Below are 121,896 nucleotides of genomic sequence, written 5' to 3' on the forward strand. Positions count from 1 at the left end.
GTTAGGGACAGGCCTGAATAGCTAACTTTTTTCTTTTATTTCAAGTTGACTTAATATTATAAAAAACATTTTATTTTTTCCTTTAATAGAGTCAAATATACAGTTTCTGTTTTCATCCAGTAACTTTAGCAGAGACTTTTTCTCTCTGCTAGTGAAAGAGAGGACTCAGGTTTAGAGGAAATTTGCTTTTTCAGAACATTTGATCTTCGTAACACATCAAGATGTATTTAGAGAAAAGAACACACAGACTTAGTACTATTTATAAATAGCTTCTTTACCCTTACTCCTAAATTAAAACAAAACTAAAACCTAGGAAAAGCACTTGCATTATACAAAATTTATACTTTAGCTATTTCTACATTTAAAAATAAAATAATATAAATCACCAATTTTACGTTTTAAGCAAAAGTGTATTCTCAAACTTTATATTATTCAGCAATACCTATTACTCTCCAAGTATATGCATGTATCATTTCTCTCATTTAAAGTCTCTGACCACATCTAGAAAAAGTGAAAAATGGTGCAGTCATTACATTTTGGTTGTGGAACTGGGAATTTTATTTAGCACAATATAAATAATTAGGGAGTAATTCCTTTTATACTATTTTTCATCCACTTTTTTTTTTTTTTTTTTTTTTTTGAGACGGAGTCTTGCTCTGTCGCCCAGGCTGGAGTGCAGTGGCGCGATCTCCGCTTACTGCAAGCTCTGCCTCCCGCGTTCACGCCATTCTCCTGCCTCAGCCTCCAGAGTAGCTGGGATTACAGGTGCCCGCCACCAGGCCTGGCTATTTTTTTGTATTTTTAGTAGAGCCGGGGTTTCACCATGTTAGCCACAATGGTCTCAATCTCCTGACCTCGTGATCCGCCCGCCTCGGCCTCCCAAAATTCTGGGATTACAGGCGTGAGCCACCGCGCCTGGCTTTTTTTTTTTTTTTTTTTAACCGTTTCTGATTTACTGAAACCCAGTCTGTATTTAATAAGGCTTAAACATTTGTATGTTTAATATAACAATATGTCCTCAGTGGCAGCTTGATTAGATTTGGATTTTAAAAGTCACTGTAGAAGGGAGGAAAAATATCAAAGAAGGGATACATACTGGTGACAAATACTTTTAAAATAGCATAACTCAAGTAACGCAAGTCAGTTTCGCCAGCCAAATGAAAATTATAGGTGGAAATCTCACACTGAACCTGGAGAATTTCCCGTTCCTGTTAAAGTATTTTCTTACTGATGTATTCATAAAACAATACTGTCCATTTATGTCTTTCAGAAACGATTCTATTATTTTCATTAACATACCTGTATATTAGAATAAAAACTTTACAAGGTTATGTTTTCATTTTCCACTTTTTTTTCTTGTTTCTGTATTACTTTTTATATCAGTTTAATTTTGGCATTTAACCTAGCTATCTAATACCTTGGCAGTCAACACATTTCCCACCCTTGCTCTTGAATATAATGCTGTCAGAGAGTGGGATATGAGAAAAGCAAGAGGTTTTCTAAAAGGAAAATTATCTATCTATCTATCTATCTATCTATCTATCTATCTATCATCAGGAGAGCCTAGAGACACTATAAAAGAATTAAATTCAAATTGTAAGATCATAATAAAGTTTAACACATCATGATTTATAAACTACAGATATAAACTAAGTAACTTGTTTAAAGCTCCAGATGCTGCTTTCCATAATATTTTAAGTGAAATACTGTGTGTATAACTTAAAACCATTAGGCCACGAAGACCATGGAGAATATTTTAAGAATCAGTCACAATCTGAAGTGACATTATTGTTTTTTGTTTCAGTACACATTAGTACCAATTAGTTAATTTTAATTTGTGGAATGAATCAGTAAACAATAAAAGGGTATGAAAGGGTAAAGCACAATTTAAAGTGTTTTGGAAAATGTGGTCAGAAAACAACATAAGATCAGTAGAATAATTCTAGCATATCCATAGAATAATTAATATTATCACTATAGTAAACATGATTTAGCTCACACTATTTGGCGAAAAGAAAATTCACTTGCAGTATTCTGCACATTGTGTTATTTCTGCTCAAATGACATACTTTCAATAATTTGATTGAAATCATGTGACTCTCCTGAACAATCATGTTCTATCTTCTGGTTTAAGGCTATGTAGATATTAAGAGACATACAGTGATCCATCTTCTTTGTGTGGAAATGATCAAACACTACAAGTCAGTTAATGTGTTTTCAATGGTGAGGGGTTAATACCAAAAGATTTATATTAGAATTGTATAGCATCTATATTTCTAATCCTTAGTTATTTGTATGAACAATTAGAAGTCTGACCTGTTTGGAACTTATTTTGGGGTAAATAGGTTCCCAAGCCTTCTTGCAAAGGACATGCAAATAATGAAAATATGATATTAAGAACCACTCCACTGTTATTAAATGAAGATGAAAAGAATTAAATCAAAGTCTGCCATAGAATAATTTATAGATACCATATTGAACATTTTCTAAATATGCCCACATTCTTGGAGTGGCAGATAATGTGTTAATATTATAATAAGCATGAGTTAATAAACATTATGCATATTCTCTACTACAGATGAGTATACTTTTTGGCCCTTTTAATGAAGGATGCGGAATAAGCAACTCCCTGTAAGAAGAAGAACAGAAATGGATCCATTTTTGACTTGAAACTTTTATAAAAATAGCTGTATTTAATATGTTTTACTTATCATGGGTACATTTTTTTTAACTTGTGTTCATAAGGTAGATTCATTCAGCAAAAGAGTAACCGGTACTAGAAGAGAAGTAAGAAATTCATGGCTGAGTTAATATAGTTAAACTGTATCCGTCTGAAACTCTTTCTCTCTGAGGAAGCTTTTAAAATTATTTTTTCATTTTTCCAGACCTTTTTTCTTGATCTCTGTATTTTCCTCTAAAGCAAAGACTATCAATGACATTCTTAAACTTTGAAAGATTTAGGATGAAGGGAATATTTACTTATATTTTAGAAATAGTGCAATTTTGGAGACTGAGAAGTCTCTCAGGTTATTATCATCAATGTAGAACTTACCAGAGATGACTTTGGCTTTCTAAAGCATCTAAAATAAGCTATAGTATGCCCATGTTCCTGCAGCATTGGACTTACATAATTTCAAATGTTAATAATACCTTTCATAGATGCCTTTACAGGTATGCATAAACAAAATATCTCATTTTTTTAAAATCATTCTGCCCTCCATATGAAACTATTGGTCTATTAGATATATTTTTATTTTTTAACTGTTGATTTGAAATTATTATAGATTTACAGAAGGTTGCAAATATAGTACAGAGAGGTCTCTCATACTCTTCACCTAGTTTCCCCAGTGGTTACATTTTTTTTTTATAGCTACAGTAAAACATTAAAACCAAGAAATTGACATTGAAAAAATGTGTATGCATACATCTGTCATTTTATTACATGTGTAAATTCTTGTGACCACTACCACTATCAAAATATCTAACACTTCTAGTGAAGTGTAAAAATCTTATCTTGTTGGAAGTCTCTTTACCCATCCTTGTTTATATAATTTTTAAAATTTTTCATTTAGGTATTGATAACCATTTCGATGTTACAGTTTTTGATTCAAAAGTCAAACATAATTTAGAAAACTCAAGAAGAAAAATCTGTTGTACTTACTCATATTTTTGCTCTTTCTGTTACTCTTACATTTTTCTGATGATTTCAGGCCCCTTATTCATTTTATGTTTCAAGAACTTTTTGCTTTTCTTTAGGGTAGGTCTGTTTGCAACCGATTCTTAATTTTTCTTCTTCTGAGAATTTATTTAATTCTCCTTCATTTCTAAAGGACATTTTTGCCTAATACAGAATACTGGATTGACAGTTCTTGTTTTGCAGTACTTGAGAAATATATCACTTCCTTTTGGCCACCATTATTTCTGACAGGAAATCATTGTCATTCAAATTGTTTTTCTTCTGGAGAGATGAAGCATTGTTTTACCTCACTGTTTCCAAGATTTTTTCTTCTGCTGTTTTCTGAAATTGCCCTGTTTCTTTGTTGATTTTTTTGTGTCTGTCCCATTTTAGATTTTCTCATTTCTTGAATCTGTAGTTGTATGTCTTTTGCCAAACTCGAAAACGTTTTGGACATTATTTTTTCAAATATATTTTTAGCCCAACCCACTTTTGCCTTTCCTTCTAGGACTCTGGTGACATGAATAGTAGATTTTTTGCTATAGTCTTATAGGTCCTTGAGGCTCTGTTCTTTTTTTTTTTTTTTTTCATTTTCAGTCTATATTCCCTCTGGTCTTTGGATTAGTAAATTTTTAATGTCCTATTTTCAAGTTCACTTATTCTTTTCTCTATTTCCTCCATTACCCTACTGAGCCATCAAGTATTTTTTAAAGTTTCAATTATATTTTTCAGTGCCAAAATTTCTATTTGTCTCTTGGCATCTTCTATTTCTTTGTAAAGCTTTCCATTGTTTCATTTGTTCCAGCATATTCGCAATTGCTCATTAAAACATGTTTATGGTGGTGGCTTTAAAATCCTTGTGAATAAATCTAATTTATGTGTTATCACTGTGTTGGCATGTGTTATCTCATTCAAGATGAGATTTTTTTCTGGTGCTTGACATGCTGAGTAATTTTCAACGTATCTAGGGTAATTTGGATATTATGCTATGAGGCTCTGTATTTTAACTCTTGGAAATAAACCTCCTGTGACACCACACATGGTGAAAGTGGGGGTGCCTTGTTATTGCTAGGTGGTGATAAAAATTTATCCCTGCTCAACCACCTTTGGAGAGTGGGGGATTTTTTTCTTGTTTCTGCTCCCACTATGGCCTACACTGAAGGGAAGGCAAACCTCAGGAGGCCTTGGTCCTTTTTACCACTAGATGATGGTGAAAGTTCCACCTTCTCACTTAGTTTACTTTGACACCTAAGGAATCTGGTGGAGAAGGACGGGGCACATTGTAACTACCTGGCAGAGAAGAAAGTTCTAGATTCCCACACGGCCTTCTCTGATATCACCCAGACATTGATAGGCGGCAGGGCCTGTTAGTTTGTGTGTGTGTTTAAATTACACATTACCAATAGTATCACTTTGCATAAACCTATACTAAACTAAAAGCACGGACCCCACAGAAGACATGTAATTAAAGTTATCTTGTAGTATGCAGGTCTTTTTCACAGATGCATTCAGTGTGTGGTTTAAAAGGAAGTTAAAAGTTTAGTTCTAGTTACCATGCTAGAAGAACTTAATATGTAAAAGATGACATCATCAAAGACAGTGAAAGTCCTCTTTAATGTCTCAAGGCTTTTCATTGTGTATCACGAAATTTTGGTTATCTGTTTCTTTTCAGTAAATATTTAGTCTATTTTTCTAAGTTTAATATATTAGGATTTTCATTTTCATTAATCCTTAGTGTTTGTTCTACTGATATTTGCACATACAGTATGAGAACATACATTTCAATTGATCATTTTTTAAAAATTTCTTTGAGATATATCAAAAGTTCTATACCATATAAAGGAAAGTTATTCTACTATTCTAAAGCAGCTCATAAAATACAATGTACAAATAGGACAAAATACATACAAGAAGCGGGAGAAATGTTCCTAAGCAGCTCCACTGATACAGTGGAGATATAATCTCTCCTCTCTATTGAATGAATTTGCTGAGGGTCGGTGCATATAGTAGTCAATGGAATACAAACCAATAAAAATATGATAGATAAATAGAATGAAAAGTATCCAAGGGTCAAGTGCTAAATCTGTTCTGCTGATTCCAGCTGGTAATTCCTTTTCTTCTTTAACCCACATGAAGACACTCTACTAAACAGTCATGTATATCTCAGGCATACTGGTTTTCATTTGTAATTTTCATTTTATTGCACTTTCAATTTTCAGGTTTTGTCCATCTTTCTTCCCCTTGGCCCTTCCATCACTTCTGCTACTTGATGAATTCTGTCTTAAACAGTAGCTAGAATATAAACATTTAATAAAATATTAACCTGATTGCTTACCCTCCCTATAAACAATAAAATGACATACATGAACAAATGACAAATACAATATTTTATGTTGTGTTTATTTCTACCTTTCTCCAAGGCTTCCTCTAATCTTTATTAAAGTTTATTATAGCAAACTACTATCAAATATTTCCATGCATTTAACTGGTTGTTGTAACATCAACACAAGAGAGCAAATGAAACTTGTGAAGCTTATACTTTCTATTGCTCTAAGGTGTCTATGCAGATCATTATGTATTCTTCACCACAGGTCAGTTGCTTAGCGACCAGAGAAGTAGAGAACTACTAATTGAAAGTATTCTGTATTGCTGGCAAGGCTTGCTGCAGGACGTTGAACTTGGAAACAGCAGAGACTGTGTCAGATAAAAATGTTGCAGAGGATGAAAGAAAAATAGTTGCAGCATTATCATACTAGGAATGGTTATTATTTACTTTATGGTAAATTCTGCAAAATGCTTTGCTGTGCTTCTGTTTTATAAGATATTAAAATTGATTTTACTATTAAGGATCATTTACACAATCAGATTAAAAATCAGAGTTGTGGCATCTATTTTTAAAAAGTAAAACAGGACACAAAGGAGAAAAAGAAGAGGAGGACAAAAGAGAAGAAACAGAAGCAACAGCACTAAGTTAGATCCAGGTCCCTAAAGATAAGTAACAATATCTGTATGAACTTTTCTGATTGCTTATTTTATTTTGTAATGAAAACAAAGAAAGAGGATGAGGAGGAAGATGAGGATGAGGAGACTGAGGAGGAAGGCAAGGAGAGTAAGGAAGAGGAGCAAGAGGTAAAGGAGAAGAAAAGAAAAAAGAGAGAGAGAAGATTATTAAAAATCAAACTAAATACATATTGGAAAAACAATTGAAAAACAAACCAAAAGTAGCAACACTCTAACAGAGCAATAGTATAAACAAATTTATTCAAAGCATTAATTTTATATTAGTCTGTATCAGGCTTTCTAACCTGTACATTATGTAAAATTAGGATTATTTTCTCTCTTCTTTCCATGTAATGTACAATTCATGTATCCATCAAAAATAGATGAGTGGTCATTGTGTGACATCTTTCACTTAATAGAAAAGACTAGGTCAGAAAAGAGAAAATGTCCTTCACAAGACCAAGACTAAGTTGGCTCAATTTTCCTGATGGCTTATTTGCTACAAGAATTCTGATATAATTCTGTATTTACAGTCTCATTCTCTCTCTCACACAATCCACAGGCATACAAAGTGTGTGTGTGTGTGTGTGTGTGTGTGCACATGCGTTTGACAAAGAGAGAGAGAAAAAGACTTGAATAACTGTTTCTTATGAGAATTCATTTGTGGTAATGGTTGCTACTTGTATTTCTATAAAGATTACTCCTAGTAATGATTGAAAAACAGGACATATGTTAATTAAATGTTCAGTGACTTTATAGTTAAATATACATATAATGCACATTCCAAGTTTTTAAAAAAATAACAATCAATAAATAGCTAAATGTTTTAAATCATAACTGGTCAGAATTTAGTTGTTAATATTCAGATACCATTTCAATATCGTGTAGAGTCATTATGAATATCATTTGTCTGCAGTACTCTGAAGATAAAGGTGGTAAAACATGTGTTAGTCAATGGTCTACCTGTTATACAGCCTTTTAAAACAAATCCTTGGCATGAGATTGTCATTTGTCTGTTTCTCATAAAAGCTGAGTGTAGAACATCCTAAAAATCCAGTTCAGGTTTTTTATTCTTGTTACATTTCTGCAGAATTTTAATATAACTTTCCTTTTGTGTATTTATGCCTACTGTTTCTATTTACTTACAGGTGGCCTGAATTTTTTATCCAGAGATAAAGTTAATGCAAGAAAGAATTTAAAAATGTATGGTAGATTATCAAAATTCTTAACTTAAAAAAAGGTCAAATCCACCTTTGCTACAGCACACAACCTAATCTTATATCTGTTCATCTTTTTTGTCTTTGTTTTAAAAACACATACTTGATAATCATATTAGATGGTTACAGCTTTCTATTGCTGCATAATAAACCAGTCTAAACATAGCAGCTTAAAACAGCTAAGTAGCACAGATGGACCTGCTCATGATTCTTCAATCTGGGCTGAACTCAGCTGGGTGGCTCATCTCTTCCCTAGATGGTGTCTTCTGCTGGACTATTTAATATGTTTGTATTTAGAGGCAGCTCCATAGGGACTGGAGGATCCTAGCTGGCCCCATTCATATGTTGTGCTGGAATGACTAGAAACTAACTGGGTCTTCCTCTCTATCTTCCCAGTCTTTCATTCCTCCTGGTCTTTTTCATCATAAGGTGTCTCATCCACAAGGACGCTAACCTAGACATCTTTGCACAGTGGCTCAAGGTAAAAGACAGAGTAAACAAAAGCTATAAAGCTTCCTTAAGCCTAGGACTGAAACTTATACAGTGTCTCTTTAGCTGCATTCTCATGGCTCAACTAATTCACAAGGCTAATCTATTGTCTGGTTGGGAGGATAATGCAAGGACATGAAATCAAAGGACATCCATAATTCATTGGGGACTGTTTGGTAAGAATATGAGTTAAGGCTTAAATTTGTTCGAACACAACTGGTTCTAAAACATCACATTGTTGTATTAGGTTTCCAGGGTTGTCATAACAAATTACAACAAACTTGATGACTTAAAACAACAGAAATTGATTCTCTCACAGGTCTGGAGGCCAGAAGACAAATGAATGTGTTGGCAGTATTGGTTTCCACTGGAGACCCAGAAGAAACCCATTCCATGCTGTCAGCAATTCTTAGCGGTTTTTGTCTTTCCAGTCTCTCTGACTCTGTCTTCACATGCCTCCCCGCTTTTTCTGTGTCTTTCTGTTATTCTATCTCTTATAAGGACACTCATTAGATTTAGAATTTATTGTAATAGAGGATGAGCACACTTTATTACCTTATTACATCTTCAAAGATGCTTATTACAATTGAGGTCAGACTGTGAGATTCTGGGTGGACAAACCTTTTGGGCAAACACCATTCAACTCTTACGATTTTCTATCAAAATGTATAATTTTCTCCCATACTTTTTCAGTAATCTCCACCATAAAGAACTTGGATTTAGAACACTTGGATTCAGTAATCTCCATCATAAAGAACTTGGATTTAGAACACTTTTTTTCCACATGTATTTAAGCAATATTTCTCAAAGTATATTCCTGAGAAAAGTATTTCAGTTATTCTATGAGTAAAAAGTTTCTTGGTCACGCAATTTTGGAAATTACTGCTTACTATTAACACCTCCTGGATATTTGCTTTGTGCATTAATTTATTAATGAGAAATCATATAGGAAAATATGCTAAAATTTTAGGAAGCACATGTTTTTCCCAAACACCAATAAACACTAAATATCGCCAATTTTATTCAAATGATACCTATCAACACCTTACAGAAAAAGGGTTATGTGTACCAAAGGTCCTGATTTGACCTATTGTGTTAACTACATGATATCTGTTTCAAAAATATAAACAAAATTACCATGAGTATTACTAAACATTTTAGTAATCTGTGCCCTTGCAATTCAGCAAGCCGTTTCAACTACCTGGAATTTTCTTTCTCCTTTTTATGGATAACTCCTACTGGTCCTTTAGATATGAGATTAGAGGTTATTTTCCAAAGAAAGCTTTTCTTCACTCCCCAAAGATTCAGTTAGATGTTCTTCCAGTGATTTTTATAGCTCTCTGTTCTTGGTGGTAATATATCACTGAAACACTCTACTGTAATTACCTTGGTTTTTGTTCTTTATTTAGTGTTCAACCATATGCTTGCTGAAGTTTAGGATGTTATTCGTCATTGATTTTTAAGACACAACGGATATTTAATCAATGCTTATTAAATGAATAGATGAGAAAATTTGACATTGGGTAGAAATCCTTTAAAATATTTTGCATGGAAATCACTTTTTGCTTTCAAAGTAATGTAATTAAAGACTTTTAGTTCCCACAGTTTGCAACAATAATCTTAGGAACTTAACTATTTGTTTTGTGAATATCTAGCACTAAACAATGAGCTAGAAATTTGATAAAACAGTTCAAATAATTTTTAAATCTCTTTGACTCAACTAGTCATGACTGAATTCATTTATACCATTAGGATATTAACACGTCTTTTAAAAAACAGTGTTAAATGGAGCTGGTCAAGCTATGCATTTTAAGAAGAAAAAGTACTCTCTTTTTAATAGGCTCTGCATAAGTAAGGCTATCCTCTTTTTCATAGTTTTTCAGAAACAATAACTTTGTCATTTTCTATACTTATTGATAATTTCCCCAACATATTAACAATTAAGAAATAAAGTTATGGCAGCCTAATTAGTCGAGTCAATACAGGAAGTAAATTGTTAAGACAGTGGGCATACCATCTTAGTTAGTAAGATATGGACATTCAACCACTCTCTTTCCCTACCCTAAGACACACACACTGTCAGAGAAAATGTTATGATGTGACTGAGAACTTTATGCTCAAAGCTTTCCAAAATTTCATATATAAATATTGTACTTTTATCAATATAAGATTTCACACTGTAAGAAAACATTGGCATAGGAGTCATTCTCTTTTACACAGTTTGAAAATGAATTTTAATGACACTCATATCTGATAAATAATATAATGTCATGGAGTAAAAGTTATTTTCTTGATATAAATATTTTATCATTTGAGTATATTCTCCCTGAAATCTAGGTGTCAGTTTAACAAAATGCATTTCTCACTTCACTGAATATGACTCCAGGATAAATAAAAAAGAACATTCATATTCAAAAAAAGTAATTTATTTACCTAGTTTATCCCAAGATTTATACTGTCAATGCTTTCATTACAAATTAAGGGCTAAAATATATAGTAAGTTCCTGAAGCTCTACCAAATGTTATCTATACTAAGTAGAACTAAATTAAATCATTGTGTTAACTTTTTATTCCTATTAAAGGATTTAGTCTTCTTCTAGTTTAGCTATAATAACAAAAGCAAATGTACATCCCTGGTTTCTTGCCAATTATAGCTTGGTCACACCTGCCTAAGTAGTGTTTTATAATAAATACATGGTAAGTAAATTAGTATCCAACCCTCAGGCCTACATGGAATAAATTTGGTGGGGTACTTCTCCCTTGGGAAAAAAAATGTTGTTAGCATTTTTTGTTTGCTAGTATCCTTTAGACCTACTACCTATAAAAACCCCTCTAAATGAAGCCTCTGGCAGCATTTCAATAAGCTAACTTCCATAGGTTTCTTCAGTTCATGGGGGTATTTTCCTCCTTTAATTTGCCAGCAGAGATCTGACATGAAAAAGTTCAGGTGCTGTTTTATAATATAAGAAAACATATACATGAGACTCCTTGTTCCTTGTCATAATCACATGTACAGTGCTTTAATTTCAACAAATCACATAGAAAAAAGAAGGTTGGTTTAAGTCATCATCACAAATAAAAAAGCCCATAAACCTACACCTATATTGTGGTCTTGTAATTCACCACTTGTAAGCTTGTAAAACCTAAAACTTAATATGCCTACAAATTTTGAATTTTTTAGAATATACTCAATTTGCTTCTACTTCTTCCATTGGGGTTCATGGCTATCTTACATTGTAAGACAGTTAGTAGACCCAGCAGAAATGACTTCAAAATATTTCTGGTTTCTGTGAAAGTTTGAAAATCTGTTGACTCCCTGGTTGTTCTGTTTGGAAGCCTTTTATGCGTTGCTTTCCCTTTCTTATTTCTCCTTACACACATACAAGCTCTTTTCTTGCCTATTGTGTGTACTTGGCTGATTTTCTGGGCACAGTGCCCAGTTGGTTTAATGTGTGCTTATTATTGTCTATAGCATTCCTGATTCTGTTTTGGAGGTGGGTATTCTATGAATTATTAATGATTATTATCGTCCTTTAGAATCAACTTTGCTTTTGGAATTTAGAAACAAAAGATGAACATTGAGCCCTATGGGTAATCACCAGCAATATCAAGGCCATGTCCAATGCTTGACTGTAAGGGAAAGGAATAGTGAATATACTGAAGTGAACAAAACAGGATTACTCCTATAAACAGATAAAATTAACAGAAGAAAACTTAAAGTTCAAAATGTATTACTTGAAAAAATGCTCGTAATATTATTTTACCATACCCATTTTACCATTTAAATATTACCAGTAGTTTTTTTCCTCAATATCCATTGATAAGCTTATTCTTTAAAAACAGAAGTAGGGAAAGTGCTAGCTTTTTTGCTTCTTATTCACAGGAACTTGTGCACCTGATGTAGTATAGCACATTCTCAAACATCTAATAGGTCACTTCTGAATTTTTCTCTGAATTTTGAATAAGATAAAAGTAATTTGAATTTAGCTATCATTTCAAAGAAGAAAAAAGTTGCATTTGCAAATTATTTACACGAGCACAAATTTTTAGAGAAAGAAATACTAGAGAAAGAAAAACATAGAGGAAAATAGGTGGTGAAAAAATTCTTTGGAAGTGCAAAAGAAAGAAAACGTTTATTGGCAATGACACATGATTATTAATCCCCATGTCTAAGTAAATTTGGGGTCTTTACCCTTGCTATAGTTTGGACATGGGTTATTCTCTCCAAAATTCATGTCAAAATTTAATTTCCCATGTAAGGTGTTAGGAGATCGTTCTTTGAAGAGGTGATTAGGTCATTAAGACAAATTAATAACTTTCTGGTGAAACTGGGTTATTTTTCATGATAATGGATTAGTTCTCATAAGAGCTGGTCATTCTAAAGAAAGTTGCCTCTTTTATAAAGCAATGATTTGCCTGATTTCCGTTTTGTTTCTCTGCCTTGCTGTGACATAGCATGTGGCTCTCATCAGAAGCTCAACAGATGCCAATGCCATAGTCTTGGACTTTCCAGCCACCAGAACCATAAGCTAAATAAACCTTTTTTTCTTTATAAATTACCCAGTCTCAGGTGTTGTTACAGCAACACAACACAGACCAAGACAACACTACACCTGTAATACGTAATATTTTGAAATTAGATTTTAGCTTAGGAACAATACATACCCAATAAAGTGGAGCTCAGAAGACATCACTTAAGAATTGTTAAATAAGTGCCATCTTTTTGTTTTTATACTGAAAAACAAATGTATCGATTCTCAATTATTTTCTCCCTAATGTAACAATAATAACATAATATTGTATTTTCCAAAACCATTCCTCCTTTCTCTCAATTGTATGTATTTTTCCTTTTTTCTTTCTCCTTTTTCTTTTTGGAGTATGATAAATATTTTTAAATCTATCCTCCTGAAATTGCATCTAGGATTTGGATATATTTTGCTATAAATCTTTGCTTCCTTGGAATAAAAATATTCTCTACATTTTTATTATTCTAATGTTGATTCAGCTTTGGAGTTAATTTATATGCAAAGCAAATAATTTACCCAAACTTGTAAAGGATATGCATTATCAGAACACAACACCTGCAGGATTTCACATCACGACTATCTGTTCCATTACTTCCTCCATGTTAATGAATTCAAGTCTTGATTTTCTCCAAAGAAAATGGGGCAATGAAAATTGCATTTCCTAAAATTCTCCTTGAATTATGTTTTAACATTTCAAGTGTGTTAATGTAATGCTTTAGAAGCTAAAGGGAATGATTATATAGGAAGCTAAAGTCATCTATGTCTATCCTCGGGATTGATTAAGTTTGCTATTTATACATGTTTCCCCCACAACATTGCTGTGTTGGAATTTATCAGGATAGGAACCATCTAAATTGAAAATGCCCCTTCGTATATTTTTATCACAGTGAAAGTCAAAGCCTAGAATAACAGAAAGGCACAAAATTAATATCATCAGGAAACAATTTACTCAGCTAATTAGCATAACATTCTCATATAAAAAGACAGATGGATTAAGGGATCAGGTCATTCATAGCCTGCAGCAAACTGCTTCAGTCTTTAATCCCCTGCTGTTACCTATCAAATGGTACTCTTTTTATGGATTTGGACAGATCCCTGGGAAGATTTAGATTCTCCCATTGGACTGATTCATCTTGTTCCTTTAACTTTTTATTGATGATATATTTCATTATTTCCTGACTAAAACAACAGTAAGATCTCTAAATTAGTTAGCAGCTAAAGAATTGAACTAAAGGCGTATCTCCACATTTCTCATATAGTAGCTTCTACCACACACACACACACACACACACACACACGATGCCCTGCAGTGCTAACAAATAGGCTCCAGCTTGAAGACAACCATAGAAGAGTTATATATATATATATCGTACTTCAATAAAAATTGGGATTTCATGCTACATATGCAACATTCAAGACAATTAGGAATAGCACAGTAACAGCCAGTAGTAACTATGAAAAATATCAAATTCTTTACATGGAAGTAGTCAATCAGCATAGATTATAGATTTCCATGAGTCCTTTAAAAATGTTTCCAAAAATAATGTCTAAGAAAACTATTAGTGAAGATGTTTGATCTATTGTATAGAAAATAAAACCAACAAATGAAAGAAAAGGCCTCTGGGAAAAAAAAAATTATTTTAAAGTTTTAGGCTACAGGGAGATAATTTATATCCTTTTGACTATTGTATTAGCTTTCTAGGGCTGCCATAACAAAGTATCACAATATAGGTGGCTTAAAAAAAAAAAACAAACATTTGTTGTCTCACAGCTCTGTAAGCTAGAAGCCTGAAATCAAGGTGTTGGCAAGATTGGTTCCTTCTGAAAAGTTCTGACTTAAAGTCCGTTCCACGTGTGTCTTCTAGTTTCTGGTGGTTGCCAGCAATTTTTGGTGTTCCTTGACTTGTGCATGCATCACCCCACTGTCTGCCTCTGTCATTACATGGCCTTCTTCCTTATATTTCTTTATGTCTCTCTGTGTCCATATTTTCTTTCTTTATAAAGAAACCAGTCATTGAATTAGGGCCCATCCCATTTCAATATGACCCTGTTTCAAAATAACATCTGCAATAACCTATTTCCAAATAAGGTCACATTCACAAGTATTGGGATTAGTATTTCATTTTGGAGACCCGATTCAACACACAATGACTATAAACAATCAGAATGTTAGTTTATTAATTTATAACAAGAACTATGTTATATAAAATAAAATTCTTACTTCAGCATAAACAGTACATACTTTCCACCCAAACGCACATCTGTATGGGAAAACAAAATGTAGTCACATGATAGCTGGGTATGTATTAGATCAGAAAAATAAAGTTCAATGATTAGAATATTTAACACCATCAAGCTAATATAAATGTGCACATGCATTTATTTTTATTGTAGGAAGGCTTACCAACTTAACTGGCAATTTCACTTGCCCAGACTTCCTGCCTCAGGAATTGGACTTCCACTTAGGTGGAAAAGAGATTTATGCCTTAAAGATTCATCTGTAGCTCAGTTTCCATAGGCAACTAATTCTCCTTTCATTGACAGACTCTTTCTATAGCTATGTTAATAAATTCAGTTCCAACATAGTAAAATCCTCTGACTTTACCCCCCTTAGGTTAGTTTACAGTGCTTCAGAAGGCATTCTTTCTTCTCTTAGTTTTATATATTTATAAAGGGTTATATAAAACTAAGAGGGTTGTATTTTTGTAGCCATCTTTCTGATTATCCCCATGTACTGAGAATATGTGTGTGTGTGTATTGATACATTTTATTTAGATGTGTGTGTGTATATATATATATATATATATATATATGCAAGACTATATGTATATAGTCTTGTCCTATTTGGAGGCCCATTAAAGTATTTTTTCTTCCCATTCTTTTACTTCAACTATGATATACAATTAATTCTGTTATACACACACACATACACATACATATACACATACATATATATGTACGTGTGTGTATACATGTTTTAATAATCAAAGTTACAATTTATTTTGAACATATTATTTGCCAGAATTTATATGGCATACTTTGAATTCACTAACCTATTTAATCTTTAATATCTAAATGGGATAATTATTATTATTTATTTTTCAAAGATGGGGTAACAAAGGCTTCTGTTACCCCTCAATGTTGCCCATTCTCTACAGACTGTATAATAGAAGTTAAAATTATTTTTGCCCAACATCAAATATCTTGCATCATACTGCATTCCTTTCAGCAACCTGCATTTTTCAGCATCCTGCAATTTCCCTATAACCTGGAAATTTTGAACCTCCATGTCTTCGTGTGTAATATTTTCTGCATGAAAAATGTGTCATTTCAACTTATCTAACTTTTGCTTACTATCTAAGGTAAGGTAGAAGTGCCAACTTTTTCAAGGTTTTAGATAAAAGGTGAAAATAATAGTCTCTTGGTCCACACTCACATAGCCCTTTGTTTATATTAAACACTATATTATATTATGCTATATTAATAGTCAGCTGTTTATTCATCTCCTTCAGCAGACTCTAAAGGCCATTAGGGACTTGCTAATTCATTTACTAATTAATTAAAGAAATTTGAGGAGAATATCAAGAATAACCCTCTACTTGTTCCCGGCCACCATTCATCACTCACTTTCTTAATTGTTCATTCACAGTGTACATATACGGTGATGTCAGAAACGTTACACCATACTTCCATGAGAAACAACTTTATTAACTGGAGCACTGTGCTTGTATACACTTCCTTTCACCTTTAATTTTACAGTCTCCTCTCATTTCTGAAATTACTTATTTCAACGCATTTTTTCCCACCCATCTCAGTGAGGTTGTTTCATATATTTTCAATACAGTTATAATATTTTGTCACACTCTGCATTCCATCTTGCAATCCCTCTACTTCCTAAAGGATAGTTTTTTTTTAAAGTTATATAAATTAATGTTTCCTCCTCAAGCTCAAAAACTCTTACGGATTTTGAGAAATGCATAATGTTATGTCCACCATTACAATATCATATAAAATAGTTTCAGTACAGTAAAAAATTTGTTTTCATGTTTCACATATTTAACCCTACTTCCTCTCCCCTCACCTCTGGAAGCACTAATCTTTTATACTATATTGTTTTGCCTTTTCTACCATGTCATATATTTAGCAATATATAATACGAGGCATTTGCTGACCAATTTCTTTCACAGAGCAATAAATATTGAATATTCATGTATTTATTCCTGTAGATTTATATTTATTTCTTTTTTCTGGATGTACCAGTATATCAATTCACTTACTTAAGGTTTAAGACCATGTAGGTTGCTGTCCATTTTTTATAATTATAAAAAAGAGCTCTGATAAACACTCACATTTTTATGTGATATAAATTGTCACATCATTGGGATAAATACCTAGAAGAATGATAGCTGAAGTGCGTGGTGAGACGATATTTAGATTTGTAAGAAACTGCCAATCTGTCTTCCAGCGTGCAGTACCATTTTTAAAATTCCCTTCAGCAAACAGCTACTATTGCTCTACATTTTCACCAGAATTTGTAATACTTCGGTTCATGGATTTAAGCCATTTTAACTAATGTGTGGTAGTATCACAATTGTTTTAATTTGTGTTTCTCTAAAGAAAAAAAATACTGAGCATATTTTTATATGCCAGTTGCCATGGGTATTTCGGGGGCAGGGGTGAGGTGTCTTTTCAGATTCTATGCACATTTGTAATTGGCTTGTTTGCTTTCTTATTATTCAGTTTTCAGAGTTATTTGTATGTTTAGATACCAATACTTTATTAGATATATGGTTTACAGATATTTTCTTCTAGTTTGTGGCTTGTCTTTTAACTCTCTGGAGTCTTTCACAGAGCAGAAAATTCCATTTTAAATTTAACAAACTCTAACATCATTTTTTCTTTTATAGCTAGAACTTTTCGTATTAATATTATATCTAAAAATCCATTATCAAACCTAATGTCACTCATTACATGTAAAGCATACTTTCTTTTTCAACTATTCTAGTGGTTCCCCAGAGTATCCAATACACATTTGTTACTAATCTAAGATCACCTTCAAATAGCACTCCACCAGTTCACATATAGTGCAGGTACCTTAATAAGAAGTTACAGCGTGCTGGCAGCCCTTGCTCGCTCTCCGTGTCTCCTCGGCCTGGACGTCCACTCTGGCCGCGCTTGAGGAGCCCTTCGCCCCACCGCTGCACTGTGGGAGCCCGTCTGTGGGCTGGCCAAGGCCGGAGCATGCTCCCTCTGCTTGCGGGGAGGTGTGGAGGGAGAGGCACAGGCGGGAACTGAGGCTGCGCCGCACACGCGGGGGCGGCCCTGCACTCAGAGCGGTCAGGCTGGCGCCACAGACCCTGGGCAGTGAGGGGCTTAGCACCCAGGGCCAGCCGCTGCAGAGTATGCGCTGAGTTCCGCATCACTGCCAGCCCGCCCGCTCTAGGCTCGAATTCTTGCCAGGCCTCAGCCGCCTCGCTGTGTGGCAGGGCCCGGGACCTGCAGCCCACCATGCCCGAGCCTTTCCCCGCCCGCGCCTTCCCCCGTGGGCTCCCCAGCGGCCGGCGGGAGTCTCCCCAACGGCACTGCCCCCTGCTTTGTGGCGCCTGGTCCCATCAACCACCCAAGGGCTGACTAGTGCAGGCGCCTGGCGTGGGACTGGCGGGCAGCTCCCCCAGCGGCCCCAGCGCGGGATCTGCTAGGCAAGCCAGCTGGGCTCCCCAGTGAGGTGGGGTCTTGGAGAACTTTTGTGTCTAGCTGGAGGATTGTATATGCGCCAATCAGCACTCTGTGTCTAGCTCAAGGTTTGTAAACGCACCAATCAGCACCCTGTCAAAACAGGCCAATCAGCTCTCTGCAAAATGGACCAATCAGCAGGATGTGGGTGGGGTCAGGTGAGGGAATAAAAGCAGGCTGCCACAAGGGACAGTGATAACCCGCTTGGGTCCGTTTCCGTGGTGTGGAGGGTTTGTGTTTTTGCTGTTTGCAGTAAATCTTGCTGCACACTCTTTGGATCCACACTGCCTTTATGAGCTGTGACAACCACCGGGAAGGTCTGCAGCTTCACTCCTGAGGCCGGTGAGACCAGGAACCCACTGAGAGGAATGAATAACTCCAGACGTGCTGCCTTAAGAGCTGTAACACTCACTGCGAAGGTCTGCAGCTTCACTCCTGAAGCCAGCAAGACCACAAACCCACCAGAAGGAAGAAACTCCGAACACGTCCGAACATCAGAAAGAACAAATTCCGGACACACCATCTTTAAGAACTGTAACACTCACCACTAGGGTCTGCAGCTTCGTTCTTGAAGTCAGTGAGACCAAGAACCCACCAATTCTGGACACGTTAATAGAATAGTCCCAGTTCATCCTTCATATCTTTTGTAACATAACCATCAGGCATTTCACTTACCCACATGCTGTAATTGCCCAAAACATTTACTAATATTACTTTAAACAAACATGTAGTTTAAAAAGACTTACAATAAGAAAAATAAAACATTTTTTTTCCTTTTTCAACATACTTGCTTTCTTATTGTAAATACAGGTTTCTGATCTATATCACTCTTCTCCTCCTTGAATAACCTCTTTTAACACATTTGCAGGAAAGTTTTCTGGCAATATATTCTGTTAGTGTTTTATTGTCTGGTAAATTCTGATTTCCCCTCTGCTTTTGAAGTATAATTTTGCTAGATGTAGAATTCTAAGTTGGTGCATTTATTCCTTAACATTTCCCGCAACTCTCTTCTTTCTTGCCTGGTTTCTTACTGGAAGTGGGCTGAAATCCTTGCTCTTTTTTCTCTACAAGGAATGTAGTTTTCATTCCAGATTCTGTCAAGATTTTCTCTTTGTCTATTTATTGATTTATTTTATTTTCTTTTATTCTACATATAGGAAATGCTATGTCTGGTGCTGTATTTTTGTTGTTTGTCATGAATTGTATTCTCTGAGCTTCCTGGACCGGTTGTTTGTTTCATGTCATTATGCTTTAAAATTTCTTGACCATTACTCATTTAGATAGATTCTCCTCATTTCTCTCTTTCTCGTCTTTCTGCTATTCCAGTTTCCCATTTTGTACAACTTTAGAAACTGCCCAGCGGGTCCTTGATGTCCTTCACTTTTTTTTTTCCGTTTATTTTTTCTTGGCACTTTGTTTTAAAATGTATTTTTGACCTATCTTTAGTTTCACCAATTCTTTCCCCAAACATGTCTGGTCTACTAATGAAACCATTGAAAGCATTTTAAAAAAATCTATTGGCGTTATTTTAATTTCTAGCCTTTTATTTTGGTTCTTTGTTAGAATTTTCATCTCTCTGTTTATACTAATCATCTTTTATTGAATATTTTCTACATTTTCCACTAGCGTCCTTAACATCTTAATCATAGTTATGTAAATTTCTTGATTGCTATTTCCAAAATATGCATCATCATCACTGAGTCTTGTTCTGATGATCATCCTGTCTCTTCAGATTGTTAATTTTTTTCTTGCCTTTTACCATGTTTTGTAATTTTGTTGCCATTGTTGAGAGCCAGACATGTGGTATCCATAATAGATATTGAGATAAATTGATGCTGAGATAAATTGATACTGAGATAAAGTTAATTGAGGATATATGTTAATCTGTCTTGGAGTTGAACTGCATTTAATATTTGTTATAGCTCAAGTTTCTGAAGGTTTCAAATTCCTCTAGTGTCCTTGTTTTTGTCTCCTCCCTTAACTTTAGGTTTCCTTAAGTACTCATCTTCAAACAGTGTCTGTTTCTTATAGCTCTTTTGTCTGTCTCCTTATATTGGAGTCATGTTGGTTTAAATTTTATGGTATGAGCAGAGAAATATGTTCTATAGTGCTCTGATTGAATATCCGCCTTTCAGTGGGCCTATGTCTTAGGTTATGACTTTTACGAGTGTTTTGCCAGTAGTTTATCTTTTGTCCCTGTTACAGGACTGCCAGATTCATATGCCCACTGAGCAGCAATAGACCAATACACTGAGACATCATAATTTGCAGCAGAAAAAGAGTTTAATAATCACAATGCCATTGGGCAAAGAGATGAAGGAATCCTCAAGCTTCAAATCTGTCTGCTTGAGGGGTTCTGGACCAGGGTTTTTAAGGGGATTGTGGCGGGTGAGGTTCTGGAGAATTGGGGTTGTCAATTGCTCAGGTCAAGGAAGATTAAATCATCACGATGTGAAAACTGCATTCTTCTGTGAGTCGGCTCCTTGCTGGGACCTTCAGATCAACTGGCGTCAACAATTTTATCAGTATGCGTAACATAAAGGAGAAACTCAAACAGAAAGCGTATCATCTCATGTGCCTTAGATCTTATCTATAGAAAAGAAAAGGAACACATTCTTGTGACAAGGGCTACACTATCTTGGGGGAGTAAGAAGTAACTAGCTACAAGGAAGTAGGCCAAATTGGGAAGTGGATTTCATGATTGCCACTGATTATTCTGCAAGCCTAGTTGAATTTTATTTTCTCCCTTAATTGGTTTATAAACTTTTCTTTGGGACAGTTTCATCCTTTATCCCCTTTAGATGAGAAAAGAAGGTTAAATGAGGAGGTGCCAAGATGGCCAATTAGAAGCAGCTGTGGTCTGTGACTCCCATCTAGAAGAACAAAAATGGCGAGTGAATTCTGCACCTTCATCTGAGGTATCCGGATTCTCTCACTGGGAGTGACAAGGTGATTGGCCTGACCCACAGGGAGCAAGGAAAAGCAGGGTGGAGCAATGCCTCACTTGGGAGCTGCATGGGGCAAGGGGCACTCCCACCCCCAGTCAAGGGAGGCAGTGAGTGATTGTGCTCCCTTTCCTGAGGAACCATGCTTTTTCCATGGATCTGTGCAACTCACAGATCAAGAGATCCCCTTGTGAGCCCACACCACCAGGGCCTTGGGTGCCAAGCACAGAGCTGTGCAGACTCTCATCACCGCTCAGGCTGTGGCCAGTGACAGCAGACTGGAGACTGTCTAAGATGACTGAGTTCCCAGGGGAAGGGGTGGTTGCTATCACTGTGGCATCAGTTGGCTGTTTTCCCCTGGTGGTGCTGGGGAGACAGGGAGGTTTAGACCGGGAGCACAGCAGCTGTGGCAGATCATGGCCAGACTGCTTTTTTAGGTGGAACCTGGATCCATCCCTATTCATTGGGTGGGGCCCCCTTGTGGGAATTTCACCAACTCCAGCCAGAGGTTTATGGACAGAACTCTGATCTTCCTGGGCAGAACTCCTGTGGGGAGGGACAGCCACAGTCTCTGCGGTTCAGCAGACTTAGTCTTTCCTGCCTGCTGGCTCTGAAGGGTCTGGACATTCTGGACAAGGGAGATTCCCTCCAGTGCAGTGCACCCTCTCTGCCAAGGGGCAGCCAGAGTGCTTTGTTAAGTGGTCCCCGATCCTGTACATACTCCCTAACTGATTGAGACCACCAACAGGGGTCTCCAGGCACCTTATACAGGAGTGTTCCTGCTGGCATCACATCAGTGCCCCTCTGGGATGGAGTTCAAAAAAGAAGGAGCAGGCAGCCATCCTTGCTGTTCTGCAGCTTCCACTGGTGACACCTCCAGGTAGGGGAGGGACCAAGTGAATAGGGTCTGGAGTGGACCCCCAGCAAACTGCGGCAGCCCTAAGGAAGAGGGGTCTGACTGTTGAAAGGAAAACAAACAAACAGAAAACAACAACAACAAAAACATCCACAAAAATGGCCCCACAAAAACCCCTTCCAAAGATCAGCAGCCTCAAAGATCGAAGATAGATAAGCTCATGAAGATGAGAAAGAATCAATGCAAAAATGCTGAAAACTCAAAAAGCCAGAATGCCTCTTCTCCTCCAAATGATTGCAACACCTCTCCAGCAAGGGCACAGAACTGGGTGGAGGCTTGAGGTGGATGAACTGACAGAAGTATTCTTCAGAAGGTGGGTAATAACAAATTTTGCTGAGCTAAAGTATATTCTAAAACAATTCAAAGAAGCTAATAACCATGAAAACATTATAGGAACTGTAAACCAGAATAACCAGTTTATAGAGGAACATAAATGACCTGATGGACCTGAAAAACACAACACCAGAACTTCACAATGCAACCACAAGCATAAATAACTGAATAGACCAAGCAGAGGAAAGAATCTCAGAGCTCAAAGACTATCTTGCTGAAATAAGACAGGCAGATAAGATTAGAGAAAAAACTGAAAAGGAATGAAAAATAATCAGAGAACTATGGAATTATGTAAAAAGACCAAACCTACAACTGATTGGGGTACCTGAAAGAAATGAGGAGAATGAAACCAAGTTGGAAAACATACTTCAGGAAATCATTCAGGAGAATTCCCCAACCCAGCAAGACAGGCCAACATTCAAATTCAGGAAATTCAGAGGACTTCAGTAAGATCCATGAGAAGATCAACCCAAAACACATAATGGGCAGTATCTCCAAGGTCAAAATGAAGGAAAATTTTTAAGAGCCATGTCACCTAGAAAAGGAAGTCCATCAGAATAACAGTGGACTCCTCAGCAGAAACCCCATAAGCCAGAAGAAATTGGGGGCTAATATTCAACAGTCTTTTTTTTTTTATACTTTAAGTTTTAGGGTACATGTGTACATTGTTCAGGTTAGTTACATATGTATACATGTGCCATGCTGGTGCGCTGCACCCACTAACTCGTCATCTAGCATTAGGAATATCTCCCAATGCTATCCCTCCCCCCTCCCCCCACCCCACAACAGTCCCCAGAGTGTGATATTCCCCTTCCTGTGTCCATGTGATCTCATTGTTCAATTCCCACCTATGAGTGAGAATATGCGGTGTTTGGTTTTTTGTTCTTGCGATAGTTTACTGAGAATGATGATTTCCAATTTCATCCATGTCCCTACAAAGGACATGAACTCATCATTTTTTATGGCTGCATAGTATTCCATGGTGTATATGTGCCACATTTTCTGAATCCAGTCTATCGTTGTTGGACATTTGGGTTGGTTCCAAGTCTTTGCTATTGTGAATAATGCCGCAATAAACATATGTGTGCATGTGTCTTTATAGCAGCATGATTTATAGTCCTTTGGGTATATACCCAGTAATGGAATGGCTGGGTCAAATGGTATTTCCACTTCTAGATCCCTGAGGAATCGCCACACTGACTTCCACAATGGTTGAACTAGTTTACAGTCCCACCAACAGTGTAAAAGTGTTCCTATTTCTCCACATCCTCTCCAGCACCTGTTGTTTCCTGACTTTTTAATGATTGCCATTCTAACTGGTGTGAGATGGTATCTCATTGTGGTTTTGATTTGCATTTCTCTGATGGCCAGTGATGATGAGCATTTTTTCGTGTGTTTTTTGGCTGCATAAATGTCTTCTTTTGAGAAGTGTCTGTTCATGTCCTCCGCCCACTTTTTGATGGGGTTGTTTTTTTTTTCTTGTAAATTTGTTTGAGTTCATTGTAGATTCTGGATATTAGCCCTTTGTCAGATGAGTAGGTTGCGAAAATTTTCTCCCATTTTGTAGGTTGCCTGTTCACTCTGATGGTAGTTTCTTTTGCTGTGCAGAAGCTCTTTAGTTTAATTAGATCCCATTTGTCAATTTTGTCTTTTGTTGCCATTGCTTTAACTCATTTTATGAGGCCAGCATCATTCTGATACCAAAGCCAGGCAGAGACACAACAAAAAAAGAGAATTTTAGACCAATATCCTTGATGAACATTGATGCAAAAATCCTCAATAAAATACTGGCAAAACAAATCCAGCAGCACATCAAAAAGCTTATCCACCATGATCAAGTGGGCTTCATCCCTGGGATGCAAGGCTGGTTCAATATATGCAAATCAATAAATGTAATCCAGCATATAAACAGAGCCAAAGACAAAAACCACATGATTATCTCAATAGATGCAGAAAAAGCCTTTGACAAAATTCAACAACACTTCATGCTAAAAACTCTCAATAAATTAGGTATTGATGGGATGTATTTCAAAATAATAAGAGCTATCTGTGACAAACCCACAGCCAATATCATACTAAATGGGCAAAAACTGGAAGCATTCCCTTTGAAAACTGGCACAAGACAGGGATGCCCTCTCTCACCACTCCTATTCAACATAGTTTTGGAAGTTCTGGCCAGGGCAATTAGGCAGGAGAAGGAAATAAAGGGCCCATTGTCTCAGCCCAAAATCTCCTTAAGCTGATAAGCAACTTCAGCAAAGTCTCAGGATACAAAATCAATGTACAAAAATCACAAGCATTCTTATACACCAACAACAAACAAACAGAGAGCCAAATCATGAGTGAACTCCCATTCACAATTGCTTCAAAGAGAATAAAATATCTAGGAATCTAACTTACAAGGGATGTGAAGGACCTCTTCAAGGAGAACTACAAACCACTGCTCAAAGAAATAAAAGAGGATACAAACAAATGGAAGAACATTCCATGCTCATGGGTAGGAAGAATCAATATTGTGAAAATGGCCATACTGCCCAAGGTAATTTACACATTCAATGCCATCCCCATCAAGCTACCAATGACTTTCTTCACAGAATTGGAAAAAACTACTTTAAAGTTCATATGGAACCAAAAAAGAGCCCGCATTGCCAAGTCAATCCTAAGCCAAAAGAACAAAGCTGGAGGCATCACACTACCTGACTTCAAACTATACTAGAAGGCTACAGTAACCAAAACAGCATGGTACTGGTACCAAAACAGATATATAGATCAATGGAACAGAACAGAGCCCTCAGAAATAATGCCACATATCTACAACTATCTGATCTTTGACAAACCTGAGAAAAACAAGCAATGGGGAAAGGATTCCCTATTTAATAAATGGTGCTGGGAAAACTGGCTAGCCATATGTAGAAAGCTGAAACTGGATCCCTTCCTTACACCTTATACACAAATCAATTCAAGATGGATTAAAGAGTTAAACGTTAGACCTAAAACCATAAAAACCCTAGAAGAAAACCTAGGCATTACCATTCAGGACATAGGCATGGGCAAGGACTTCATGTCAACAGTCTTAAAGAAAAGAATTTCCAGCTCAGAATTTCATGTCTGGCCAAACTAAGCTTCATGAGCAAAGAAGAAATAAAATCCTTCTCAGACAAGCAAATACTGAGGGAATTCATCACAACCAAGCCTGCCTTGCAAGAGCTCCTAAAGGAAGCACTGAATATGGAAGGGAAAAACCATTACCGGCCACTACAAAAACACAGTAAAGTACACAGACCAATAATATTATGAAGCAACAACATTAACAAGTCTGCAAAATAACCAGATAGCATCATAATCACAGGACCAAATTCACACATAAGAATATTAACCTTAAATGTAAATGGACTGAATGTCCCAATTAAAAGACAAAGACTGGCAAACTGGATCGTCAAGACCCACCAGTGTGCTGTATTCAGGTGAACCATCTCATATGCAAAGACACACATAGGCTCAAAATAAAGAGATGGAGGAAAATTTACCAAGCAAACAGAAAGCAGGAAAAGGAGGGGTTGCAATTCTAGTGTTTGAGAAAACAGGCTTTAAATCAACAAAGATAAAAAAAGACAAAGAAGGGAATTACATAATGGTTAAGTATTCAGTTCATCAAGAAGAGGTAACTATCCTAAATACACATGCACCCAATTTTAGAAGACCCAGATTCATAAAACAAGTTCCTAGAGACCTACAAAGACATTTAGACTCTCACATAATAATAGTGGGAGACTTTAACACCCCACTGTCAATATTAGACAAATTATCAAGACAGAAAGTTAACAAGGATATTCAGGACTCAAACAGCTGTAGATCAAGTGGACCTGATAAGTATCTACAGAACTCTCCATTCAAAAACAACAGAATATACATTCATCTTGGAGCTACATGGCACTTACTCTAAAATCGATCACATAATTGGAAGTAAAACACTCCTCTGCAAATGCAAAATAACTAAAATCTTGATAGTCTCTCAGACCACAGTACAATCAAATTAGAACTCAAAATTAAGAAACTCACTCAAAACCACACAACTACATAGAAATGTAACATCCTGCTTCTGAATGACTACTGGGTAAAAAATGAAATTAAGGCAGAAGTCAAGAAGTTATTTAAAACTAATGAGAACAAAGAGACAATGTCCCAGAATCTCTGGGATACAGCTAAAACAGCATTGAGGGAAATGTATAGCACTAAATATCCACATGAGAAATATCTCAAGTCAACTTCCTAACATCACAGTTTAAAGAACTAGAGAACCAAGAACAAACAAACCCCAACGCTAGCAGAAGGCAAGAAATAAGTAAGATCAGAGCAAAACTAAAGGAGATTGAGACAGGAAAAACCCTTCAAAAAATCAACAAATCCAGGAACTGTTTTTTTGAAAAAAATTAACAAAATAGACTTTTAGCTACACTAATAAGAAAAGAGAGAAGATCAAATAGACACAATAAAAAATGATAAAGGGGATATGAACACTGAGTTTACAGAAATACAAACAACCATCAGAGAATACTATAAACACCTCTATGCAAATAAATTAGAAAATCTAGAAGAAATGGATAAATTCCTGGACACATAAACTCCCAAGATTGAACCAGGAAGAAGTTGAATCCCTGAATAGACCAATAACAAGTTCTGAAATTAAGGCAGTAATATATAGCCTACCAACCAATGAAAGACCAGGACCAAATGGAATTATGGTGGAATTCTACCAGATGTACAAAGAGGAGCCAGTGCTATTTCCTCTGAAACTATTCCAAATGATTGAAGAGGAGAGACTCCTCCCTAATTCATGTTATGAGGCCAGCATCATCCTGATACCAAAGCCTGGGAGAGATACAACAAAACAAGACAACTTCAGGCCAATATCCCTGATGAACATTGATGCAAAAATCCTCAATAAAATACTGGCAAGCCAAATCCAGCAGCACATCCAAAAGCTTACCCACCACAATCAAGTTGGCTTCATCCCCGGGATACAAGGCTGTTTCAACATATGCAAATCAATAAATGTAATCCATTACATAAACAGAACTAAAGATAAAAACCTCATAATTATCTCAATAGATGCAGAAAAGGCCTTTCAACAACACTTCATGTTAAAATTCAACATCCCTTCATTTTAAAAACTCTCAATAAACTAGGTATTGAAGGACCATACCTCAAAATATTAAGAGCCATTTATGACAAACTAACAACCCATATCATACTGAATGGGAAAAAGCTGCGAGCATTTTCATTGAAAAGAGGCACATGACAAGGATGCTCTTTCTTACCACTCCTATTCAACATATTATTGGAAGTTCTGGCTAGAACAATTAAGCAAGAGAAAGAAACAAATGGTTTTCAAATAGGAAGAGAGGAAGCCAAATTGTCTCTGCAGATGACATGATCCTTTATCTAGAAAACCCCATTGTCTCAACCCCATTGTCAGCAAAATCTCAGGATAAAAAAATCAATGTGTGAAAATCACAAGGATTCCTACACACTAACAACAGACAAGCAGAGAGCCAAATCATGAAAGAACTCCAATTCCACAATTGTTACAGAGAATAAAATACCTAGGAATACAGCTAAGAAGGGAAGTGATAGAAAGAATCAATATGATTAAAATGGCCATACTACCCAAAGTAATTTATAGATTCAATGCTATTCCCCTTATACTAACATTGACATTTTTCACAGAATTAGAATAATCTGTTTTAAAATTCATATGGACAAAAAAGAGCCTGTAGAGCCAAGATAATATTAAGCAAAAATAGCAAAGCTGGGGGGATCATGCTACCTTACTTCAAACTACACTACAAGGCTACCAAACCAGCATGTAAACAAAACAGCATAGTGGTGGTGCAAAAACAGACTCATAGACCAATAGAACAGAATTGAGAACTCAGAAATAAGACCACACAGCTACAACCATCTGATCTTCAACAAACCTGACAAACACAAGTAATGGGGAAAGGATTTTCTATTTAATTAATGGTGCTGGAAGAACTATGGAAGAACTTTAGCCATATGCAGAAAATTGAAACTGGACCCCCTTCCTTACACGTTATACAAAAATTAGCTCAAGATAGGTTAAAGACTTAAGTGTAAAATCCAAAACTATAAAAACCCTAGAAGAAAATGTAGGCAATACCATTCAGGACATAGGCATAGGCAAAGATTTCATGACAAAAATGCCAAAAACAATAGCAACAAAAGCAGAAATTAACAAATGGGGTCTAATTAAACTAAAGAGCTTCTGCTCAGCAAAAGAAACTATCATCACAGTGAACAGACAACCTACAGAATGGGAGAAAAATTTGCTATTTATCCATCCGACAAAGGTCTAATATCCAGAATTTACAGGGAACTTAAACAAATTTACAAGAAAAAAACAGACAATCCTATTAAACAGTGGGCAAAGGACACGAACAGGCACTTCTCAAAAGAAGACATTTATGTGGCCAACAAACATGCAAAAAAAAAGTTCAACATCACTAATCATTAGAGAAATGCAAATCAAAACCACAATGAGATACCATCTCACACTAGTCAGAATGGTGATTATTAAAAAGTCAAGAAACAACTGATACTGTTGAGGCTGCAGAGAAATAGGAATGCTTTTACACTGTTGGTAGGAATGTAAATTAGTTCAACCATTGTGGAAGACTGTGGCAATTCCTCGAAGTCCTAGAACCAGAAATACCATTTGACCCAGCAATCCCATTACTAGGTATGTACCCAAAGGAATATAAATCATTTTATTATAAAGATACATGCATGTGTGTGTTCATTGCAGCACTATTCACAATAGCTAATACATGAAATCAACCCAAATGCCCATCAATGATAGACTGGGCAAATAAAATGTGGTACATATACAACATGGAATACTATGCAGCCATAAAAGGAAATGAGATCAAGTCCTTTGCAGGGACATGGATGGAGCTGAAAGCCATTATCCTCAGCAAACTAATGCAGGAACAGAAAACCTTGAAATATGAGCTATAATGAGGGGCACTAGAGGTACTTGGCTTTAAAAAGACATAGGTGCAGTGACATGATGTTAGTTACATAGCCTTTGAAGTCATGTTGTGTGAAAGAGCAGTTGGATATTGACGTTGGCTACCAAAACCAATGGGTAGGCATTTAGATTTTGGTTCACTAGAAAACCTGAACTATCTATCGATTAAGCTCTCAAAAACTAAATAGACTGCTGCCTCCTAAATAAAATATGTCTCCCACTGTGGAAATGTCATTGATTTTCAATTTGTATAGCTTTTATTATTATTATTATTGTAAGGCCAGGAATGACAACTTCTGAGCCCTTCACATGTTGGTGATAAATCCAAAAGTCCTGTAATGTATTTGTTTTCTCATTTTTTAAAACCAAATATTTGAAGCTATTTTATTAAGGGTTTCCTTTTCCTCAAAAAGTAAATGCATTAAATATAATCTAGATAGTCTACACTCATGAGAAAGATATTTCATTGTATATAACCAGAGCTATAGGCCTACAAACATTTGGACTTTATCAGAGGTAAATAATAAGAGATAATACTATTCGTTAAAATTAAAGTATAAATTTAGATCATTATTTTTAATTGGTTATTTTTTAAAGCTGACATAACTTTAATTTACAATGTAAACTCAGGAGTGAAAGAGCATTAAGTAACTCATGATCTGTAAAGAAAATTTCAAAATTTAAGGTAAGTAATGAGATTTCCCCATATTTCTGTGTTTAATTCATCAATGTTTTTAAAATACTTAAACCAGCTAAGAAGTGTGTTCAGGTTTCTATTTATTTTAAAAGTGACTTACGTATTTTTCTCACAAGGGAGGATGATTGTAGAGGAGATTAGAGCCTGCATCGTGGTTCCAAGTTAGCATCACTGTTCCTGGTCCTTCCATCTTTCTGCTTAGTCATATTTAACTTGTGTTTATTTCTTCATGATCAGAATATGTGTCTTTCTCAACTATCATATGTATGTTCTAGGTAGAAAGGAGAAAAACAAGAATTTATGTTGTTCTGTCAAATTATAGAAAGTTTATTTGATAATAAATCAACTGTTAAAAAGTACCCCTTAAAAGTATAGTAAGTATACAATATTAAAAGAAAGCATGGGACTTTGCAAAATTGTGAAATCTATTGAGAATTTTGTAAGTTTTTAAATTTTGATCTGTGCTGTCATTTATTAATTCAGTCAAAATTTGCTTCAAAAACACATAGTTGTCAGAATATGTAAGTGCCTTAGAAGAGTGCAATCTATAAGTAAAATAATTCTGAATATTCATCTGAAATAGTTTGAAAAGGTTTTGAAAATCTACTGTCTCTCTTATTTCTTGTAATCAACATATTTCTCAATAGGAAAATTCACCATTTGCCATCAAAATGTATTGTCTGAAACTTCCACTGGAACCTTCATATGGCAAAATATTTAGGCATTCTGAGGAGATGCAAAGTTTGTTAAGCAGAATAAATGTGTTTTAATATTTAATAATTATAAATGATATTTGGAAAATTATAAAGATGTTCTTAGTTCAATTAATAGAGTAAGATTTATATATCTATTAAGAGTGCTGGGCCAGACAGGGTGGCTCACGCCTATAACCCCAGCACTTTGGAAGCCCGAGGCGGGAGGATCACCTGAGGTCAGGAGTTTGAGACCAGCCTGGCCAACATGGTGAAACCCCATCTCTACTAAAAATACAAAAATTAGCAGGGCATGGTGGTGCTTGCCTGTAATCCCAGCTACTGAGGAGGCTAAGGCAGGAGAATTGCTTAAACTCGGGACATTTCAATGAGCTGAGATCTAGCCACTGCATTCCAGCCTGGGCAACACAGTGAAACTCCGTCTCAAAACAAAACAAAAAAAAACAAAAGTGCAGACAACACATTATAATCAATATTAAAAGTTTTTATGTTGAAAGATGGATAAGAATTAAAACTTTGATTTTTCAACTGAGATATTTAGTTGAGATATTTGAAATTACTGGAAAGCAAAAGGAAATTTTAATGTACTGCGGAGTAGCCTAGGGTAGTATGTGTATGTATTTCTACTAAATGCAAAAGAAAGTACCAGATAAAAATGCAATAGGCTTCTACTTCTAGTTCAGGATGGGAAAAGATGGGGAAGACCAAAAAAGATCTGCATAATGCACAAATCCATGTGATTTCTGAAGGGAGTGGACACGATCAGTCTTGATAAACTGATAACTAGTTAGTGGATCTGCAGGTTTCATCTGTGGTATTTTCTTTTAGATGATTTGTGTAGTGACTAAAAAACAGTCAATACATTTAAATAAACTGCACATTGTGCACATGTACTCTAAAACTTAAAGTATAATAAAAAAATAATACAATAAATAAATAAACTTATTTTCTGGTTTAGTAATTGAGGTTGGCCAATGTCTATTATTAATTGTTAACTATTTCCTAATCAATAATCTGTCTTATATTAAACTGTACATACACTTTACAAGAAATTTGAGTTACACTCACACATAACTGAATAACATATTTAATGCTTATATAGGCATGCATATAATGTTAAAATCTAGATATAAAAATAAGAAAATGAAACCATAATTTTTAAGTAATGGAACATGTTCCAAAAGATCAAATGTGGTTATGCATTGGTATGACAATTCTGAATCCTGCCCTCAGGCAGCATCTGAACACTGTTTTATTAGCTATCAATAAATTGTCTGCACTGCAGGCCGATGATGGTTTAAGGACAGCAGTGTTAATAATAATGTTCAAAGTGTCAGTCTGGAGGGGAGGCAATAATTGACTGTATGAGACTATTAAGCTATAAAAACAATGTTTTATTTTGAGCATCAAAATATGATAGACAGAGCTTCAAATGCTCTTGGTGAAGTCATTATTAACACATACAAAACTGATTTTCATTCAACATTTACTGTAGAGAAAATTATATTCCATCAGGCTTTAAAATTGAGAAGAAAACAGAAAGAGTAAGTCTTAAATTCCTTTCTTCCTCACCTTCCTCCTTCACCTAGTTTGCCTGCGGACCTACACTGTTACATTCCCACATACCTCCTGTGTGTATTTCTTTGCAGATCATTTACCTTACATTTCTACATTTCCCCTTAATTTTTTCCTCATCAATAGATGAGAAAAAAAATTTGTTAAATCATGGTAGATGAATATGGACCAGATCATCCCATGAACTACGTTCAATCATTGGTTTTACCTTTCAAAAAATTCTGAATGAAATATGTAATAATTTAATATTCTAAAACTTTATTTTTTCAGGAATATTTACATATATTCACCCTTCCTTCTAAAACAGTGGCCAGAGCAGTTAGAAAACAAAAGCATGAGAAACAGTAACTCTTACAGTTGTATTATGCCTGTATGCCTCCCCAGTTCTGCAAAGATTATGAGGATTTTTTTAGGTCTGTACATAGTTTTAAAATATCCTAAAACAATCCACATAAATAAACTCATTACCATAATAATCTGCAAGATAGACATTGTCATCCTCAAGTAATATCAAATAAATCTTATTTGCCTGCAAGATCTGAATCTGAAAATCCCAAAGCTCAAGTTTACCTAGCTAATAGGTAGTAAGACTGGGGCCTCAATCTGGTTTATCTAATTCTGAAAAGTGTTTTGCTATAAAAGCACTATAGGAAATAAAACATTAGACTTTATACCTTTAGATAATAAGAATATTTATGTCATTGAACCTGAAAAGATACTGTTTAACTTTCATGTTCTACTTGTCATTTTTCTTTTCTGCTTTTATATGTAATTTAGGTAATAGATACCCAGGAATCAACTTAAATTCCCATCAGTGGTAGACTGGAAAAAGAAAGTACGGTACATATACACCATGAATTACTATGCAGCCATAAAAAAGAATGAGATCTGTCCTTTGCGGCAACATGGATGGAGCTTGGAGGCCATTATCCTTAGCAAAGTAACACAGGATCAGAAAACCCAATACTCCCTATTTTCACTTATCACTGGGAGCTAAATAATGAGAACACATTGACAGAAAGAGCAGCACAATAGACACTAGGGTGTGCTTGAGGGAGGAGGATGAGAGATGGGTGAGGTTCAGGGAAAAAAAAATTGTTGGGTACTATGCTTACTACTCAGGTGACAAAATAATCTGTACATCAAACCCCTGAGTCACGAATTTACCTAAAGAACAAACCTCCACACGTTCCCATGAACCTAAAATAAAAGTTAAAATATTTAAAATAATAATAATAATTTAAAAATGTGAAATGTTGTGATAATTACTAAAATGTCAAATAGAGACACAAGGTGAGCACGTTGTTGGAAAAATAGAATGAATAGACTTGCTTGATGCAAGATTGCCACAAACCTTCAATTTGTGAAAAATGTGTTATTTGTGAAGAGCTATAAAGTGAAGCACACGCAAAAAAAGTGAGTTTGATTAATGCAATTCATTGTTGCTGAAAGATACCTTGAAATATGAGCTATAATGAGGGGCACTAGAGGTACTTGGCTTTAAAAAGACATAGGTGCAGTGGCATGATGTTAGTTACATAGCCTTTGAAGCCATGTTGTGTGAAAGAGCAGTTGGATATTGACGTTGGCTACGAAAATCAATGGGTAGGCATTTAGATTTTGGTTCAGTAGAAAATCTGAACTATCTATCGATTAAGCTCTCAAAAACTAAATAGACTGCTGCCTCCTAAATAAAATATGTCTCCCACCATGGAAATGTCAAGCTAGGGTCACAATTCAAGTAATGTATATATGGATCTAATGACTTCCAAGATGCTTTTCCAACTTAAAGTTTTAGACAAGTACCTTTTAAAACAGTATACCATTTGAATTACCTGCAACCATTTTAATATTTCTGAGAGGGTTTTTTTTGTGTGTGCTCCTTCTGTCATCACATGGAGAGTTATTTTGCCTTTTAGGGTAAAATATAAAAACAAATGCACGTCACAATATGATGTGGCAAACGTTACCCAGAAGCCTTAGTGATGTTGTTGCGATGGTATTAGCATGCACAGAGTATGCAACTCGCAGCTCTGCTGTGTGCACTTGTTCTTTTGCTTTCTCTCATGTGTTCTGCTCCATATATTTTAAGAGAGTTTAATGTGGGTGTTCCAATTCTATCCCATTAGAGTACTATGTATATTATTGTTACTAAACCTTGCCTTCATAATCATTCCTATGTATGTGGTCTATTGAAAAGCAATCATTTATATCTTTAGGAGGATGAATGGGAAGTCACAGATCTAGAACAATAATCAACTTGAACTCATGCTGCTAGCACAGGTATGGATTTTTAATATAATCTCAGGCAGGGAAGTGCTTGTAGGCATGTTTTCTCAGTCAGGAGCTGAGAGCATATGCACGATGGCAGACACAAGGTAACTACCCTTTGGCTGGTTGAAAGATGAAGTCATTATAAAGCTGGATTTTAAACCAAATGCAGTGCTGGCTGCTGTCTGGACTTACCTAAAACATACACTATATTTTAAAAAGAAGGCTGAGAGTCACAGAAGTAAAACAAATAAATTCCAAAGTTGGTGTTTTATATTATCATTTATCTGCAATAAGTGATAATTGATATTCCAAAAATATACTTTGCTTTGAATTCAAATTGTTTATTTTGAACAATTAGTGAGTTCATCTCTGCACATGCCTAAAGAAGATAAATCAATAAATAAAAGAATAAAAATTAAAACTCTATATAATAAACACTTGATTTCTTAGTCCTGATTTCTCTTTTATTATGAAGACCAGAAGCAGAATGTTATTCTATTTTACCTAAAAATATATATATGATCTTTAGAAACTCCTTGTCAGCAATCATCTATCTGTGTGTGGGTGTATATATATATATATATATATATATACACATATATATATATCTCATACAAACAATATGTATCACATTTATATGTTATCAAGCACAATCATATAATAAACCCACAAATGTCCAACTCCAAAACTAGAAAATTATTAATAGCTTGTACTACTCCTGTGTTCTTCCCCATCTGCCTGTAGGAATTATTTCTTTTTCTAAAATAGTTTTCTTACATACATATATATATCAAATAATGTGTTTTTGCTTATTTTTCAGCTACAAGATTGTGTCACACTGTATATAGTCTACCGTATTACTTTTTTTTTTTTTTTTTGAGAGGCAGTCTCACTCTGTCACCCAGGCTGGAGTGCAGTGGCACAATCTCCATTCACTGCAACCTCCGCCTCCCGGGTTCAAGGGATTCTCTCCTGCCTCAGCCTTTTGAGCAGCTGGGATTACAGGTGCCCAACTACACCAGGCTTTTTTTTTTTTTGAGACCGAATCTCGCTCTGTCGCCAGGCTGGAATGCAGTGATGTGATCTTGGCTCACTGCAACCTCCGCCTCCCAGGTTTAAGCAGTTCTCCCACCTCAACCTCCCGAGTAGCTGGGACTACAGGTGTGTGCCATAACACCCGGCTAATTTTTGTATTTTTAGTAGAGACAGGGTTTCACCATGTTGGCCAGGATGGTCTTGATCTCTTGACCTCGTGATCCACCCACCTTGGCCTCCCAAAGTGCTGGGATTACAGGTGTGAACCACCACACCCAGCTACTGTATTACTTTTTATGCTTCCAGAATTTTTCTGTGTTGTTGCAGGTGTCTGTTGTGCCTTAATTTTTGCTATTGTAGAGGATTCTATTATGTGCAATTGCGCAGCAGTGTATGTATCTGTTCCCCTGTGGATGGACATTTGGGTTGTGTCCAGTGTCTCTTGACCACCTACCTTGTGCCATGCCCCCGACCCTCCTGCCATTACTCCACAATCTAGCTACATCCACAAAGCCATGACTTCACAAAACCCTGTCTTCCACTTCTGAGCTCCAGACCATATAAAAGGCGTAATGGTGTTTATTGAGCACTTACTCTGAGCTAGAAACGATTCTCAACATTTTACATGTGGTAGCGCATTTAATATTCACAGCAACACAAATGGGAAGTAATATTCTTATCACCGTTTTACAAATGAGAAGACCAAGGCCCAGAAGAGTTGAATATCTTGCTCAAGATCACACACCTTTTGCCACCCCCCATTCCAAGTCCCATAGGCAACTCAGACTCAGCACATCCATGATGTAACTTATCATCTTCCTCTCCAAACCATTTCCTCACTTGTGCCCTACTCTCAGTGGGGACATCTCCAATCCCCGGGCCCAAGCTGGAAACCGGAAGCCATTTCTGACTCCTCCCTCACCCACTCCATCCAAATGGAGCCCAAGTCCTGTACATTGTACTTCTCGGGTATTGATCAATCCCGGCCCTTGTCTCCACGCCCATGGTGCTGACCCATTGTTAGGTGCCCGGCTGCTGCTCCTGGGTCATCACTTCCCAGCACTCTCTTCGCAGGCCCATCTCCACCATTTCCAGCATCCTACACACTGCGGCTCAGGTGTGCTTTCTAAACCTCACCTCACCATGTCCCCACCTCCAGAATGAAGCCCAGCCTCCTCTGCCCATCCCCTCAAACTGTAAAGTGCAGATCCCAGCCCCAAAAAGGACACCCCCCACCACAATACCCTGCTCTGTCTCCTCCTCTGGGAAACCTCCTGGCCTTGGCCCAGAGGCTGGATGTGAGCTCCCCCACCCCAAGCCCCACAGCCTCCAAGCCTCCCACTCTGCACTCACCTTCTTCCTTATAATTACCTGTCACCCATTAAACTGCAACCCTCAAAGGCAGAGCCCAGTGCATCCACTGCGCATCCCCAGTGTCCAGGCAGGGCCTGCACACAGTAGGTGCACAATAATTGTTGAAAGGCAAAATACATGAGCAATGACAGGAACCATGGGTGATACTGCCTTCTGAGCCCCAGGCAACAGAGTGATTCCTGCCTGGCCCCAGGGTCAGTGGACCCTGGCCCCTCACCCCACCCAACCTCTGCAGCTGCTTCCCTGGAGCCCTTGGAGCCCTAAGAGGCCTCTTCCTGTGTCTTCATGTGTTCGAAGGATTTCCCTCTTTGCATCTTCCTTTCCTATTCCTTCATGTGGGAGCACTCTGGCACCAGGAAGAAGAAAGAGGAGCCCAACCCCTTACCAGCCTTCAATCTATAACAAGCATTCTCAAGGGAATTAAAACTGATTCTTAAAAGGGGAGGTGAAAAAAAATCTTACTCTTTTTTACGTATAAAGCACAGAACATATACAGAACATAAACAGATGTATAGTATATCTGTGGTATTAAAATTTCATGTGATTAAGAAAAAAAATCTGGAAGAATACTAGGGAAGGCACTAATGAAAAAAAGGCTAAAAAATTCTGATCTACCTTCTTGGGCCATGCCTTGTCTGGTCCAAGAACCGGCCAGAACTCGGGGAAGGGAACAACCAGGGGAGAGTCTAGAGTCCAGTCTCAGGATCCCCTCAAAGTATTTCCAAAGCCAGCCCCCCACCAGTCAGCTACAGTCCTTTCACCAAAACTGCCCTTCCTTCCCCCTTGCCTGAAAATCCCTCATTCTGTTTCTGTCATTCTTTCATCTTACCTTGTTCCTACTGAGGGCGCAGGTCAGCTCTTCCCCATTCTCCCCCTGGGGCACCCCAGTTCCCAGGGCATGAAAGACTTGAGGTGCCTCACCTCTACACCTTGGGCTAAGACATAGCCCTAGAGCTCCTGGAAGAACCCAGGAGGGAAGCCCAACCACAGGAGGCCCCCAGGAAGTGGGGGTACTGCTGTGGGACAAGCTTCTCTTTATTGGGGAAGGGATGGGATCACAAATAATCTCTGCTTAGAAGTGCTCTACGGCCATGGATTCATGTAAGGGTGGGGCAGGGTGGACTGAAGATCTGTTGGCAGGGCTCACGGAGATGAGGGTAAGGGGAGAGATCATGGGTTCATGAGATCCCATCTTGGGCAATACGGTTATTCCGTGGTCTTCATATGCCACAGAGTCCTCCAATTTCAGGGGCTCCCGTGGGATGGTGGAGCCAATGAAGACCAGGTAGATGATGCCACCTAGAGAGGCACCCAGAAGTGGTGCCACCACTGGCACCCACCACAAGTTCTCCCCATCGCTGCAGGCAAGAGGCAGAGGCCGGCTGAGGGGGCTGATGCCCAGGACAGCACCCTCATCCACCTCGGGCCAAGACTGGTTGAGCAGAGGAGTCATCCTCAGGCTAACCCAGGAAACACCCCCAACCCGGGGCCCTGGTCAGCCTCAGCCCGATTCAGGGACAGGGTTGACACTCAGTGCAGGTGCAGGATCTGTATCTGTACTGGCCTGGGGAAATGTTGGGACTCACTCCTGCTCCCCAGGCCACCTGGGGGCTCTGCAGGACCCTCCTGTGCTGCCCCTCACATCACCCCCCACACCTCAACACACAGGGGCCCCACAGAAAATCTCAAAGGAATGGGCCTGGGCAGGGGCAGTACCTGAAGACCAGTTTGCCCCAACCAGCAATGAAGGTGAAGATGCGGGGGGGGCAGGTCCCGGGACGGATTGATGGCATATCCTGTGTTCATGCCATGGTACACCCTGATGATGACCACGAGGATGCCTATCACCAGTGCGTGTGTTCCTGGCAGTGCTGGGTTGTTCTCCTGGTCCACGATGGCGAAGAGACACAGCTGGAGCATCCCGGTCAGCCACTCCTGAGGAGCAGATGCTGTGGAAGCTCACCTGGGCCCCTCCCCAAGCCACAGGACCTCGGCAGTTCCCCAGACCCAAGCCCACCAGCAGAGACACATCTTGGTACAGTCTCCATCCAGAGTTCTTGTCCTGTCTATCCGGAGGGACTCCCTGCTGGCTCCGTCCTGAGGGGTGGAGGGCAGGGGGAGGGGTACTCATCCTGGACCACTGACCTCATTCAGGAAGCCCCGCCACAATGTCATGTGATCAGGAAGGTAGTTGGCAAAAATGCCAGCTGTAGCAACGGGACCGGTCACCATCAGCTCTCCACCCGAAAAGTGGAGAATGGCCGCTGTGGAGACACAGACTATCATGCGAACCTGTCCCCAACTAAGCCCCACCAGGGTCCCGGAAATTAGGTTATAGGTTAGAGGGTGGGAGACCTCCAAGGCTTTTTTCTCCCAGCTATTTTTTACAAATCAGGACACTGAGGTCCAATCTGCCCATATTTCATAGGAGGCAGCTGAGGCCAGAGGCGGACACCCGGGCAGGACGCTCACTGTAGAAGAGACTGTAGATGGTGGCAGCTGCCAGGAAGGAGCCCAGGAACTGCCCCAGCACATAGACTGGAAACTTCCTCCAGGGCACACGGCCCAGTGCACAGTTAGTGAGGCTCACAGCTGCGTTCATGTGGGCTCCTGCGGGCAGCAGGCAAGTGTGTCAGGGAGTGAGAGCAGAACAAACAACAGTGACAAACAGTATGAGAACAACGATGGCTAGTGTGTATGACAGCATGCTCCGTGACAGAGTTCTCTCCTTGAGCCCTCACAACCACCCCGTGAGGCAGGGGCCACCGTCTTCCTTTCACTCTTAAGGAAACTGAGGAACACAGAGGCGATGGCTTGCCTAAGATCACCCAGCCAGTGAAAATGGTAGGTCGGGGGGGCCAGGAAGAATCTGGGGCAGACACGTCATAGGCACGGGGTTCAGAGGAGACTTCCTCCCGCCCGGTGGCCAGGCTGAGGCACTGGCTGTGCTGGCAAAGGAGCTGGCTGAGGCGGGCAGGAAAGAGCCTGTTGGGGACACCTGGTCTTGCCCGGTCCGGCAGGGCCTGGGCTCACTCACCAGAGGTGCGGCCTGCCATGTGCACTCCCATGGTGACTCCGAAGCCAAAACCCAAGTTGACACCAAGGTAGCTCCCAAATGTTTTATTTAGAAGCATATGGGCCACGGAACCAAGGCCGAATACCTACAAGGGAGGGCCTCTAAGGGGGCTGCCTGCCCAGAAACCCCAACCTCAGAGGAGGGCTCAGAGCTCAGTTCTAGCTCCTCACCCCCATGCCCTGGGCCTCCCTGGCGTTGCCTCGAAGACCCTCTGCCATGCCCTCTTCCTCCAGAGCCTTCCCTCCTCACTGCCTCCTCTCCTTGCCCCTGCTGAGGCCTCTCAGACCTGAGCCACTGAGAGCCGGGTGGAGCGGCAGAGTTAGAAGCTCTTACTACAAACATCCAAGCACCTCAGCCCCAGGCCCACCTGAAGTTTTGGGGTGAGGCAGGGCTGCGAGGAGGGGATGGCTGGCATGCATTGCACCCCCTCAGAGTCCCTCACACTTCAGGCTGACCTGAAGGAAGTTTCTTCAAGGGACCTCCAAATCCATCCATGCCTGACTCTGCCAGGAACCCCTCCCTACACACACACACTCCACCGCAATTCCCACAATGCTGGAACAGTGGGGCCCTAACTGTCTTGCCCTCAGCTTCATTTCCACTGACCTCAGGCGGCATTCCCAAGCTGCTGCTTCTTGCCCATCCCTCACGGCTCCTCAGATAATGCTGCCTTCACAGGGGAAGGGGCCTACCTTCAGGCCCATTACCCTCAGTCTAGAGCCACTGTTCCCTTCAGCCCTGGCTCCTGTGCTATCCTCTCCCTCTGCAGAGGCCTCCGTCTCCCCCATACCTTCCATCCTCCCATTGATCGGTTCCCACACACTGGAGTCTCATCCTTCCCAGCAAACTGTCCCACCCCTGCCCAGTGTCCTTCTCCAGCTGTGGGTTCCTGGTTGCCCCCTCCCTGTTTCAGTCAGGCTGCAGGAGAGAACACACTGGCCAGCTGCTTCACCCCTTCCCTCGCACCCCCTCCTCAATCTGGCTTCCATTTCCACATGTCACAGACACCAAAGCTCTCTCCAAGGGCTCCAGCAACCTCCTGATTTTCCAAAGGTCTTTTCAGGCATGGTTTTACCACGTAGACAGTCTCAGCTATGCCTGATGCGCTGAAATTCCCGTCATCTCCGTGGGGGAGCCAGATGCCTATTTGCAAATCCCCACTGCAACTCTCCTGGTGTTCCACGGACGTCTCAGGCTCTGTTGAAGGTTCGCCATCTCACAGCACACCTGCTCCTCACTCTATGTTCCCCATCCCCGTTGGCCGAGCCAGAAACTCAGATGTTGCAAATGATAGTTAAGCACTATTATTCTCCCCCACTTGACAGATGGGTAATCTGAAGCTTAGAGAACTTGAATGGCTTGTCCAAGGTCACACAGCCTGTACATGGTGAGCCAGGATTAAATCCAGGCAGTTACCTGTGCCAGATGGCCTCAAACCAAACAACTGCGCTGCTCCATGCATGCCTTGCTTTCTTGTGCCTCTGTTTTATTTGTTTGTTTGTTTGATGCTTGAGATAGGGTTTTGCTCTATCACCCAGGCTGGAGTGCAGTGCCATGATCAGGGCTCATTGCAGCCTCCATCTCCTGGGCTCAAGTGATACTCCCACCTCAGCCTCTCAAGTAGTTGGGACTATGGGCATGTGCCTCGACACGCAGCCAATTTTTTTTTTTTTTTTTTTGAGACAGTCTTGCTCTGTCGCCCAAGCCGGAGTGCAATGGCGCAATCTCGGCTCACTGCAACCTCCAACTCCCGGGTTCAAGTGATTCTCCTGCCTTAGCCTCCCGAGTAGTTGAGATTATAGGTGCATGCCACCATGCCCAACTATTTTTTTGTATTTTTAGTAGAGACAGGGTTTCACGATGTTGGCCAGACTGGTCTCAAACACCTGACCTCAGATGATCAGCCTGCCTTGGCCTCCCAAAGTGCTGGGATTACAGGCATGAGCCATTGAGCCCTATCCCAGCTAAGTTTTTCAATTTATTTTGTGTAGAGATGAGGTTTCACTATGTTGCCCGGGCTGGTCTCGAGCTCCTGGCCTTAAGCAATCCTCTCACCTCAGCCTCCCAGAGTGCTGGGATTACAGGTGTGAGCCACCATGCCTGGCCAGAATATCCTAATAATTTTACATTGATTGCATCTTGAAATAGGATTTTGGCTATATGGGTTAATTATTAAAATTAATTTCACCTGTTGCTTTTTACCTTTTTAATGTGGATACTAGAAAAAATTAAATTATACAGATGGCTTGTATTGTATTTCCCCTGGAGAACTCTGTTCTAGAGTTGATAAAGGAGAAAACCTGAAGAATTGTAGACATAAGGGCCAAAGTCAAAGCCGACAGAGGAGAAGGCCCCAGGAGAGGGTACAAGGTAAGAAGGCAGACCAGGCCAGGTGCGGTGGCTCATGCCTGTAATCCCAGCACTTTGGAAGGCCGAGGTGGATGGATCACTTTAGGTCAGGAGTTCAAGACCAGCATGACAAAACCCCGTCTCTACTAATAATACAAAAATTAGCCAGGCGTGGTGGTGCTTGCCTGTAATCCCGGCTACTCAGGAGGCTGAGACAGGAGAATTGCTTGAACCCAGGAGGTGGAGCTTGCAGTGATCTGAGATCACACCACTGCACTCCAGCCTGGGCGACAGAGCAAGACTCCATCTCAAAAAAAGAAAAAAAAAAGAGTTGAAAGGCACCAGTGTAGACTCCTCTTTGAGAATTCGCCTGAGGAGCGGGGAAGAGAGAACATGATCCCGTGAAGGGGCTGACAGGGTGAAGGGAGGGATGTTTCATTTTGTGTTGTTTTCAGTGGAGAAACTTCAGTATGTTTATAGGCTGAGAGAGGGATGGGCTGAAGATAAAGGACAGAGAAAAAGGACAGAGTAAAGTACCTGAATAGGCTGGACAGCTGGATTGGTGCAGAAGTGGAGGTGTCCTCCAGGAAGGAGAGGACCCCACCCCAGCCAAGGGGTGATATGTGGATACACGGGTGGTTAATGGGTCTGGTGGTAAGAGGGACAAGAGGGTGAGCTGAACATAGGAAGTGTTGATTATTTTACCTATCAAGCAGCAGATCAAGCCATTTGCTGATTTAAAAAAAAAAAAGAGTACAGAGCAGCTTTGGGGAAGTCTGAGAAAATGTGAAATAGCCCAGATATGGTGGGGGAGAGGCAGCTGAGCAGGGCCCACTGGGTCCCTCAGAAGCCCCAGGACAGGAGCAGGGGAGCCCAGAGCTAGGCTGGCTTCAGATCCAGGATAAGATACAGCAGGAGAGGACAGGAACAGATGGGGGTGCAGGGGGGAGTGAGGTCAGGACAGGTTGACAGGCTGGCAGGGTCAAGAGGTAGAGGGACTGGAGGAGGCATGGAGGGTCTGAAAACAGAGGGGCCCCCATGGCCTTTCCCGCATTCCAATACCATGTGCTAAAAATACTGGATGAGCATAGGCCGGGTGTGGTGGCTCACGCCTGTAATCCCAGCACTTTGGGAGACCGAGGCAGGCCGATCATGAGGTCAGGAGTTTGAGACCTGCTTAGCCAACATGGTGAAACCCCGTCTCTACTAAAGATACAAAAAATTAGCCAGGTGTGGTGGCACATGCCTGTAATCCCAGCTACTCGGCAGGCTGAGGCAGGAGAATCACTTGAACCCGGGAGGCAGAGCAGTGAGCTGAGATCACACCACTGCACTCCAGCCTGGGCAACAGGGTGAGACTCTGTCTCAAAAAAATAAAATAAATAAAATAAAATACTGGGTGAGTGAATGAACCCCACATGATTCCTTGTGTCAGGGTTGCCAACTGGCAACTCATGCACCTAATTCATCCAGCGCACAGATTTTGTTTAGATAACTTGGTTTTGAAGAACAGAAGTTTTCGTCTCTCTTGAAAAATGAGCAGCTCAAGCAACACTGGCCTGCATTCCACCCTCCATGGCAACAGTCAGCTGGAGTGGCAGCAGCTCTACAGCCTTGCACAGATTGGCACTCTGCAGCCAGCCAAAGTCCCCACCGCCCTGAGTTGCCGCTCTCTTGGCCCCCGTAGCATGTGATCTACAACCCTTGCCCCGTGTCTCATGTGTATGGCTGGTTTTCCAGGGCCCGGATGGCTCCAGCCCCTCCTCTCCCTGATCAGTGAATGTGGCCCAGCCCATCCAACTCTCCCCCACAGCCAGGAGGCCAGCTCCAAGGGCAACACACCTGGAAGCTGCAACACGGATCAGTCCACTTCCCTTGTCCTGGCTGCAATAAATGGGGCCAAGGTCACACTAGCTTTTTTGGCAAAACTTCACCCTGGTGACTCACTGAGATTCCTATATATATATTTACAAAAAAAAAAAAAAAGCCCTCACTTCTTGGCACAGCCTGGCAACTAAAAATAACAACACCACAATATCCGATATAGGCTTACGCCTCACAAAGTTCTTTTACAAGTGCTACTGTCTTCAATCCTCACAACAAATCTGCACAGCAAGAATTTTTCTCCCACTCTATAAATGGGGAAACTGAGGCCGAGAGAGGCATCTTGAACTACCTGAAAGTGAGGACTTTACCCTGGCTGGGGGAGCATTAACAAGCCAGTCTTTAAAAGCTGGCAATATTTAAGCTAAGGTACAGAGCATAGAGGTTAAGGGTCAAGACTGTGATATTGGGCTGGGCACGGTGACTCATGCCTGTAATCCCAGCACTTTGGGAGGCCGAGGTGGGAGGATCACTTGAAGTCAGGAGTTCAAGACCAGCCTTGACAACTTGGTGAAACCTTGTCTTTCCTAAAAATACAAAAATTGGCTGGGCATGGTGGCATGCACCTGTAATTCCAGCTACTCCAGAGGCTGAGATGCAAGAATCGCTTGAACCCAGGAGGTAGAGGTTGCAGTGAGCCGAGATTGCACCACTGTGACAAAGCAAGACTGTATCTCAAAAAAACAAAAACAAAAACAAAAAAGACTGTGATATTAGACTGCACTGGATTTAATCTTGACTTAAAGTGTGACCTTGGGCAAAAGGCTTAGTCTCAAGGAGCCTCAGTTTTCCCATCTGTGAAACTGGGATAATAATAGTACCTACTTCACAGGGCTATTGCGAGGATTTGGGAAGATGCTGCACGTAAGGGGCTTAGCATCACAGAGCCCGGGATGCATTAGGTGCTCAATGAAAATCTCAACAAAAGGAAGAGGAACACAGATGTGGGCAGGTATCAAGCATGTGGGCGGTGCCTATTTCCCTAACAGCTCTCAGAGGATGCACCCTCCTGCCTCCGAGGCTCCAAGGGTTAACAGCCCTCATGGGGCTGGAATGTCTTGTGGTAAGTGAATTACTTTGCCCTGGATTAAGGAGGGACAGGATCCAACTGCTGTCCTCACAGCTCAGGAGCCAAAGCAGGTGGAGAGGTAAGAGAGGAGTAGGGGAGGGCCAGAGACAGAGAGGAGACAGCAGCTAGAGCACCCGTCCTAATAACAAGGGACCAATACATGGGTACCACACTGGGTGCTGAGACTTGGCCTTCTTCACACAAGTCCTCCTGTTAACCAATAAGGAAGCTAAAGTTGTGGGCCGGGAGAGGTGACTCACGCCAGCAATCCCAGCACTTTGGGAGGCCGAGGCAGGAAGGTCACCTGAATTCGGGAGTTCGAGACCAGTCTGGCCAACATGGTGAAACCCCATCTCTACTAAAAATAGAAAAATTAGCTGAGCACAGTGGCACATGCCTGTAGTCCCAGCTACTCAAGAGGCTGAGGCAAGAGAGTCACTTGAGTATGGGAGGTGGGGGCTGCAGTGAGCTGAGATCGTACCACTGCACTCCATCCTAGGAGACAGAGTGAGACCCTGTCTCAAAAACAAGAAAGCTAAATTTGTGAACAGTTAAGATACTTGTGGATAGTCGCACAGCTAGAAGATAACAGAGCTAGGATTCAAACACAGCTCCAAAGCCCACGAAGGCCTAATTCTACACGATATAAGTGAGAAGTCAGGCTTTAAGCCAGGGAGAGACCTGCCCAAGGCAACTGGTCACTCAGTGGCAGGGTCAGGCTAAGAAACCTGGTGTTCCAATTTCCTCTCTCCCTTGAGCTCCATGGGCCCCACCACACACACGAACAGCCTCTGTCACCCCACCTTCCTCTAGCATGCACCTGGCTGCCTTTGCCTCCCTTCCCAGAGGCTGCCCCTTCTTTCTCTAGACCCTGGACCCTGCATAAGATGCAATAAACATGGCTACAGTCATGTTAAGGGCAGAGGCTCACTGGGGTAAGTGGCAGGGCTGAAGCAGGTGGAGAGGGAGCAACCTCACATCCCACCTGCAGTCTGGATTCTGTCCCAATCACACACTAAAGAAGAGCCCTTGTCAAGGTTACCAGCAACCTCCACATTGGCAAACCCTAAGGCCCCTTGCCAGTGCTCACCTTGCGTGGCCCATCTGCCGCTGCCCATGCCGCTGATGGCTTCTTCCTGGTGGAACCACTGCCCCCCTCTGTCATGCAGTCGGCTCTGGTTCTCCTCCCACCTCTCTGACCATTCCTTCTCAGGCTCCTTTGCGTGCCCCTCTTCATTCCTCAGGGCTCTGTCCTCAAACCATCCTTTTCTCTTTCTGTACACTCCTTCTAGACAGTGTTGACAACCACCACCTGTGTTGTGATGAACTTCAACTTTTTCCTTCCAGACCAAGCCTCTCCTGAGCTCCAGCCCCTTGCCTGTGTTTAACTATCTCCTGGATTTCCCTACAGGCATCTTGCCTCTCACCCTGTGCTGGGCCCCGTGCTCCAGAACAGCTCATCGGCGCTTTGCCCACATGTTCTTCTGGCAGAGTCTCCCCGATTCCATCTTCCACAGCCCTCTCAAACATGTGCTTTCTTCTCCAACCCCAGATCAGTCATCACCCTCTCTCTGTCCCAGATCAAAAACAGCCTCTTAACTGGTTCCTTCTTGCCAGCCTTGCCTGTCCTGCTTATGCTCCACACTGCACCCAAAATTACCTTTAAAATCCAAATCTGATCATGTCACTCCCCTGCTTGCCAGCCTTCAACATCGCCCATTGCCCTCTGGATTCATTATCAGAGCCTGATCATCAAGTTTCTCTTCAATCTCTCTCTCTTTTTTCTTTTTTTTTTTTTTTTTTGAGACAGAGTTTTGCTCCTGTCACCCAGGCTGGAGTGCAATGGTGTGATCTCAGCTCACTGCAACCTCCACCTCCTGGGCTCAAGCGATTCTCCTGCCTCAGCCTCCTGAATAACTGAGGTTACAGGTGTCCGCCACCATGCCCAGCTAATTTTTGTATTTTTAGTAGAGACGGGGTTTCACCATGTTGGCCAGGCTGGTTTCGAACTCCTGACCTCAGGTGATCCACTTGCCTAAGCCTCCCAAAGTGCTGGAATTACAGGCATGAGCCACTGCACCTGGGCCTCTTCAATCTCTTTACTCTGGGTTTCCCTTCTCCCCATTTCCAGCCTTGCCCCGGATACCCCAGTGCATGGTTTCATTTGACCCCCACATATTATGAGCCCTTTCTGTCCAAAAAGACTTGATGAGAAAGCCCCCCCCCCCTTACTTTCCTCGCTGCTTCCCCAGGCTCCCAGCTCAGAGGCAAGGAATGGACAATGTGACCCATGGGGTCAGAATGGGGAGGGGGTCATGGAAGGCCCTGGCAGAGCCCACCCACTTCGTGCTGCCCGCCCACTCACCATCATGACATATGTGCTCATGAACTCGGCCAGGAACTCTCGCGCCATCTTCCTCTCATCTTCCTCGCATCATATTTCCTGGATCTTTGCTATCACGGACCAGGAGACCATTTTGGAGCCACGGGTGGACCTGATACAGTGGCCCGAGCTCATGGACAGAAAGGAGACTCAAGTCTGCCTGCTGCCCATCGGCTCTTCAACTCACAGCTGAGTTAATAGGTAACCCAGCAGACTTGCCACACACACCTCCTCTTGCCCGGGGCAGCTGGGACAGCTGGAATTGGAGACACTTGAGAGCCATGGGGACATGGAGAGGAACTGGGGTAGATGGCCAAGCCATGCCCCTTGTAGTTGGGACTGGACCAGTAAAAATGGCACACCAATGAGGCCACTTTGCAGACGGACAGGTGGGGAGCTGAAAGTGCAATCCACGGTGCCAACAAGCCTCTGGGAAAAAGTAGGGTGGGAGAGAGCAGGCTGGAAAGTAGAGCTCAGTAGTCTATGTCTGTCCATCTGTCTGTCTGCCTATCTGCTAGAGCCAGAACTTTGGGGTCACAGGCCAGGGCCTGGCAACAGTGAGGCACTCTACAAACAGCATGAAGTGTGACAAAGTCTGCTGCCGAGCTCTGTAAACAGCACTGAGCACTGAAACATGTGCCAGGTTCTGTCAAAAATGAAGGGGTCAGCAAAATGCACCAGGCTGTGCAACCAGGTCAGTACAAACAGAGGTTTGTGAGAGAGTGAGTGAATGAATGAATGAATGACCAAGAGAGCGGGAGGGAGAAAAGGAAGGACTGGATCTACTTCCTGGTGTATCTTCAGTGCCCAGCACCATGCCAGGCACATAGTAGATGTGCAATAAGTATTTGTTGAATGGGTGAAAACTGGGGAATCTGTCTTACTCCCAACTAGATCCTCAGAGCTTGCCAAAGGGCCTGGCACTTGATTTGTATTTAGTTAAGTGCACGGTTAGATGGAAAGGTAGATGAAACAGGTGAGTAACAGGTTCCAAATCTGCGTATAGGGAGAGGTATAGGACTGGAGTTTGGGGAAGGTGGCGGGGTGGGACTGGAGGATAAAGAGGAAGAAGAGGGGCTGGGCCCGGTAGCTCACACCTATAATCCCAGCACTTTGGGAGGCCAAGGTGGGCAGATCACCTGAGGTCAGGAGTTCGAGACCAGCCTGACCAACATAGAGAAACCCTATCTCTACTAAAAAATACAAAATTAGCCAGGCATGGTGGCGCATGCCTGTAATCCCAGCTACTTCGGAGGCTGAGGCAGGAGAATCACTTGAACATGGGAGATGGAGGTTGTGGTGAGCCGAGATCTTGCCACTGCACTCCAGCCTGGGCAACAAGTGCGAGACTCCATCTCAAAAAAAAAAAAAAAAAAAAAAAAGAGGAAGAAGAGGGATACAGATACCTCTAAGTGTGGCCTTAGTCACTCTGCTATCTCACTGTCTGCATGCCCGGAAGCTGACACCAGCCCCTCAACTCCTCTGGCCAGCCCATCCTTGCATATCACGTACTGCCTTAGCTGCAGGCCTTTGCACATGCCAGTCCTACACCGAGAATGGTCCCCTGCCTCCCCAGAGGCTCCTTTACCCGCCAGCCTTCTTTTCTTGACCTAAATTTCCCTTTCTCTGGGAGAGCCTCCTACCCTCTCCTCTAGGCCATTCACTTCTTCCACATGCCCCACGGTGCCCACTCTTTCAGCTGGGGCAATGCTCATCACACTGCATAGTAATTGCTCAGTTAGGCCAGGCACAGTGTCTCACGCCTGTAATCCCAGCACTTGCTGAGGCGAGCTGATCGCTTGAGCCCAGGAGTTCAAGACCAGCCTGGGCAGTATGACAAAACCTCATCTCTACAAAAAAAAAAAAATACAAAAATTAGTCAGGTGTTGTGGTGTACGCCTGTGGTCCCAGCTAATGGGGAGGCTGATGTGAGAGGATTGCCTGAGCCCAGAAGGCAGAGGTTGCAGTGAGCTGAGATCACACCACTGCACTCCAGCGTGGGTGACAGAGCGACACCCTGTCTCAAAAAAGAAAAAAAAAAAAAGCTTAATTAATTAACGGTTTTTCTTCCTAAGGGCTGGGATCATACCAGTTTGCTTCACTGCAGTGCCTGAACATAGTAGGCATAGTAGATTCAATAAATCTTTGGTTCCTTGGCTGGTTGTTGCCTGCTCTGTGCTGATGAGAAAGGAGCCAGGCTTCCAGGATTCCCTTGGTGTTCTTGGCTCCCTGCTCTGTCTACCTCTCCCCTGCCTCTATGGTACCTTCCCAGGACTGTCTTTGGGCTGCTGCTTGCATTGATAGGGTCTCTTCTTCAGGGCTGAGGAGGCTGGTCATGGGATAATGAGACCCCTATACGATGCTGCATGGGAGCTGGAGTTGGATGGGGGCCAGTGGAATATCCGCGCAACTCTGCATCCCCCTCCATCTACTCATCCCTGGTTTTGTTTCTCTGGAGTAAGGAATAGAGCAAGGACTGGGATGGGTGAGCCATGAACAGAGGGTCTCAGCTGAAAAGTGGAAGATGTTTTATTCCATGCCTGGACGTCTCTCATTCCCTCTGCTTACTTTTTGCTGCTGTGAGGTCAGGGGAATTTAGGAGCCCTGAGGAATGCTGCTGCTCTCCCTAGCAGGGCGAGGTGACCCTCCACTGGCTCCCATCCAACCCCACCTCCCATGCTGGAGGTAACCACAGAAGAGGAGAGAGAAGTGGACAGAGCGGAAAGACAAGAACACCAAGAGAATCCTGGAAGCCTGGCTCCTTCCTCATCACCACACAGCAGGCAAGACACAGTAAGCAACAGATAACCACCAACCAGCCAATGAACTCAAGATTTCTTGAATCTACTGTGCCTAGAATGTTCAGTCACTGCAGTAAAGGACACTGGTACAATCCAGCCTGTGGGAAGAAAAGCAATCAATTGAGCAATTACTATGCAGTGTGATGAGCATTGCCCCAGCTGAAAGAGTGGGCACTGTGGGGCATGTGGAGGAAGTGAATGGCCTAGAGGAGGGGGTAGGAGGCTCCCAGAGAAAGGGAAATTCAGGTCAAGAAAAGAAGGCTGGAGGGTAAAGGAGCCTCCAGGGAGGCAGGGATCACTCTGGGCGTAGGACCGGCATGTGCAAAGGCCTGCAGCTAAGGCAGTATCCAATGTGCAGGAATGGGCTGGCCACGGAGGAGTGGAGGTGGCATGAGATGGGCAGAGAGGGGCCAGGGCCAGGTGGCAGAAGGCCTCATGGCCCACATTAGGGAGTCTGAACTCTACCAGAGGGCCATGGGCCAAGTGGAGGGTTTCAGCAGGAGAGCTGCCTCCCCTGTGGAGGCCAGGATGGAGGAAGTGGAGTGGAGGCAGGGTGAGCATCAGCTTCTCCACAGATGGGTGGAGAAGTGGTGGCAGTCTGAGCCACAAGGATGGCAGTGCCAATGGCCACAAGAACACAGTCAAGCTGACAGGCTTGGTGTTCGGTTAGAGAGGGAAGGGAGCGGGGCAGCTCAGCGATGCCCTCAGGTCCTGGCTAGGGCAGCGGAATGACTAGCGTGGGGCACAGCAGAGAAGCTGTGGAAGAATGGACAAGGAGGCCCTTTCTGGACATGTTGAGTGTGAGGAGCCTGCTAGACACTTGGGTGGGATGGCCAGTGAGGAGGCAGCTGGTCATGTGGTCTCACTTACAGACACATTTGGAGGACAGCAAATCACAGATGGTCATCTGAGCCATGGGCATAGATGAGAGAGCTCAAGGAGAGGGTACAGACTAAGAAGAGGGGCCCAAGAAAGCCAGCCTACAAAGCAAGAAACTGACAGCCAACTAGATCCCCTAAGTAATCTGTTAACCAAGGAACTAAATAGCTAACAACTCACTAACGCCTGTTTCTTTTCTTTTTCTTTTTCTTTTTTTTTTTTTGAGACAGGGTCTCACTCTGTCGCCCAGGCTGAAGTGCAGTGGCACAGTCACAGCTCACTGAAGCCTAGACTTCCCAGGGTTCAAGTGATCCTCCCACCTCAGCCTCCCAAGTAGTTGGGACTACAGGAGCATGCCACCATGACCGGCTATTTTTTCCTATTTTTTGTAGAGATGGGGTTTTGCCATGTTACCCAAGCTGGTCCCAAACTCCTGGACTCAAGCAATCCTCCAGCCTCAGCCTCCCAAGGTGCAGGGATTTCAGGCATGAGCCAACATGCCCGGTGGCTTATTAACCCTTTGACTAACCTATCAAAAACCAACTAACTGATTCTCCTGTTAACCAGCTATTAACTCATTGAATTATCTAATCAACCAGTCAACCATAAACTATCCAACTAACCACGAGCCAACAATTCAACCTGCTAACCAACATTTCTTCATTCAACAAACATTTGTTGGCCAGGCATGGTGACTCATGCCTGTAATCCCAACACTTCAGGAGGCCGAGGCAGGTGGATCACTTGAGGTCAGAAGTTCAAGACCAGCCTGGCCAACATGGCAGAACCCCATTTCCACTAAAAATAAAAAAAAAATTAGCTGGGCGTGGTGGCAGGCACCTGTAATCCCAGCTGGGGTGGGGGCTGAGATGTGAGAATCGCTTGAGCCCAAGAAGCAGAAGTTGCAGTGAGCCGAGATCATGCCACTGCACTCCAGCATGGGCAACAGAACAAGACTCCATCTCAAAAAAAGAAAAAATTTTTGTTGAGCACCTACTTATGAGTCAAGCACCAGGGATACAAAGTCAAAACCCACTCTCCACTCTTGGGTCACTCTGTTTAATAGAAGAGATGGGTAATGGCAACACCACCAGAGAGAAGCAGCCTGGGACTGGGGGAACTCAGGGGAGGCATGGGAGGTGAGGCCTGAAGGGAGTTTTGAAGAATGGGCGGGTGGTGGCCTGACATGGCCATGGAGGAGTAGGGTGGTGGTAGAAAGAATGGTGGAAGCTGTGCACATTCTAGATATTTTAGGAGATTGGTGACTGGATGTGAGGCATGGGGAAGAGGGAAGTATCAAGGACATGACCTTGACTTCTGGCTTGAGCAACTGAAGAGAAGGGGACCCCTGACTGAGCCAAGAGCACAGGAGGAGTGGACTTGTGGGGGGCGGAGGAGGCTGTTTCCATCTAGGAGCTGAGTTGCCTGTGAGACACCAGTGGGTCTCTAGAAACAGGATCTAAAGCCCTGGAAAGAGACGTAGGCTAGAGGCAATGATGTCAACAGAGGGGCACTATTCATTCTCTCCGTCCAAGTGTACAACAGGCAAATATCCCTGCTTGCGTGGAGCTGACAGCAATGAAATGTAATAAGTAAGTACATTTGTATAAGCGAAGGTACCAGCTCCTATGGGAAAAAACAGAGCAAGGAGAGGGGAATTGGGAGTGCAGGGGCTGGAGATGGGGTGTGATTTCAAATAGGGCAGTCAGAGTAATCCTTGTTGAGAAGGTGGCCTTGGAGCAAAGCCATGAAGGAGATGAGAGTGGGCTGTATGTTAACTGCAGAAAGCCTCTCAGATGGAGGGAATAGTCACCAGAGGACTCTCAGCATGTTTGAAGAAAGCAAAGAAAGTCAGTGTGAGGCCAGGTGCAGTGGCTCACACCTGTAATCCCAACCTTTTGGGAGGCCGAGGTGGGTGGATCACCTGAGGTCAGGAGCTCAAGAACAGCCTGGCGAACATGGCGAAACCCCATTTCTACTAAAAATACAAAAAAAACAAACAAACAAACAAACAACTAATTAGCTGGGCATGGTAGTGTGTGCCTGTAATCCTGTAATCCCAGCTACTCAGGAGGCTGAAGCAAGAGAATCGCTTGAACCCGGGAGAAGGAGGTTGCAGTGAACCAAGATCTTGCCATTGCACTCCAGCCTGGGCAACAGAACTGGATTCCATCTCAAAAAAAAAGAAAAGAAAAGAAAAAAAAAACCAGAAAAGAAACTCAGTGTGGCTGGAGGAGGGAGAGCAGGGGGCTGGAGTGGGGAGGCCAGAAAGCTAACAAGGACTACATAGGCAGGGCCTTGGCCATTGCAAGGACTGGCTCTTTTTCACCCCAAAGACAGCTGAGCCTGAGAGGGTGAGAGGTGCTGAGTGCAGTTGAGTTGAAGGCCACCTGCATGCCTTGACCCTCATCCAAGTATTTCTGAGCCTCCCCTCACCCCAGGACCCAGCCCAGGCAACAGGTGGAAGATGCTTTTCTTCTGGGACCTCAGAGGCGAGTGGGTGGGTGGGGAGGAGGAGGTCGAGGGGGGACAGCTGCCCCAAGGGAGAGGCTGAGGATGGAGCAGGGAGGGCACTGAAGTGGGCTGGGTGGAGGACAGGGGGCTGGAGGGTGAGAAGAGGGTGGGGTACTTACCGCCTGTGCCCAGATGCTTGAACCATGTTTTGTCCTTCAGATTTGTAGATGCTGAGGAGCCAAAGAGAGGTCACTAGGGCTGGAGGACACAGAACTTGGCCCCACACTTCCATCAGATCTTTGTCCCCAGGGGAGAAGCCCTGGGGCAGCTCCTGCTAGTGCCACTCCCTTAACCCAGCCAAGGAACAGGGAGGGAGGAGCGGTGCTCAGCCAATGAGGCGACGCCCTGGAGCCCCACCCCACCCATGCTGGCCCCAGGACCCCAACCCCAGGCCAGACCCTCCAGTGCTCCTGCTGACCTTCCCTGTCTGCAGCCCAGCTTTGGACTGTGGAGATGCCCTCAGCCTCTACTCAGTGGCTCCAGCCTCATATTTGCGTGCTATACCTTTAACCTCAAGTTCTCTTGCTGCTAACTTAAGCTGTGACTGTCCAGGACCTGCACACACACATACATGCACGCATGCACACACACACACACACACACACACACACACACACAGAAGGTGAACACACAGGATGAGGCCCTGAAAACTCATTTCACCCGTGTACCTCACCCAAAAATTCCCCTTTGTACTCCTATCTTTATCTCTAACTGACAGCATGAAGGTAGCCCGAAGTCCCCTCACCCTGTCTGTCCTCCTGATTCTCTAGCCCAGTTCCCTCTAGCTCCAGCACAGACTCTTATCTCCAGCCCTGACTGCTGAAACCCTCCAGCCCCAGCTCCAGCCCCTCAGGAGGGGACTGCGTGGGAGGAATGACTCCAGCAAGCCGGCAGCTGACCCGTCTCTGGCCTGCATGCCTCCCCCTGTGGTCCACTGCCGGTGGTCTTCAGCTCTCTCCTCGTCCCACCCCCATGGTCTGCTGACAGCCCAGCCCAGTGCATCCCTGCCATCTCTGCTCTACCGCTGGTCCTCCCAACAACCAACTTACAGGTAAGGAAACTGAGGCCCAGAGAGAAGGTGTATGTGCCTGTGTCACACAGCAACACAGGACTGCACCATAACAAGAAAGCCGGGACTTCCACTCCCAGCCGGGGCTCCTTCCCCAAACAATCCCTCAGTCACCTCCTCGCTGTATGGTACCCAGGGAATGGCCCTTCCAGATCTGGGCACTGAGGAGGCTGCCCCATCCCCACCCTGCCTGGAGCCCCACTCACTCTGCTGAAATGTCTTCTGATTCTCAGCCTCTGCCTTGGGGGCTTCTCAGTTAAAGCGCATCTTGATCTTGTCCCTCTGTGACTGTCCCTGGCTCAGCTTCCACCCCCAGCTGGGGCTCAGCTATCCCTGTGTCCCCAGTCCAGAGCCTGCCTCTCAGCCCTCCCAGGGCGGCCTTGAGCGCTGCTCCTGCTCCTCCAGGGGAGAGGTCAGTAAGGCAGGGATTTGGCTGGTGCCACTTGAACCAAGTCCAGATGCACTGCCCAAAATAACATCCCTCGTCTGGCCAGCAGTGCAGTGGAGACCGAGTTCTGAAGCAGGCCTTTGTGAGGTCAGAGGTGGAGTTCTGGGTGGGCACTCTGGGCCTCACAGTCCCAGAGGAAAGGCCTGTCCTCCAAGCCAATGTGCAGCCTGACTCTGGGGCCAGCGCCTGAGGAAGCCCTCCCTGAGCCCCAGCCCTGGGGAAGGCTGAAGAGGCCTCTGAGCTCCCAGCGCTGGGGAGCGCTGTGCAGAATAGGACTGGAGGTGAAAGTGTTGGAGATTAACAGCCAGATGGAGGGGACGGGGGGAGGCCCTGGGTCAGTCCTCAGGGAACCCCCATTCTGAAGGGGGAGAGGGAAACTCAGGCCCAGTCCTCAGGGGCCCCCAGTCTGAGAGGAAGGAGGACACACGAGCCATATTTGCAGAGAAACACCAGCCTGCGAGAGGAGGTAGAAGCCCAGGCCTGGCCCTCCGAGGGCCCCTAGTCTGAGGAGCAGTCCACCTGCCCTCGGGAAAACACCTCCCTTAGGAAAGGCCAGCAAGGCCCCCGTAAAGGAGCCACAGCTGGATCGGGGCATGGGGCTCGGGGCCCAGCGGCGTGGGAGCTCCGGGACCGAGGTGCAGTCAGGAGAGACCCTGGGGGCCAGTGGCAGTCCAAGAGGACTTTTGGAGCCAAGGCCTGACTGGGTCTCAAACAATGGGGCAGGCAGTTTGGGGTTTCAGCAGGTGGCCCGGTGCTGAGACACAAGGGAGTTGTTTCTGGTCTGCAGACACTGAGGACACTTGCTATGTGGCGTGGTGGATGGTGGGTAAGTCCTGGGAATTTCTGGCACCAGGTTCCCTGGGTGGGAAGGGGCATAGGATTCAGTTGTCCAAAGCTCAGGTGTGGGAATGGAACTGTCCTGTAGAGGGTGCCAAAGACCAGGTCTGGAAACTGCATAGCCCCAGTCCCCACCCCCACACACACCATCCCACCCCTTCCAGCTTTTTCTGCAGATCTTTCTGCAGGGGTGAGGCAGGGAGAGGAAGGGGTCGGCCGCAGTTCTGGGGCTTCCTAGTCAGAAGCCCTCTGTAAGGCACTAACTTCCCTCTTCCCTCTGCAGATTTTTTTTTTTTTTTGAGACGGAGTCCTACTCCACCCAGGCTGGAGTGCAGTGGCACAATCTTGTCTCACCACAGTCTCTGCCTCCCAGTTCAAGTGATTCTCCTGCCTCAGCCTCCCAAGTAGCTCGGATTACAGGCATGCACCACCAAGCCCAGCTAGTTTTTTTGGATTTTTAGTAAAGACGGGGTGTCACCATATTGATCAGGCTGGTTTCGAACTCCTGACCTCAGGTAATCCACCCGCCTCGGCCTCCCAAAGTACTGGGATTATAGGTGTGAGCCACTGTGCCCGGCCTCCCTCTGCAGATTCTACATGGGCTCTAAGCAGCCTCTAAATTGCCTGAACACCTAAGGCTTATTTGCTAGTTGACATCTGATCTATTCTGACACTGAAAATTTCAGTGCTTTAGGGTGCTAAAAGGAAAAAAGAGGGTTTGCAAGGAATCCTGCAGTTGCTGAGGGGGTACCCTGATAAGGGAATTTTAAGCAATTACAGTAAGTGTCACTAAACTTTTTAAAAAATCTTTAACCAGATTAAACTTACACAATTTTGTTATAATTTGTGTTTCTGCAGCTTCCAATTGTGGACAAGATAAGGACCATTGCCCAGGCTGTCTATGGAGCCAAAGATATCGAACTCTGTCCTGAGGCACAAGTCAAAATAGATCGTTACACTCAGCAGGTAAAAGTTGTACTTTTAGGGGAAAAGAAAAAATTCACCTTAGGCTCTCAGAATACTCAGCTTGACTTGAGGATTTGTACATGTCTCACCAGCTAACCTTTGCTTAATCTATTTTCTGGTTAACAAAGATGAAAGCAATATCCTCGGGTAGAGTGTAAACTATATTTAGAACTTTATGGTGAGGCATGTATCCTCTGATCCATGCATCATTTACTTCTGTGACTATAAATGTGTCTGATATGGGTGGTATCCCTGTTTGTAGGTGATGTGTGATCTTTCATCCCTCCCACTCAGCCCAGAACGTTGAAACTATCCTTTGGAGTAGAGCTGCGGAGTCAGATTTGCATGAATTGCAATGCTTCCTCTTCCTTACAGGCCTCTTACTACCTTAAAAATGCTAGCAAGGTGCCAGGGTAGGCAGATAGGAGTGCAGCCTATAAAGATGGGAATGTTTGCTGTTCTTATGCAAACGGTTCATTGGCTTTTTACTGAGCTGGTCCACTGAGGTTGAAGGCTCCATCATCTTCTACCTCTAGCCACTGAGAAAGGCAAGTAGGCAAACAGCTGGGAAGGTGGCTACGATCTGACAGCATGTGTCATCACCTAGTCCAGTGACATTCATGATGAATCAACTCCATTATAGGAGGCTCAGCCACCTTTTACCAAAAGGATCATGTGCCTCCAGTGTCCCTCCTACTTTGGTGTAATCAGATAGATAGAAGTCAGAACATTTTAAGAGCCTGTTGGCTAAAGAGCTTCATGATTGGTAGTGTTGACCTTATCTTTAAAAACAATCTCCAACTCCTTATTCTTTTCTGTAAACCCATTTGAAATTTTGTTAAATGCTACCATTGCCAGCCAGGGTATTTGTTCTCCTAGGTTTGGTAAAATAGGAACTCAGAAAGTTCTAAATTCTTAGAATTTTCCCTGATGTTCTTGGCTTACCCTTTACAAAAAGGATTCCCAAGCACTGCTCTGTGCCTAGGCATTGTGGTGAAGTTTTCATTCATGTGCAATGAACCAAGTAAAATAAGGTCATTCTCATGAGGTTGCTTTGTTTTTTATTCCCCGAGTTTTTAATAATGATATTTAAGACTATCATTTATTGTAATATTAAGTCTTTTCTCCTTTCAGTGTTAAAATGTTATTTCTTTTATGAAGTAATCTGGTGACAGTATATAGCATACTGGTTGGTTTCTGTTTCTTTTTAATATGCCTACTAACAAAATTTTTACATTAGCAAACCTATAGAAATTACTTTAATATTTAACCATGTCTGAAATTCAAAATTCTGGCACCATTCTGAAAGGCAGTTGTGATTCTCACTCAGCAAAATTCTTATCAGTATAGAAGAGTGGAGATTTCAAAAAGAAAATGGCCCCAAGCCCAAGTCCTCCCTAAGTTGATAAGACTCTAAGATCTTCCAAATAGTTTTAGGCTAAGTCTTATGAAAATTTGACTAAAGATTTCATTCCCTTTATCTCTATCAAGGAAATACTCCTTAAAAGTCGTGTCAACCAGGCACGGTGCTCACACCTGTAATCCCAGCACTTTGTGGGGGCAAGGCAGAGGATCAGTTGAAGCCAGGAGTTGAGACCACTCTGAGCAACATAGCAAAACCTCCATCTCTATTTTTATTTTTTTTAAAGTTAGTGCCAAGTATGTGGTTGCAATGAATTAGCAAAGCCTCTAAAGGAACACTGTGTGCCATTTAATCAGAAACAGGCTTATAGGACACTGTGCTTTTTGTGAGACACCACATGTGACTTCCTGCTCTTTCACCTTTGGAACTCTGGGTCAGACATAGACTTTTGTCCTTAAAAACAAGAAGCTTAAATAGTGACCTCATCTTAGCTCTTGTAATGTAGTTGCAGATCAAATAACCATGATTCATAAACCAACACAAAGGAACCCTTTGCTTCTTGACTGACTCCAGAATGAGTGAACAACATGACTAAGAGCCTAGTCGCAGAGCCTTTCTCCAGACTACCTTGCTGGGTCCCGGATATTAATAGTCTTGGAAAGCGGTTTCTACAGCTGCTGCTTTGCCTGCAAATAGCAATGCTTTTCCCAAACATGCACATAACACTGCCTTCTCTTAACGAGAACCTCCAAAATAAACAATAGTCACCCCTGACCTACTAAACAGTCATCACATGGAGATGAGTTTTTATCCTCACCTTCTTGCTTCTTCAGTGAACAAGTAGTAACAAGCAGCTCCTGCGTGTGCCTCGATCTGAGCTGGCATACCATTGCTGCCGAGACTGTATAAAGTGCAAATTGAAAAACACAGGAGACTCACGTCTATATCAGTGAACACATTTTCTTTCCTTTCTTACAGGGTTTTGGAAATTTGCCCATCTGCATGGCAAAGACCGATCTTTCTCTGTCTCACCAACCTGACAAAAAAGGTGTGCCAAGGGACTTCATCTTACCTATCAGTGATGTCCGGGCCAGCATAGGTGCTGGGTTCATTTACCCTTTGGTCGGAACGGTGAGTGAGTCACATTTTCCAAAATCCCTCCCCATTCTGCATTGTCGCAGTGCCTCAAATCGTTATGCTCCACCCGCTCTTTAAAAATCATGGATTAGGGAGAATTGGGAGTAATTAATAGTACAGTATTCGCTATTTTTCTAAACACTCTGTCTCACCTACCTTTGCCATTGTGCTTTGGGTTTTTCTTTTTTTAGATCATGTGTTCAGGATCCTTAGAGTCATAATACTAATTTCCTTCCTAAGGCAAGTAAGAACATAACTTGGGAGAATTCAGTCTATTTAAATGGTAGAATGGCTTAGGACAGTGGTTGTCAACCTTTGTCACACATAGCACCCAAAATGATGTAATCAGTAGGGTTGAATGCTCACACCAGACAGGATCTGCCCAGTCACCCTAAGGGCTGGGGAAAGCAGTCCTCACCCTCTCACTTCCCCAGCACATCAGGTGGGAAGTTCTGGCTTAGGAAATTACTGAATCATATGAATTCTCATTTTTGATGTTGTTGTGATGGGATTACGTTGCTATTGGTTGATTATTCTGTTATTTTGTGTTATCTATGGAGGTAAAGGAGATGAGCAGAGATATAAAAGCTTATCAAAGTGCTTAAAATCCATGAAGATTGGCTTCATTTGGTATAGCTACACAGTGATAGCCTTCCGTTGGTACCATCAGTGGCCTAAATTTGATTTCTTGTCTTTGGGAGTGCTCCTGAATTTGGTTTAGAATAAAAAAGAATTCTTAAAACCTGGCAGATCCCATGGCAAGAAAAGAAAAAAAATTCTAACCCATCATTATCATCATCATTAGTGCAAAGTGATCTGAGCTTAAACAGCATACATTATAATAATTTTTTATAATAAACCATGTGGCTCTATTGTGCAAACAAGCAATAGACAGACAAAAAGTGCAGATTCTTGCCTTGATATTTACATGCTTCATCTAATATTGGACACAATGTTTTTTCAATCAGCATCATTTGAATTCTTCCTGCATGTGAGGCACAGAGATTTTAAGATGAGCAGGTGTGAGATGCATGGATTTGAATAGCATAGAGGTATCTGGAGAGCATTGTGTTGGTATTCTGAATACCCTCAGATCCCAGGGGGATAACAGCTCATTATGCCTGGGGTAGAACTTACCTGGGCTGTGGAAGAAGAGGGGATTCTTCAAAAAGGGCTCAACCTCTGAACTGGCAAAACAGTGAGTTTTGACTCAAAGGCACCAGAGTACTAATACATGACATCCTCTCCTGGGGTGATCCAATGTGGCTGGAGTTGGATGAGGTGGGGAGGCTGGGGATGGGAATGGGAATGGGATTGGGATAGCAGGACGGGGTCACATGGCCAAGGATCTTGAAGACCATCTCACGGAACTTGAATCTGATCTCTACACACTGAGGAGCCACGGTAGGGTGGGTTTTTTGTTTGTTTCTTGGTTTTTTATTTTTTTGATTTTTTGTTTTTAAAGAAGGAGGAGAAGAATGTGGTCTGATGTGTATTTTAGAAAAATAGCTCTGGCAGCAATGTGGAGAATGTTTAGTGAAAAGAGAACCAGGCCCAGAGAGGTGGGTTAATTCAGCTGGGGCCAGAGGAAATCAAGGTCCGCACTTTGGCCACAGAAGTAGATACAGAGAGTGGGGGGTGAATTGCAGACATACTCTAAAAGTATCCTCCTACAGTAGGGGCCGGGTGAAGGGACTGTTCTAGCTTGGTGACTGGCTGGTGATGCCATCACCGTGTCATGGAAAGGACATGGGAGGAGGCAGATTGGCCAAGCCAGAAATGAGCCTGGCTTGAAGAGAGAGAGCTCAGAGGGTTAATAGGATCTAAGGAACAGTCTGTGTCTCCACTGGAAATACAGATACAGCTCTCCAAAGAAAGGGGCAGGAAGGTCGCCCTGGTGGGTTTAAGGATATGGGTGAAGGCACTCATTAAACAAGAGACACAGGGATAGCTGGAAATCAGTGAGAAGAGAGTAAAGGAAGACACCCCTGAAACACCCACTTTAATGCAGCCGACTCCTGGCAGGGGTGCCTTCCAGAAGGCAGGAAGGAAGGAGCAGGGGCATGGCAGAGAACGTCCAGAAAAATCCCACAGACACCGCTCACAGCAATGTTGACACAGAGAGAAGGGTCCAGATGAAATGGGTTCTGAATGACATTTTCAGGTCTACAGTTCAGATCAGCAGTTGCCAGGAGCTGGGGGAGGGAAGTGTTTGACTGCAGAGGGGCAGGAGGGAACTTTTTGGGATAATGGAAATATCCTATGTTTTGACATGGTAGTGATTCCATGGCTATATACATTCTTCCAGACTCATAGACCTATACACGTGTGTTGCCCAGGCTGGACTCAAACTCCTGATCTCAAGCAATCCTCCCACCTCAGCTTCCCAAGTTGCTGTGACTATAGGTTCGTGCCACTGTGCTGGGCCTGTGTATCATTTAGTTATACCTCAGTTAACAAAAATGGGTAGTGAAGAGCTTGCTGTATATTCCTTAGAATGGCCTCAGTCAGCCGGGTGCAGTGGCTCATGCCTGTAATCCCAGCACTTTGGGAGGCCAAGGTGGGGGGATCACAAGGTCAGGAGTTTGAGACCTGCCTGGCCAAAAGGGTGAAACCCCATCTCTACTAAAAATACAAAAATTTGCTGGGCATGGTGGCGGGCACCTATAATCCCAGCTACTTGGGAGGCTGAGGCAGGAGAATTGCTTGAACCTGGGAGGCAGAGGTTGCAGTAAGCCAAGACTGCACCATTGTGCTTCAGCCCGGGTGACAGAGCAAGACTCCATCTCTAAATACATACATACATACATACATAGAATGGCCTCAGTGATGGCCACTTTACTCCTGAGCTTTAGTTGGCAAAGGCCTTGGCTTAGGGATAAGAGGGTGGCTGGACAGTGCAGGCCCAGAGAGACTGGACCATCAGGGGAAGTGAGGGGTGATGGAGGTGCCCAAACAGAGCATGAAATGGTAGAGTAGATGAGAAGGTTAGCCTCGATCACGATCTGTCCTGTCCTACCCTCTGCGGACTCTAAACCCCGCAGCAGTTCACCCAACAAATTCATGCACTCGGCCAATGCTGCATAAGGCACTCAGCTCGGGGCTACAGGAAGCCCCAACCTAAAGAAACTTTCTCTGCTTCAGGTAGTTTACAGCTGGTAGAAGCAGATAGAAGTGAATTAGCAAAGAAAATAGTTTGATATAAAAATTGTGCATTTAACTGCAACCTTAATTCACTTCTGAGCATTTAATAGCCATTAAACAAAAACCAGGGCCCACACAGTGGTTCACACTTACAATCCAAGCACTTTTGGAAGCCAAGGTAGAAGGATTGCTTCAGGCCAGGAGTTCAAGACCAGCCTGGGCAACATAGCCAGACTGTATCTCTACTTAAACCAAAATTAGCCAGGAGTCATGGTACACACCTGGAGTCCCAGCTACTCAAGAGGCTGAAATGGGAGGATTACTTGAGCCCAGGAATTTGAGGCTACACTGACCTATGATCATATCATTGCACTCCAGCCTGGGAGATAGAGTGAGACCTCTGTCTCTAAAAAAATGGAATAAAATAATAAAAAACACAATATAATTTAAAATCTTTGGAGTCACTAAACAAATATACAATGTGAATCTCCTCCCACTCCAGCTAACACTACCATATCCAACACCAGGTAAAGACCAAAGCCGTTCTGGGAAATCAGAATCTGTTGCCATGGCTCATGCCTGGACACCAGGCTGTCCGCTCCTGATGTCACTCTTTGACTTATGACTTGTTAGAAAATGAATGCGTGGAATGGCCCTGGAGGAGCCGCTGCAGCTCTCTGGGTTTCCTGAAGTGAGCCCTCTGTGTCATTATCTGGTCTTCTCAGCCCTCAGCCGAGTTCCTCCTGTGGCCACATGTGGGGTCGCAGTGAGCATCAGTGCACAGTGATAAAATCTGGAACAATAGGGTGTTGGGTGTGAGGGAAGGGAGTGGTGCCTGACTACAGAAGTTCCTGGAGGTCAGGAAACTCTCACTGGAGGCAGTGGCCCTAGAGGGCTGCTTTCTATGACAGAGCAGGAAGCTGCATGTGTACTGGGACACATGCAGCAGAGGGGCCAGGATCTCCTAATAAGGACTGGTATTTACTTTTACTTGAACCCATTCTGGGCCTTACCACAGTGTGCTGAAATGCCTTGAACATTCATCACCCATGTGGGAGAAAGGATAGTAATTTCCTGCTGAGATGACTGAGGGGACAGGGAATGGGGACACCAGGGGGACTGGCTCCTGCAGGTTGGAAAATTCTAGCAAAACGAATCACTCTTCTGCTTAGTCACCCAATGTGCGCTTATTAGAGTGCTGCTGAAAAACATATTCGTCTATCCACTCCAGAAAGATAGTCCAAACTGAGACCTCAAGATCAGAAAGGCTCCCAATCTCCTGCAGGGTTCATTCATTTACTCAGTGAATTATTAAATGCCTACAGCACGCAGGGCCATCAGCCCAACGGCTATGAGAAAGAGATTCAGTCCTTTCCTCACAGGCCTTATGATAGACTCCAGTAAATAAAACAATACAGGCACAGAATGTGGCAGGCTTTATAAGAAAGCCTCTCTTGTTGTGTCCTCAAGGGAAGCAGAGAATCTCCCCTCTGGCTCTAGTTGGAGAATCCCAACCCAAGCAAGTCCATCTTTGAACAATAAACATCTCCAGTACTGCTGGCTTTGGAAGACCCCATGGTGAGATGCTGGAGCTTTTTTCCGCTCCTGATTTCACTTTCTAAATATTTACTTTTACTTTCCATGTTCACTTGTAGGCCAGATTTTTTTTTCCTACCATTGAATTATTTCATCATGTTCTATTTAATTATTGTCTTAATTGGCATTGGTGACGACAAATAATAATAAATACTATTAACTGATGTAACAGCTTCACTAGTCTATTTAACTTCCCCATGCTGTTGTAACTGAAGCACCCAGCACAAGCATTCCCAGCTCGTGGACGTCTAAGACCTTTGAGGTCATTCTTACATGCATTGCTAGTGTTTTCCATATTCCTTGATGGTAACCAATTTTTCCTTCCTAAAATAACTTTCTTCATTCCTAGTAAGCTTCATATGTATTTTGTGTATTCTTCCCTCTTTTTTATGACATTATACATATTATTGAAAGCTAGAAAATAATACAAGATGCTTGACTGACATAATACCACTTAGTACATCTTTTTGTAAGAAATAGATTTTCTAATACAAATCTTTGATATAGGAAGAAATGAGCAAGTGTTTTTTAAGGTTTTCCAACCCTATATTCTACTACAAATTACCCTGTTATCGTATGCTTCCAAAATTCTTTCAAGGATTACAGTTTATAGTGTTCAATAAACCTAATAGTTTATAAAACTTCTCAAAAAATAATCTCATGCCAAAAATAATTTAGTAGTAGGTGGTCTTTGTCTTGTGGTCACATTGTTTTGATATTGTCTTTAAGTTTCTGTAATTTACAAGGGCTGTTTAATCAGTTGGCATAAATTTCATGACAAAAATGCTAATATGTAAGCAAAGTATATGAAATGATATTTTTGAGAAGTAAATTACATTCCATATAGAAAAAGACTAGAAAGACTACACCAAAACCTTAAATTAGACAGTGATATTATGAGTAGCTTTTTTTCTTCTCTTTTTTGTATAGATCAAATTACTACGTTGGGTGTATATCACTTTTATAACATGAAAATACAGTAAATAGGGCGATGATAAACTGCAAGTGCTTGGGGAGAAGGCTTAACTCAGGCCAGTTGCAAGAGAGTGAGAACACACACGCAGCCTGTGGGAGCGGGCTCCGTGCCATCACCTGGCCGGTCCTGGCTGTGTTGCTGTGTTTTCGCACCTCAAAAGTTGGGACAGCAAGGAAAGGCCATAAGAGCTAGAATGTTTCTATAAGAAGTGTATTCAGTATGATTTGTCTAGCTCTGACTAATGTGTGCAAACCCCAGATTCCACTAAGCAAATGCAAGATTGTTTTTCCCTGTTAATTTTTTCCTGGGCCCTTCTTGCTTACTGTGTTGGGCATTGGAGAGGGGGTGATTGACTTCTTTCTTCTCACAGTGTTTTCTCTCGCTCTCTTTTTTTTTTTTTTTTTTTTTTTTTTTTGAGACAGAGTATTGCTCTGTCACCCAGGCTGGAGTGCAGTAGCATGATCTCGGCTCACTGCAACCTCCGCCTTCCAGGTTCAAGTGATACTCCTACCTCAGCCTCCCAAGTAGCGTGGACTACAAGTGCATGCCACCACATCTGGCTCAATTTTTATATTTTTCATAGAGACTGGGGTCTCACCATATTGGCCGGGCTGTTCTCAAACTCCTGACCTCAAGTAAGCCACCACGCCCAGCCATCTCTCACAGTGTTTTTTAAAACAACAATGCATTTTCACAACAGTTGGCCTGGAGAGGTGTCCAACCAAGTTGGAATTCATAGCAGATATCCATTTGAAGTTAATTTTTGGTGTATTTGACTGTTTTCCATTGACTTCACATTGAGGCAGTGAGAGAGACTTGAAGAACTTAGAATATGAACCCTTTTCTCACTGGCAAACATGGGACATAGAGGCATGTCTTGACAGCAATTTATGGCAACACTCTGGGCTGGAATCTAGGGGTTAGGCAGCCTGGCCGGTTTTGTAAATTAGTCAGGCCACCCTCAGAGTCAGTTTGAGGGTTTAGTGGGAAGCCTGAATAAAAAGAGAAGTTAAACTTTTAAGAAAAGGGTCAAGCTTTAAAACTGGAATTGGCTTTTCAAGTTTAATGAGTAAAAAGAAACCCCAAAACTGGAATTGTAATTGTGGAGAAGTACAAATTATAATATTTGGAATATCATCTACAAGGAATGAAACTATCCAGAAGCATTTAGATGGTAGTCATTGATTGTAGGGCATCTCTGGGGGCAGGGTGGCTCCTGGCACTGTAGAGAAAGACCATCGGTGCTTCCGTCTCCCAGTTGGAGGAAAGGGATACACTGTGGAGGTCCCAGCAGCTTAGGGCCTGCCCCCATGTGGTTATGTCTGCATGGTTTCCTTCCCTCTGTCTTCCTGTAACTCTTTCACCCTGGCCCCTGTGCCCTTTCTGGGCAGAGGGTGACAGGAGGCACTGCATGGGTGCATTCTTTTTTTTTTTTTTTTTTTTTTGAGACAGAGTCTTACTCTGTTGCCTGGGCTGGAGTGCAGTGGTGTGATCTCGGCTCACTGCAACCTCCATCTCCCAGGTTCAAGCGATTCTCCTGCCTCAGCTTCCCGAGTAGCTGGGATTACAGGTGGCCACCACTACGCCCAGCTAATTTTTTCCAATTTTAGTAGAGACAGGGTTTCACCACATTGTTCAGGCTGGTCTCAAACTCCTGACCTCGTGATTCACCCGCCTCAACCTCCCAACGTGCTGGGATTACAGGTGTGAGCCACCGCCCCCGGCCAAGTACATGCTTTTTTTCCTCTTGTTGGGATTGGCCTGGGCTATACCTATCTCATGGTGGAAGCCTGCCTAGGGACCAGGCCCTAGAAGACCAGCAGTTTATTTAACTGGGTTGGCCTTTGTCCCCACTCCCTGTGACCCGGCCCTGCCATATCTTTACCCAGGTGCACCACTGACATCATGGCTCGGCTGGACTCTGGAAAGCAGGAAATTGCTGGAGCATGTTTGGGCATCAATGATGTCACCCGCTACGAATGCCGGGTGGGGTTACTGGACTGAGGGCCATGAAAAAAGAAAGCTGCGGCCCTGCCCCGTGGACTCACTGCCATTCTGTTCTTTCTCACGTTTCAGTTCAGCTCACTTTGTTTTCCGTCCCCCTCCCTCTACTGTAAAAGTATGTACTCATTGTTTCATTTCCTGCTGGATCTGATTCAGGTCAGTGATGAAGTTCTTTGCGAGCTCAGTGGGGAGGCGTTTCCTCCCTTTCATACCGGCCCTGCTTAGGGATGCATGGTTGGTTATATACTTGCTTCACTCGGTTAGGCATGGAGGAGAATTCATTCAGACCTCATAGGTTTAAATCAAATGCATGACCCTTCACATTTTCCAGAGATTTAGACAGTTACAGTGAGACAATTAAACATTCACCCCCCAAGCTGCACTTGGAGATGTGTAAGCAGTAATGTAGTCATGCGCTCCCCATGATATGAGAGTGTGCAGAATGCCACTCCCCACAGCAGGTCCACCAGGACCTCCTCAGGGAGCATCTTGCCTACAAAATCACCCATCCCTTTTCCCCCACTTTCTTCACTTTCCCTACGTTTCCACTCCCACACCCACAAATAAACAAAGAAACTTTGAGCTTATTTTACAAAAGTCTTTGAAATGGCCCTCCTCTCTCCGATGCTCCTGGGCCCTGGTTTGGCCCCATCTGTGCAGTCTCTCTGATGAGTGTGAAATAAGCCAGGTTTGGCTCATGCTCTCCCTGTGAGCTTGCTCTCCCCGTGAGCCTGCCCTCTCCATCTGGCCTCACTTTGTTTGTGTCCCTGGGTCCTTTGTCTCTGATCCTGGGATCCTGGTGGTTTCCTCCTCCCCGCCCAGCTTGGGTCCTTTTCCCCAGGGTTCTTCCCTATCTCTACATCAGAATTTCCTGCTTTCTCCCAAATATGCATTTCCCTGGCCCAGGCATCCATTGCTTCCTCTCATCGTGAGGTCCCTGCAGCAGACTGCCAATGGTGTTGTGGCCATGCCTTCCTCCACAACCCAGGGAAAGCTACATGTGTGTCTGTCCCATAGGGAAGGAGTCATCCCTGTCTCTTCAGTGTGGCATGTTCAGGAGGAAGGAAAGTAACCAGCGTCATTCTCAATTTCCGGAAACTGTTTATCATATTGACAAGAAGAAGAAAGCTTTGCGACTCATGAGAATGATGTTTTCCTCTCTGGTACATAAGGTTATGTAGGTCCAATCCATTGTGTAGAAGATCTTTTCTCCCTTAATGGGATGTACACTTATTTTTAGCACAAGTATAAAACTACTTTAAATGAAGTCAGCCTCAGCCAGGGAAATATGCTGAGTAATAATGTTGCCAGGTACTATACCACTGAGTTGAGTTTGCAATTCACTGCTATTAATCCCTGCATGTTAGTTCTGAATTTTTACTCTTTGCATACGTAGAAAAAATGGTGTTTCTCTTCAGAGTCAAGGAGGGAAAAAAGAAAAGTTAAAAGACACTTATAACACTTTTGTGTCCACCCCTAAAATCAGCATATTGATCTACTATTTTTCTAGGTATTGATGGAATATTGACTCATATACTTTCATACAACTGCTAATATATATATATATATAGACTCATTTTTCTTCTTCCACTTTCATCTACAGCCTATTTGTTTTTCTCCCCCCATTTTTCGTTTGGATTCATAGCATAAATTGACAACAAAGATACATCTCAATTTAGAGCTTCCAAAAGGCACCCATAAAAGTATCTGGTGCTCATGGAATTTCTCTTTCTTCTGTGTCTCTTAGTTACACTTTTCTCTTATTACACTTTTCTATCCAGCCGTGGCTAAGAGGCATATAATCAGAAGCAGCTAAGCAATGTATGCAAGGGAAATAAAATGAACACAAACCAAGATAACCGGTTTTGTAAATTAGATAGCAAGGCCACCCTCAGAGTCAGTTTGAGGGTTTCGTGGGAAGCCTAAGAAATATAACTGATATAACTGATATATTATCAGTTATAAAAAAAGTTATAAGAAAAGGGTCAAGCTTTAAAACTGGAATTGGCTTTTCAAATTTAATGAGCAAAAAGAAACCCCAAAACTGGAATTGTAATTGTGGAGAAATAGAACTGATAATATCTGGAACTTGCAGCAGTTTACAGGCTTAACTATGTATGTGTTCCTTAAATTATCCACCCGCAGATATCAGATTACAATAAGTCCTCACTTAATGTCATTGATAGGTTCTTGGAAACTACCACTTTAAGCAAAAGGACATAATGCATACGAAACCAGTTTTCCCATAGTCTAATTGATAGGAAAAAGAGTTGAGTTATGAAGCCACACAGTACCTCGTTTGGCTTAAAGTCACTGTTTCCAAGAACATATCCACAATGTTAAGTAAGGACTTACTGTAAATGAAAATATTTGCAGTAAATCGCTTTTGAGAGAATTGGTTATCACACTCTTCTCTGGGTATCACTGAAAATTCAGAATGTTTAGTTACATCAGGCTATACTCACTGGTATGAAATCAGGGAGCAAGTATAAAGTAGGTGTAGGGAAATAATTTATGTTGGATTAAATGATCCAATGAAGGAATTTTATTAAGCCCCTAGAAATCCCAGAATGAAAATGTATAACTGCATGACTAACCCCTGTAAGAATTTGCTGGGGTTTCTGCATTATGTACGCTTCCCAGGCCATTTGTAATGAAGCTACCGTGATCTGTTAAGGAAGAGACCTACACCTGGGAACATAAACAGCCAATTCCATCCTGGACATCAGTCTCCTGTTTGACTCATTCCAACCCCAAGAATATGTTGTAGAGTGTAGGACCCATGAAAGTTACCTACAGTGCTTCCCTGTACCTTCCATCATCCAGTTCCCAAACATACCTGTGTTTCTTCTCTGAATGCATAGTTACTTGGGATCCCATGTTGTATTAGTCTGTTCTCACACTGCTGTAAAGAACTACTTGAGAGTGGATAGTTTATAAAGAAACAAGGTTTAATTGACTCAGTTTTGCAGGCTATACAAGAGGCATGGCTGGGGAGGCCTCAGGAAACTTACAATCATGGGGAAGGCAAAGGGGAAGCAAGTACATAGTCACATGGCGGCAGGAGAGAGAGTGAAGGGGCAGTGCCACACACTTTTAAACAACCAGATCTCAGAACTCACTAGCACGAGAACAACAAGGGGGAAATTCACCCCCATGATCCAGTCACCTCCCACCAGGCCCCTCCTCCAACACTGAAGCTCATAATTCATCATGAGATTTGGCTGGGGACACAGCGCCAAACCATATCATATGCCTTTCCCAGGACTGGTGTTGGAGGAACAGTGCCTTTGTCACACCTACCAGAATATACTCACCCACTTCCAGACACTCCATTTCTCTTTCAAGCACACCTCCTCACTTGTGCTGCCAGCTAAGGTTTACTGCAGTTACTTCCTTTGTGTGTCCTCTTACCTTACCAAGTCGCCTCACCCACCACCTACTGTTAATTAAATTACCACCTCCCCCACTTCCCCACCTCCAGAGTAGAGACTGTCTCTTCAGTTCTCTTGGCCTTCCCACAATGGGAAGTCTGGTGTGGAACATACCCTAGGAGCCAACTAAATGTGGTAGTGGCCTGCCAACCCTGCAGAGGGCTAGCAAATCTTCAGGGAGTCTGCTGCCGGTGGAAACTCACCAGTACTAGAATCCCAGGCTCCAAAGAAGTCTAGAAAAGTACGTCTTTTAAGGAGCTAATAAGAGGTTCAAGTTTCCACAAATCCTATCTGCTCTTGGCCTAGTTCTTTTGGGATCAGTGTGCTAGTCTCTCTTGTCAAACTAGTTACTGACCAGCAAGACTAAAAAACCAGGCCCAAACACATTCTATTCATGTGCTTAGATATAGACCTATGGATCAAATATCCCACTGTAAAGCAAAAAAGCAAACTGTTTTTCCCTTGTACTCTCACACTCAACAATAGCACACTTCTGTGGCTGGCTGTGTGGGGGCTTTTCCTTACACACCAAACATTTCTCACAGAGACCAACTGGGTGTCCTCTTATTCAATTCAATCCTGACACTGTCTACCTGCAGATAGTGTCCAATCCCACAGATTGACGGCTCGATCCCATGAGACCAGCCCCACTTCAGGCACTAATTCCAAGTCCAGGCAACGCATACTTCTGACTGCCTGGCTAAAAACTACATCCACGGCCGGTCATGGTGGTTCACGCCTGTAATCCCAGCACTTTGGGAGACCAAGGCGGGTGGATCACTTGAGATCAGGGGTTTGAGACCAGCCTGGCCAACATGGTGAAACCCCGTCTCTATTAAAAATACAAAAATTAAACTGGGCACGGTGGCTCACACCAGTAATCCCAGCACTTTGGGAGGCCGGGGCAGGCGGATCACGAGGTCAGATCAAGACCATCCTGGCTAACACGGTGAAACCCCATCTCTACTAAAAATACAAATAAAAATGAGCCAGGCATGGTGGCGGACGCCTGTAGTCCCAGCTACTTGGAAGGCTGAGGCAGGAGAACGGCCTGAACCCATGAGGTGGAGCTTGCAGTGAGCAGAGATCATGTCACTGCACTCCAGCCTGGGTGAGAGAGCGATGCTCCATCTCAAAAAAATAAATAAATGAAATAAAATACAAAAATTAGCTGGGTGTGGTGGCGGGCTCCTATAAGCCCAGCTACCAGGGAGGCTAAGGCAGGAGAATCGCTTGAACCCGGGAGGCAGAGGTTGCAGTGAGTTGAGATCCTGCAACTGCACTCCAGCCTGGGAGACAGAATGAGACCCCATCTCAAAAAAAAAAAAAAAAAAAGGGTTCGCATGAGCCCCCTCCCTGGGTTCAATTAAGTTCCTAGGATGGCTCACAGAACTCAGAGAAACATTTACAGAGCTGTTATGATATATATTGATTTTCATTGATGAACATTGATGCAAAAATCCTCAATAAAATACTGGCAAAACGAATCCAGCAGCACATCAAAAAGCTTATCCACCATGATCAAGTGGGCTTCATCCCTGGGATGCAAGGCTGGTTCAATATATGCAAATCAATAAATGTAATCCAGCATATAAACAGAACCAAAGACAAAAACCACATGATTATCTCAATGGATGCAGAAAAGGCCTTTGACAAAATTCAACAACCCTTCATGCTAAAAACTCTCAATAAGTTAGGTATTGATGGGACATATTTCAAAATAATAAGAGCTATCTATGACAAACCCACAGCCAATATCATACTGAATGGGCAAAAACTGGAAGCATTCCCTTTGAAAACTGGCACAAGACAGGGATGTCCTCTCTTACCACTCTTATTCAACACAGTAATGGAAGTTCTGGCCAGGGCAATCAGGCAGGAGAAGGAAATAAAGGGTATTCAATTAGGAAAAGAGGAAGTCAAATTGTCCCTGTTTGCAGAAGACATGATTGTATATCTAGAAAATCCCATTGTCTCAGCCCAAAATCTCCTTAAGCTGATGAGCAACTTCAGCAAAGTCTCAGGATACAAAATCAATGTACAAAAATCACAAGCATTCTTATACACCAACAACAAACAAACAGAGAGCCAAATCATGAGTGAATTCCCATTCACAATTGCTTCAAAGAGAATAAAATACCTAGGAATCCAACTTACAAGGGATGTGAAGGACCTCTTCAAGCAGAACTGCAAACCACTGCTCAAGGAAATAAAAGAGGATACAAACAAATGGAAGAACATTCCATGCTCTTGGGTAGGAAGAATCAATCTCATGAAAAAGGCCATACTGCCCAAGGTAATTTACACATTCAATGCCATACCCATCAAGCTACCAATGACTTTCTTCACAGAATTGGAAAAAACTACTTTAAAGTTCATATGGAACCAAAAAAGAGCCCACATCACCAAGTCAATCCTAAGCCAAAACAACAACGCTGGAGGCATCACACTACCTGACTTCAAACTATACTACAAGGCTACAGTAACCAAAACAGCATGGTACTGGTACCAAAACAGATATATAGATCAATGGAACAGAACAGAGCCCTCAGAAATAACGCCACATATCTACAACTATCTGATCTTTGACAAACCTGAGAAAAACAAGCAATGGGGAAAGGATTCCCTATTTAATAAATGGTTCTGGGAAAACTGGCTAGCCATATGTAGAAAGCTGAAACTGGATCCCTTCCTTACACCTTATACAAAAATCAATTCAAGATGGATTAAAGACTTAAAAGTTCAACCTAAAACCATAAAAACCCTAGAAGAAAACCTAGGCATTACCATTCAGGACATAGGCATGGGCAAGGACTTCATGTCTAAAACACCAAAAGCAATGGCAACAAAAGACAAAATTGACAAATGGGATCTAATTAAACTAAAGAGCTTCTGCACAGCAAAAGAAACTACCATCAGAGTGAACAGGCAACCTACAAAATGGGAGAAAATTTTCACAACCTACTCATCTGACAAAGGACTAATATCTAGAATCTACAATGAACTCAAACAAATTGACAAGAAAAAAACAAACAACCCCATCAAAAAGTGGGCGAAGGACATGAACAGACACTTCTCAAAAGAAGACATTTATGCAGCCAAAAAACACATGAAAAAATGCTCACCATCACTGGCCATCAGATAAATGCAAATCAAAACCACAATGAGATACCATCTCACACCAGTTAGAATGGCAATCATTAAAAAGTCAGGAAACAACAGGTACTGGAGAGGATGTGGAGAAATAGGAACACTTTTACACTGTTGGTGGGACTGTAAACTAGTTCAACCACTGTGGAAGTCAGTGTGGCAATTCCTCAGGGATCTAGAACTAGAAATACCATTTGACCCAGCCATCCCATTACTGGCTATATGCCCAAAGGACTATAAATCATGCTGCTATAAAGACACATGCATACGTATGTTTATTGTGGCATTATTCACAATAGCAAAGACTTGGAACCAACCCAAATGTCCAACAATGATAGACTGGATTAAGAAAATGTGGCACATATACACCATGGAATACTATGCAGCCATAAAAAATGATGAGTTCATGTCCTTTGTAGGGACATGGATGAAATTGGAAATCATCATTCTCAGCAAACTATCGCAAGAACAAAAAACCAAACACCGCATATTCTCACTCATAGGTGGGAATTGAACAATGAGAACACATGGACACAGGAAGGGGAACATCACACTCTGGGGACTGTTGTGGGGTGGGGGGAGGGGGGAGGGATAGCATTGGGAGATATTCCTAATGCTAGATGACGAGTTAGTGGGTGCAGTGCACCAGCATGGCACATGTATACATATGTAACTAACCTGCACATTGTGCACATGTACCCTAAAACTTAAAGTATAATAATAATAATAAAAAAATACATCACCAAAAAAATAAAGAGGGCATTATAAAATGCCTCATGGAAAAAATATTATTTTAACAATTAGTAAAGTAAAATAAAAATTTGTGACTCATAAAGACACACTTCATTTTAATCCTCTATTTTTTTTTTTACAAATGGGACTTGAATATTTTAAGATAAAATTTAAAAAATCAAGTAATTTTAATCAGAAATTTCAAAAAAATAAAACCCTGAATCCAATTCAAATTTCACTTACTTGGAAATTGTCACTGATATAAATTTATTTATATAAATGTGATATAACCAATAAAGATATGCAATAGAGTCATTGTTAATTTGGGTAAAAAAATTTTAAAAACAATGCAAACTTGTATTACCTCCATATGTATGTATGTACACATGTACACATATATGAATATTTATATATTTGCGTACACACACCATATATGTACCTGTGTATAAATGAATAACAATGGAATGTCAGTTGGCCTCTACTACAACATTTGAAGGCCCATTGCACAATGGCCAGAACAGAGACGACATCAGAATGCAACTTAAAATTTCCAAGATGACTTGAATTATATCTGAATTTCTAACAGGGCATAGAGAAATTAAAATCTTGTTTGATTATGCTTCTTTGTTTATTACTGGGAGAGCCTCACATGCAAAGCAGATCAGGATATTCTCTTACCAAATGTGTTAATTAACAGTCAGTTCATAATGTAAGGGTGACTCAAATAGCAGATTCAATATCAAACAGGAAGGGCTTTTGTAGCCCGTTCTATTTTCGGTCAACCACAAACCACCCACTCCTGCTGAAATAAAAACTTAAAAGGCAGGTGGAGGAAAATATGTTCTAGACCAAGGGGTAGGTTCCGGGTCTGCAAAAGACATAGTGTGCCACCCACAAACACACAACTTCAAGGAGCGTGGCTCAATCCTTCAGAAAATTGGTTCTAACTTTCAAATCATTAGGGATCTTCTTTATGAAAGATATAGCAAACAAAAACACAAAATATACCCCTCTAAGATTATTAGGAAGTTAAAAAAAAGTGACTTGTAACTTTTAATAAATAACTAGGGAGGTAAGCTTGTTCATTTCTGAGATTCACAACTTTTATAAAGGTGCTGTATTAATACTTGAATTGTGCTATGTTTAATAGAAGCAGAGACATAAGCCATACTGAGAGAAGAAAAAAATTTTACAACAAGAAAATCTAATGCTGTTTAATTTCTTTAAATATTTATTAATTTCTGAATGCTATGTGATTGCTTTTATATTAATTTTTCAGTAGGGAAAATGAATACAATTGAATACAATTTCTCAGTTGAGAAATTAAATACAATGGATTTTAGTGTGATGACATACTTGATGGGATAATTTTAAAATCATGATTTTAATTAGATATAATACTTTTAGGTAGAATAATAAAAATAAAGGAAAACCGATTTTCTTTAAATTCTGTCAAATATTTCTTTCTCACAATAATTAATATGTAATTTACCAATGATGTAGTAGATTAATACCAAATTCTCTTACTTTTGGTTTCATCAAAAAATGATGAGCATTTTTCTCTGATTGATGTTCAGTTACTTTCAGATGGCTTGTAATCTTGTACTTTCAACATTAAAGATTTTTTTTCACATATTGATACCAATCATTTTATGATATATCTGATTTTATAATTATGTATTCATTGTTTTCAAATGAGAGTTATGGTTGTATACAGTAAGAATTATAATAGAGGAAGTTATCTGGTGCTCCAGGAATTTAAATAAGAGAAGATAGAAAGATCTCAGCCTTTGTATCAATATTTTAATTGGATCCTGAAAAATGAATGGAGATAGACAGAAAACAAGTAAAAAATGGTCTAAGCAGATGGAATAGAAGGAGTAAAAGGAGAGTGATAGAAAAGTGTGTGTGTCTTTGAAGGAACATAACCTGTTCTGGGTGTGGCTACAGCACAGGTTTGTGAAGGAAAATGTTAAATGATTGAGGAGAATGTCTCTCAATATCAGTGATTTTGTATTTTACCCTTCAATGATGGGACATAAGTAAACAATTTTTAAAAGCATAGTGGGTGTGTGTGTATATAAATATATAGTATATATAGTATATAGCATGTCTATACTTATACTATATACATACATATAGTGTATATGCATATATGTATATATAGTATATATATATACTTATTTTCATTCTAGATAGAAGTTTTTGAGATGCAGTTAGAAGAAAAAGTCAGAAAGAATAGTCAAGATTATTCCAGCAGTACAGGCATGATGTGATGAATAACTAAATTAAAACATTAGCAGCAACACAGAAGAGAAATGGCAGAATAGAAAGGTAATTCAAGGTAGAAACAGCTGAACTTAATAATTCATTTAGAAGGAAGAGTCAAGGTATAAATACTCTAAATTTTCTTGGCGACTGGCTTGATATTATCATCATTAGCTGAGATGGGCAATGCTTTAAAAGAAATAGATTTATTTGCCAAAATATAAAATGTGTTTATGGCTATGTCAAATTTGAGATGCAGGTGGTGAAGACAGAGGGAGAGAATCAGTTGATATTTTAAAATATAGGTTTGAAACCTACAGGAAAATATTGGAGTAAAAAAAAATAAAGAAAATCAAACGTCAAAGGAAATGCTGGAAGTGTGGGAATGGATAAAAGGAGCACAGGAAAAGTGTGCAGAGCATTGTTACCCAAAGTGCTGTGGGAATTTTATACACATATGAATACAACTCGCAAAACACACAAATATTTTTGCTTCCCTGGATCATTTACTGGAGTCTTTTACATACACATTCTGAAGTATAAGGTATGCAGAATTTTCTAAGCGTATCATACAATTCCATTCCAAGAATACATTTCAGGAAAACTATTGTCAATCAGGGAAACATTGGTGCAGAATAGTAAGAAAAGAAATACCCATTAAGACTAGTAGTTACACAGTGGACATGAAAAAACTAGGCAGCAAGGAGTTATTAAAAAGAAAGCATGGGCTGGGCATTGTGGCTCATGCCTATAATCCCAGCACTTTGGGAGGCCGAGGCGGGCGGATCACCTGAGGTTGGGAGTTTGAGACCAGCCTGACCAACATGAAGAAACCCCATCTCTAGTAAAAATACAAAATTAGCTGGGCATGGTGGCACATGCTTGTAATCGCAGCTACTCGGGAGGCTGAGGCAGGAGAGTCTCTTGAAACTGGGAGGCGGAGGTTGCAGTGAGCTGAGATCACACTGTTGCACTCCAGCCTGGGTGAAAAGAGGGAAACTTCATCTCAAAAAAAAAAGAAAAAAGAAAAAAATGAAAGCATGGGGCCAACATTGAGTGGTCTTAAGGAAGTCAAGGTAGAAGGAAATTTAAAGAAGGAAATGAAAAGCAATGCAGAATGTTTAGAAAGTCAATTAGGAAGCTCCCATAAATATTCTCACTATGTATTATAGGGAATTCATTTATAACTTCAAAAATACCACTCAAAAAAGATGGTAATTGTTGAAATGAGATTTCAATGGGTGAAAGAGGCTGGGCACAGTGGCTCATGCCTGTAATCCCAGCACTTTGGGAGGCCGAGGTGGATGGATCACGACGTCAGCAGTTCAAGACCAGCCTGGCCAAGATGTGAAACCCCATCTCTACTAAAAATACAAAAATTAAACGGGCATGGTGTTGGGCACCTGTAATCCTAGCTACTTGGGAGGCTGAGACAGGAGAATCGCTTGAACCCAGGAGGTGGAGGTCGCAGTGAGCCGAGATGATGCCACTGCACTCCAGCCTGGGTGACAGAGCAAAAGAAAGAAAAGAGAAAAGAAAAGAGAAGAGAAGAAAGAAAAGAACGACGGAAGGGATTTTAAAAAGAGATGAGAAGTCTGTATACTGTTTTGGAGGAAGTGTAATTTATGATTTTGGCTATAACTTGCTATGAATGGAAACAGCAACACACCACTGGATTTCAACTTTTGAGTGCTTAAGAAGGTGGAGATGGTGATTAAAATAATAATAATAATAATAATAATAATAATAATAATAATAATGCTAAGTGTGTAATAGTTGCTAAGTGTGTGGTGTCTGAAACCAGGATATCAGGATGTCTGGAACTGGGATTGAATCCCAGCTCTTCCACTTTCTGGTTATGTGAGTGACTGTAGGCAAATTACTTAATCTTTTCATGCTCCAGTTTCCCATATGTAAAATGAGAATTATAATAGTAAACTACTTCATGGCTTGTGAGGATGAAGTACATGTAGAGTACTTAGTGAGTTCTCTTTGTGTATTATGTATTAGTTTCAAAATGCAGATTCTAGAGCCCTTAGATTCTCATTCAATAGGTATGAGGCAAGCACGGGCCAGGATTCTGCATTCTTTAAGGAGGTGTAATTTCCTATATCTGCTGTGACAAAGTGGTTCACATTAGGTCGCTTAAAATGAGATAAAGTTATTCTTTTACGGTTCAGAAAGCTAGAAATCTTAAATGAAGGAGTTAGCAGTGCTGCATTTTTCTCTGAATGACCTGGAAAAAAATCCTTTCTTGCTTCTTCTAGCACCGGGTGATCACTGAGCTTCATTGTCATTGCTTGGCTGGAGGATACCTCACTTTATTCTCTACCTCCATCCTCACATTGCCATCTCCTCCCTGCGTCTCTGTTTCCTCTTCCCTTCTTATGAGGATATCAACCATATTGAATTATGGCCCACTCTAATGCATTATGAGCTCATCTAGCATATCATAATTATACAGCATCTGCAAATAATTTGATTTCAAATTAAGTCATACTCACAGACATCAGGGGCTAGAACTCTAATATATATATTTTCTTTTTGAAGACACAATGTAACCCACAAAAGGGGGGGAGCCGCTTAAGATCATAAATAACTCAAGTAACAAGACTGTGTGTTTAAAATAGCATTTAAATTTCTCCAAATGGCAGACAGCTTAATTCAGATCAATACCAATCAGGAGATAAACAAGTGTTTGTCTCCTAATTGGCATTTACCTGAGATTAAAACATTATGGTAAAATACATTATCTTCAGTGATCTTTGGTTTAGGTGAGCATTCACAAGGCACAGAGTTATTATCACTTGAGCCATCTCTCTCTAATAACTCTTTTCTAATCTGCTGGCCAACAATATCAGGTTCTTTCAAATCTCTGATTATCGGACCAAACCATAAGGTCCTCCACGTGAATTGGTAGAAATATTTTTTACAAAGGTAAATGAAATTTTATTTACTTGATGGATTTCTCTTCTCCTTTGTACAAAGGGGTGACCCTTTGACAGCACAGGGAAAGAACATGATAGAAATAGACTTTCAGAAGGAAGGGCCTTCCATAACAAGGAATGCCATCTGTAATCCAGACTTTTTTCTCCTCAGGAATCCAGTCATAGGCAAATCTCTATGAATCACAGATAAATAGAAAGAAGGGTGGGAGTGTGTCAGGAGTAGGATGCTGAAAATGTGAGTAGCCTGTTCATTAATTGGTCCCTTGGAAACTGAGAAGGCAACGTGGCATACATGCAATTTCCATGGAATGATGGAAGACTGGTTGTAGTTACTATGATCCTATAATGCTCAGATCACAACGGGGTCACCCTTATTCATGACTGAGCATTCCTTCTTATTAGTATCCCAATGTGAAATTGTTTCTCAAAAAAGGAGGGGGCGGGTAATTTTTGTACAAAAGGCTTTTACTCCAAAATAAAGTGGCTTGTACTGTATTTCTCCTCTGGAGCCTTGCCGCTGGCTCCATAGGAAAATTCTGCCTCTCATAGATACCTGAGGCATTGGATTCCCTAAACAAAATTGTAGATCCACTTGTACTGCAGGCCTCTGTAGTCCAAAACGTTTCTCTTTCTCTGAGTCCCACTCACAGCTGACATCCTTCTTGACATTTGCATTTTATTTAGAATACACATCCAAATATGTTTTATGTTGCCTCTAACATTCAAAAGAGCCTCTAACAGTCTTCCTTTCCCTATCCCTTCCTTCCATTTGAAAGATGTTTGCTCCACATCACTTTCTACTGCATTCTTAGACTCCCTGAAGGTAGGAAACCCACATTTTTGTCATTTGCTCGATGTGTCTTTCCTGAAGTCTATGGTAGCTGCTATTTTTCTCTAGAGCATATCAACCGGATGCTGTCCATGTATTCCATAAGTTATGTCCGTTTGGCTAGTGACATGGCCAGGGTTCCTGAGTACAAAATTGTGACACAGACAAAAATAGTTATACTTCTACAGCTACATAGTGAAGACACTGTGCCTGGAAAAAGTAAGAAATTTCAGGTATTTACCATTTATTTAAGATACAGAAAAATAATTTGCCTAAATGTATAGCAGGAAAAGGAGATAAGTGTATTCACTAAAGCAAGGAGACTACATCTGGATTTTAAATGTGTGCCCTCAGATAGGATTCCAGTACACAGTGGCTGGATTCTGAGTGTTTGTCCCTCACACAGGATTACAGAACACTGCTACGAGGTTCTGAATGGAAAAGGAAATATCTTCACATAAAGACAAGAAAGAAGCATTCTGAGAAACTTCTTTGTGATGTGTGCATTCACCTCACAGAGTTGAACTTTTCTTTTGATTTAGCACTTTTGAAATACTCTTTTTGTAGTGTCTGCAAGTGGATATTTGGAGCGCTTTACATTCTATGGTGGAAAAGTAAATATCTTCACATCAAAACCAGACAGAAGCATTCTGAGAAACTCCTCTGTGATCTATGCATTCATCTCACAGAGTTGAATGTTTCTCTTGATTGAGCAGTTCTGAAACACTGTTTTTGTAGAATCTGCAAGTGGATATTTTGAGTGCTTTGGGGCCTATGGTGGAAAAGGAAATATCTTCACATAAAAACTAGACAGAAACATTCTGAGAAACTTCTTTGTGATGTGTGCATTCAACTCACAGAGTTGAAATATTCTTTTGATTGAGCAGTTTTGAAACACTCTTTTTGTAGTATCTGCAAAGTTGGAGGACTTTGGGACCTCTAGAGGAAAGGGAAATATCTTCTCTTAAAAACTAGACAGAAGCATTCTGAGAAACTTCTTTGTGATGTGTGCATTCATCTCACAGAGCTGAACATTTCTTTTGATTGAGCAGCTTTGAAACACTCTTTTTGTAGAATCTGCAAGTGGACATTGGGAGCGATTTGAGGCCTATGGAGGAAAAGGAAACATCTTCACATAAAAACTACACAAATGCCTTCTGAGAAACTTCTTTGTGATGTGTGCATTCATCTCACAGAATTGAACCTTTCTTTTGATCGAACAGTTTTGAAACACTTCTTTTGAAGGATCTGCATGTGGATATTTGGATCAGTTTGGGGCCTGTGGTGGAAAAGGAAATATCTTCAAATAAAAACTACACAGAAGCGTTCTGAGAAAGTTCTTTGTGATGTGTGCATTCAACTCACATAGTTGAAGATTTCTTTTGATTGAGCAGTTTTGAAACAATCTTTTTGTAGTATTTGCAAGTGGATATTTGGAGTGGTTTGAGACCTATTGTAGAAGAGGAAATATCTTCACATAAATACTAGACAGAAGCATTCTGAGAAACTTCTCTGTGATGTGTGCATTCATCTCACAGAGTTGAAACTTTGTTTTGATTGAGCAGTTTTGAAACACTCTTTTTGTAGAATCTGCAAGTGGATACTTGGAGTGCTTTGAGCTCAATGGTGGAAAAGGAAGTATCTTCAATTAAAAACTAGACAGAAGCATTCTGAGAAACTTCTTTGTGATGTGTGCATTCAACTCACAGAGTTTAAACTTTCTTTTGATTGAGGAGTTAAAAAATCTCTTTTTGTAGAATCTGCAAGTGGATATTTGGAGCGCTTTGCGGCCTATAGTGGAAACGGAAATATCTTCACATAAAAACTAGACAGAAGCCTTCTGAGAAACTCCTTTGTGATGTGTGCATTCATGTCTCAGAGATGAACCTTTCTTTTGATTGAGCAGTTTTGAAACACTTTTTGTAGAATCTGCAAGTGGATATTTGGAGCGCTTTGTGGCCAATGGTGGTAAAAGGAAACATCTTCACATAAAAACTGGATGGAAGCATTCTGAGAACTTCTTTGTGATTTATGCATTCAGCTCACAGAGTTGAACCTTTCTTTTGATTGAGCCATTTGAAACACTCTTTTTGTACGATCTGCAAGTGGATAATTGGAGTGCTTTAAGGTCTACGGTGGAGAAGGAAATATCTTCACATAAAAACTACACAGAAGCATTCTGAGAAACTTCTTTGTGATTTGTGCATTCAACACACAGAGTTGAACCTTTCTTTTGATTGAGCAGTTTGAAACACTCTTTTTGTAAAATCTGCAAGTGGATATTTGGAACGCCTTAAGGTCTATGGTGGAGAAGGAAATATCTTCACATAAAAACTGGACAGAAGCATTCTGAGAAACTACTTTGTGATGTGTGCATTCATCTCACAGAATTGAAACTTTCTTTTGATTGAGCAGATTTGAAGCACACTTTTTGTGGAATGAGCAAGTGGATATTTGGAGGGCTTCAAGACCTATGGTGGAAACTGAAATATCTTCACCTAAAAACAACACAGAAGCAGTCTGTGTAACTTCTTTCTGATGTGTGCATTCATCTCACAAAGTTGAACATTTCTTTGGATTCAGCAGTTTTGAAAAACACTTTTTGTAGTATCTGCAAGTGGATATTTGGAGCGCTTTGGGGCCTATGGTGGAAAGGGAAATATCTTCACCTAAAAACTACACAGAAGCATTCTGAGAAACTTCTTTGGGATGTGTGCATTCATCTCACAGAGTTGAACCTTTCTTTTCATTGAGCAGTTTTGAAACACTCTTTTTGTAGAATCTGTAAGGGGACATGCGGAGCTCTTTGAGGCCTGAGGTGGAAAAGGATATATCTTCACAAAAAAACTAGGTGGAAACATTCTGACAAACCTATTTGCGATATGTGCATTCATCTCACAGAGTTGAACCTTACTTTTGATTAAGCAGTTCTGAAAAACCCTTTTGGTACTATCTGCAAATGGACATTTTGTGTGGCTTGAGACCTACAGTGGAAAAGGAAATATGTTCACATAAAAATTAGACAGAAGCATTCTGACAAATTACTTTGTGATGTATGCATTCATCTCACAGAGTTGATCATTTCTTTTGAGTGAATAGTTTGGAAGCTCTCCTTTTGTAGCATCTGCAAGTGGACATTTTGAGCGCTTTGAGGCCTATGGTGGAAAAGGAAATATCTTCCCATAAATATTAGACAGAAGCATTCTGACAAATTCTTTGTGATGTGTGCATTCATCTCAGAGAGTTGAACCTTTCCTTCGATTGTGTAGTTTTCAAACACTCTTTCTGTAACATCTGCAAGTGGACATTTGGAGTGATTTGAGGCCTAAGGTGAAAAATGAAATATCTTCACATAATAACTAGACAGAAGCATTCTGAGAAAGTTGTTTGTGATGTATGCATTAATCTCACAGAGTTGAACATTTCTTTTGATTGAGCAGCTTTGAAACACTCTTTTTGTAGAATCTGTAAGTGGACATTTGGAACACTTTGAGGCCTATGGTGGAAAAGGAAATATCTTCATAGAGAAGCTAGACAGAAATATTCTGAGAAATTTCTTTGTGATGTGGGCATTCATCTCACAGAGTTGAACTTTCTTTTGATTGAGCAGTTTTGAAACACTCTTTTTGTAGAATCTGCAAGTGGATATTTGGAGCGCTTTGCGGCATATGGTGGAAAAGGAAGTATCTTCACTTAAATACTAGACAGAAGAATTCTGACAAACTTCTTTGTGATGTGTGCATTCATCTCAGGGAATTGAACCTTACTTTTGATTGAGAAGTTTTGAAGCCCACTTTTTGTAGAATCTGCAAGTTGATATTTGGAGCACTTTTAGGCCTACGGTGGAAAAGGAAATATCCTCACATAAGAACTAGACAGAAGCATCCTGAGAAACTTCTTTGTGATGTTTTCATTCAACCCACAGAGTTGAATCTTACTTTTGGTTGAGCAGTTTGGAAACACTCTTTTTGTAGAATCTGCAAGCGGACATTTTGTTCGCTTTGAGGCCTATGGTGGAAAAGGAAATATCTTCACTTAAGATCTTGACAGAAGCATTCTGAGAAACTTCTTCGTGATGGGTGCAGTCATCTCACAGAGTTGAACATTTCTTTTGATTGAGCACCTTTGAAACATTATTTTTGTAGGATCTGCATGTGGACCTTTGGAGCGCCTTGAGGCCTATGGTAGAAAAGGAAATATTTTCACATAAAAACTATACAGAAGCATGCTGACAAACTTCTTTGTGTTGTTTGCATTCATCTCACAGAATTGAACGTTTCTTTCCATTGAGCAGTTTTGAAACACTGTTTTTGTACAATCTGCAAGTGGACATTTGGAGCGCTTTGAGGCCTATGGTGGAAAAGGAAATATCTTCACTTAAGAACTAGACAGAACATTCTGAGAAACTTCTTTGTGATGTGTGCATTCATCTCACAGAGTTGAACCTTTCTTTTGATTGAGCAGTTTTGAAACACTCTTTTTGTAGAATCTGCAAGTGGACATTTGGAGCGCTTTGCAGCCAATTATGGAAAAGGAAATATCTTCACATAACAACAAGACAGCAGCATTCTCAGAAACTTCTTTGTGATGTGTGTATTCATCTCACGGAGTTGAAACTTTCTTTTGATTGAGCAGCTTTGAAACACTCTTTTGTAGAATCTGCAAGTGGACATTAGGAGCACTTTGAGGCCTATGGCAGAAAAGGAAATATCTTCACATAAAAACTAGACAGAAGCATTGTCACAAACTTCTTTGGAATGCGTGCTTTCAAGTCACAGAGTTGAACATTTCTTTTCATTAATCTATTTTGAAACACTCTTTTGGTAGAATCTGCAAGTGGACATTTGGAATTCTTTGGGGCCTACGGTGGAAAAGGAAATATCTTCACAGAAAAACTACACAGAATTATTCTGGGAAATTTTTTTGGGATGTGTGCATGCATCTCACAGAGTTGAACTTTCTTTTGATTGAGCAGTTTGAAACACTCTTTTTGTAGAATCTGCAAAGGGACATTTGAGCACTTTGTGGCATATGGTGGTAAAGGAAATATCTTCACATAAAAACTAGACAGAAGCATGCTGACAAACTTCTTTGTGTTGTTTGCATTCATCTCACAGAATTGAACCTTTCTTTCCATTGAGCAGTTTTGAAACACTGTTTTTGTACAATCTGCAAGTGGACATTTGGAGCACTTTGAGGCTTATGGTGTAAAAGGAAATATCTTCACTTAAGAACTAGACAGAACATTCTGAGAAACTTCTTTGTGGTGTGTGCATTCATCTCACATAGTTGAACATTTCTTTTCAATGAGCAGTTTTGAAACACTCTTTTTGTAGAATCTACAAGTGGACACTTGGTGTGCTTTGAGGTCTATGGTGGAAAAGGAAATATCTGCTCATAAAACATGGACAGAAACATTCTGAGAAACTTCTTCATGATGTGTATATTCATCTCAAAGATTTGAACCTTTCTTTTGATTGAACAGTTTGGAAACACTCTTTTTGCAGTATCTGCAAGTGGACATTTGGAGGGCTCTGAGGCCTCTGGTGGAAAAGGAAATATCTTCACTTAAGAAGTGCAAAGAATCATTCTGAGAAAATACTTTGTGATGTGTGCATTCATCTGACAGAGTTGAACCTTACTGTTGATTGAGCAGGTTTGAAACATCCTTTTTGTACTAGGTACAAGTGGACATTTGGAGTGCGTTGATGCCTATGGTGTAAAAGTATATATCTTTACATAAAAACTAGACAGAAGGATTCTTAGAAATGTCTTTGTTATATGTGCATTCATCTCACAGAGTTGAAACTTTCTTTTGATTGACTAGTTTGGAAATCTTTTTGAAGGATCTGCAAGTGGACATTTGGATCACTTTGAGGCCTATGGTGGAAAAGGAAATATCTTCACATAAGAAGTAGACAGAAACATTCTGAGAAACTTCTTTGTGATGTGTGCATTCTTTTCACAGAGTTGAACCTTTCTTTTGATTGAGCAGCTTTGAAATGCTTTTTTTGTAGAATCTGCAAGTGGACATTTGGAGCGCTTTGAGGAGTGTAATGGAAAACAAAATATCTTCATGTAACAACTATGCAGAAGTATTGTGAGAAACTTCTTTGTGATGAGTGCATTCATCTCACAGAGTTGAAACTTTCTTTTGATTTTCTAGTTTGGAAACTCTCTTTTTGTAGAATCTGCAAGTGGACATTTGGAGCGCATTGAGGCCAATGGCAGAGAAGGAAATATCTTCACATAAAAACTAGACAGAAGCATTCTGATAAACTTCTTTGTGATATGTGCATTCACCTCACAGTGTTGAACCTTACTTTTAATTGAGCCGTTTTGAAACTCCCTTTTTGTACTATCTGCAAGTGGACATTTGGAGTGCTTTGAGGCCTATGGTGGAAATGGAGATATCTTCACATAAAAACTAGACAGAAGCAATCTGAGAAACTTCTTTTTGATGTGTGCATACATCTCACAGAGTTAAACATTTCCTGTGATGGAGCACTTTTGAAACTCTCTTTTTGTAGAATCAGCAACTGGACATTTTGAGCTCTTTGAGGCCTATGGTGGAAAAGGAAACATCTTCACATAAAAACTAGACGGAAGAATTCTCAGAAATTTCTTTGTGGTGTGTGAGTTCATCTCACAGAGTAGAACCTTTCTTTTGATTGAGCAGTTTGGAAACACTCTTTTTGTAGAATCTGCAAGTGGACATTTGGAGAACTTTGTGGCCTATAGTGGAAAAGGAAATATCTTCACATAAAAACTAGACAGAAGAATTCTGAGAAACTTCTTTGTGATGTATGCATTCATCTCATAGCGTTGAGCATTTCTTCTGATTGAGCAGCTTTGAAACACTCTTTTTGTAGAATCTGCATGTGGACATTTGGAGCGCTTTGAGGCCTATAGTGGAAAAGGAAATATCTTCATATAAAAACTATACAGAAACATTCTTACAAACTTCTTAGTGATGTGTGCATTCATCTCATAGAGTTGAACCTTTCTGTTCATTGAGCAGTTTTGAAAAACTCTTTTTGTGGAATGTGCAATTGTACATTTGAAGCGATTTGAGGCCTATGGTTGAAAAGGAAATATGTTCACATAAAAACTAGACAGAAGCATTCTGACCAATTACTTTGTGATGTGTGCATTCATCTAACAGAGTTGAACCTTTCTTTTGGTTGAGTAGTTTGGAAATTCTCTTTTTGTAGGATCTGCAAGAGCACATTAGGAGTGCTTTGGGGCCTAAGGTGGAAAAGGTAATATCTTCACTTAAGAAGTAGACAGAAGCATTCTGAGTAACTTCTTTGTGATGTGTGCATTCATCTCACAGAGTTGAACCTTTCTTTTGATTGAGTAGCTTAGAAACTCTCTTTTTGTAGAATCTGCAAGTGGACATTTGGAGCGCATTTGGGCCTATGGTGGAAAAGGAAATATCTTCATTTAAGAAGTAGACGGAAGCATTCTGTGAAACTGCTTTGTGATGTGTGCATTCCTCTCACAGAGCTGAAACTTTATTTTAATTGAGCAGTTTTGAAAAACTCTTTTTCTAGAAATTGCAAGTGGACATTTGGAGTGCTTTGCAGCCGACGGTGGAAAAGGAAATATCTTCACATACAAACTAGACAAAAGCATTCTGACAAGCTTATTTGTGATGGGTGCATTCATCTCAAAGAGTTGAACCTTACTTTCGATTGAGCAGTTTTGAAACACTCTTTTTGTAGAATCTGCAAGTGGACATTTGGAGAGCTTTGAGGCCTGTGGTGGAAAAGGAAATATCTTCACACAAAACTAGACAGAAGCATTCTGAGAAACTTATATGTAATATATGCAATCATCTCACAGAATTTCAACTTTCTTTTGATTGAGCAACTTTGAAACACTCTTTTTGTAGTATCTGCAAGTGGACATTTTTGGCGCTTTGAGGCAATGGTGGAAAAGGAAATAGCTTCACATAAAAACTATACAGAAACATTCTGAAAAACTTCAGTGAGATGTGTGGATTCATCTCACAGAGTTGAACCTTTCTTTTGATTGAACAGTTTTGAAAGACTCTTTTTGTAGAATGTGAATTTGGACATTTGGTGCGCTTTGCAGCCTATGGTAGAAAAGGAAATATCTTCACATAAAAACTAGACAGAAGCATTCTGACAAACTTCTTTGTGATTTGTGCATTCATCTCACAGAGTTGAACCTTTCTTTTGATTGAGCGGCTTTGAAACACTCTTTTTGTAGAATCTGCATGTGGACATTTGGAGCTCTTTGAGGCCTATGGTGGAAAACGAAATACCTTCACATAAAAACTATACAGAAACATTCTGATAAACTTCTTTGTTATGTGTGCATTCTTCTCACAGATTTGAACCTTTCTTTCCATTGAGCAGTTTTGAAAAACTCTTTTTGTGGAATCTGCAATTGTACATTTGAAGCGCTTTGAAGCCTATGGCTTAAAAGGAAATATGTTCACATAAAAACTAGACAGAATCATTCATAGAAAATCCTTTGTGTTGTGAGCATTCATCTCACCGGGTTGAACATTTCTTTTGATTGAGCAGGTTTAAACACTCTTTTTGTAGAATCTGCAAGTGGACATTAGGAGCCCTTTGAGTCCTGTGGTGGAATAGGAAATATCTTCATTTAAGAACTAGACAGAAGCATTCAGAGAAACTTCTTTGTGATGTGTGCGTTCATCTCACAGAGTTGAAACTTTCTTTTCATTGAGCAGTTTTGAAACAATCTTTTTGTAGAATCTGCAAGTAGACATTTGGAGCGCTTTGCAGCCTATGGTGGAAAAGGAAACATCTATACATGAAAACTAGATAGAAGCATTCTGACAAACTTCTTTGTGATGTGTGCTTTCATATCACAGAGTTGAACATTTCTTTTGCTTGAGCAGTTTGGAAACACTCTTTTTATAGAACCCGCATGTGGACATTTGGAGTGCTTTGAGGCCTACGGTGGAAAAGGAAACATCTTCATATGAAAACTAGACAGAAGCATTCTGACAGACTTTTTTTGATGTGAGAATTCACCTCACAGAGTTGAACCCTACCTTCGATTGAGCAGTTTTGAAACACTCTTTTTGTAGGATTTGCAATTGGACATTTGGAGTGCTTTGAGGACTATGGTGGAAAAGGAAATATCTGCACATAAACACTAGACAGAATTATTCTGAGAATATTATTTGTGATGTGTGCATTCATCTCACAGAGGTGAACCTTTCTTTTGATTGAGCAGTTTTGAAACACTATTTTTGTGGGATCTGTAAGTGGACATTTGGAGCGTTTTGACGCCTATGCTGGAAAAGGAAATATCTTCACATAAAAACTGGACAGAAGCATTCTGAGAAATTTCTTTGTGATGTGAGCATTCATCTCACAGAGTTGAAGCTTTCTTTTGATTGAACAGCTTTGAAACACTCTTTTTGTAGAATCTGCATGTGGAAATTTGGAGCATTTTGAGGCCTATTGTTGAAAAGGTAATATCTTCACATAATAACTAGACCCAAGCATTCTGAGAATCTTCTTTGTGATATGTGCATTTATCTCACAGCGTTGAAATTTTCTTTTGATAGAGTGGTTTGGAAACTCTTTTTGTAGAATCTGCAAGGGGACATTTGGAGAGCTTTGAGTCCTGTGGTGGAAAAGGAAATATCTACACTTAAGAACCTGACAGAAGAATTCTGAGAAACTTCTTTGTGAAATGTGCATTCATCTCACAGAGTTGAACCTTTCTTTTGATTGAGCAGTTTTGAAACACTCTTTCTGCAGGATCTGCAAGTGGACATTTGCAGCCCTTTGGGGCCTATGGTGGAAAAGGAAATATCTTCATATAAAGACTAGACAGAAGCATTCTCGCAAATTTCTTTGTGATGTGTGCATTCATCTCACTGAGGTGAACCTTTTTTTGATTGAGTAGTTTGGAAACTCTCTTTTTGTGGAATCCGGAAGTGGACATTTGGAGTGCTTTGGGACCAATGGTGGAAAAGGAAATATCTTCACTTAAGAACTAGACAGAAGCATTCTCAGAAACTTCTTTGTGATGTGTGCATTCATCTCACAGAGTTGAACCTTTCTTTTGATTGAGCAGTTTTGAAACACTCTTTTCGTAGAATCTGCAAGCGGACATTTGGAGCGCTTTGAGGCCTATGGTGGAAAAGGAAATATCTTCACATAAAAACTAGACAGAAACATTCTGAAAAACCTCTTTGTGATGTGTGCATTCATCTCACAGGGTTGAAACTTACTTTCGATTGAGCAATTTTTAAACACTCTTTTTGTAGTGTCTAGAATTGGACATTTGGAGTCCTTAGAGTCCTATGGAGGAAAAGGAAATATCTTCATATAAAAACTAGAGAGAAGTGTTTTGAGAAACTCTTTGTGATGTGTGCATGCATTCATCTCACAGATTTGAACCTTTCTTTTGATTCAGCAGCTTTGAAACACTCTTTTTGTAGCATCTAGAATTGGACATTTGGAGCGCTTAGAGTCCTATGGTGGAAAAGGAAATATATTCACGTAAAAACTAGACAGAATCATTCAGAGAAAATTCTTTGTGATGTGTGCATTCATCTCACAGAGTTAAACCGTTATTTTGATGGAGCAGTTTGGAAAAACTTTTTTTGTACGATCTGGATGTTTACATTTGGAGCGTTTTGAGGCCTATGGTGTAAAAGGAAATATCTTCAAATAAAAAACTAGACAGAAGCATTCTGAGAAACTTCTTTGTGATGGGTGCATTCATCTCACAGAGTTGAACATTTCTTTTGATTCAGCAGCTTTGAAACACTCTTTTTGTAGAATATGCAAGAGGACATTTGGAGTGCTTTGAGGCCAATGGTGGAAAAGGAAATATCTTCACATAAAAACTAGACAGAAGCATTCTGAGAAACTTCTTTGTGACGTGTGCATTCATCTCAGAGTGTTGAACCTTTCTTTTGATTGAGCAGCTTTGAAACACTCTTTTTTTAGAATCTGCATGTGCAGATTTGGAGCGCTTTGAGGCCAATGGTGGAAAAGGAAATATCTTCACATAAAAATGATTCAGAAATATTCTGAGAAACTTCTTCCTGATGTGTGCATTCATGTCACAGAGTTGAACCTTTATTTCATTGAGCAGTTTTTATTTATTTATTTATTATTATTATACTTTAAGTTTTAGGGTACATGAGCACAATGTGCAGGTTAGTTACATATGTATACATGTGCCATGCTGGTGCACTGCACCCACTAACTCGTCATCTAGCATTAGGAATATCTCCCAATGCTATCCCTCCCCCCTCCCCCCACCCCACAACAGTCCCCAGAGTGTGATGTTCCCCTTCCTGTGTCCATGTGTTCTCATTGTTCAATTCCCACCTATGAGTGAGAATATGCGGTGTTTGGTTTTTTGTTCTTGCGATAGTTTGCTGAGAATGATGATTTCCAATTTCATCCATGTCCCTACAAAGGACATGAACTCATCATTTTTTATGGCTGCATAGTATTCCATGGTGTATATGTGCCACATTTTCTTAATCCAGTCTATCATTGTTGGACATTTGGGTTGGTTCCAAGTCTTTGCTATTGTGAATAATGCCGCAATAAACATACGTGTGCATGTGTCTTTATAGCGGCATGATTTATAGTCCTTTGGGTATATACCCAGTAATGGGATGGCTGGGTCAAATGGTATTTCTAGTTCTAGATCCCTGAGGAATTGCCACACTGACTTCCACAGTGGTTGAACTAGTTTACAGTCCCACCAACAGTGTAAAAGTGTTCCTATTTCTCCACATCCTCTCCAGCACGTGTTGTTTCCTGACTTTTTAATGATTGCCATTCTAACTGGTGTGAGATGGTATCTCATTGTGGTTTTGATTTGCATTTATCTGATGGCCAGTGATGGTGAGCATTTTTTCATGTGTTTTTTGGCTGCATAAATGTCTTCTTTTGAGAAATGTCTGTTCATGTCCTTAAAAATCAATGTACAAACATCACAAGCATTCTTATACACCAACAACAGACAAACAGAGAGCCAAATCATGAGTGAACTCCCATTCACAATTGCTTCAAAGAGAATAAAATACCTAGGAATCCAACTTACAAGGGATGTGAAGGACCTCTTCAAGGAGAACTACAAACCACTGCTCAAGGAAATAAAAGAGGATACAAACAAATGGAAGAACATTCCATGCTCTTGGGTAGGAAGAATCAATATCGTGAAAATGGCCATACTGCCCAAGGTAATTTACACATTCAATGCCATCCCCATCAAGCTACCAATGACTTTCTTCACACAATTGGAAAAAACTATTTTAAAGTTCATATGGAACCAAAAAAGAGCCCGCATCGCCAAGTCAATCCTAAGCCAAAAGAACAACGCTGGAGGCATCACACTACCTGACTTCAAACTATACTAGAAGGCTACAGTAACCAAAACAGCATGGTACTGGTACCAAAACAGATATATAGATCAATGGAACAGAACAGAGCCCTCAGAAATAACGCCACATATCTACAACTATCTGATCTTTGACAAACCTGAGAAAAACAAGAAATGGGGAAAGGATTCCCTATTTAATAAATGGTTCTGGGAAAACTGGCTAGCCATATGTACAAAGCTGAAACTGGATCCCTTCCTTACACCTTACACAAAAATCAATTCAAGATGGATTAAAGACTTAAACTTTTGACTTAAAAGCATAAAAACCCTAGAAGAAAACCGAGTCATTACCATTCAGAACATAGGCATGGGCAAGGACTTCATGTCTAAAACACCAAAAGCAATGGCAACAAAAGCCAACATTGACAAATAGGATCTAATTAAACTAAAGGGCTTCTGCACAGCAAAAGAAACTATCATCAGAGTGAACAGGCAACCAACAAAATGGGAGAAAAGTTTCACAAGCTACTCATCTGACAAAGGGCTAATATCCAGAATCTACAATGAACTCAAACAAATTTACAAGAAAAGAACAAACAACCCCATCAAAAAGTGGGTGAAGGACATGAACAGACATTGAGCAGTTTTGAAAAGCTCTTTTTGTAATATCTGCAAGTGGACATTTGGAGCGCTTTTTGGCCTATGGTGGAAAAGGAAATATCTTCATTTAAGAACTAGATGGAAGCATTCTGTGAAACTGCTTTGTGATGTGTGCATTCCTCTCACAGAGCTGAAACTTTATTTTAATTTAGCAGTTTTGAGAACTCTCATTTTGTAGAATCTGCAAGTGGACATTTGGAGCACTTTGCGGCCTATGGTGGAGAAGGAAATATCTTCACATTAAAACTAGGCAGAAGCATTCTGACAAGCTTATTTGTCATTTATCTCATGGAGTTGCCATTTATCTCATGGAGTTGAACTTAACTTTCGATAGAGCAGTTTTGAAACACTCCTTTTGTAGAATCTGCAAGTGGACATTTGGAGAGCTTTGAGGCCTGTGGTGGAAAAGGAAATATCTTCACACAAAACTAGCCAGAAGCAATCTGACAAAGTTTTTGTGATGTGTGCATTCATCTCGCAGAGTGGAACCTTAATTTCGATTGAGCAGTTTTGAAACACTCCTTTTGTAGAATCTGTAAGTGGACATTTGGAGCGCTTTGATGCCTATGGTGGAAAACGAAATATCTTCACATAATAACTAGACAGAAGCATTCTGAGAAACTTCTATGTGATGTGTGCATTCATCTCATAGAGTTGAAACTTTCTTTTGATTGAGCCACTTTGAAACACTCTTTCTGTAGTATCTGCAAGTGGACATTTTTGGCGCTTTGAGGCAATGGTGGAAAATGTAATATCTTCACATAAAAACTAGACAGAAGAATTCTGAGAAACTTCTTTGAGATGTGTGTCTTCATGTTACAGAGTTGAACCTTTCTTTTGATTGAGCAGTTTGGAAACACACTTTTTGAAGAATCTTCAGGTGGACAATTGGAGCACTTAGTGGCCTATGGTAGAAAAGGAACTATGTTCACATACAATCTAGACAGAAGCAATCGGACAAGAGCAACTCTGAAACACTCTTTCTGTAGTATCTACAAGTGGACATTTTTGGCGCTTTGAGGCAATGGTGGAAAAAGAAATATCTTCACACAAGAACTATACAGAAACATTCTGAAAAACTTCACTGAGATGTGTGGATTCATCTCACAGAGTAGAACCTTTCTTTTGATTGAGTAGTTTTGAAAGACTCTATTTGTAGAATCTGAATTTGGACATTTGGTGCGCTTTGTGGCCCATGGTGGAAAAGGAAATATCTTCACATAAAAACTAGACAGAAGCATTCTGACAAACTTCTTCATGATTGCGCATTCATGTCACAGAGTTGAACCTTTCTTTTGAATGAGCAGCTTTGAAACACTCTTTTTGTAGAATCTGCATGTGGACATTTGGAGCTCTTTGAGGCCTATGGTGGAAAAGTAAATACCTTAATATAAAAACTATACAGAAATATTCTGACAAACTTCTTTGTTATGTGTACATTCTTCACACAGATTAGAACCTTTCTTTTCATTGAGCAGTTTTGAAAAACTCTTTTTGTGGAATCTGCAAGTGTACATTTGAAGCGCTTTGAGGCCTATGGTTTAAAAGGAAATATGTGCACATAAAAACTAGACAGAATCATTCATAGAAAATCCTTTGTGTTGTGGGCATTCATCTCACCGGATTGAACATTTCTTCTGATTGAGCAGGTTTAAACACTCTTTTTGTAGAATCTGCAAGTGGACATTGGGAGCCCTTTGAGTCCTATGGTGGAATAGGAAACATCTTCATTTAAGAACTAGACAGAAGCATTCTGAGAAACATCTTTGTGATGTGTGCATTCATCTCACAGAGTTAAACATTTCTTTTGATTGAGCTGTCTTGAAACTCTATTTTGTAGAATCTGCAAGTGGACATTTGGAGCGCTTTGAGGCTTATGGTAGAAAAGGAAATATCTTCACATAAAATCTAGACAAAAGCAATCTGAGAAACTTCTTTGTGATGTGTGCATTCATCTCACAGAGTTAAAATTTCTTATGATTGAGCAGTTTTCAAACTCTCTTTTTGTAGAATCTGGAAGTGGACATTTGGAGCCCTTTTAGGCCTATGGTGGAAAAAGAAATATCTTCCCATAAAAACTAGACAGAAGAATTCTGAGAAACTTCTTGGTGATGTGTGCGTTCATCTCACAGAGTTGAAACTTTCTTTTGATTGAGCAGTTTGGAAACTCTCTTTTTGTAGAATCTGCAAGTGGACATTTGGAGCGCTATGCGGCCTATGGTAGAAAAGGAAATATCTTCACATAAAACCTACACAGAAGCAATCTGAGAAACTTCTTTGTGATGTGTGCTTTCATCTCACAGAGTTAAACCTTTCTTTTGATTGAGGAGTTTTGAAACTCTCTTTTTGTAGAATCTGCAAGTGGACAATTGGAGCACTTCGAGGCCTTCGGTGGAAAAGAAAATATCTCCACATAAAAATAGACAGAAGATTTCTGAGAAACTTCTTTGTGATGTGTGCATTCATTTCACAGATTTGAACATTTCTGTTGATTGAGTAGTTTGGAAACTCTCTTTTTTAGAATCTGCAAGTGGACATTTGGAGCGCTTTGCGGCCTATGGTAGAAAAGGAATTATCTTCACATAATATCTAGACAGAAGCAATCTGAGAAACTTCTTTGTGATATGTGCATTCATCTCACAGAGTTAAGCCATTCTTTTGATTGAGCAGTTTTGAACCTCTCTTTTCGTAGACTCTGCAAGTGGACATTTCGAGCACTTTGAGGCTTATGGTGAAAAAGGAAATATCTTCCCATAAAAAGTAGACAGAAGAATTCTGAAAAACTTTGTGATGGGCACGTTCATCTCACAGAGTTGAAACTTTCTTTTGATTGAGCAGTTTGGAAACCCTCTTTTTATAGACTCTGCAAGTGGACATTTGGAGCACGTTGCGGCCTATGGTAGACTAGGAAATATGTTCTCATAAAATCTAGACAGAAGTAATCTGAGAAACAACTTTGTGATGTGTGCATTCATCTCACAGAGATAAACATTTCTTTTGATTGAGCAGTTTTGAAACTGTCTTTTTGTAGAATCTGCAAGTGGACATTTGGAGCGCTTTGAGGCCTATGGTGGAAAAGGAAATATCTTCACATAAAAACTACATAGAAGCATTCTGAGAAAGATTTTGTGATGTGCGCATTAATCACCCAGAGTTGAATCTTTCTTTTGAAGGACCAGTTTTGAAATACTCTGTTTGTAGAATCTTCAAGTGGACATTTCGAGTGCCTTGAGGCCTATGGTTTAAAAGGAAATATCTTCACATAAAAACAAGACAGAAGAATTCTGAGAAAGTTCTTTGTGATATGTGCGTTCATCTCGCAGAATTGAGCCTTTCTTTTGATTGAGCAGTGTTGAAACCCTCTTTTTGTAGAATCTGCAAATGGTCATTTGCAGCACTTTGAAGCCTACGGTGGAAAAGGAATTTATCTTCACATAAAAACTAGAGAGAAGAATTCTGACAAACTTCTTTCTGATGTGTGCGTTCATCTCACAGAGTTGAAACTTTCTTTTGATTGAGCTGTTTGGAAACACTCTTTTTGTAGAGTCTGCAAGTGGACATTTGGAGCACTTTGTGGCCTATGATAGAAAAATAAATATCTTCACATAAAATTCAGAGAGAGCCAATCTGAGAAACTACTTTGTGATGTGTGCATTCATTTCACAAGTGAAAACTTTAGTTGGCTTGAGCAGTTTTGAAACTCTCTTTTTGTAGAATCTGCAAGTGGACATTTGGAGCGCTGTTAGGCCTCTGGTGGAAAAGGTAATATCTTCACATAAATACTAGACAGAAGAATTCTGAGAAACTTCTTTGTGATGTGTGCATTAATCTCACTGAGTTGAACCTTCATTTTGATTGAGCATTTTGGAAGCACTCCTTTTGCAGAATCTGCAAGTGCAGATTTGGAGCGCTTTGTGGCCAGTGGTAGAAAAGGAAATACCTGCAAATAAAATCTAGACAGAAGCAATATGAGAAAATAATTTGTGATGTGTGCATTCTTCTCAGAGACTTAAACATTTCTTTTGATGGAGCATTTTTTAAACTCTGTTTTTGTAGAATCTGGAAGTGTACATTTGGAGCGGTTTGAGGACAATGTGGAAAAGAAAATATCTTCACATCAAAACCAGATTGAAGAATACTGGGAAACTTCTTTGTGATGTGTGCGTTCATCTCACAGAGTGGAACCTTTCTTTTGATTGAGCTGTTTGGAAACACTCTTTTTGTAGAATCTGCAAGTGGACATTTGGAGCACTTTGTGGCCTATGGTAGAAAAGGAAATATCTTCACATAGAATTCAGACAGAAGCAATCTGAGAAACTGCTTTGTGATGTGCACATTCATTTCACAGAGTTAAACTTTTCTTTTGATTGAGCTGTCTTGAAACTCTATTTTGTAGAATCTGCAAGTGGACATTTGGAGCACTTTGTGGCCTATGGTAGAAAAGGAAATATCTTCACATAGAATTCAGACAGAAGCAATCTGAGAAACTACTTTGTGATGTGCACATTCATTTCACAGAGTTAAACTTTTCTTTTGATTGAGCTGTCTTGAAACTCTATTTTGTAGAATCTGCAAGTGGACATTTGGAGCACTTTGTGGCCTATGGTAGAAAAGGAAATATCTTCACATAGAATTCAGACAGAAGCAATCTGAGAAACTATTTTGTGATGTGCACATTCATTTCACAGAGTTAAACTTTTCTTTTGATTGAGCTGTCTTGAAACTCTATTTTGTAGAACCTGCAAGTGGACATTTGGAGCGCTTTGAGGCCTATGGTAGTAAAAGAAACATCTTCACATAAAATCTAGACAAAAGCAATCTGAGAAACTTCTTTGTGATGTGTGCTTTCATCTCACAGAGTTAAAACTTTTTTTTGATTGAGCAGTTTTGAAACTCTCTGTTTGTAGAATCTGCAAGTGAAAATTTGGAGCGCTTTTAGGCCTATGGTGGAAAAGGAAATATCTTCCCATAAAAACTAGACAGAAGAATTCTGAGAAACTTCTTTGTGATGTGTGCATTCATCTCACAGAGTTGAAACTTCCTTTTGATTGAGCAGTTTGGAAACACTCTTTTTGTAGAATCTGCAAGGGACCATTTGGAGTACTGTGAAGCCTATGGTAGACAAGGAAATATCTTCACATAAATTCTAGACAGAAGCAATCTGAGAAACTTCTTTGTGTTGTCTGCATTCATCTCATAGAGTTAAACATTTCTTTTGATTGAGCAGTTTTGAAACTTTTTGTAGAATCTGCAAGTAGACATTCGGAGCACTTTGAGGCCTATGCTGGAAAAGGAAATATCTTCACATAAAAACTAGACAGAAGAATTCTGAGAAACTTCTTTGTGATGTGTGCACTCATATCACAGAGTTGGACCTTTCTTTTTATTGAGCAGTTTGGAAACACTGTTTTTGTAGAATCTGCAACTGGACATTTGGAGAGCTTTAAGGCCTATCTTTGAAAAGGAAATATCTTCACATAAAAACTAGACAGAAGAATTCTGAGAAATATCTTTGTGAGGTGTGCATTCATCTCACAGAGTAAAACATTTTATTGATTGAGCAGTTTTGGAACTCTCTTTTCATTGAATCTGCAAGTGGACATTTGGAGCGCTTTGCGGCCTCTGGTGGAAAAAGAAATACCTTCACATAAAAACTAGACAGAAGAATTCTGAGAAACTTCTTCGTGATGTGTGCTTTCATGTTACAGAGTTGAAGCTTTCTTTTGATTGAGCAGTTTGGAAACATTCTTTTGTAGAATGTGTAAGTGGATATTTGGAGCACTTTGCGGCCTATGATAGAAAAGGAAATATCTTCACATAAAATCTAGACAGAAGAAATCTGAGAAACTTGTTTGTGATGTGTGCATTCATCTAACAGAGTTAAAACTTTCTCTTTATTGAGCAGTTTTGAAACTCTCTTTTTTTAGAATCTGCATGTGGACATTTGGAGCGCTTTGAGGCCTATGGTGGTAAAGGAAATATCTTCACATAAAAACTAGATAGAAGCATTCTGAGAAACCTCTTTGTGATGTGTGGGTTCATATCACAGAGTTGAAACTTTCTTTTGATTGACCAGTTCAGAAACACTCCTTTTGTATAATCTGCACGTGGATATTTGGAGTGCTTTGCGTCCTATGGTAGAAAAGGAAATTTCTTCACATAAAATGTAGACAGAAGCAATCTGAGAAACGTCTTTGTGATGAGCGCATTCGTCTCACAGATTTAAACCTTTCTTTTGATTGAGCAGTTTTTAAACTACCTTTTTGTAGAATCTGCAAGTGGACATTTGGAGTGCTTTGAGGCCAATGTTGGAAAAGGATATATCTTCACATAAAAGCTACACAGAAGAATTCTGAGAAACATCTTTGTGATGGGTGCATTCACCTCAGAGTTGAACCTTCCTTTTGATTGAGCAGTTTGGAAACCCTCTTTTTGTGGAAACTGCAAGTGGATATTTGGAGGAATTTGTGGCCTATGCTAGAAAAGGAAATATCTTCATATAAAATCTAGACAGAAGCAATCTGAGAAACTTCTTTGTGATGTGTGCATGCATCTCACTGAGTTAAACCATTCTTTCAATTGAGCAGTTTTGAAACTCTCTTTTTTTAGAATCTGCAAGTAGATATTTGGAGCTGTTTCAGGACGATGGTGGAAAAGGAAGTATCGTCATATAAAAACTAGCCAGAAGATTTCTGAGAAACTTCTTTGTGATGTGTGCATTCATCCCACAGAGTTGAACTTTTTTTTTGATTAAGCAGTTTGGAAACACTCTTTTTGTAGAATCTGCATGTGGACACTTGGAGCACTTTGAAGCCTATGGTGGAAAAGGAAATATCTTCACATAAAACCTAGACAGAAGCAATCTGAGAAACTTCTTTGTGATGTGTGCATTCATCTCACAGAGTTGAACCTTCCTTTTGATTGAGCAGTTTGGAATCCCTCTTTTTGTAGAATGTGCAAGTGGACATTTGGAGCGCTTTGCGGACTATGGTAGAAAAGGAAATATCTTCACATTAAATCTAGACAGAAGCAATCTGAGAAATTTCTTTGGGATGTGTGCATTCGTCTCACAGAGTTAAACCTTCCTTTTGATAGAGCAGTATTGAAACTCTCTTTTTGTAGAATCTGCAAGTGGACATTTGGAGTGCTTTCAGGCCTATGGTGGAAAAGGAAATATCTTCACATAAAAACTAGACAGAAGAATTTGGACAAACTTCTTTGTGATGTGTGCATTCATCTCACAGAATTGAGCCTTTCTTTTGATTGAGCAGTGTTGAAACCCTCTTCTTGTAGAATCTGCAAATTGTCGTTTGGAGTGCTTTGAGGCCTGTGGTGGAAAAGGAATTTATCTTCACATAAAAACTAGAGAGAATTCTGACAAACTTCTTTATGATGTATGCGTTCATCTCACAGAGTTCAAACTTTCTTTTGATTGAGCAGCTTGGAAAGAGTCTTTTTGTAGAATCTGCAAGTGGACATTTGGAGTGCTTTTTGGCCTATGGACGAAAACGAAATATCTTCATATAAAATCTAGACAGTAGCAATCTGAGAAACTTCTTTGTAATGTGTGCATTCAACTCAGAGAGTTAAAACTTCAGTTTGATTGAGCAGTTTTGAAACTCTCTTTTTGTAGAATCTGCAAGTGGACATTTGGAGCGCTTTGAGGTCTATGGTAGAAAAGGAAATATCTTCACATAAAAACTAGACAGAAGAATTCTGACAAACTTCCTTGTGATGTGTGTGTTCATCTCACTGAGTTGAATCTTTATTTTGATTGAGTAGTTTGGAAACACTCTTTTTGTAGAATCTGCAAGTGGACATTTGGAGCACTTTTCGGCCTATGGTAGAAAAGGAAATACCTTCACATAAAATCTAGACAGAAGCAATCTGAGAAACTTCTTTCTGATGTATGCATTTATCTCACAGAGTTAAACCTTTCTTTTGATTGAGCAGTTTTGAGACTCTCTTTTTGTAGAATCTGCCAGTGGACATTTGGAGTGCTTTGAGGTGTACGGTGGAAAAGGAAATATCTTCACATAAAAACTAGACAGAAGAATTCTGACAGACTTCTTTGTGATGTTTGTGTTCATCTCACAGAGTAGAACCTTTCTTTTGATAGAGCAGTTTTGAAACTCTCTTTTTATAGAATGTGCAAGTGGACATTTGGAGCACTTTCAGGCCTATGGTGGAAAAGGAAATATCTTCACATAAAAAAATGACAGAAAAATTCTGAGAAACTTCTTTTTGATGAATGCGTTCATCTGAGAGAGTTGAACCTTTCCTTTGATTGAGCAGTTTGGAAACACTCTTTTTGTAGAATCTGCAAGTGGACATTTGGAGTGCTTTGAGGCCTATGGTGGAAAAGGAAATATCTTCACATAAAATCTAACAGAAGCAATCAGAGAAACTTCATTGTGATATGTGCATTAATTTCAGAGAGTTGAACTTTTCTTTTCATGGAGTAGTTTTGAAACTCTCTTTTTGTAAAATCTGCAAGTGGACTTTTGGAGCGCTTTGAAGCCTATGGTGGAAATGGAAATATCTTCATATAAAATCTAGACTGAAGAATTCTGAGAAACTTCTTTTTGAAGTGTGTTTTCATCTCATTTGAACTTTCCTTACGATTGAGCAGTCTGGAAACACTCTTTTTGCAGAATCTGCAAGTGAACATTTGGTGTGTTTTGCAGCCTATGGTTGAAAAGGAAATATCTCCATATAAAATCTAGACAGAAGTAATCTGAGAAACTCCTTTCTGATGCGTGCATTGATCTCATAGAGTTTAACCTTTCTTTTGATTCAGCAGTTTTGAAACTCTCTTTTTGTAATATCTGCAAGTGGACATGTGGTGCGCTTTGAGGCCTATGGTGGAATAGGAAATATCTTCACATAAAAAATAGATAGAAGCATTCTGTGAAACTTCTTTGTGATGTGTGCATTCATCTCCCAAGTCTGAACCTTTCTTTTGATGGACTAGTTTTGAAATACTCTTTTCGTGGAATCTGCAAGTGGACATTTCGAGCGCATTAAGGTCTATGGTGGAAAATGAAATATCTTCACATAAAAACTAGACAGAAGAATTTTGAGAAACTTCTTTGTTTTTTGTGCTTTATTCTCACAGAGTTGAATCTTTCTTTTATTTGAGCAGTTTGGAAACACTCTTTTTGAAGGGTCTGCAAGTGGACATTTGGAGTGCTTTGCGGCCTATGGTAGGAAAGGAAATATCTTCACATAAAATATAGACAGAAGCAATCTGTGAAGCTTCTTTGTGAAGTGTGCATTCGTCTCAGAGTTAAACCTTTCTTTTGATTGAGCAGTTTTGAAACTCACTTTTTGAGGAATTTGCAAGGGGACATATGGAGCATTTTGTGGCCTATGGTGGAAAAGGAAATACCTTCGCAAAAAACTAGACAAAAGAATTCTGAGAAACTATTTTGTGATGTGTGCGTTCATCTCACAGAGTTAAACTTTTTTTGATCGAGCAGTTTGGAACCACACTTTTTGAACAATCTGCAAGTGGACATTTGAAGCTCTTTGAGAACTGTGGTGGAAAAGGAAATATCTTCACATAAAAACTAGACAGAAGAATACTGTGAAATCACTTTGTGATGCGTGCGTTCATCACACAGAGTTGAAAGTTTCCTTTCATTGGGCTGTTTGGAAACACTCTTTTTGTAGAATCTACAAGTGGACAATTTTAGCGCTTTGCGGCCTATGGTAGAAAAGGAAATATCTTCACATAAAATCTAGACAGAAGCAATCTGACAAACTTCTTTGTGATGTGTGCATTCATCTCACAGAGTTAAACCTTTCTTTTTATTGAGCAGTTTTGAAACTCTCTTTTTGTAGTATCTGCAAGTGGACATTTGGAGCCCTTTTAGGCCTGTGGTAGAAAAGGAAATCTCTTCACATAAAAACTAGACAGAAGAATTTTGAAAAACTTCTTTGTGATGCGTGCTTTCATCTCCCATAGTTGAAACTTTCTTTTGATACAGCAGGTTGGAAACACTCTTTTGTAGAATCTGCAAGTGCACATTTGGAGTGCTTTGCGGCCTGTAGTAGAAAAGGAAATATCTTCACATAAAGTCTAGACAGAAGAAATCTGAGAAACTTCTTTGTGATGTGTGCATTCATCTCATGGAGTTAAACTTTTCTTTTGATTGAGCAGTCTTGAAGCTCTCTTTTTGTAGAATCCGCAAATGGATATTTGGAACTCTTTGAGGCCAACAGTGGAAAAGGAAATATCTGCACATAAAAACTAGACAGAAGAATTCTGAGAAACTTCTTTGGGACGTGTGCATTCATCTCACAGATTTGAACCTATCTTTTGATTGAACAGTTCGGAGACACTCTTTCTGTAGAATATGCAAGTGGACATTTGGAGAACTTTGTGGCGTATGGTAGAAAAGGAAATATCTTCACATAAAATCTAGACAGAAGCCATCTGAGAAACTTCTTTGTGATGTGTGCATTCATCTCACAGAGTTAAACCTTTCTTTTGATTGAGCAGTTTGGAAACACTCTTTTTGTAGAATCTCAAAGTGGACATTTGGAGCACTTAGAGGCCTATGGTGGAAAAGGAAATATCTTCACATAAAAACTAGATGGAAGAATTCTGATAATCTTCTTTGTGATGTGTGTGTTCATCTCACAAAGCTGAAATTTTCTTTTGATTGAGCAGTTTGGAAACACTCTTTTTGTAGAATCTGCAAGTGGACATTTGCAACGCTTTGCGGCCTATGGTTGAAACAGAAATATCTTCACATAAAATCTAGAAAGAAACAATCTGAGAAACTTCTTTGTGATGTGTGCATTCATCTCACAGAGTTAAACCTTTCTTTGGATTGAGCGGTTTTGAAACTCTCTTTTTGTAGAATCTGCAAGTGGACATTTGGAGAGCTTTGAGGCCTATGGTGGAAAAGGTAATATCTTCACATAAAAACTAGACAGAAGAATTCTGACAAACTTCTTGGGAATGTGTGCGTTCATCTCACAGACTTGAACCTTTCTTTTGATTGAGCAGTTTGGAAACACTCTTTTTTGTAGAATCTGCAAATGGACATTTGAAGCACTTTGCGACCTATGGTAGAAAAAGTAATACCTTCACATAAAATCTAGAGAGAAGAAATCGGAGAAACTTCTTAGTGATGGGTGCATTCATCTCACAGAGTTTAAACTTTCTTTTGATTCAGCAGTTTTGAAACTCTCTTTTTGTAGAATCTGCAAGTGGACATTTGGAACGCTTGAGGCCTATGGTGGAAAAGGAGATATCTTCACATAAAAACTAGAAAGAAGAATTCTGACAAACTTCTTTGTGATGTGTGCGTTCTTCTCACAGAGTGTAACCGTTCTTTCGATTGAGCAGTTTGGTACCACTCTTTCTTGTAGAGTCTGCAAGTGGACATTTGGAGCGCTTTGCAGTCTATGGTAGAAAAGTAAATATCTTCACATATAATCTAGACAGAAGTAATATGAGAAACTTGTTTGTGATATATGCATTCATCTCACAGAGATAACCCTTTCTTTTGATTGAGCAGTTTTGAAACTCTCTTTTTGTAGAATCTGCAAGTGAACATTTAGAGCATCTTGAGGCCTATGGTGGAACAGGAAATATCTTCACATAAAAATTAGACAGAAGAATTCTGAGAAACTTCTTTGTGATGAGTGTGTTCATCTCACAGAGTTGAACGTTTCTTTTGATTGAGTAGTTTGGAAACACTCTTTTTGTAGAATCTGCAAGTGGACATTTGGAACTCTTTGCGGCCAATGGTAGAAAAGGAAATATCTTCACATAAAATCTAGACAGAAGCAATCTGAGAAACTTTTGTGATGCGTGCATTAATCTCACAGAGTTAAACCTTTCTTTTGATTGAGCAGATTGGAAACTCTCTTTTTGTAGAATCTGCAAGTGGACATTTGGCAGCGCTTCGAGGCCTGTGGTGGAGAAGGAAATATCTTCACATAAAAAGTAGATAGAAGCATTCTGAGAAAGTTCTCTGTGATGTCTGCACTCATCTCCTGGAGTTCCAACTTTCTTTAGGAGAACCAGTTTTCAAATACTCTTTTTGGAGAATCTGCAAGGGGACATTTCAAGCACCTTGAGGCTTAAGTTGGAAAAGAAAATATCTTCACACAAAAAAAGAAGAATTCTGAGAATCTTTTTTATGATGTGTACGTTCATCTAACAGAGTTGAACCTTTCTTTTGATTGTGTAGTTTGGAAACACCCTTTTTGTAGAATCGGCAAGTGGACATTTGGAGCGCTTTGTGGCCTATGATAGAAAAGGAAATATCTTCACATAAAATCTAGAAGGAAGCAATCTGAGAAACTCCTTTGTGATGTGTTCATTCATCTCACAGAGTTGAAACTTTCTTTTGATTGAGCAGTTTTGAAACACTCTCTTCGTGGAATCTGCAAGTGGATATTTGGAGCCCTTTGAGGCCTATTGTGGAAAAGGAAATTTCTTCACATAAAAACTACTCAGAAGCATTCTGAGAAACACCATTGTCATGTTTGCATTCAACTCACAGAGTTGAAACTACATTTTGATTGAGCAGTTTTGAATCTCTCTTTTTGCAGAAACTACAAGTGTATGTTTGGAAAGCTTTGAGGCCTATTGTGGAAAAGGAAATATCTTCACATAAAAACTACACAGAAGCATTCTGAGAAACTACTTTGTGAGGTGTGCATTCAACTCACAGAGTTGAAATTATCTTTTCTTTGAGGAGTTTTCAATCTCACTTTTTGTAGAATCTGCAAGTGGATATTTGACGACCTTTGTGCCCTATGGTGGAAAAGGAAATATCTTGAAATAAAAACTACACAGAAGCATTCAGAGAAACTTCTTCGTGATATGTGCATTCAACTCACAGAGTTGAACCTATCTTTTGATTGAGCAGTTTTGAATCTCTCTGTTTGCACAATCTGAAGGTGGATATTTTGAGCCCTTTGAGGCCTACAGTGGAAAAGCAAATATCTTCACATAAAAACTATGCAGAAGCATTGTGAGAAACTACTTTGTGAGGTGTGCATTCAACTCACAGAGTTGAACTTATCTTCTCATTGAGCAGTTTTGAATTTATCTTTTGGTAGAATCTCCAAGTGGATATTTGGAGCCCTTTGCGCCCTATGGTGGAAAAGGAAATATCTTCAAATAAAAACTACACAGAATCACTCAGAGAAACTGCTTTGTGATGTGTGCATTCATCTCACAGGGTTGAACCTAGCTTATGATTGAGCAGTTTTGAAACACTCTTTTTGTAGGATCTTCAAGTGGATATTTGGAGCGCTTTGAGGCCTACAGTGGAAAACCAAATATCTTCAAATAAGAACTACACAGAAGCATTCTGAGAAACTTCTTTGTGATGTGTGCATTCATCTCACAGAGTTGAAACTTTCTTTTGATTGAGCAGTTTTGAAACACTCTTTCTGTTGAATCTGCAAGTGGATATTTGGAGCCCTCTGCAGCCTATGGTGGAAAAGGAAATATCTTCAAATAAAAACTACAAAGAAGCATTCCCAGAAACTTCTTAATGATGTATGCGTTCAACTCACAGAGTTGAACCTATCTTTTGATTGAACAGTTTTGAATCTCTCTTTTTGTAGAATCTGCAAGTGGATATTTGGAGCGCTGTGAGGCCTATTGTGGAAAATCAAATATGTTCACATAAAAACTACAGAGAAGCATTCTGAGAAACTTCTTTGTGCTGTGTGCATTCAACTCACAGAGTTCAACCTGTCTTTCAATTAGCACTTTTGAATCTCTTTTTGCAGAATCTGCAAGTGGATGTTGGGAGAGCTTTGAGGCCTATGGTGGAAAAGGAAATAGCTTCACATAAAAACTACACAGAAGCATTCTGAGAAACTTCTTTGTGATGTGTGCATTCATCTCACAGAGTTGAACCTTTCTTTTGATTGAGCAGTTTTGAAACACTCTTTTTGTAGAATCTGCAAGTGGATATTTGGAGAACTTTGAGGCCTATTGTGGAAAAGGAAATATCTTCACATAAAATCTACTCAGAAGCACTCTGAGAAACTTCTTTCTGATATGGGCATTCAACTCACAGAGTTGAACCTTTCTTTTGATTGAGCAGTTTTGAAACACTCTTTTTGTAGAATCTGCAAGTGGATATTTGGAGCCCTTTGCACCCTATGGTTGAAAAGGAAATATCTTCAATAAAAACTACACAGAAGAATTCTAAGAAACTTCTTCGTGATGTGTGCATTCAACTGACTGAGTTGAACTTATCTTCTCATTGAGTAGTTTTCAATCTCTGTTTTGTAGAATCTGGAAGTGGATGTTTGGAGCCCTTTCACCCTATTGTGGAAAAGGAAATATCTGCAAATAAAACTACACAGAATCATTCAGAGAAACTTCTTTGTGATGTACACATTCAACTCACAGAGTTGATCCTATCTTTTGATTGAGCAGTTTTGAATCCCTCTTTTTGCAGAATCTGCAGGTGGATATCTGGAGCCTTTTGAGGCTTACTGTGGAAAATCAAATATGTTCACATAAAAACTACACAGAAAGATTCTGAGAAGCTTCTTTGCGATGTGTGCATTCAAGTCACAGAGTTGAACCTATCTTTTGATTGAGCAGTTTTGAATCTCTCTTTTTGCAGAACCTGTATGTGGATGTTTGGAGAGCTTGGAGGCCTATTGTGGAAAAGGAAATATCTTCACATAAAAACTACAGAGAAGCATTCTGAGAAACTTCTTTGTGAGGTATGCATTCAACTCACAGAGTTGATCTTATCTTCTCATTGAGCAGTTTTGAATCTCTCCTTTTGTAGAATCTGCAAGTGGATATTTGGAGCCCTTTGAGCCCTGTGGTGCAAAAGGAAATATCTTGAAATAAAAACTACAAAGAAGCATTCAGACAAACTTCTTTGTGATGCATGCATTCAACTCACAGAGTTGAACGTATCTTTTGATTGAGCAGTTTTGAATCTCTCTTTTTGCAAAATCTGCAGGTGGATATTTGGAGCCCTTTGAGGCCTACTGTGGAAAAGCAAATATCTTCACATAAAAATTACACAGAAGTATTCTGAGAAACTACTTCGTGACGTGTGCATTCATCTCACAGGGTTGAATCTATCTCATGATTGAGCAGTTTTGAAACACTCTTTTTGTAGAATATGGAAGTGGATATTTGGAGCCCATTGAGGCCTATAGTGGAAAGGAAATATCTTCACATAAAAACAACACAGAAGGATTCTGAGAAACTTCTTTGTGATGTGTGCATTCATCTCACTGAGTTGAATCTTTCTTTTCATTGCGCAGTTTTGAAACACCATTTTTGTACAATCTGCAAGTGGATATTTGGAGAACTTTGCCGCCTATTGTGGAAAAGGAAACATCTTCACATAAAAACTACTCAGAAGCATTCTGAGAAACTTCTTTGTGATGTGGGCATTCAACTCACAGAGTTGAACCTACCTTTTGATTGAGCAGTTTAGAGTCTCTCTTTTTCTATAATCTGCAAGTGGATATTTGGAGCCCTTTGCACCCTATGGTGGAAAAGAAAATATCTTCAATAAAAACTACACAGAAGCATTCTAAGAAACTTCTTCATGATGTGTACAGTCAACTCATTGAGTTGAACTTATCTTCTCAATGAGCAGTTTTGAATCTCTGGTTTTGTAGATTCTGCAAGTAGATATTTAGAGCCCTTTGTGCCCTATCGTGGAAAAGGAATTATCTTCAAATAGAACTACACAGAACCATTCAGAGAAACTTCTTTCTGATGTATGCATTCCACTCACAAAGTTGAACCTATCTTTTGATTGAGCAGTTTTGAATACCTCTTTTTGCTGAATCTGCAAGTGGATATTTGGAGCATTTTGAGGCCTGCTGTGGAAAATCAAATATGTTCACATAAAAACTACACAGAATCACTCAGAGAAACTGCTTTGTGATGTGTGCATTCAACTCACAGAGTTGAACCTATCTTTTGATTGAGCAGTTTTGAATCTCTCTTTTTGTAGAATCTGCAAGTGGATATTAGGAGCCCTTTGCGTCCTATGGTGGAAAAGGAAATATCTTCAAATAAAAACTACATAGAAGCATTCAGAGAAACTGCTTTGTGATGCGTGCATTCAACTCACAGAGGTGAACTTATGTTTTGTTTGAGCAGTTTTGAAACTCTCTTTATGCAGAATCTGCAGGTGGATATTTGGAGACCTTCGAGGCCTACTGTGGAAAAGGAAATAACTTCAAATAAAAACTATACAGAAGCATTCTCAGAAACTTCTTCATGATGTATGCATTCAACTCACAGAGTTGAACCTATCTTTTGATTGAACAGTTTTGAATCTCTCTTTTTGCACAATCTGCAAGTGGATATTTGGAGCGTTGTGAGGCCTACTGTGGAAAATCAAATATGTTCACATAAAAACTAAACAGAAGCATTCTGAGAAACTTCTTTGTGATGTGTGCATTCAACTCACAGAGTTGAACCTATCTTTTGATTGAGCAGTTTTGAATCTCTCTTTTTGCAGAATCTGTTAGTGGATGTTTGGAGAGCTTTGAGGACTATTGTGGAAAAGGAAATATCTTCACATAAAAACTACAGAGAAGTATTCTGAGAAACTTCTTTGTGAGGTGTGCATTCAACTCACAGAGTTGATCTTATCTTCTCATTGAGCAGTTTTGAATCTCTTTTTTTGTAGAATCTGCAAGTGGATATTTGGAGCCCTTTGAGCCCTATGGTGCAAAAGGAAATATCTTGAAATAAAAACTACAAAGAAGCATTCAGACAAACTTATTTGCGATGTGTGCATTCAACTCACAGAGTTGAAAATATCTTTTGATTCAGCAGTTTTGAATCTCTCTTTTTGCAGAATCTGCAGGTGGATATTTGGAGCCCTTTGAGGACTACTGTGGAAAAGCAAATATCCTCACATAAAAATTACACAGAAGCATTCTGTGAAACTACTTCATGACGTGTGAATTCATCTCACAGGGATGAATTTATCTCATGATTGAGCAGTTTTGAAACACTCTTTTTGTAGAATATGGAAGTGGATATTTGGAGCCCACTGAGGCCCACAGTGGTAAGGAAATATCTTCACATAAAAACAACACAGAAGGATTCTGAGAAACTTCTTTGTGATGTGTGCATTCATCTCACAGGGTTGAAACTTTCTTTTCATTGAGCAGTTTTGAAACACCGTTTTTGTAGAATCTTCAAGTGGATATTTGGAGAACTTTGCTGCTTATTGTGGAAAAGGAAACATCTTCACATAAAAACTACTCAGAAGCATTCTGAGAAACTTCTTTGTGATGTGGGCATTCAACTCACAGAGTTGAACCTATCTGTTGATTGAGCAGTTTAGAGTTTCTCTTTTTCTAGCATCTGCAAGAGGATATTTGGAGCCCAATGCGCCCTATGGTGGAAAAGGAAATATCTTCAATAAAAACTGCACAGAAACATTCTAAGAAACTTCTTCGTGATGTGTACATTCAAATCACTGAGTCGAACTTATCTTCTCAATGAGCAGTTTTGAATCTCTGGTTTTGTAGAATCTACAAGTGGATATTTGGAGCCATTTGTGCCCTATGGTGGAAAAGGAATTATCTTTAAATAAAACTACACAGAACCATTCAGAGAAACTTCTTTGTGATGTATGCATTCAACTCACAAAGATGAACCTATCTTTTGATTGGGCAGTTTAGAATCTCTCTTTTGAAGAAACTGCAAGTGGATATTTGGAGCCCTTTGCGCTCTGTGTTGGAAAAGGAAATATCTTTAAATAAAAACAACACAGAAGTAGTCAGATAAACTTCTTTGTGCTGTCTGCATTAAACTCAGAGAGTTGAAACTTCCTTTTGGTAGAGCAGTTTTGAAACACTCTTTTTGTAGAATCTGCAGGTGGATATTTGGAGCGCTTTGAGACCTATGGTAGAAAAGGAAATATGTTCATACAGAAACTAGATAGAAGCATTCACAGAAACTACTTTGTGATGTGTGCATTCAACTCAAAGAGTTGAACATTCCTTTAGTCAGAGCAGTTTTGCAGCACTCTTTTTGTAGAATCTGCAAGTGGATACTTGGACTGCTCTGAGGCCTATGTTGGAAAAGGAAATATCATCACACAAAAACTAGACAGAAGCATTCTCAGAAACTTCTTTGTGATTTGTGCATTCAACTCATGGAGTTCACCATTGCTCTTGACAGAACAGTTTTGAAACACACTTTTTGTAGAATCTGCAAGTGGATATTTGGAGTGCTTTGAGGTCTTCGGTGGAAACAGGAATACCTTCACATAAACACTAGACAGAAGCATTCTCAGAAACTTCTTTGTGATGTGTGCATTCAATTCACAGAGTTGAACCTTCTTTTCGATAGAGCAGTTTTGAGACACTGTTTTTGTATAATCTGCAAGTGGACATTTGGATCGCTCTTAGGCCTACGGTGGAAATGGAAATATTTTTAGATAAAAACCAGAAAGAAGAATTCTCAGAAACTTCTTTGTGATGTGTGCATTCAACTCAGAGAGTTGAACCTTTCTTTTGATAGAGCAGGTTTGAAATACTTTTTTGTAGAATCTGCAAGTGGACATTTGCAGCACTTTGAGGCCAATGGTGGAAAAGGAAATAACTTCAAATAAAAACTAGACAGAAGCATTCTCAGAAACTTCTTTGTGATGTTTGCATTCAACCCACAGATTTGAACATACCTTATCATAGAGCAGTTTTGAAACACTCTTTTAGTAGACTTCGTAAGGGGATATTTGGACCGCTCTGAGGCCTTCGCTGGAAACGGGAATACCTTCACATAAAGACTAGACAGAAGCATTCTCTGAAACCTCTTAGTGATGTGTGCATTCAACTCACAGAGTTGAATTTTTCTTTTGATAGAGCAGGTTTGAAACACTCTTTTTGTAGAATCTGCAAGTGGATATTTGGATAGCTTTGAGGATTTCGTTGGAAACGGGAATATCTTCAATTAAAAACTATACAGAAGCATTCTCAGAAACTTCTTTGTGATGTGTGCATTCAACTCACAGAGTTGAATCTTTCTTTTGATAGAGCAGATTGGAACCACTTTTGTTGTAGTATTTGCAAGTGGATGTTTGGACAGCTTTGAGGCCTTCGTTGGAAACGGGTATCCCTTCACATAAAAACTACACAGAAGCATTCTCAGAAACTTCCTTGTGGTGCTTGCAATCAACTCACTGAGTGGAACATTCCTTTTCATAGAGTAGTTTTGAAACACTTTTTTTGTAGAATCTGTAAGTGGAAACTTGAAGCGCTTTGAGGCCTATGGTGAAAAACGAAATATCTTCCCATAAAAACTAGACAGAAGAACTCTCAGAAACTTCTTTGTGATGTGTGTACTCAATTAACAGAGTTGAACTTTTCTTTTGATAGAGCTGTTTTGAAACACACTTTTTGTAAAATCTGCAAGTGCATATTTGGATATCTTTGAGGATTTCATTCGAAACGGGATTATCTTCACATAAAAACCAGACAGAAGCATTCTCAGAAACCACTTTGTGATGTTTGCATTCAACTCTCAGAGTTGAACATTCCTTTTCATACAGAAGTTCTGAAACACTCTTTTTTTTTGTATCTGGTAGTGGACATTTGGAGCGCTTTGAGGCCTATGGTAAAAAACGAAATATCCTCACATAAAAACGAGACAGAAGCATTCTCAGAAACTTCTTTGTCATGTGTGTACTCAACTCACAGAGTTTAACCTTTCTTTTGATACAGCACGTTTGAAACACTCCTTTTTAGAATCTGCAAGTGGATATTTAGATAGCTTTGAGGCTTTCGTTGTAAAGGGGGAATATCTTCATGTAAAAACTAGACAGAAGCATTCTCAGAAACTTCTTTGTTATCTTTGCATTCCACTCACAGAGTTGAACATTCCCTTTCATAGAGCAGTTTTGAAACTCTCTTTTTGTGAAATCTGCAAGTGGACATTTGGAGCGATTTGAGACCTATGGTGAAAAACGAAATATCTTCACCTAAAAAGTGGACGGAAGGATTCTCAGAAACTACTTTGTGACGTGTTTACTCAACTTACAGAGTTAAACCTTTCCTTTGATAAGGCAGTTTTGAAAAACTGTTTTTGTAGACTTTACAAGTGGATATTAGGACAGCTTTGAGTATTTCATTGGAAACGGGAATAACTTCACATAGAAACTAGAGAGAAGCATTCTCAGAAACTTCTTTGTGATGCTTGCATTCAACTCACTGAGTTGAACATTCCTTTTCATAGAGCAGTTTGGAAACACAATTTTTGTAGTATATGGAAGTGGAAACTTGGAGCGCTTTGAGGCCTATGGTGAGAAAGGAAATATCTTCCATAAAAACTAGACAGAAGAATTCTCAGAAACTTCTTTGTGATGTGTGTACTCAACTCACAGAGTTGAACTTTTCTTTTGATAGAGCAGTTTTGAAACACACTTTTTGTAGAATCTGCAAGTGGATATATGGATAGCTTTGAGGATTTTGTTGGAAACAGGAATATCTTCACATAAAAACAAGACAGAAGCATTCTCAGAAACCTCTTTGTGATGTGTGTACTCAACTCACAGAGTTTAACATTTCTTTTGATACACCAGTTTGAAACAGTCTTTTTGTAGTATCTACAAGTGGATATTTGGATAGCTTGGCAGCTTTCATTGGAAACGGGAATATCTTCACATAAAAACTAGACAGAAGCATTCTCAGAAACTTCTTTTTGGTGCTTGCAATCAACTCAGTGAGTTGAATATTCCTTTTCACAGAGCAGTTTTAAGACACTCTTTTTGTCGAATCTGCAAATGGAAACTCGGAGGGCGTTGAGGACTATTGTGAAAAAGGAAATATCTTCCCATAAAAACTAGACAGAAGAATTCTCAGAATCTTCCTTGTGATGTGTGTACTGAACTCACAGAGTTGAACCTTTCCTTTGATACAGCAGTTTTGAAACACTCTTTTTGTAGAATCTGCAAGTGGATATTTGGATAGCTTTGAGGTTTTCGTTAGAAACGGGAATATCTTCAGATAAAATCTAGACAGAAGCATTATCAGAAACGTCTTTGTGATGTTTGCATTCAAGTCACAAAGTTGAACATTCGCTTTCATAGAGCAGGTTTGAAACACTCTTTTTGTAGTATCTGCAACTGGACATTTGGAGCGCTTTGTGGCCTATGGTGAAAAAGGAAATATCTTCCCATAAAAACTAGACAGAAGCATTCTCAGAAACTTGTTTGTGATGTGTGTACTCAACTGACAGAGTTGAACCTTTCTTTTGATAGAGCAGTTTTGAAACACTCTTTTTGTAGAATCTGCAAGTGGATATTTGGATAGCTTTGAGGATTTCGTTGGAAACGGGAATATCTTCATATAAAATCTAGACAGAAGCATTCTCAGAAACATCTCTGTGATGTTTGCATTCAAGTCACAGAGTTGAACATTCCCTTTCATAGAGCAGGTTTGAAACACTCTTTTTGTAGTATCTGGAAGTGCACATTTGGAGCGCATTGAGGCCTAAGGTGAAAAAGGAAATATCTTCCCATAAAAACTAGACAGAAGCATTCTCAGAAACTTGTTTAGGATGTGTGTACTCAACTAACAGAGTTGAAACTTTCTTTTGATAGAGCAAAACAGTAAATTGAAGTTTAAAATAATTGTAACAATTGCATCTTATATATCAGGTGAGATTTCATAGTTTGGTTCAAGTAGTTTTCAAGTGACAAATTTTCAAGTTTTTAAGTTTTCAAGAGTTGTGCAAGTTCATCAGCCAGAAATCAAGCAAAAGGCTAGATAAGTAGCAGCAGGTGCAGGATTCTTGATATTGAAACTTTTAGGACTTTTCTCCTTCAGGATTCCAATGTTGTACATTTTATTTCCAGTATAACCCCTATGCATGGGATAAAGTAGTTTCACATGTTTGATTTTTCTAATTAGTTATTTGGGTTTCAAAATGTCCAGTTTATCAAAAAATCTTGTGCTGTGTACTGGGGACCATCTACTATAGCCTGATCATTGAATTTTTCAAGAACCTAAGGGGTTCCCTAAGTCCAAGGAAGACAATCAGTGTCTACAAGTCAGGAGGAGAAGGGGAAAGGGCATTCTAATCATTGCTTTGTTTTCATTGATTCTGTTGCTGCTTTCTTGCCATTGAAACTACTCTTGCAGTCTGGTAATGATTAACCTTTGCCACCAGGATGCCCTTTCTGTTTGAGATCCCTCAATCTTCATGTTGATCCATAAAAAGGCTTCAAAGTTACAACTATTTTTTTTAGTTCCCAGACTAACAAAAATAATCTAGCTTTTTGTCTTGACTACCAACCACTCTGGATTTTTTTTTTTTTTTTTTTTTTTTGAGATGGAGTCTCGCCCTGTCGCCCAGGCTAGAGTGCAGTGGCGTGATCTTGGCTCACATAACCTCCACCTCCCAGGTTCAAGCAATTCTCTTATCTCAGCCTCCGAAGTATCTGGGACTATAGGCACACACCACCACGCCCGGCTAATTTTTGTATTTTCAGTAGAGATGGGGTTTCACCATGTTGGTCATGCTGCTCTTGAACTCCTGACCTCAGGTGATCCATCTGCCTTGGCCTCCCAAAGTGCTAGGATTACAGGCATGAGCCACCATGCCCGGCCCACTCTGGATTTAAGGACAGTTCTTCCTTCAATCAGCAGCCAAAGAGTCCTGATTCCTGATTCTAATTAAGAAGTTTAACTTGGTATTCTATTTCTGATGGAAGGATGGCTGAAAGAAGGGAGACTCAAACAACAGATGAAGGCAAAATACTCTGTACTGAATTTTCAATGTAATCTTAAATTCTATGTTTAATTGAGATGACCCAAATTCTTTTTTTTTTTTTTTTTTGATACGCAGTCTCGCTCTGTTGCCCAGGCTAAAGTGCAGTGGCATGATCTCGGCTCACTGCAACCTCCACCTCCCGGGTTCACACCATTCTCCTGCCTCAGCCTCCCAAGTAGCAGGGACTACAGGCACCCGCCACCACACCTGGCTAACTTTTTGTATTTTTAGTGGAGACAGAGATGACCCAAATTCTTAACTGCCTCATAAATACTGTTAATATATTGAAAGTTTTGCCCTAGGCTTTTATTAAAGTCAACTATATAGAAAAAGTTTCTCCTATCTTGAGATGTATTATTAAAGACATCATCCCCAATAATATTCCATATTCTCTGTTTAGGAACCCCAATTGTTTTCAAATTCAAGAATTCAGAGAAATCTACTTGTTACAAAAGAGTAGAATGGATAATGGGCACCACATCCTGAAGTGTATTTTAATAAAAATTCATGTAAGATGGTTCAAAATTTCATTAACTACTTTATATAAAAAGAAATGCCTGGGAGAATTCTGTTTCTAGCAGAGTGGCAGACTGATGCCTTGAACAACCCTCCTATTACAAAACTGAATACTCCACATGAAAACAAATCTTTTCAAATGCATTGTTAAGCTGTGAAGAGAATAACGAAAGTTCTAAGAAACCAAAATCTAAATGAAAACACAAGTCCAGGCAGGCACTGAAAACCTAAAAAAAAAAAAAAAAAACTGAAGAGGCCAATTGTTGGCAAGCATGTGGAACAGCAGGAACTCTTCAAGCTGCTGCTGGTGGCGGAGGCCAAGCCACTGTGCTCCCAGAACACAACACAGAAGCCTCCACACTGAAGCAGAGCACAGGTGCCCTGGAGTCTCCACCCCACCCAGGGATCCTCCAGCAGAAGTGGGTGTGCCCCTGCATACCTGCAAGTCCCATATGCAGACCTACTGTTCAGGGCTGTGGGATAACAGCCAAAAATAGGAAATCATTTTACTCATCAATGGAAAAATGGTGACACAGTCATATAATGGAACTCAACAATGACGATAAATCAATGTCTGCCATAGACAAGAACATGGATGTGTTCTGTAATACTGAACCAAAGAAGCCAGGCTAAATAGAATGTGCTGTATTTTATAGAAGTCAAAACCAGGCAGAACAAATCTACATCAGGAACTGGGAAAGTAGCTATTTTGTGGGTTGGGGCAGCAGTGCCTGGGAGAGGCCACAGGTCAAGGCTACTGCTTGGTCCAGGGCGTGGCAGCCTGGTGTGCTACAGTTCATCTAGATGCACACTTATGATTCGGGCACTCTTCTGTATGTACATTAACATTTCAATAAAAAGCTTATTAAAACATTAAAGCTTTCAGAAAAATCCACATTGCTTCAGTAGAAATTAGCACATTAGCGTTTAAAAAATACATGTATATGGTGGGGGAAAAAAACAGTTCAAAAGAGTATCCAGTGAAAAGTTTAAGAGGGAGTGATGCCAGCTAAGGGCTGATCAATAGCCCCTTGCACTCATCCCCTGACAAAGACAGCCAAAGCAGCAAACAGCTATATTTTGATGAAAGTCACTAAAGGAGAGCCCCAGAGTGCATCAAGGAGTAGCAGAAATCCAGTAGAGCCCGGAAAACAGGACGGTCACATAAAGGAGGGAAGGAAACATCTGGCCCCCACCACCCATTCCCCCAGAGGGATCAGCCTGAAGCAGAGGGGATGTCTCCCTGCAGGAATAAGGAAGCAAGAGGGGCCCAGTAGCCCCAGCACTCCCCTCAGAGAAGGAACTGACATTGTGCCCCACCCCCATGGACCAGCTGCTGCTGCAACGTGCCCTCCTGGACCTGGACCACTTCGGGAGCATGTCCCACCCAGGGTGAGCAGCCACCGCACCCTTCTTCCATCCTCAGGCTTTGTTGCTCTATATCACACCCACCTAGTGGCTCACCACCCCTGAGCCGCTGTTACACTGTCTTAGGCCATTTAGTGTGGCTGTAACAGAATACTTGAGACTCGGGGTAACTTATTTTATAAAAAAGGTTTATTTGGCTCACCCTGCTTGTGTCTGAAAAGTCCGAGATCGGGCAGCACAACTGGTGAGGGTCTTGTGCTGCTTCATCTCATGGGGAAAGTGGAAGGCGAAACAGGTGTATGCAAGGGGCTCACATGGCAAGAGAGGAAACACAAGAGTCTAGGAAGCTGAACTCACTCTGATAACAATCCACTCCTGGTAACTAATCCAGTCCCATGAAAAGGCATTAATCTATTCATAAAGGATCTGCCCTGTGACTCAAATAACTCCCACTAGGCCCCACCTCCCACACCACCACATTTGAAATCAAATTTCAAATGGATGAAATTTCAAATGGCTGGTGGGAACAAATGATGTCCACATCACAGCACACACCCCACCTGCGGGGCCACGCTGCTGTGCCCCTCCCCTCCCAGCTGCCATTGCGCCCTGCCCCTTGGAGCCTGAGCTGACTTGGTGCCCTGCTTTCCAGGGAATCAGTGTCTTGGCCAGTCTAAGCAGTCACACCCCCCACTGCATGAGAGCTGAAGCACTGCCCTGCTTCACAGAGAATCAGTGTCTTGGCTGAGCTGAGCAGCCACACCTGCCAGGGATGAGCCAACATGGCACCCCCATATCCCAGGAAAACGGCATTGGCTGAACTGGGGTACCTTGCCCTTCAGGACAAACAACTGTAGAACCCTGCTTCCTTGGAACTGGACTAGCCCTGGAGAATCTGAGTTGCCCAGGCACCTGCCTCCCCAGGGAGAGAAGTAGTTGCTGTACTGGTCCCTGCCCCCGAGGGCTCAAGCCACAGTAGTGCTCCACCATTCTGGGGTCCTTGCTGATGCTGTGCCTGGCCTTTCAGAGACTGAGATGCTGCTGTGTCCCACCACTGCAGGGTCCAGAGTCACTATCATGTCACTCCCATGTCCAGAGTCACTCCCATCCCCTGGGAGTTTACTTCTTAAACTCTTCGCAAAAACAGAGTGAGAGGAAATAATTCCAAACACATTTTACCAGGCCAGTATCACCTTAATACCTAAGCCAAACCAAAACACACACACACACACACACACACACACACACACACACACACGCACACACCGAACAAAAACTACAGGTCAACTTCTCCAATAAATTAAATACTGATGCAAACATCCTAAAAAAATTTTAGCAAATAGAATTCAACAACACATCAAAAACATTATACATCGTGTTTAAGTGGGATTTATCCCTGGCATGCAAGGCTGGTTTAAAATATGTAAATCAATCAATGTGATACATCACATTAACAAAATGAAAGATAAAATGACATGGTCACCTCAATTGATGCAGTAAAAGCATTTAACAAAGTTTAGCAACATTTCTTGATAAAACCTCTTAATAGTTTATGTATAGAAGGAAAGTTCCTCAACATAATAAACACCATTTATGAAAAACCCACAGTCTAATCATAGTTAGTGGGGAACAACTAAAGCTTTTCCACTAAGATTGAGTACAAGATAGGGATGGCCAGCCTCATCACTTTTATTCAACAGAGTACTTGCAAGAGCAATCAGATGAGAAAAAAAAGGCAACTAAATTAAAGAAGTAAAATTATCTCTATTTGCAGATGACAAGATCCTTTACGTAAAAAACTCCAAAGAGTCCACAAAAAACTGTGAGAGCTACTAAATCAATTCAGTTAAGCTGCAAGGTATAAACTCAACATATAAAAATCAGTTGCATTTCTGTATACAAATAACCTAGCTGATGAAGCAATCAAGAAAATAATCTCATTTACGATAGCATCAAAGAAAAACAAAAACTTAGGAATAAATTTAACCAAGAAGGTGAGAGATGTGTACACTTAAAAACCATAAAACATTGATGAAAGAAATTTAGACATGAACAAATGAAAAGACATCCTATGTTTATGGATCAGAAGAATTAATATTGTTAAAATGTTCACACTACCCAAAGCAAATATACAGATTTAACACAATCCTCATCAAAGTTCTGATGACATTCTTCACAGAACAGAATAAAACAATCCTGGCCAGGCACAGTGGCTCACGCCTGTAATTCCAGCACTTTGGGAGACTGCAGCGGGTGGATCATGAGGTCAGGAGTTGGAGACCAGCCCGGCCAACATAGTGAAACCCTGTCTCTACTAAAACTACAAAAATTGGCCGGGCATAGTGGCATGTGCCTGTAGTCCCAGCTACCTGGGAGGCTGAGGCAGAAGAATTGCTTGAATCCAGGAGGCAGAGGTTTTAGTGAGCCGAGATTATGCCACTGCACTCCAGCTTGGGTGACAGAGTGAGACTTCACCTCAAAAAAAAAAAAAAAAAGAAAAGAAAAGAAAAAACAATCCTGAAACTCATATGGAACCACAAAAAACCCCAAACAGCCAACAGATCACTGTGAAAGAAAAAGTTGGAGGCATCACACCTCTTGATTTAAAATTGCATTACAAAGCTATAGTAATCAAAACAGTATGGTGCTGGCATAAAAACAAAAAAATAGACCAATGGAACGTAACAGAGACCTTTGAAATAAATCCAAACATATACTGTCAACTAATTTTTGACAAGGGCAAACAAGACAACACAATGGTAAAAAAGATAGTCTCTTCAATAATAGGATTTTCACATGCAAAAGAAT

The 121,896-nt window shown here is 40.4% G+C and overlaps 1 long non-coding RNA gene and 2 pseudogenes across 2 annotated transcripts, besides 2 other annotated features; 1 reads left to right on the forward strand and 2 right to left on the reverse strand.

The window, feature by feature from the left end:
* Positions 1–20,902: 20,902 nt before the first annotated feature.
* On the reverse strand, positions 20,903–35,364 carry LOC105379257 (uncharacterized). The gene is made up of 3 exons (XR_949011.1): positions 35,338–35,364; positions 30,684–30,854; positions 20,903–21,231 (listed from the first exon to the last, which is right to left on the reverse strand). It is a non-coding gene; the product is annotated as an uncharacterized LOC105379257 (long non-coding RNA).
* On the reverse strand, positions 38,572–56,095 carry AQP7P2 (aquaporin 7 pseudogene 2; annotated as a pseudogene).
* Positions 56,802–117,529, forward strand: LOC101929583 (methylenetetrahydrofolate dehydrogenase (NADP+ dependent) 1 like pseudogene; annotated as a pseudogene). The gene is made up of 4 exons (NR_136299.1): positions 56,802–56,852; positions 57,722–57,829; positions 60,171–60,323; positions 117,280–117,529. The product of NR_136299.1 is annotated as a methylenetetrahydrofolate dehydrogenase (NADP+ dependent) 1 like pseudogene (transcript).
* Positions 96,026–96,977: an enhancer, noted in NCBI's record as "OCT4-NANOG hESC enhancer chr9:69691376-69692327 (GRCh37/hg19 assembly coordinates)". NCBI's record gives its function as "activates a minimal SCP1, AML or CMV promoter by ChIP-STARR-seq in primed H9 embryonic stem cells {active_cell/tissue: H9 hESC(primed)}" and the evidence as "EXISTENCE:reporter gene assay evidence [ECO:0000049][PMID:30033119]".
* Positions 115,325–116,233: an enhancer, noted in NCBI's record as "OCT4-NANOG-H3K27ac-H3K4me1 hESC enhancer chr9:69710675-69711583 (GRCh37/hg19 assembly coordinates)". NCBI's record gives its function as "activates a minimal SCP1, AML or CMV promoter by ChIP-STARR-seq in primed H9 embryonic stem cells {active_cell/tissue: H9 hESC(primed)}" and the evidence as "EXISTENCE:reporter gene assay evidence [ECO:0000049][PMID:30033119]".
* Positions 117,530–121,896: the final 4,367 nt, after the last annotated feature.

Source organism: Homo sapiens, chromosome 9 (genome assembly GCF_000001405.40).
Source record: "Homo sapiens chromosome 9, GRCh38.p14 Primary Assembly".
NCBI lineage: Eukaryota > Metazoa > Chordata > Mammalia > Primates > Hominidae > Homo > Homo sapiens.